Here is a 144,179-nt window from a genome sequence, read left to right as displayed (position 1 = left end):
TTTGGAAGAAGAGTTCAATGGTCTCAATGGTGGCTAAGAAGAGTGAATGATAAAAGACATGGCTCTTAGTGGGTCCAGCAATCTAAACTGAGCAGGAGAGATAGTGCTTATATAGTGGCTCTATGGTCGCGGACAAGCCCATGTGATTGTGCCTATTAGGCCATATATTTCTATAAGAGTTTTTATAGCAGCAACCTATTCATTCCCCAGCTATATGAGCTTTTATAGTAGCGATCCATTCCTCCCTCAGCCATAATGATGCGGGAATTTCTAATCTGTTGCGGCTTATACAAGTATGATACTATATATATGTTTTCGTTGTGGATTTTGTTGACCCATTTAAAACTATGTCACAATATCTCACTTTTCTTGTAGGTACATGTGTCCAACATTTCAAACGATGCCTTACCATGTGAATTTTCTTAGCAATAAATGAATATTTGTCCCTGCCTTGGAAGACTTTGACTCCTTACTAAGAAATGTGATGAAGGGAAGAAGTTATGAACTTTTCAATTATAGATTTCTCTGAAAAAGTGTGTTCTATATTTCAAGAAAACAATAAATAACTTTTTTGACCAAATAAGATATTATTTGATCTTGTTTGTGAAGGTGCCTTGGCAGCTTCTTCAAGTAGCCAAGAAAATTCAATCTTTAAGATTCTTAATTTGAACTATCATCTCAAGAAAAAGCCAAATATTATGTATCATGAATGTTAAACACATGCAAGTAATGAAATTATGTAAATTAATGCCATATTTAATGGATGGTATAAAGTAGAATAAAATATTAATGAAATATGATATAGTTTTTGTACAAAATTATGTGCAAAGGGTTACTTCTGCATAAGCAGATGAAAAAGAAGAAGAAAATTAACTAAGAATCATCATGATGTCACCCTCATAGTTGAAAAGAAGATGAATACAGGTGAATAGGAAATCACCTGTAAGCACCATCTGATCTATTGGAGCACTCGTAAAACATAATAAACTTATTAGCTTCTTGTATTCTTTTAATATGAATGGGGTACCTGCATCACTTCTCTTCATTGAAACTCTTCTACACAAACAAATTCATGGTGAGTGCCCATTTCTTATGTCTTACCATCGCTTTATTCCTCCTTGCTTTGAGCTTTCTGAGTAAAAGGAAACTAGGATTTACACCATATTATGTAGAGTAAAAAAAACGAAAAACAAAAAAACAAAAAACACACTAGACAAGACTCCTAGTACCCAAAAATGAAGGTACATTAAAGTAAAAGTAAAAAAAAAATTAATATCGTTTATTTGATTAAATGATCTAGAACTTGAAAATCAAAAAGGAACAAAGAAAAAAAGAAAGCAAAAAAAAGAATGATCAACCAAAAGAAAAAAGATGAATCCCAAATAGTTACTATGGATACATTGAAGCTTCTTCCACTAAATCAATTTGGTAAAATATGGCTTCGAGGGCCAAACATGATGCAGGGCAAAGTTTGATCAAAAGTTTGTGTTAGTTCCTCTTCGCAACGATTTCTAACAGCAAGTGACCTTATTTGAATCTCCCAATTAATTAAGTTCCATTCAAATTGAACCATCTTAATTCATTTAGAAAGGAAACATGGTGGTTAAGACATCAATTTTGGTTAAAATCAAATTATTACTGTTTTAATTTTGCCTTGTATTGACTTGTGAAGCCAAACATTGTATTCCTAATCAGACTGCTTAATCTCACAAATGGCTTACCTTGTGCTGTGGGACCTCCTAAGCTAACCCTCATCTTGCTAACATCTGATTTGCCAAATTAGGCAGATTAGACCTATTAGACATGTTATAACATATAACTTAACACCTAAGATCCAAAGTTTGATTCTTTCAATTGGTCTTTCAATTATACCTCTATGACATATGTGAAATATAAAACTGCTTCTGAATTTTATATCTCTTTGTACCATTGAGTTTCAAATATTCTACATTAATGAAAAGGGGTAATCAATGAAAGAGAATGAAAGAATGGTAAGATTTTCATTCTTAGATATTTATAAGCCAATCTTAGCTATTATATCTTGATCTGTAGCTAACTCTCTTGCCAATTTGGTTAGAGCTAACTCTCTCAGGATGTGAATTGCCTGAGATATGGTGGCCTCAAATGAAAACAGAAGGGAAAGGGAAAAATGAACCAGAAAGAAAAGGAATTTGATAATTAGTAAATTGGCAGGAAGAAAAAGCAAATGCCTTCAACCTAGTAGATAAAATTAGTAAAGTGTCTCTCCTATAAGCATCAGAATTTCCACTCAAAGAACAAATATCAAGCTTATGTCAATCAGCTGAATTTAAAATGTACAAATGAGCCTAAAAAGTCAATTCCTGATTTTTAAGAAGTTAGAAAATCACAAAATTGCATTTGTCCCATACATGAGATAACAAGATTTGTATAGAAGTAAAAGAATGGTTGGTGAAAAACAGATGTTGAAGTCCATTTAAGATTACCACTTGAATCCTAAGAAATGAAAATTGAGGGAGGTAAATTAGGAAGCCTTTTCCCTCCTTCAAAATTGCATAAACCCCAAAACCTATCAAATGTTTCTCTTGAGTAGCAATTATACATGAGATAAATATGGTTAAATGACATGACAAAATCTGAATTTTCAGATTTTTGACAAAATACTTCTAGTGTTTACATGCAGAAAAAGTAGTCTACGGGGGTTACTACTTTGATGGATTCAAAATAAAAAATAAATAAATGGATAAATAAAATGAAAAAAAATGGAAACAAGATTAAGATGAGTCAAAGTGTAGCATCCTAATTAGGGTGCAAAATGAAGAGCTTTGCTCCATCCAAAGCTTCCATAGCCTTTGATTTCATTAGGTGTAGACAAGGCACTATGATAATAGCAGACTGCATTGAATTTCATATCACTACAATTTTCAACTTCATCTTTTGCACGGAAGACAAAAAAACACAAAAGAGAAGGGACACGAGCAATCATTGCTTCCAAGCTAAGCTTCGATGCACATGAAAATGGAAAGAAGAATAAGAGTGCAGAGATGAGGTATGTGAAAGTATGGTGAGGGATTGATGCTCATAATAATTAGTAAATATATACCAGGGAATCCAAACACAAACCCTAACCCTAACCCTAACCCTAACCAGAAAAAGAGAGATGGGAGGAAATAGAAGTGATGAAAAGACACCCAATTTGAAATCAAAGAAAGAAAGAAAGGAATAACAGAGTGTGAAGCCGTGGAAGGAATCGAAAGAATACCTGGAAGATGTGGGCAATGAAGTGGCTAAAGAAATTGGTCGTTGAGCGAGTTGGTCATTGATCTAAGCCCGCTCAGTGATGAGGATGTCAGTGACGACAAGAATCTAATCGGAGAAATATACAGTGATGAGGATGGGTATTATGGCTTTGGGAGAAGAGTTCAATGGTCTCTAATGGTGGCTAAGAAGAGTGAACGATAAAAGACATGGCTCTCAGTGGGTTCAGCAGTCTAAATTGGGCCGAAGAGATAGTGCTTATATCGTGGCTCTATCGCGGACAAGCCCATGTGATTGTGCCTATTGGGCCATATATTGCTATAAGAGCTTTTATAGCAGCAACCCAGCCCATGTGGTTGTGCCTATTGGGCCATACATTGCTATAAGAGGTTTTATAGCAGCAACCCGTTCCTTCCCCAGCTATATGAGCTTTTGTAGTAGCGATCCAGTCCTCCCTCAGCCATAATGATGCGGGAATTTATAATTTTTTTTTTTTTTTTTTGCTCAATTTACCATTTGACAACATACATGAAACTTTTTCTGAGAAAATTCCATTCATATGCTCTACTACCCTATTTTTCTTTTTATAAAACAAGAAAATGAAAAACTTGTTTGAAAGCTATTTTTTGAAATTGACTATTTCTCCAATAACTTAATGTTGTAGCGTTAAGTTGTCTTTTTAATTATTTTTAAGTTTAAAATAAGAAATAAACATTCATAGCCATTGGTATTGTATTTTGTTCTTTTTTCTTGAGTTAATATAAATATCATTTGTAAATATAAAAACATTAATTATCAAAATTTATCTAAAATTAAACAAAATTACTAAAAATACTTTTTATTTTTGTACATAGATTTCAACAACCAATATTTATCTAATTTCAGATATTTTAATCCTTAATATATGAAACTACCTAGAGAAGAATGAACAAGTGGTCTACGTGATTATCCCCAACATTAAATTTCTATTTTATCTATAAATTCAATTAATATTCCAATATCAACAATGGTCAAGTCTTCATCAATCTCATGCACATGATTTCTAATTGCACAAATAAACATAGTAATAATAGCAATTCATATAAACAAAAAGCTCTAGCCCAAGTAGTTTGTGTTGACCATAAAGTTGCCTCCTCGGCCAAATTGGGCTCTGATGATGGTAGGCCTCAAACGTGTTAGGCTAGCCCAAACCCAAGCTAGCTAGCCCTACCCTGCCAGCTAGCCCATGGGTTTGCTGGGCCTTTAAGGACCAAATACTGCATATTAATTCTAGAGACCCTGTCTTTAAAAACTAAAAATCTGATCTGCAAACGGAGCCCTTTCAAGAAAGGCAGACCCTAAAAGTAAGAAAGTAGGAAGCAATTGGACAATGTTATTGTTTCTTTTTTTGTGGGGAGGATGGGATTGGGAATGCTTATGCTTCAGTTACAAGTCATAGTTTATTTTTTATGATGACCACTTAGTATATATGAGGAATTTTTAAGAAAAACATTATTTCATGTGCTCAATTTCTTTTGAGGTTTTTGGATAAAAAACTGAAGTTAGAAACTCCTAAAACTAAAGCTATATTTAGTTCTTAGAAAATTTGAGAGAATACGATGAAAATAAAATAGAGAAAAAAATTAAAAAATAAATTTAAAATTAATAAATTATATTTATATGTTATTTTAAACTCATTTTACACTTTTTTTTTCCTTTCCTACACGAAGATAAAGACATGATATTCGGGATTTAACCTTTGAATATAATTTTTGATAAATTTAGCTTAATTCCCTACTATCCTTTCCCTGCAAACTAGCGGCATTACATGCATCATCAAACGTAGTGCTTCATTTTTCAATTTGGTGGCCTTTATGGTCACTTAAGCAAGACAAAAGCAAAAAAAAAAAATTCCTTCTCCCTTTCTAGAAATACACTACCTACTTTTCCATAAAGATGAAGCTGAGTTGAGAAGGTCATGACCTCTTCCCTCATCTAGCCTATTCCACATTGCTCATTGTAAAAGAATTAAAGTCCTTCAAATGCAAAGAAAAACCTTCAAAAGAATTGACTCACTGGATATAGAGATAAAGAATTTTGCAGTAGGGTAAAGAATAAGAAGAAGAAGAAAGAATGATAATTTATAGTTTTCATTACTACCTTAATAATTTTCAACTAGAAATTTTTTAAAAGAACTAAGAAAATGTTCCAATGTTTTTTTCATTATTATATAAATAATTTTTCATATATTATTAAAGAATAAGGGATAAACCCTCATTTTACTTTAATAGCTTAAAAAGCTAAAATTTATCAAATATTTTTTTTTTAAAATCCTACAATTCTAAATTTGTTTTAATTTAGTCTTAATTCTTTAGAATTTATATTTTAATTTTGTGTCACTTTTTTCATTGAAGAAGTGTATGTTTTGTTTGGTATATCTCCAAGTAATTATTATTTTTGTTTAAATTATTGTTATATTTATGGAAAACATAAATAAGGACACGAAAGTTGTAAGAAGAAAATGGAATAAAAATAAATAAATAAACTTATAATAAAATAAGTTTAAGTAAAGATTTAATAGATGATAAAGAAGAATTAATTTATCAAATAAAATTAGAAATTCTGAAATAATGGAACAAAAAAATTTAATAACAAAAATAGTTACAATGATTGCTATGCTTATAATATAATTAATTACTACAAACAAAAAAAATTAGAAAAACACAAAACAAGGAAAATAATTATCTTATTGGGCTGCCATGATCAAATTAGGTCTGTATCAGGCCTAACCCAGCCTGACTAGCACATGATCCAAGCTCTGCCTATGGACCTACCATTGGGCTTGGCCTAGTGAAACAGAGTAGATTGTTCCATTGATTTGATGTTCTGGCCTAAATGCAGTTAATCTTAAACACATGGAGGAACCCTCAGACCTCTCGGCTAAGACAAGCTTATTTGCAAGCTCCTTAGCCACTGGGCTTTTTGTTGTTTAGGTTAAACAATATGTACCATATATTGAGAGAGTTTGAGTCTATTATTATTATTACATAATCTATTGAGTCCATGTTTTTTTCCTTTCTCAACGATTACTACATGGTCACATATCATATGGCTCATTTCTCCCACAATCTAATATTTTTCGTGGTCTAGTACATATGGTCCATTGGTAATTTGTATTGATAAATCCTCAAGATCAAGCATTCACCTGACTCTCTAGCTCCTTTATTGTTAGGATACCTGCCCTATCTTCACCATTGATATGGTGTCATAACCAAAGTGCTACTTAGCTAGCAGCAAATCCAGTGTTTCATGCAAGAAGTAAACACATCGAAATCGATCTCCATTTTATTCGATGCAAAGTTCTCCAACGAGCCTTCACCATTCAGTATAATTTAGTCATTACATAACTAATTAGGCTTACTTCTCAATCCAATAAAAAAGTGGTAAAGGTAAAAAAGAAAAAAAAAAAAAAACAAAAGAAACTCTATATGGGTGTAGTGGATGGGACTCTTATTTCCAAGTTTCCTAGATCTAATTCTATTACTATTTCGTGCAATACTTTCTATCTTGAATGTGATGAACATTAGTTACTCTTAGTTGATTGAAAGGTGATCTATAGAGTTGTGTGTAGCTGAACTATAAATTGGGTTGCGAGAATATTCTTGGACATATTCATTAAAATTTAATACACAAGAAATACATACATGGGAATAAGAACTTCTGGAATCTAACATCAATTGAGCCACTGGTATAATCATTTTATACAATCATATGTTCAATTAACAGAAATATAAATAAAGATGCTATGATGTTGAACAACTACAATATGAATTTTTATTAAACTATACATTCATAATAAGTTGAACATATAGACAATTATTTTTACTCTAGTTCTGAAATTATTGCCAACTCTTGTTGAAAAACTCTACCTGGCTTGCTCAAGTTTGTTGGAACTGTTGAAGCAAAAGGGTTAGGAGGCATGGTTAACTTGTCTCCTTCTCCTTCCAACATTTGAACCACAATTTTCATGGAAGGACGATCCACTGGACACCACTGAATACATGAAAGTCCCACAATTGCTAATTTCTTTGCAATCTCAACATCTCCTTCTTCTTCAATTCGAATATGCAATTCTTCCCCTATATCCAAATGATTATAAATCCATTCTGAGAAATATACTTGGCTAGTACTCTCTACACTAACATCAATGTTCTTCCTTCCTCCAACCATTTCAAGTAACAACATTCCAAAACTATAAACATCTGACTTATAAGACACATTCCCAAAATTCCTAGATAACACTTCTGGAGCGATATAGCCCATTGTTCCCCTTACAATTGTCATAGAGACTGCACTTTGTTCCTTGGAGCACAATTTGGCTAAACCAAAGTCAGAAATCTTTGGATTAAAGTTGTGGTCAAGTAAAATATTATGAGGTTTGATATCAAAATGAAGGATTCTTTGATCACAACCTTGATGAAGATACTCAATTCCTTTTGCTATACCTATAGCAATTTCTTGAAGTTTCTTCCAACTAAGTGAATAGTTCTTGACAACTTTTGAAAATATGAACTTCTCCAATGACTCATTTGGTAAGTACTCATAAATTAGAGCTCGTTTAAATCTATCAGCACAAAATCCAACTAAACGAACTATATTAACATGGTGGATTGTACCCATTGTTGCTACTTCATTAATGAACTCTTCCCCATTTCCTTGAGAATTGTTAAGGATTTTTACTGCAACAAAAACTTCATCTGAAAGCTTTCCTTTGTACACTGTTCCATATCCTCCTTCCCCTAATTTATCTTTGAATTGACTCGTAATCCTTTTAATATCAGCATAGGAGTATCTTGAGGGCTTGAGAGCTTCATAGTCTTCTAGAAACTTTTTAACCTTTACTCTATTATCTCTTTCTACTTTATTTGAGCTATAGACTCGATAAGCCACAACAATTACTAACATGGGAAGAAAGAAACCAAAGATTGCACCTGCATAAATAAAAAGAAGAAAACTTAAACTTTTTATTTAAATAAATAGGTAAAATAACCAAATTAAGAATCTTTATCTCTATAATAAAATATGTATAAATAGAATATTACCTGTCACAATTAATTTCTTCGATACACCTATAAAAAATTAAGAAAAAAAAAGTAATTAGCTTGTTATGCTCTTGGAATTAATAAAAACATGCTAAATTACATGTTCATGTAATATGATTTTAATCTAATTAATTTTATTCTAGGCTTCAACCTTATCTTTTTGGGTCCCTTTCTTGTATTCTATGGTTCATTTTTGAGGCAATACCAATTCTGCTACTTACTCTATCCTAACTTGTAGTGGAAATTAAAACATACCCTTCTAATCCCTATTATGTATCATAGTTTTATGTTTCATAATACCGTATTGTCTTCATGACTCCCTAAACACAAATTCATCCAATTTTATGACAAAAATAAAAATAAAAATAAAAATGAAACTCTATGTAAAAGGAATGTGAAGAAATCTCTATCCTTATTCTATACCATTATATACAGTGATCCAATTGGTAGGTACGATGACACTTGGCGATTCGATTGACCATTAACATCGAACTTCTCATGTTAGGTATAAGGGAAAAGTCATCTATGTGGATAACCATTAAAACTAGAAAATGAATATCAATTGTATTACTTTGTATTTTTAGGTTCACGTCCTTGGAAAAATAAGAAGAAAATAAAGAAAAATATTAATTGTAAGTAGGTAGGAAAGAATCCATTATAAAAGAACTTTTAACATTTTTCTTTTATTTCTTTAATTTTTCAAAAAACTAAATCCAAATAAACATTTAACTCTTTGTTCAATAATTTCCCTTAATTTTATTGAGCGCTAAAAATTCAAAGAAAGAAAAGAAAAGGCCTTAGTTTGGATCCATTAGTTTAGCTCGATGTTTTGAGGTGAAATGCAAGAAAAACAATATATTACTTTAACCAAAAATTCATCTAACAGGAGTTTTGAAATGTAAAAAATTATTTTCACTAATTATTTTAAATTATTTTTTCAGATTTAGAGATTATTTTATCCCTTGTAATCAAATTATTCTCCTTTCTTCTTCTTCTTTTTTTTTTTTTTTTTTTTTCAGATTTTCAAAATCCCAATAAAACGCAAATTCAATCAGCAGAATTTATCAGCTCATATCCTTTACAATGGTTTTTTTTTAATTCCAAAATGGAGCATTTGTATATTAAATCATAGTAGAGGATATGAGGTGAGCATGAAAGATGAAAAGAAGATGAATAGAAGATGAATGGGGAATTAAGATGCAGTCTCTTTACCTTTAATACATTCAGTTTCTGGTTCCCTGCTATTACTCTTCTTCAGTCTGCATATTTTTCCTCCTTCTGGGCAGCTTCCACATATTGATTTCGACCACTTCAAAGAAAATGCACTTCCATTGAACATATAATCCCCATAATCTCGATTACCTGGAGCTGAAGCGTTGTAAAGCCTGCGGCAAGAGGATAGATCCGTATATTGGACAAGTCCGTTGGAATAAACAGCATAAACTGGGTTACCAGGGATAGAAAGGCAAGGGATGGACTGAAAACGAGATGATTCTGTTTTGTCTGAGGAACAATTGAACAAGGTGAAGTCCCGTTCAAATTTGAAGAGGAAGGGGGAGGCAGCTAAATTGAGGTTTCGAAGCTGTCTCGCAAGGCAATTATCCGGGTCCTGGACAATGATTTCCCGGGATTTGTAAGCTATTTTCTTCACCAAGAGCTTTACCGAAACTGGCAGGTCTAGCATGGTCTTATTATTCTCAGAGCAAGATAACTCAAATCCCGGATATCCACAGTGGTGTGGCTGGTGTTTTAGACTGAAAGGGAACCGGATGAGTGGACCCTGGTCGCCACAACCATTCGATGTCATGCACTCATCTCGGCCCCCTCTCATCTCCACAAACAAGGTCAGAAACAAGAACAAAAACAAACAGAGATATCGATCCATTTTTATGGAAGGAATTTGTGATTTTTGCCAAGGACAGAAATCTCTGGGATAGGAAAGAAAGAGGAAAGGGAGATACAAATATCGCGAGGAGATTAGCCTGAAAATTTATAGAGAAGAATTGTAGGAAGGAGGATTACTGCGGTGGTACATTTTACTAATACATTTTCACTTTATAACAATGTCCTTTCACCCTGTATCACATGTATATGTTTATTTTGTCTCTTTCAAAATGTAAGTATTCCATTTAATTTATACATATGTAAGTCACATTACCTACTCTAAAATTTAATAATACTTCATTTATTATAATTTAAATCTAAATGGACCATCCTCCTTAATTTATTTTGTATGTTTTTTAAAAATCAAATTTTGAGTTAAAGTAGGCATTTGATTAGAAGAAATAAAACTTAATATACAAATAATAAAAAACTATATAAAACATATAGAAGTTTAAATTATTGGAAAAATGGTAACTTAGCATGATACCGTACATAATTCATTATTTGTACAAGGTTAATTTGGTATACATTATGGCCATGTCGAGGAAAGTTGCTAATTCAGTAGTAAGATCCTTTTTTATAAAAAAAAAAAATTAATTTCAAATATAGTGATTCTTGATTTTCATTTTCATTATGCTAATTCAGAAGCCTCTAATGATTGAACCTGATCATGAACAGAGGGTGGGTATGCGTTTCTTCAATGTGAAGTTATCCACACAGAGAAAAATCAAAGTAGTTGACTATAACAGTCAATAAGGCTCATTTCACACTCTTTCACCTTGCAGGAAAATTGGGACCGCAAGCCTGTTGGGGGATAATTTGATATCTCTCTCTTAAATTAAACATAAAACTGAAGAGTTCCAACTCCGTATCTCTCTCAAATGTTATGATGTTTAGAGAAGCAAAACTTGTGGCGTTAGCGCTCTTCCACACTTTCTTGCTTGCAATTTGTGCTGTTAATGGAAACCAGACTTGCAAACCCTCTTCTTGTGGAGAGATTCAAAACATCAGCAACCCTTTCCGATTGAAAGGTGATCCATCTGGGTGTGGTTATCCTGATTATGAATTGGTCTGCGAAAACAATCGTACTATGGTAAACCTGGACCATGGGAAATTCTATGTTGCTGATATCAACTACGATCACTATACCATTCGGGTAGTGGATCCTGGGGTCGAAAACGGCAACTGTCTCTCAACTCCTCTGTATTCCTTGTCATATTACAGCTTGGGTTCATATGATACAAATTGGGAGGAAGTGACCAATACAACGGTTTTGATGAACTGCGAGCAGCCAATAAGTGATGGCAACTATATTCCTATCACTCCTTGCAACAGAAGCAATGTGACTTCATCTTCCTCACAAGCATATGTTTATGCACTAGTCGGAGATTTATACATGGAGGTGGGAGAGATTAAGTATTCATGCACCATCCTCAGGACTATTGCTACTCGATTCTTGAAGCACGGCAATCTTTCAATGTCAGATTTGCAAGAAGTGCTGCTTCTGGGGCTTGATCTTTCATTTTTTGGCTTCCGCTGCAAAAGCGAATGCGAGGTGAAAGGGCTAAACTGCTTGCTGGATTATAGCAATTATACCGTACAGTGCACCAAACGTATGAGCAATGTTTATTTTTATCCATTCATGTATTTATTTTGCTTGCAAGCATAAGTCCCTTCAACATTTTATAACTAATAATATTTGCTTAATTGGTTTGATCTTGCAGGTCGGAACTTTCTGACATGGTTCTTTCTCTTTATCAGTGAGACTTTGGGAGTTTACTTTTATTATCTTTCATGTTCATTTTTACTTCTATTATCTTTCTCATGTTAAATTCAATTTATGTTGTTTTTCTGTTAACAGGAGCTATATTAGGTGTGGACCGTTTTATCGAATGTAAGGCTTATTAGTTCCATTTGTTGTAGAAGAAAGATAGAGATTTTTATTTATTTTTTATTTTTTTATTTTCATTCCATTAATTTCAAGATGGTACCTGTGGGCTGCTTAATATCATTGTCTAGTTGGCAGTCACATAGAGCAAAATGCAAAAGCTTCTTCTACTTTTACCATTGACCATATTTACTGAATTTCAACCTGCAGACTTCGGATATCTTTCGGATGGAGGCGTAACAACTTTACAAGGTAAGCTTTGACAAGTTCTTTATAATAATAAAAAAAAATTATTAATTTGATGATAAAATGAAATGATAATTTATTTTTGGAGTTCACGATAAATGAATAAAATAAAGAACTGATATTCTAAATTACACATTCAATCCCACAATAGTCAGTATGTGGTATGTGCTTAATTTTATTTTTAATTTAAATATATATAATAAATTTCTAAAAATTTTAAAAATATTATAAGACATTTGAGACTGAGGTCATAGCTGAATAAAGAAAATATATTTAAATTAATCAATAGTATAATAAATGATTGGATTTTTCGTCCACTTAACTAATAATAACTATGATGATGATTATTATTATTAATATTACCCTTTCTCTTCTATCCTATCCATCTCTTCCTAATTTTTAATCAAAACCAATAGCAGTAATAATATTTCTCTTGTATTTGTTTCTTGCTCATTTTAAATCTATCATATGTATGAATCTTTCTTTTCTTGAACTTAATAATTTTTGTTCCTCTCATATTTGCAGCTGGGGCAGTCTTGATATTTCAACTCATGGGTAAGGCTTCCAGATCTCAATAAGTATATAATTGCACACGTCTTATACCTCTTTTTGCCTGGCACTTTTGGAATCCTTTCATTCAAGATAAAAGCCGACAATCAAGTTTGGCAATGCATTTGGTTGTACAAGATGAATCATAAATTGAAATTCCAATTTGTGAAATTCAGAAATTTTCTTTCAAATAAAATTATTATTATTTTTAAAAAAATTTGTGATGTATTTGATTTCAAATTATTCCCAAATTTGTTAGAGTACAAGGAAATTGAAGAATATAGTTGGAATTTGGCATCTAATTTCATTCCTTAATTTTGTACAACAAAAAAAAATTTCTCAATTGATTATTCCATCCTTTATGTATATCATGCTGTCACCCAAAAGAAAAAGAGTCACATAACTATGTTTGAGTGGAAATCCAAAACCTAAGATATGGGTGAAATGACCATTTCAAAACTAATTCTATTTGCTGGATTTGATGATTGAATGTGGTTAGATGATTATAAATCTTCCTCTGACGTTTTTCATATCTATAACATGTGATTTATATGTAGCCATGATCATTATCGGACGAGCTGTGATTGGTATTTTGTGCCTCTTTGCCTATTTAATTTACAAGTTTCGACGGAGACACTTATCATTAGATGATGATATTGAAGAATTCCTACATAACTACCAAAATCTTCAACCAATCAAATACACATATTCGGACATAAAGAAGATGACTTATAATTTTAAGCATAAATTAGGTCAAGGAGGTTTTGGTTCTGTGTACAAAGGAAAACTCCGAAGTGGCCGCATTGTAGCTGTGAAAATGTTGGTTATGTCAAAGGCTAATGGGCAAGATTTTATCAATGAAGTTGCTACAATTGGAAGAATTCATCATGTTAATGTGGTGAGACTTGTTGGATTTTGCATACAGAGATCAAAATGGGCCCTTATATATGACTACATGCCCAATGGATCTCTTGATAAGTTTGTTTTTCTTGATCAAGGAAACAACATTCCTTTGAGTTGGGAAAGATTATACAAGATTGCACTTGGAGTAGGACGTGGGATCGAATACTTACATCAAGGGTGTGATATGCAAATTCTTCATTTTGATATCAAGCCACACAACATTCTTCTTGATGAAGACTTCACACCAAAAGTTTCAGATTTCGGTCTTGCAAAATTATACTCAACAGATGAAAGTATTGTATCAGTCACTGCTGCTAGAGGAACCTTGGGCTACATTGCTCCTGAATTGTTCTACAAAAACATTGGAGGTGTATCATTTAAGGCTGATGTTTATAGTTTTGGAATGTTGTTATTGGCAATGGTGGGAAAAAGGAAGAATGTGAATGCATTTGCAAGGCATTCAAGTCAAATATATTTCCCATCATGGATTTATGATAGATATGATCAAGGAGAGGACATGGAAATGGGAGATGCCACTGAGGATGAAAAAAAGTATGTAAGGAAAATGGTGATAGTTGCGCTATGGTGTGTACAAATGAAGCCTGTGAATCGTCCTTCAATGAGCAAAACATTGGAGATGCTTGAAGGAGCTATTGAACTATTGAAAATGCCTCCTAAGCCAACTCTATGGTCTATCGAGAATCATGAGCAATCCATGGTAGAGGTACCAATTTCATCATCCAATTCCATGGGTACAATCAGCTTAAATGGAAGGTAGTCCTACTCCATCTAGTTGCTTATTTTGTAATCCAATAATAATGTGTGATTGTGTCTTATGTGTAAGGTTTCTATGAGATCAGTGTATGTAATAAAATAAAGTTTCTACTTCAAACAATAGTTTGGTTCCTTGTAAGAAAGGTTATGTACAAGTAATAAAATATCATTTTAGATGTTTGAATAGTGTTCTTGCTTGCCCGTAAAATTATCAAAGAAAATCCTCCATTTCCTTTGAAGTTCTATTTTTTTTTTCAAGTATTCTACAAAAATAATTATTAGGGTTGTAGATGTTCAAGTAAGTTATTTTGTTATAACTTGTTGCTAGTAGTAATCTGGGCTTTCAAGGAACAATAGTGCCAATTACAACATTTCTTTTGTAAGTAATTCCATATAGTTTTTGTTAGAGAAGTGTCCTTGGGCCCTCTAAAGGTTACAATTACATTCTTGGACATATGATTGCACCATTCCATATATGGTTCTTCGAATTAGTGGACACTTTGATTTCTCCATTCATAGATTTCTACTCCTTGTTGAAATTTAATTAGGACTTTGATCTTACCCTTCACACTTTAAATCAGGCTCTCAAATCAAAAGTTGCATTTTAATAGAGAAAGAATTAACAAAGAAGGAACAATTTGAGAGCTCAAACCTTTCCTTGGTATATGTCTATTACTATAATTCATTATGAGCATAAAATTGTAGGAGTAATTAAATATTCAAAATTTTAAAATGGTCTCCTACAGCCATCACACTCCTTCAATAATTTTTGTGGACCATTGTACATGTGGTCAATTTTGATGCTTTATTTATTGAATATGACTTTTCAAATAAAACCATCGAGTCAATTTTCTTGACACTAAAAGTAAGTTGGTCCTTATATTTATAGGACTCTATCTCTTTTATCTTTAGAAATGTGAAATGTGGTAGATGTGATAGGACCATAATACTACATGAATTATGCCGATAATACCATACATTGTATTTCAGTACGTATCTATGAGCAATGTCTATTTTAATTTATTTATGAATATATTTTGCTTGCTAGATTTCCGAAGCTTCACTCCCATTAAATATAAAATATGGGGAATCTAGATTTTCCATGAATTGGTCAAAACCTGTGTGTGGAAATTGTGAAGCAAAAGGTGCGAAATGCAGGCTGAAGATGAGTAATGACATGTAATCTGAAATTGAGTGCGTAAAGAAGCCAGAAAAAGGTACGTGCTACACAATATTAGCCTATGCCATATTCCTTTGCACCCTGATATGGAACCTCTTCTCCAATAAATGGGAATCAATATTATTAATGTGCTGCATTTGAGATTGGGTACAAATAGAAGAGGATAAGAATATATACATAGATCGTTCTCTAGCATTCCAATATATCCAATATAATTCAGCCACAACATGTGCTATGAAACAATACTAAAAGTCTGTTTGGTAATAATTTTAGCAAGTGCTTTTAGCATGAAAAGTGTCTTTTAAAAAAAAAAAGGGTTTAACAAAATTTATGAAATGTTTTTAAAAATTTGAAAAATTCTTTGTAGTATTTATTTTTTAAAGAAATAAGATGAGTAATGACATGTAATCTGAAATTGAGTGCGTAAAGAAGCCAGAAAAAGGTACGTGCTACACAATATTAGCTTATGCCATATTCCTTTGCACCTTGATATGGAACCTCTTCTCCAATAAATGGGAATCAATATTATTAATGTGCTGCATTTGAGATTGGGTACAAATAGAAGAGGATAAGAATATATACATAGATCGTTCTATAGCATTCCAATATATCCAATATAATTCAGCCACAACATGTGCTATGAAACAATACTAAAAGTCTGTTTGGTAATAATTTTAGCAAGTGCTTTTAGCATGAAAAGTGTCTTTTTTTTAAAAAAAAGGGTTTAACAAAATTTATGAAATATTTTTAAAATTTTGAAAAATTCTTTGTAGTATTTATTTTTTAAAGAAATAGGATGAGTAATGACATGTAATCTGAAATTGAGTGCGTAAAGAAGCCAGAAAAAGGTACGTGCTACACAATATTAGCCTATGTCATATTCCTTTGCACCCTGATATGGAACCTCTTCTCCAATAAATGGGAATCAATATTATTAATGTGCTGCATTTGAGATTGGGTACAAATAAAAGAGGATAAGAATATATACATAGATCGTTCTATAGCATTCCAATATATCTAATATAATTCAGCCACAGCATGTGTTATGAAACAATACTAAAAGTCTGTTTGGTAATAATTTTAGCAAGTGCTTTTAACATGAAAAGTGTCTTTTAAAAAAAAAAAGGGGTTTAACAAAATTTATGAAATATTTTTAAAAATTTGAAAAACTCTTTGTAGTATTTATTTTTTAAAGAAATAGTTGATAAGTGATTCTCATAAAAGCACTTTTAGATGAGCTTAAGCACGCTTAAAAAGAGAGGACTTTGTGGAAATCTAAACTTTACAGATTATATTGATGAAGCTCCAGAATGATAAGCGAGAAAATGTGAAATTCAGATGAAAAAATCAAATGGGTGTGAAGGTGGTAAAGAGATTAGGGGCACAGAGATCTCTGCCATAGCTGCGAGTGATGGGGTCCGAGCTCAGAATTGAGTATTAATTGGCTAGGCTGAGGTGACCCCCTTTAAATAGACCAAACTTTTTGAGTTTTACAAGTCAACCCAATGAAATGTGGAAACGTGGCATGAGTGAGTTCAGGTTCGTTTCATCATCAAGTTTGTCGTTAGGCCGGATGGCCCACAAATGCTGACCGTTTTGTCTGCATGAGCTGGCTTTGTCGACCCCTCTGCCTTCTCAGGCTGGTGAGGTACAATTATGATCATTCACCCCCGGGATGGGAATAGTACACGCGTCCCAAGTACACTATATGTAATCATCTTCCTTGTGCAAATGACCTGGTGGACTTAAAACTTAAATAAAATCGAAATATTAATATATATATATATATATATATACACATACATAACTAAGGTCATATTTAATTGATGATCTAGATTAGGATAAAATATTAATGAAATATGTGTAATAGTTTAATTTATATGATGATATAAATATACTTTCTTTTTTCTTTTTGAAACCAAAATTTTATCTTTTTAAATGAAAATTTGTCATCTCCTTACAAATGTGTAATGAGCTTGATATGATATAGGAAATTTGTGAATTTCTCAACCATGGATTTTTGGGGTCAAGTTAATTTATTGTACCGCGTGCTCGATAGGCCATAAGGGATGCCAATGTTGAAAAGTGAAGTAAGGCAAAACGAAATTGACTTGCTTCTCACCGTCTTCCATCTAGCTCATCTACTTTCAAACAAAAAATCCACCATTAGGAAATTCTCACCTTCTTCCATCTATCACATCTGGCTCATCTACTTTTCCATGAAAAATCCACCATTAGGAAGTTCTCACCTTCCATCTATCACATCTAGTTCATCTACTTTTCTACAAAAAAAATCCACCATTAAGAAGTTTTCACCCTTTCCCATCTATCTCATTGCACATATCCAAAGGCAAAGGAATCAAATACTCCAAATGTAAGGACAAACCTCAATATAATGCCAAGATTGACTAGGGGGTCTTCTTTTCAAAAGTCATATATGTATAGATTCCATCACCATAAATTAATAGTGGCCCATATGTAAGAACATCGAACCACACAAAAATGTGAATTGTAGAGTTCACATGTATATGATTGACCATATGAAAACAAAAACAGTCATTGGAATTATCAAAGATGTATGATGCTAAAGGGGGTTTTCATTTAAAAAAACATATATGTATAGATTCCAGCACTATAAATTAATAGTCGCCCATATGTAAGAACATTGAGCCACACAAAAATGTGAATTGCAATGAGTTCACATGCATATGATTGACCATATGGAAACAAAAATAGTCATTGGAATTACCAAAGATGTATGATGCTACAAGAGGGTCTTCATTTCAAAAGACATGTATGTATAGATTCCATCACTATAAATTAATAGTGGGCCATATGTATGAACATTGAACCACACAAAAATGTGAAGAGCCAAGCATAGACGTCTGTAAGTGTAAAACCTAAAGTATAATTTATGTATTTTATTTTATATTTGTTGTGATCATTATCTATACACATGAAGAGGTTTCATAGATGAAAACCTAGTAAAAAAATGTTTTAAAGTTTTTCTAAGGAATAGAGAAACAATAAACAACACTATTTTACCGGGAATATGAAGAAATGTTGATGTTAACATTTTTGCTTTTGGAGAGCCTATGAAAAATTTCCCATTTTCTATGCAATTTTACTAGGGGAATTCTTTGTTTACAACTTCAAGATATTGAATATTTTGATTATGTGCTTTTGGAAATATTCATAATGTATCCATTCACTGTGATGGTGACTTTGACGATATTTTTTTTTATTAAAATGATTAAAAAATGGTAGGCTCTTCACTAAGATTGTATTGGCAATAGGTTGTACAAGCCTCAAGGATTTTAATCATTTATAGTATAGCATTTCCTTCAGACAATTTACATTTTTCTGTGTGGTTCATTTGATTTCAATCAATGTTGAAATAGGGTCCACGATGATCGATGCGATGATCAACCAGGCTATAGTGAGTGATAATTCCATACAGTGCTTTTATAGCCCACCATGCTATGTAGTCAGTCAAGTAAAAAGCATGATAATTAAGAAGCCATGGTCTTGTTGCTTCTTGATCAAGTAGACATGTTAACATGTTACATAGAGTATCACTATAGGTAGAAATTGGCCTGTGTCGTTGTGTATGGGCACCGTGAGGGAGGTGGTAAACTTACGGGCACCGTTCTTTTCACTCAATAATTCATTTCTGAACGAACCATCCATCAATCAAATCGATCACAGCTCTGATTTGTTTGCTCAAGTGACGGCCCAATCACGCTATTTTCTTTTTTTTTACCATGAAGTGGCATTGGCTTGTCAATTCAGAATCTGAGTCACCGGCGTGGCATGCTACCCCATACATGTACAACAGGTACTCCTATAGTCACAGAACCACTACCAACGGTGGGGACGTGGGCCTTTGTCACGGTCCAGATTTCAAACAATTTGCAAGCGGAGCATAACAACAGACCAGCACAAATAAATAAATAAAAATAAAACAAAACAAAAATGAAATTCCAGATGTGTACTTTACATGACTAGTAGTATTCACCTAATAATGATCACAATAACAAAAGGAATTTCAATTGGACCAAAATGCTCATGCTCGATGGCTGCGGATGGGGGTTTTTGTGAGACGTAGTTTGGTCATTTGGGTGGATTAGAGAATCTCAAAGGCCAACAACCGAATGGACAATCTACTAACTTTGTAACAACTATTGTTGATTGCATGTGAATCACGTGGAGGGCAAATGGCAAACATAACGTTAGGGTCCCATGTTACCTTGTCGCCCAGAAACCAAAATCCCAAGGCTAGGGACCTTGGGTCCACCAGTGGAGTAATGGCATTTTGGAATCGAATAAAATAGCCTAGTTGTGTATGGGCTGATCACTAGGCTTACCCCATGAGCCTATTATTGGACTTGCTCCTCTGGAAGGCATTTTGGAACTAAATGAAATAGCCAAGAGTTGATAAACTCGTTTACAAGCCTTTTATGTTAATGTTCTGGCTGAAATGGACTAATGTTTAAAACAACATCATATTATTAAATTTTCCATTTTCACAACTCAAATCATACAAATAATTAAATAAATTACTTTTATGAAGAGATGACCTACTCAACTGATTTTATTTGATTATTGTCTTTTTATCACCAACCCTTAGCAAATTGCATAGGCTAGCACCTAAACAAAAACATGCTGGTCTAGTGAATGTCTTTCAATTGATAGTTTAGAATTCAAGCCACCTTATAGTACATGTCTATCGTTATTATTCATTTTTAGTGTAAAATTGAAGGAGTGAATATAAATTCCATAAAAAATCTTAGTTGATCCCTTTCAAGCATCATAGTCCTTCAATAATTCCAATAAGACTATTGACGGTGACTATTATAGTGTCATCAATTGTATAGTCCATTATACATGTGCCAATTTCAAACAATAGCCTACCAATGAATTTTCTTACCAATAAATGGATATTTGTCCTCACCTTGGAATACTTTAACATCTTTGCAGGAAGACATGTGATTGCAGAATAATTTGCGACAAATAATCTAAATTGTATAGTCCATTATACATGTGCCAATTTCAAACAATAGCCTACCAATGAATTTTCTTACCAATAAATGGATATTTGTCCTCACCTTGGAATACTTTAACATCTTTGCAGGAAGACATGTGATTGCAAAATAATTTGCGACAAATAATCTTTTTTGTTTTGTCTTGCTTGACTAACCAAATAAAATATTGATTGATCTTTATTATGAAGGTGCCTTGATAGCTCCTTCAAGTAGCCAGGAAAGTTCTCTTTAAAATTGCTTAGTTTGTACTATCATTGCAAGAAAAAGGTAAATGTTATTTATCATCTTTTTATAAATATTAAGTAGATGCAAATTATGAAATTACATAAAATAATGTCATATTTAATTGATGGTCTAGACTAGGATAAAATATTAATGAAATCTATATGTGTGTGTGATATTTTAATTTATATTATCATATAAATATACTTTTTTTTCTTTTTGAAACCAAAATTTTATCTTTTTAAAATTAGATTTTTAAATTTTTTTTATTCAAAGTGATTAACATGAAATATTTCGAAAAGAAATATTTTAGTGATCCAACGAATATGAGAAATAAATTTACTATCCAAAATATAAGTATATATATTCCATTTTTCTTCATGAGATTGTTAAATTCAATATTGTCATAAATCATAGCCCTCCAATAAGACTTTGACTACTATATTGTCATAAATCATGTATCATATGGTCCATTATACATGTGCCAACTTCAAACAATGGCCTACCGAGTGAATCTCTCAACAATAAATGGATATTAGCCCTTGCCAGACTGTAAGACATGTGATAGAGGAAGAATCTTTGAAATTTTCAAATATGGATTCTTGTGGAAAAGTGGGTGATATATTTCAAAAAGCCGACATTTAATTTTTTGGGTTTTGTCTTGCTTGACTAACCAAATAATTTTTTGAGTTTTGTCTTGCTTGACTAACCAAATAAGATATTGATTGATCTTTACTATGAAGGTGTCTTGGCAACTTCCCCAAGTAGTAAGAAAAAGCCAAATATCATGTACCACTATCTTATGAATGTTAACCAAATACAAAGTGGTGAAATTATATAAATTAAGATTATATTCAATTGAGGGTTTAAACTAGGATAAAATATTAATTTGTATTTCATATATATATATATACATAATTTAAATTTGTATTATAATATAAAGATGCTTTTATTTTTCTTCTTTTTGTAATAAAAATTTTATTTTTCTTTATTTGAGATTTTTCTTCTTTTTATAAAAGACATCTATATTGCATGTTTTTTTGTGAGATTATTAAATATCATATAAAGGGATATGATAAATAAAATGAATAATCATTTTTCTTATCTATTTTTCAACCAAACATAAAATAAAGTTGATATGATCTTAAGAGCATAGCATCTATCTTAGATAAAGCAAACAAAAAAAATAGAAAATAAAAAGGTTATTATGATTTGCAAATAAAACTAAAATGTAAATCAATTATTTTGAAGAATATAAATGCCCATTACTACATCAACAACCCTTGTACATGGATCAAAATTCTTAGTTGGTCCCTTTCAAGCATCATATTCCTTCAATAATTCAAATAAGGCAGCTTTGTTGATCTTGGCCACCACATTGTCATAAATCATATAGTCCATTATGCATGTGTCAATTTCAAACAATGGCCTACCAATGAATTTTTTTAGCAATAAATGGATAGCAACATATTCCTTCAACTACTCCAACAAGACTGGTTTTGTTAACAATGACCACTATATTGTCATAAGTCATATGGTCCACTATACATGTCTCAATTTCAAAAAAAAAATGTCTACCAATGAATTTTCTTAGCAATAAATGGATCTATGAACCTTGACTTGGAAGACTTTGACTCCTTTGCCTTAAGAAATATGACCGAGGGAAGGATCTATGAACTTTTCAAATATGGATTTTAGTGGAAAAGTGGGTAGTATATTTCAAGAAGGTGATGAATAATTTTTTTGGTTTTGTCTTGCTTGACTGACCAAATAAGACATTAATTAATCTTGATTGCAAAGGTTCCTTGGCAGCTTCTTTAAGTAGCTAGGAAACTTCAATATTTAAATTTGCTTGGTTTGCACTATCATTGTCAAAAAACACAAAATGTTATCTATAATCTTCTTATGAATGTTAAACACATGTAAATGTAAATGATGAAATTATGTAAATTAAGGTCATATTTAATTTACGGTCTAGACTAGGACAAAATATTAATGAAATATGATAATTAATATATATATATGCTTTTATTTTTTATTTTTTATTTTGGTTATTCAAAGTGATTAACATGAATTTTTTTTGAAAGAAATATCTAAGAGATCTAATAAATACAAGAAGTAATTTTATTGTCCAAAATATATATAGATTCCATTTTTTTTCATGAGATTGTTAAATTCCGATATGATAAAGAGAATTAATAAAGCTAATATGACCTTAAGAGCATAGCATGCACCCTTAGATAAAGTAAACACGAAAATAAGAAGGCTATCATGATTTGCTTGTAAAACTAAAGTTTGAATCAATTATTTTGAAAAATATGGTGCCCATGAGTATTTCCAAAGCCTTATAAGTTGGATGAAAGGTTAACATACAAAAGCGTGGTCTTGGATTAGAAAATGCAAGATATAGAAAGAAAACACACAAAGTATAGGTCAAATTAAGTTTGCAAATAATTTTTTTTTTCTTAAAAATAATAAAGAACTATTATTATGACTATTCTCAAAATTCATTTTTGAAAAATGCTATTAAAAGTAGACATGCCACATTCATACTCGTTATTAAAATAAAAATAAAAAACAAACAAACAAACAAACAAACACAGAAAGAAGGAAAAATCTATTAAAAAAAAATTCTATAAAAGGGAAAATACATTAAACTAGTGTCAAGGTTCTATCAAAAGCCTTATTCTATGAAGTCATGAATAAGTTATGATTCAATTGAAACATGAAGTACACATTTCCACTTCTTGCCTAGAAACTTGTTATTCCATAAAAAGTATAGGTCATGGAAGTTGATTAAGGTGAGGATTGAAATTACTAAAAATATTTTTTGGTAAAATAATTTTTGTCATAATTTTATGGTTATCCTATATCCTACTTCAAATCAACCTAGATGAAATTATAGTATGTAATTAATGAGTGTATGGTCCTTCATTGAAACCTCTAACCAATTAAGACAATAGTTAAAGCAAAATTTAAACCCAAACCTCTTAATCCACTATTTTTCTATATCGATTTTCTCTCCAAAAAGTTTATCCTCCTTTCCTTTGTTATGTTTAGTCATGGTGTCACCCCCTTGTAAGCAAATAATTTCAATGAAATCTTAAAACTAATAACTTATGCACAATAATCATTAATGTTTCAACGGTCAAAAACAAGTTAGGCTAACATTCATCTATTTACAAGTTAATTTTACAATCATCTTATAATTAGAGTGAAAAAATAAAATTCTTTTTTATTATTATTTATGAATGTATGGTTAGCAAATGTTGTAATTAATGGTTCATGATCAATGAGATATTTTTACAATAGACTACTTTTAGGCTCAATTTTGAATTAAAGTCGTGTTAATTAGAGTCGTGTGTAGTTGAACTATAACTTGGGTTGTGAGAATATTCTTGGACATATTCATTAAAATATCATACATGAGAAATACATTACGTGGGAACAAGAACTTTTGGAATCTAACATCGGTTCTGGTATAATCATTTTGCACAATCATTTGTTCAATTAACACAAATATAAATAGAAATGCTATGATGATGAATTTTTATCAAATTATACATTCATAATAATTTGAACATGTAGACAATTATTTTTACTCTAATTCTGAAATTATTGCCATTTTGTCTAGTTGTCTAGTAGGGAACCCGATCTCCATTGTAATCCTGAGCAGTGAACATGGAGCTTTTTCTTGTCAAAATTCATGCTATCAATTTCCATACTTTGTATCAGAACTCTAATATAGACGGAAAAAGAATTAAGACGATTGTGATGGGCTATATAGGATGGGGGTGGTCCAAATGGCAGCCACTGGGCTTTATATTTTTTTATTAAAGGCCGGAGTTGTTTGGGCCGACCTTGGGCCTGAGTTTTGGGTTTATTAAATCTCATTACAAGGTCCACCCACAGTGAGACTTGGTAAGGAGAAAAATGACCCAAAGAAATAATGGAAGGCCATTGATGGAATGCGCAATTAATGTTCCAAACATTAAGGCCATGTTTGGTTCCATAAATTACTAAAAAAAGAAAAAAAAATGGTAAAGAAAATAATTTTCTTATATTTACTTTCATTATAAAAAATAAGAAAGAAAATTAAATATAATTAAAATTAATTAAAAAAATATATATTTTTTTAAGTTATTTAATCTTTATGTGATATGCAAATTCTCCATTTTGATATCAAGCCACACAACAATCTTCTTAATGAAGATTTTACAACAAAAGTTTCAGATTTTGGCCTTGCAAAATTACATTCAACAGATGAAAGTATTGTGTCTTTCACTACTGTTAGAGGAACATTGGGATATATAGCTCCAGAGTTGTTCCATAAAAATATTGGAATGCTATTGTTAGAAATTGTGGGGAGAAGGAAGAATGTGAATGCATTTGCAGAGCACTCAAGTCAAATATACTTTCCATCATGGATTTATGATCGATATGATCAAGGAGAGGACATGGAAATAGGATAGGCCACTAAGGATGAAAAAAAGTATGTGAGGAAAATGGTGATAGTTGCACTATGGTGTATATAGATGAAGCCTATCAATTGTCCTTCGATGAGCAAAGCATTGGAAATGTTGGAAAGGGATGTTGAACTCTTGAAAATGCCTCCTAAGCCTACTCTATACTCTATGGAAATGCCAGTTGAGGATCACTTGAGCGATCCATTTAGGTTTCCAATTTCCACGTGTCATTCCTTTGAATTGGGAAAGATTATACAAAATTGCACTTGGAGTGGCAAGTGGGATTGAATACTTACATCAAGGATGTGATATGCAAATTCTCCATTTTGATATCAAGCCACACAACATTCTTCTTAATGAAGATTTTACACCAAAAGTTTCAGATTTTGGCCTTGCAAAATTACATTCAACAGATGAAAGTATTGTGTCTTTCACTGCTGTTAGAGGAACATTGGGATATATAGCTCCAGAGTTGTTCTATAAAAAATATTGGAGGAGTTTCATATAAAGCTGATATTTATAGTTTTGGAATGCTATTGTTAGAAATTGTGGGGAGAAGGAAGAATGTGAATGCATTTGCAGAGCACTCAAGTCAAATATACTTTCCATCATGGATTTATGATCGATATGATCAAGGAGAGGACATGGAAATAGGATAGGCCATTAAGGATGAAAAAAAGTATGTGAGGAAAATGGTGATAGTTGCACTATGGTGTATACAAATGAAGCCTGTAGATCATCCTTCAATGAGCAAAGCATTGGAGATGCTTGAAGGAGAGGTTGAAATCTTGAAAATGCCTCCTAAGCCATTTCTATGGTCTATTGAGAATCACGAGCAATCCATGGTAGTGGTACCAATTTCATCATCCAATTCCATGGGTACAATCACCTTAAATGGAAGGTACTGCTACACCATCTAGTTGCATATTATGTAATCCAATAATAATGTGTGATAGTCTTAGGTATAAGGTTTTTATAAGATTGGTCTATGTAATAAGACAAAGTTTCATCCTTGAACCATAGCTTGGCTCCTTATGAGTGAGTATGTGTATAGGTAATAAAATATCATTTCGAATGTTTGAGTTGTCTTCTTTGAAGCTCTTAAAATTATCAAATAGATTTCCCTATTTTGTTATGCATTTGTTATCTACAATAATCTAGGCTTTCAAAGATCAATAATGTCAATTACAACATTTCTATTATAACTAATTCCAAATAGTTTCTATTAGAGAAGTATCTTTGGGCCTCTACAAAGGTTACAATAACATTCTTCGACATTGAATTGCGTCATTCCATGTACATTTATTTAGATTAATGGATGCTTTGGTTTCTCTATTCTTAGATTTCTACTCCTTGTCGAAGACTCTGATCTTATTCTTCTCACTTTAAATCATGCTTGCAAATTAAAAGTTGCATTTTGATAAAGAGAAAATTAACAAAGAACAATTTGAGAGTTCAAACCTTCCTTTGGCATATGTCTACTATCATAATTCATTATAAGTATAAAATTGTAGGAGCAGATGAATATTTAAAATTTTAAAATGGTCTCCAAGTATTGTACTCTTTCAATAATTTCTACGGTCCATTATACATATGGTCAATTGTGATACTTTATTGATTGAATATGACTTTTCAAATATGAACTGACCAAGTCAATTTTCTTGGCACAAAAGGAATTAGGTCCTTACATTTAGAGGACTATTTCTTTATCTTTAGAAATGTGCAATGAGCTAGATGTGATAGGGCCATAATACCAAATGAACTATGATGATAATACCATATATTATATTCCAAACATACAAATGATCAATGCCTATTTTAATTGATTTATAAATTTATTTTGCTTGCTAGCATAAGCTTTTTTAACATGTATAACTAATATTACTTGTTAATTCATTGGGTTTAATCATGCAACTTGAGGCTCTCAAAATAGGTATAAGATTAACCTATTTTTTTATATTTTAAAATATGTTTAAAAATAATTTTTATATTTAATGTATTGTTTTTTTATCATTCTCCATGTTTGTATAATTATTTTTTAAAATAGACCTTCAAAAAAATTGAAAACAATTAAAGGATGCTTTCAAACAATTAAAGAATATGTTTTGAAAACACCGTTTTTACAAATAGAAAACTATTTTTTATTTTTCAACTATCAAATGTATTCTACTATTTTCTTTCTTCTTTTTAAAAAAAAAATTGTTTTTAAAAACGGTTACCCAACGTGCTTAGACTTGCCATTTCCACCCCTATTTCCTATTAGCTTTCGCAAAATCACATGCTATATCAAGCAACAATATTTGTAGGTAGTTTACCCATGTTTAGGAACACAAGTAAAGTGAAAAGATAAAAAAGATGTCATGGCACGGTTATAGGGATGAGTAGGAGTTAGTACTAGTACTTGAGTAGAGCATGGAAAAAATATGGTCACTTGGCTCTCTTTTGTGCCAATTGCATCTCCATATTTGTTTTCACAACAAGCTAACCGTATACACCGTACCTTTCATAAAAGTTCAATATTCATTTTGCTAAAACAGTATCCAATTTTGTACAAGTTGCCCACCTCAGCCATTTAGATTTCAGCATTGTTGGGTGGGTGCTTTTATTTATGACTCTATTCAAACATTATTTATGACACTTCTCTTAAAGCTCGTCTATTAAATTTTATTTTTTTTTAAAAAAAGGGTAAAAGGTGTGAAACACGTTCTTAGTGATAAGGTTATGGAATCTATCATATAGAGTTAAATAACTCATTAATGGGAAAAAGTGTGAACCACATCCCTTTGATTCAAAGTAAGGGATCTATTTGATGGAATTTCAAACTAATGATAACTAAGGGTATTTAACCCAAACTTCTAAAAATGTGAGTGAAATTAAACCTTTATAGTTATGCCCAACATGTGCTTTTCATATTTGTGGTACAGCTAGATGTCAAAATCAACTATGCTTATGGAGGTAGGTTTGGCATATAGATATAATTTAAGATTTTAGTCCTATTTAATGGTGCTAAAGTTGGATATCATATCCCCTCCAAATTGATTTGGTTTTATCATTATTTGACATATTTCTTATGTTCAAATAATTGATTAAAAGATATGCCAAATGCAAAAGGCAACTTTGTTTTTTTTTTTTTTTCTTATTTCCTACCAAAAGAAACTTTTTTTTTTTTTTTTTTTTCGTGAAAGTCATTATCATTCTTTTCTTTGAATAATTGATGAAAAAAATGCACTAGTACCAAAACACAATTTATGATACCTTTTTGGGCTCATCTAAACCTTTTTTTTTTTTGAAAAAGAGGAAAGCGAGGCGGTAGAAATCTCATTAGTGCATATTATGACTAAGTCTATATGATTAGGATATAAAGAAGATGACTAACCATTTGAAGAACAAATTATAACTAGAAGGTTTTGGCATGACATACAAAGGAAATTTCGAGGTAGTAGCATTGTGAGCTATAAAAGTGTTGGTCACTTCTATAGTTAATGAGCTAGATTTCATCAATATGAAATCACTACTATTAGATGGTTTCATCTTATTGTGGTTCGCCTAATTGGATTTGCGTGAAGGGATCAAAATGCCCTCTCACATATGATTTGGTGCCTATTGGATCTCTTAATAAGTACATTTTTCTTGGAAGAGAAAATTCTATTTCTTTGGGCTTGCAAATGTTGTATAAGATTGCATTAGGAGTGGCCAGAGGAATCGAATATTTGCATCATGGTTATGACGAGCAAATTATATGGTTTAATATCAAGGCCTACAATATTCTTCCTCATGAAGACTTTACACCAAAAGTTTTAAACTTTTACCAAATGAAATTATGTTTGATAGATAAAATTATTGTGTCCCACTGTATCACAAGGAATACTGGTATATATCAATCCATTAGTATCTTACAAAAACATTGGCGGCATCTTTTATAAGTTTAATGTTTATAGTTTTTGGAATGTTGTTGATGGAATTATAAGAGAAAGAAGAATGTGATTGCATTTGTACCATCCTCAAGTCAAATATACTTTTCATTAATTGTGGATTTATTACAGATATGATAGAGGAGAAAACATGGACATGAGAGATGTTATGGAGGACAAATTAGGGAGGAAAAGAAAGTAGATTGGAGCTTTGAATATCAATTTCCCTTAATGAGGCCCCAAACTGTTCTCAACAAAACATAGCTAATACAACATTTAGCTTAACTGAGTTCGAACAATTCCCACTGTAACTTCATCGATAATTTCTGTATGAATCGGTCCGAACCTGGAAAAAATGATGTCTGAAGATCTGATGGTGGTTCCTAAGAACTTCTACCGACTAGGTAGGACATGCAGTAGAGTACTCAGGAATTAGTTAGCTTTATTATGGTACCATGCACGCCGAATCTCTCATGGTATAAAAAATAAAGACCCATTTAGGCTCTTCCGTTGGGTCCAAATAACTTGCTAGAATATAGCCATTTAATATTAGTTAATGGCTAGCCCATATAGTTATGTGTTGATCCCTAGAATTGCTTCCTTGGCCCAATTGGAAAATGGACTCCTTTCGAGAAAGGGGAACCTAAAAGTAAGAAAGCTAGAAGGAATGGAACAATTTTGTTGCTGTTTTGAGTAAGAGTTACTTATCGGTGTTAGATTATTTTGAGCTTGAATGAACTCCACATTGAATCCTGAACAAAGTCTTTGCTGCTGCAACAACAGCCACTGTCAAGGACAGTTATAGAAAAATCAGCAGGAGAACTTCAATTGCTCCATTTGTGGTACCATTTTGCTGAGTTTTACAGTTTTCCTTTTTATTTGTTAACCGACCAGATGATCTTGAAAGGCTTGTCTTTTACATTTTCCACCTTAAGTTGTTTCCTTTTGTTCATCACCACTTAATGAGGAAATTCAATGTCTTACCAAGGAAGAAGAGTCCGAATACCAGAATCTATGGCATAATTCCTCATGGTATCACAAGTAAAGACCCATTTGGGCTCTTCTATTAGGTCCAAATAACTTGATTTAATATTAATTGAGGGCAAGCCCAGATAGGTTTTTGTTGATGGCTAGGCTTCCTTGGCCCAATTGGAATAGGGCCTCAATAGAGTAGAGTTGGGCAAATGGACTCCTTTCAGGAAAGGGGAACCTTTTTTGATTTATTGTTGTTGTTGCTTTTTTCTGTTTTCTTATGTTTTTTATTTATTTATTTTTATTTTTTTGTTTTTGTGGCTGCTTGTTGAAAATGTCGCTTTTAGGAAAAATATAGTTTGCTCTTCACCGGGGGAAGAGCAATTGTTGGTTCCGATCATAGTGATTTGTTTACTAGCAAGAAAATAATTGTATAGGAAATTAGCCCATCTCAAAAAAATTGTACACATATTTTAGAAGATAAAATATTATGTTATCTAACCCTAGTTCCATTAATTAACAAACACCATGTTAACAAAACATATGGTTTAGGGTCCTTGAGTTAGAAAAAAATCACTTTCATGATAACAAATCATTTCCATGTGATATGTTAATTACTTTTAACTTTTTTGTTTTGTATAATGATAAAAATAAATTATTTCTTATTTCTTTTTCTTGACTAACATAGATGTAATTGCCTAGAAAAACTATGACACCATTCCAAAGGTAAATTATGAAAATCTGTTGCTTAATTTCTAGAAGAAAATAAACAAGTCTATATCACCTTAGATAGCTCTAGATTTTAAATTATTTAGTGGTCAAAAAATGATTGTTGATTACATGGTATTGAACATATTTCTTATATTCAATTATTAAGTCGATGTTTGGTATAAGGAAAGGAAATTAATTATAAAGTTGAAACATATTGCTTGTTTTTAGAAGATAAAATATTGTGTCCACTAACCTCACTATAGAAAAACCATGTCACCTAACCCCACTACCCATGAAAAACACCATCTAGTTCAAAGTTTTGACTTTGGAAAGAACAATTCCCCATGTTATATATATTTTTTAGATGATGAAAGTCGGAACAACTAAGTGATATTTCCGAGAAAAACTTAAATCCCAACTAACAAACCGTGTGGTTCAAGCCAACCTTAACTTAAGAAAAGAGCCCGTTCATTTTCTACTCAATAAAGATATATATTTTATAAGGAGTTGATGAGGCATCATACATCTTGCGAGGTGTTAGATAAATTCTTATTTAAAAAAATGAAGTAAATTCCAAAAGGAAAACAACATGAAAAGTAGTTTGTTTTCTAACAAGAAAGTAATTGCATTGGAAATCGGCCAACCCAAAAAAATAATTGTAATATTCATAGTTGACAAGATAAAATGATATTATATTGCGCAACCCCACTCCCAATCAATGAAATATAATGTTATTTACGTCCATATGAAATTAACAAATCATATAGTTTACCTTGACTTGGAAAAATAACACTTTCATGATGGGAAGAGATAACAAACTATTTCCTTTTTCTATATGATAAAAAAAAATGATAGCAACATGTGACATGTTTATTTATCTACTTATTTTTGTTGAATAACAAAAATAAATTATTTCTTATGTCATGTTTAATTTGACTAATATTGTTGATGCATTAGCCTAGAAGACAAATCATTTCCTATATATAAAACCATGTCACCTAACCCCACTACCAAAGAAAAAATCACTTGGTTCATATTGTTGACTTTAGAAAAGAATACTTCCACACATGTATATTTTTTTAGATGGAAGTTGGAATGAAGAAAAGTTCCAAGAAAATCATGAAAGCAGTTGCTTTGTAGAAAAGAAAACAATTGCAATGGAAAAAAGTTCATCCTCTAAAATTGTATTCACATTTAAGAAAATCATAAAAGTAATTTTCTTGAAAGTAGTTATTTTAAGATTCGTATTTGAACCTTTGAGCTAATTTATTATGTTTTATACTAGCTATAAGTTTATTATTTATGGTACAAAGCGTTCCAACAAAATATTATAAACACAATTTAAAATTAAATTAAAACATATTAAAGATTATTGTTTTTTTTTAAAATATGATTTATAATAAAGCTAAATACTAAAACCAAAAAACAAAAAAACAAAAAAGGAAAAAAAAAAAAAGCAAGTCAATGATAATAACATTAAAAAATAAAAAATAAAAGAAATGAAAGCTATCAAAGGGATTTAATGCTTTTTTTTGTTATTATTATTATTTACATTTTGGTATTTTTATGTTTCAATTAAAAATAAAAAGAAACCGAATGGAAAGTTAATAAAAAGAAAATAAATAATAAAAGAAGAAAAAAAGAAAATAAAAAAGTTTAAAAATAATAAATTAACAAAATTTTCTCATGCATATTCCCAAAGGTCTAAATTATACAACATAAAAATAAAACATGTTTACCCAGCAATTATTTATATATATTAATATTAAAATAATGAAACGGACGGCACAAGGGTATCATGCCAGACATTCATCTGATTCCAAGATTTATGTGGGATTACTCCATGTATGAAAATCACAAACACTAAGATAATATGCAGTGCATTGGAGCGTGACGTGTGAAAGATATAATATAAAAAATTTAAAATAATAAAATAAATTAGCGAGTGTGACGTGTCATTTATGAAGCATGCTACTTAATTAATATCTTAATAAAAAAAAACATATCACTAATACTAGTGTTTAATTTGACTAAAAAATAGACGATATATTTGATATTAATTTTTTTGTATGTATAAATTTTTTGATATTGTAGTATTTAAAAATATTTGTACATTTTTTTATTTTTTTATTTTTTTCTGAATAATTTTTTTCCTCGGACTTTCAATTGCTTTTATGTCTTTAATTCTTGTCTATATCTTGATTCACATGACTTTTGAAAAAGTAATCAACCAAGTTTCGTTGAAACAACCGCTTATTAACTTTATTTAAGTACATATTATACTCGTGAAGTTATGTTTAATTTATTGGATATAACATAAAATGAAGATAAGATGTGAGGTAATATATCTAATGGATGATAAATTATTTTTACGTTTTCATTGTTTTCAAGATTTTAATTTTTTTTTATAAGTTAGTCACTCTAGGAAACAAGAAAAAATTAATTAAAAAATAAAATTTTAATTTAGAAGAAGAATTAGAATATATTTATAAATATGATATAAATTAAAATAATTTAAATATGTAATATTATTAAATATAATATAATTTTAGCTTTGAGTATAATATCTAACACATCCATATGAATTGCTTTTATATATTTAGTTTATGTTATAACTTAATATGTATCATGAAATAAAACAATATAATTATATAAAAATTTAGTTGTTTTAATTATTGATAAAATATCAAATTTATACTTTAAAAATAAATTATGGGTGGGTCTCTAAATAATGTTAAATATAAGATAGATTTTATTTTTTTATACCAAATGTCAAGACATCCATTATTTTATTATTTAAAAATATATCACATCGGGATAAGACTTGTTTAATGCTAGTTAAGCATGACAAAAACAAAATAATAATAATAATAATAATGAATGACTTGTCTCGTCAAATACATTTAGTGCTAAAAAGTTGATGCCATTACTTGAAGAGTCATATTCAATGAGTAGAAATTAACAAAAGACCTTGTATAAATTAAAGACCACAAAAAAGTCACACAAACTCCTTGGAATTATCGAGTTATGATGCTTGTAGGGCGTTATCTAAAAAATTTCAATTTCTTTTCTTTTTTGTATGAATCAACATGATAAATGTACTATATGATCTATGACCATAGTAGCCGATTACAAAAACACAATCTAATTTGGAATTATTGAGGTGTGATTTTTGTTGGGGGACCATTAAAAAAAATTAAATTTTAAAAAAATAAGCAAGTAAACATGTGCATAAGAACACAAGATCTACACCATTTGACAGTGTAACTATATATTTCCACTAAATGTTTATGAGAAACAAGGTACCAAGGTACGTAAAAAAGTCTTTTTGTAGTTTTAACAAATCTTAACCTTCAAAGGATTAATCAAAGTGGTTTTAAGTGAGGAAAGAAATACTTTTAATCAAAATAGCAAGAGTTTGTTTGAAAATTATTTAAAAAAAATAGTTTTTTGTTCTTTAAAAGAAATAGTCTTTCAACTTAAAAAATTTGTCGAATTTTAAAATAAAAACACTCTAATACATGATGACTTTTTATAATTTTAATATATATATATATATATATATATATATATATATATATATATATATACACATTACATTATGCATAGTGAAGTGCCTTTATAAAGAATAATCAATAAAACTATCTTTCATAATTGTGTTTCTAGATATAGTTTTATTCTTTCAAACCACAATGCACTATTTTTCAAATTGTTTCCAAAAACTGATTTTTGAAAACTTGCTTTAAAAAAGTTGTCAAACAAACCCTAAAATTCTCATATCAATCCCTAACTCCATAGGTTTTGAGGCTAATACTCGTTTCTATCACAAGTTCTTCACAAGTAACAAAGCAGTAGTTCGGATGAGAGCAAGCCTCTGAAAACTTCTCCATGTTTTGCTTCCTTCCTCCTATGAGACAAAGCTCAAGATGGCAAGCCAAATAGATTTTCCTTTTGTTCTCAACTCTTTCTCCTTCAAAGCTTCATCCTTTGTCTTTGTCAGTATTAAAGCTTACTTTAGGAATGCAAAACACCTCACAATAGGTTATTTAATTAGTAGGTTGCCTTATAGTTGCTTATCGATTTAGAGTCTGCACTCTTCCATATTTTTTTTTTAACTCCTACTTATCAAATCTAGAGCTTATTCTCTTTAAAGAATGGAGTCTTCGAGATTCGTCTACAAACTGTTCTTTAGTTGAAGACTTACTTTGATGCAAGAAAAACAAAAATTGATGTGCCAACAACATTTCAAATTTAATAAAAATGAAGCCTCAAAAGTTTATATAGAGCTGAGGAGACTGTCATTATAGTGTTGACTATGCACTTTGACCCTTTTTGTAATGATGATTGTCCCCAAGGCAACTAGGCAATCATCTCAGTTAAGGGCAGTTGGCAGGTGCCATTTGTTGACATGCCAAGATCTCAAATTGTGCAACTGTTTGTCCATTTAGCCTGTCAACGTCTGGGATTATGTGCAACAATTAATTGACATGGACTTGTGGGCTAAATGAAGTCTCTTCGATCGCTCGGATGTCAAGCATGATAGATCACGCATGTCAAAGGTCTTAAAAACTCAATTGGACAATCTTTCCTGTTTAGGAGTCCAGGCTGCCGATTCTGTCAGGCCGTGTGGAAGAAGGGAACCCTCTCACTTCTAGTGCCAAATGACACTCATCTTAGCCTAGAAAGAATGATCCCAGATGGGTAACATAATTGCCCTAGACAGCCAAGGGGTCTTGAGCTTGAAAGGGACACATGGAGATGATCTCCCCACAATGCCCCCTTAACCCGTCTACCTATGTTCGAACGAGTAGCCGACGAGTAGAGGTAGAACGGGTTATCTGTCTCCTCAGGTTGCTTGGGTGCCTTGGAACACATGTCACTTGAAATGGCAATGATGGGTCGCATTCATCTAGGCCGATTGTCAGACGGCGGGCCTCTTTGGGATGCGTTTCCAGGTGGCTTGTCTTTTAGGTTTTGGGTCCCTCTAAATAGAGGGCCCCCACACCCCTTATGTTATTTTTTGGTTTTTCTTGCTTTAGAGCTTTCTCTTTCCCGCTCATGCAACTTCGTCGTCGTTGCGCTTGTGGTTGATCGTTCTCCGCCTTTCTCGCCGCCATTCTTAAGCCTATTTCAAGCGAATTTCCTCTTGCCAGAGAGCACTCACCTTTAGCTCCAATAAGCTTCCCGCCGTTCACCATTTTTTTCTATTTAATGTTCATTTTGGGACCACACCAACGGTTGTTGAGTTTAGACGGAAAATGGATGTCTTGGCATTTAGATTCTAGGGTTTTCTTGTGTTTTCACTTTGGAGAAGATGACTGTATCGATCGTCGGATCTAAGGTTTTTCAAATTTCCCTTTTTGTTTCCTCATTGTCAGTACCTTCAAGGGTCAATTCAGGGGTTTCGTCCTGCCACCGTTGTGTTAGCACGATGGAGGTGATTCTCTTTCGATTATCAGTCAAGAGGCTTGCTCTGCAAGTCTCATTAGATGGTCCTTTTAGACTCAGACTTTTAGTCCATCTAGATTTCTTGTTGTACAGTTGAGGCACCGCTGAACGGAGGATAGGCTGGGTGATTGATTCTAATAATTGCATTATCCCGCGCAGGTTTCCACACAGCCTAGAACTACTCAACATGTTAGCAAGAAGAGGTGTTGCTTCCACTAACAGAAGTAGTAGGCCTTAAAAAATGGTCAAAATGACACTAGAGTCATGCGCCTTAGATTGGAGCGTCCAATTGATCTTCTATCCGAACAGGAGTTCCAGGCACCCTTCCATATCCCAGACAAAATTTCTATCCATCTAGCAGATGGCGAGGCTCTATCATCTGAAAAACAACCCCACAACATAACGTACTTCAGCAAAGAACAATTTGCTACGAGGCTCTGTCTGCCCCTCCTTTCTCTCTTTAAGCAGTTCATTCACTTCACACAGATCCCTCCGGGCTTCTTCCATCCAAATTTTGTTCTAGTGTTGATGGGATGCAGCGTTCTGGACATGCTCTTCCAGCTGGATCTTTCTCTATTGTAAGTCTTGTTTGTCTACACAATAAAGATGAGTTAGAAGGAACGGTTTAGCTTAGCTGCCCATATTCTTTTTCTCCAGCTGGTGACCGGGCTTCTAGACTGGGGCAAAGGTAGAGCAAAGGGGCATGTCCTTGTCTTTGGTCCCTGGAGTGGTCCATTTGTGGGGCCAGACGGAGTCTTTACTCCACAACGCTTGTTGCAGATTTCGAGTATGATACGTGTTTGTAACTTTTGTTCGTACTTTGTAATTATTTTTTCATCGCTGTGAACTCACTGTTGATTCTTCTGTTTGTGGTGTAGGCAAGGACAGGCGGGGTTATCCTATAGAATGGGTGGAAAAAGCTTTTTTCGCCCTGCTTAACAAGCTATTTGAGATAGAAGTGTCTGAACGGAACCATAAGGTTTTTCTGTTAGACAAGAATCTATTGGCATTGATCAATGAGCCTAAGTTGTTTATTATGCTCGTCTTCCCTTGCGTGGCTCCCTCGTTTCTAGTGCCCGGTAAGCATTTCGTGTTGAAGAACTTGTCTTTTTACGCAATCGCCCGCTTGGCAGACTCAGAGGCACGCCAGGCCCACCTAGAGAAGCGGGAGAAGAATCATTAGGAAGGGATGCTAAGGCAAACTCCGACTACAAGTCATCCGGCCTTTAGCCCCACCGTTTGGCCTCCAACTAAAAAAAGGAAAGGACCTGCTATTCAGTCCATCCTGAGGGCAAGGACTCTGCCATATGCACCTCTGCCTTCTCCATCAGTTTCATCATTATCTCCGTCTTCATCTTTTTCAACTGCTAGTAATGAGCCAGAGACAAGGGTTGACTGGGGGGTGCCCCCCATTGTTTGTGAAGAGAAAGAAGACAGAGACATGACTACAAACTTGAGGGCTGGATTTTGGGAGAGCTAGCACAAGTGCCTGTCCGAATCCATCGTGGTTAACCCTACTTTCTCAAAGAGAGCTTGTCCGAAGCCTGCCTGCTCGAAACCTGTTTTGATTCCTAAACCAGTGCCAGCGCATTCAGCTACTGTTGCAGAGATCATTCTTGAACCGAACGAGAAGTTTCCTTCCACTGAATACATTGCTCATCATGAGCCAAAAAGGCCTTCCATTGATGTGAACCATTTCAGCGATGAGTCGTTTGATTGCATAGCTTCATGTCCAAAGCCATCTTACGTCTCCAATTGGGAGGAGGTAGCTAAGCTGTTGAGGCAGATTCCATCATTCACTAAGAGAGAGACTCTAGTACAAAACATAGGAGTGTTCTTTTCGGCCACTCAGTGGAGCTCGGTTAAAATAGAGAATAATCTCGATCGATCCTTCACGACACGACTCTCGTATGGCATTCTGGACACTGTCATATCTCGCATCATGTCTATGCAGAACTACATGACTTTCGAGACGATGAAAGTGGTAAGTTGTTTCTCCTTTCTGTTTATTTGGCCTTAGTATTTGGTTTCTTAACAACTTCTCTACTGTCCCCTCAGGTGATAGCCAGTATCCGAAACCTTATACAACAGTGTGCTTAGCTCTTCTACCGGCTGGAGGCGGGCAAAACCATGATGGCATACATTGCCCATAACATGGACGACAGTGAGGACTTCCGCACTAGGTTGGAGACTATAAAGAGTGATGTTGTTGCTGCTCGAAAGCTTGTCGAGGAAGGGGTCGGTTTGCTGAGGATGACGGAGAAGGAGAAGGAAGCGGCTCAAGCTGAGGCTCGCTGGCTGGCTGAGGAGAAGGAGGCGATAATGGCTGGTAATAATAAAACCGATGAGGAGGCTAGAAGGTTGAGGCAGGAGCTTCGAGCGGGGTTTGCCATTCAGAAGGAAGAGCTGGAGACTGAGTACCAGAAACAAGTGGACAACATGTTCTTCTATAGCTACCGATGTTGTATGAAGAAACATGACATATCTTAAGACACTCCTAGCTTTTCGTCGAACAAAGATGAGGAAGCTGTAGGCGGCCTTACCCGAGGTGAATGAGATGCTTTTGAGTCGGTCCCTTTAGCGGGTGTGTTTGATATTGTATTTACCTATTTTGGCCAGATGTGGCCTAGATGAAAAAATTTGTATATTTTATATATTTGAACATGTTTATTTTATCCGTTTGTTTCTCACATATTATTTCTACAAACACACTTTATTGATAATACTGCTTTAGATTGGATACATTCCAATGGCGGAGCAAGGATACGTCGTCCAGTGTTTGAAAATGGTATGCCCTTGAGTTTCCAACCTTAGTCACAACATATGACCCTTTCCAATTAGCTTGAAGCTTTCCAGCTCCTAATTCAGTTGTGTTTTCAAAGACTCTTCAAGGATTAGGGTTCCTATCTAGAAAAATCATGGTTACGCATTTTTGTTGTGATAAGAGATTGCTTTATAATGGTAGGAAGCCATCCGGATAGTCGTGTTTCCTCGTATTTCATCTACCCAATCCAAATGTCTTACAAGTTCCTCATTGTTGTCTCTTTGACCTTGTACGATCGTTTTGATGGTAGGCATGCCTATTTCGATTGGGATAACGACCTTCATTCCATAAGTAAGGGCGAAAGGAGAAGCTCTTATTGGCCGTCTAGATATTGTTCGGTAAGCCCATAAGACTTCGGACAGTTCGTCTACCCATTTCCTTTTGGTTCATTCCAACATTTTCTTTAGTGTAATCAATAGGGTTTTGTTTGTTACCTCTACTTACTCGTTGCTTTGAGGATAGCGAGGCATTGAATATAGGTTCTTAATGTTTAACTCTGAGCAGAATGTTCGGAAGATGATACTATCAAATTGTGGCTCATTGTCTACCACAATCGCTCGTGGGACTCCAAACCGACACACGATGTTTTTCTAGACAAACTTGGAGATGTCCTATGTCTTTGATGTTGGCGTAGGCTTCTACTTTCACCCATTTGCTGAAATAATTGGTTGCTACAAGCATAAATTTATTTTGCACTGCTGCAATGGGTAAGGGGCCAACTATGTCCATCCCCCACTGTGCAAACAGCCAAGGACTTGTGACCGGGTTGAGAGTTTCAGAAGGTACACAGGGACTGGGAACATATCTTTGACACCGGTCACATATCTTAACATAGTTTTTCAACATCTTGTTTCATGGTGGGCCAATAGTGTCCTTGTATGTGAGCGCGATGCACTAGGGTTCACCTGCCTAGATGATTGCCACACACACTTTCATGGAATTCGGCCAAGACATACTTGGCTTCTAGATCGCTAAAGCATCTTAGGTACGAACCTCCAAATGACCGTCTATAAAGGTGGTCGTTGATCAAAGTGAAGCATGTTGCCTATACGCGGAGTCTATGCGCATGCTTTTCATTTTCTGGTAATTCTCCCGTCTTGAGTTATTCACGATGTTGTGTATCCAGTCGGGGTCCACCTCATTGGCACTACATACTGGCTCTGGTGTGATTGAGGGTGTGGCTTGGAGATAAATGGGCGGCATTATTGCCTTTCTTACAAGGAGAGTGCCAACTATTCTAGCCAGTGTGTCCGCCTCAAGTTCTTCTTCCTGGGTATCTGTCTAATAACCCGCTCGCCTAGCTTTTTCAAGTGATCTTTCACCATGGTGAGGTAGCGAGCCATGCGTTCATCCTTTGCTTCATACTCTTTCTGAATTTGCCTAACAATTAGCTAAGAGTCGCTCTTGATTTCTAGTTTTGTTGCAGACAATGTTATGGCAAGGTTTAGCCTAGCTAGGATGACTTCATATTTTGCTTCATTATTGGAGATACAAAAGTTGAGACAGATGGCTTTCTCTAACAGTTCTTCGGTTGGTGATTGTAGGATCAAACCTACTCCGAATCCAGACACTCTAGATGTTCTGTCTACATAAAGTGTCCACCATTGTTCTCCAAGGAACTCAACTGAATGTGCTGGTTTTTTAGGGAGTTTAGCTATAAAATCAACCACAACTTGTCCCTTTAGTGCTAACCTTGGGTGGTATTTGATTTCATATTCACTCAACTTGATGAACTGTTTCAACATTCGTCTAGACAGATCTGGTTTGTGCAAGGTACTATAGAGTGGCTGATTTGTGAGCATGGTCACTTGGTGAGCTTGAAAAATGAAGGTACAGTAAAGTAAAAGTAAAAAAAAAAAAAAAAAAATTAGTTATCATTTCTTTGATTAAATGATTTGTAACTTGAAAACCAAAAAGGAACAAAGAAAAAAAGAAAGCAAAAAAGAGAATGATCAACCAAAAGAAAAAAAGATGAACCCTAAATAGTTAGTGTAGATACATTGAAGCCTCTTCCACCAAATCAATTGGGTGAAATATGGGTTTGAGGGCCAAACATGATGCAGGGCAAAGTTTGATCAAAAGTTTGTATTAGTTCCTCTTCGCAACAATTTCTAACAGCAAGTGACCTTATTTAAATCTCCCAATTAATTAGGTTTCATTCAAATTGAACCATCTCAATTCATTTAGAAAGGAAACATGGTGGTTAAGACATCAATTTTGGTTAAAATCAAATTATTAATGTTTTAATTTTGCCTTGTATTGACTTGTGAAGCCAAACAATGTATTCCTAATCAGACTGCTTAATCTCACAAGTAGCTTGCCTTGGCTGTGGGACCTCCTAAGCTAACCCTCATCTTGCTAACATCTGATTTGCCAAATTAGGCAGATTAGACCTGTCGTGTTATAACATATAACTGAACACCTAAGATTCAAAGTTTGATTCTTTCAATTGGTCTTTCAATTACACCTCTATGACATATGTGAAATATAAAACTGCTTCTGAATTTTGTATCTCTTTGTACCATTGAGTTTCAAATATTTTACATTAAAGAAAAGGGGTGCTCAATAAAAGATAATGAAAGAATGGTAAGATTTTCATTCTCAGATATTTATAAGCCAATCTTGGCTATTATACCTTGATCTGCAGCTAACTCTCTGGCCAATTTGGTTGGAGCTAACTCTCTCAGGATGTGAATTGCCTGAGATATGGTGGCCTCAAATGAAAACAGAAGGGAAAGGGAAAAACCAACCAGAAAAAAAAAAAAAGGAATTTGATAATTAGTAAATTGGCAGGAAGAAAAAGCAAATGCTCAACCTAGTAGATAAAATTAGTAAAGTGTCTCTCCTGTAAGCATCAGAATTTCCACTCAAAGAACAAATATCAAGCTTATGTAAATCAGCTGAATTAAAAATGTAAAAATGAGCGTAAAAAATCAATTCCTGATTTTTAAGAAGTTAGAAAATCAGAAGTGTAGCATCCTAATTAGGGTGCAAAATGAAGAGCTTCCATAGCCTTTGATTTCATTAGGTGCAGACAAGGCACTATAATAATAGCAGACTGCATTGAATTTCTTCATATCACTAAAATTTTCAACTTCATCTTATGCACGAAAGACAAAAAAAAACACAAAAGAGAAGGGACATGAGCAATCATTGCTTCCAAGCTAAGCTTCGATGCACATGAAAATGGAAAGAAGAATAAGAGTGCAGATATGAGGTATGTGAAAGTATGGTGAGGGATTGATGCTCATAATAATTAGTAAATATATACCAGGGAATCCAAACACAAACCCAAACCCTAACCTTAACCCTAACCAGAAAAAGAGAGATGGGAGGAAATAGAAGTGATGAAAAGAAACCTAATTTGAAATCAAAGAAAGAAATAAAGGAATAACAGAGTGTGAAGCCGTAGAAGGAATCAAAAGAATACCTGAAAGATGTGGGCGATGAAGTGGCTAAAGAAATTGGTCGTTGAGCGAGTTGGTCATTGATCTAAGCCCCCTCAGTGATGAGGATGTCAGTGACGACAACAATCTAGTCGGAGAAATATACAGTGATGAGGATGGGTATTATGGCTTTGGGAGAAGAGTTCAATGGTCTTCAATGGTGGCTAAGAAGAGTTAATGATAAAAGACATGGCTCTCAGTGGGTCCAGCAGTCTAAACCGAGCAGGAGAGATAGTGCTTATATAGTGGCTCTATGGTCGCGGACAAGCCCATGTGATTCTGCCTATTGGGCCATATATTGCTATTAAAGCTTTTATAGCAGCAACCCAGCCCATGTGGTTGTGCCTATTGGGCCATATATTCCTATAAGAGCTTTTATAGCAGCAACCCATTCCTTCCCCAGCTATATGAGCTTTTATAGTAGCGATCCATTCCTCCCTCAGCCATAATGATGCTGGAATTTATAATGTTTTTGTTTTTTTTTTTTTTTTGCTCAATTTACCATTTGAAAACATACATGGAACTTTTTCTGAGAAAGTTCCATTCATATGCTCTACTACCCTATTTTTCTTTTTATAAAACAAGAAAATGAAAAACTTGTTTGAAAGCTATTTTTTGAAATTGATTATTTCTCCAATAACTTAATGTTGTAGAGTTAAGTTGTCTTTTTAATTATTTTTAAGTTTAAAATAAGAAATTAACATTCATAGCCATCGGTATTGTATTTTGTCCTTTTTTCTTGAGTTAATATAAATATCATTTGTAAATATAAAAACATTAATTATCAAAATTTATCTAAAATTAAACAAAATTACTAAAAATACTTTTTATTTTTGTGCATAGATTTCAACAACCAATATTTATCTAATTTCAGATATTTTAATTCTTACTCAATAGATGGAACTACCTAGAGAAGAATGAAGAGGTGCTCTAAGTGATTATCCCCAACATTAAATTTCTTTTTTATCTATAAATTCAATTTATATTCCAATATCAACAATGATCAAGTCTTCATCAATCTCACACACAAGATTTCTAATTGCACAAAGAGACATAGTAATAATAGCAATTCATATAAACAAAAAGCTCTAGCCCAAATTTAACTTTTTTAACATGTAAATAAATCAAATTTTTTAAGAATTTTTAAGAAAAACATTATTTCATGTGCTCAATTTCTTTTGAGGTTTTTGGATAAAAACTGAAGTTAGAAACTCCTAAAACTAAAGCAATATTTAGTTCTTAGAAATTTTGAGAGAACAAGATGAAAAGAAAATCGAGAAATTTTTTTTTAAAAAAAAATTAAAATTAATAAATTGTATTTATATGTTATTTTAAATTCATTTTACATATTTTTCCTTTCCTCCACAAAGGTAAAGACATGATATTCAGGATTTAACCTTCGAATATAATTTTTGATAAATTTAGCTTAATTCCCCGCTATCCTTTTCCTGCAAATTAGTGGCATTACATGCATCCTCAAATGTAGTGCTTCATTTTTCATTTTGGTGGCCTTTATGGTCAGTTAAGCAAGACAAAACCAAAAAAATTTCCTTCTCCGAAATACACTACCTACTTTTCCATAAAGATGAAGCTTAGTTGAGAAGGTCATGATCTCTTCCCTCATCTAGCCTATTCCACATTAATTGCTCATTGTAAAAGAATTAAAGTCCTTCAAATGCAAAGAAAAACCTTCAAAAGAATTGGCTTAGTGGATGTGGAGATAGAGAATTTACAGCAAGGTAAAGAAGAAGAAAAAATGATAATTTATAGTTTTCAATATTACCTTAATAATTTTCAATCAGAATTTTTTTAAAAGAATAAAGAAAATATCCCAAAGTTTTTTTCATTATTATATAAATAATTTTTCATATATTATTAAAGAATAAGGGACAAACCCTCATTTTATTTTAATAGCTTAAAAAGCTAAAATTTATCAATTAATTTTTTATTTTTTAAAAAAAATCCTACTATTCTAAATTTATTTTAATTTAGTCTTAATTCTTTAGAATTTATGTTTTAATTTCGAGTCACTTTTTTCATTGAAGAAGTGTATGTTTCATTTGGTATATCTCCAAGTAATTATTATTATTATTTGTTTAAATTACTGTTATATTTATGGAAAACATAAATAAGGACACGAAAGTTTTAATAAAAAAATGGAAGAAAAATAGATAAATTAACTTATAATAAAATAAGTTTAAGTAAAGATTTGATAGATGATAAAGAAAATTTAATTTATCAAATAAAATTAGAAATTCCGAAATAATGGAACAAAAAAATTTATAACAAAAATAGTTATTATGATTGCTATGATTATAATATAATTAATTACTACAAATAAAAAAATTTAGAAAAACGCAAAACAAGGAAAATAATTATATTATTGGGCTGCCATGATCAAATTAGGTCCGTATCAGGCCTAACCCAGCCTGACTAGCACATGATCCAAGCTCTGCCTATGGACCTACCATTGGGCTTGGCCCAGTGAAACAGAGTAGATTGTTTCATTGATTTGATGTTCTGGCCTAAATGCAGTTGATCTTAAACACATGGAGGAACCCTCAGACCTCGCGGCTAAGACAAGCTTGTTTGCATCAAGGTCCTCAGCCACTATGCTTTTTGTTGTCTAGGTTAAACAATATATACCATATATTGAGAGAGTTTTGAGTCTATTATTATTATTATTATTATTATTATTATTACATAATCTATTGAGTCCATGTTTTTTTCCTTTCTCAATGATTAGTACATGGTCACATATCATATGGTTCATTTCTCCCACAATCTAATATTTTTTGTGGTCTCCATTGGTAATTTGTATTGATAAAGTTCAAGATCAAGCATTCACTTGACTCTCTAACTCCTTTATTGTTAGGATACCTGCCCTATCTTCACCATTGATATGGTGTCATAACCAAAGTGCTACTTAGCTAGCAGCAAATCCAGTGTTTCATGCAAGGAGTAAACACATCGAAATCGATCTCCATTTTATTCGATGCAAAGTTCTCCAACGAGCCATCACCATTCAGTATAATTTAGTCATTACATAACTAATTAGGCTTACTTTCTCAGTCCAATAAAAAAGTAGTAAAGGCAAAAAAAAAAATAAATAAATAAAAGAAAAAAGAAACAAAATGGGTGTAGTGGATGGGACTCTTATTTTCAAGTTTCCTAAGTCTAATTCTATTACTATTTCGTGCAATACTTTCTATCTTGAATGTGATGGAAATTAGTTACTCTTACTTGATTGAAAGGTGATCTATAGAGTTGTGTGTAGCTGAACTATAAATTGGGTTGCGAGAATATTCTTGGACATATTCATTAAAATTTAATACACAATAAATACATTACATGGGAATAAGAACTTCTGGAATCTAACATCAATTGAGCCACTGGTATAATCATTTTATACAATCATTGTTCAATTAACAGAAATATAAATAAAGATGCTATGATGATGAACAACTACAATATGAATTTTTATTAAACTATACATTCATAATAAGTTGAACATACAGACAATTATTTTTACTCTAGTTCTGAAATTATTGCCAACTCTTGTTGAAAAACTCTTCCTGGCTTGCTCAAGTTTGTTGGAATTGTTGAAGCAAAAGGGTTAGGAGGCATGGTTAACTTGTCTCCTTCTCCTTCCAACATTTGAACTACAATTTTCATGGAAGGACGATCCACTGGACACCACTGAATACATGAAAGTCCCACAATTGCTAATTTCTTTGCAATCTCAACATCTCCTTCTTCTTCAATTCGAATATGCAATTCTTCCCCTATATCCAAATGATTATAAATCCATTCTGGGAAGTATACTTGGCTAGTACTCTCCACACTAACATCAATGTTCTTCCTTCCTCCAACCATTTCAAGTAATAACATTCCAAAACTATAAACATCTGACTTATAAGATACATTCCCAAAATTCCTAGATAACACTTCTGGAGCGATATAACCCATTGTTCCCCTTACAATTGTCATAGAGACTGCACTTTGTTCCTTGGAGCACAATTTGGCTAAACCAAAGTCAGAAATCTTTGGATTAAAGTTGTGGTCAAGTAAAATATTATGAGGTTTGATATCAAAATGAAGGATTCTTTTATCACAACCTTGATGAAGATACTCAATTCCTTTTGCTATACCTATAGCAATTTCTTGAAGTTTCTTCCAACTAAGTGTATAGTTCTTGACAACTCTTGAAAATATGAACTTCTCCAATGACTCATTTGGTAAGTACTCATAAATTAGAGCTCGTTTAAATCTATCAGCACAAAATCCAACTAAACGAACTATATTAACATGGTGGATTGTACCCATTGTTGCCACTTCATTAATGAACTCTTCCCCATTTCCTTGAGAATTGTTAAGGATTTTTACTGCAACAAAAACTTCATCTGAAAGCTTTCCTTTGTACACAGTTCCATATCCTCCTTGGCCTAATTTATCTTTGAATTGACTTGTGATCCTTTTAACATCAACATAGGAGTATCTTGAGGGCTTGAGAGCTTCATAGTCTTCTAGAAACTTTTTAACCTTTACTCTATTCTCTCTTTCTACTTTATCTGAGCTATAGACACGATAAAGCATAACAATCACTAACACGAGAAGAAAAAAACCAAAGATTGCACCTGCATACATAAAAAGAAGAAAACTTGAACTTTTTTATATAAATAAATAGATAAAATAACCAAATTAAGAATCTTTATCTCTATAATAAAATATGTATGAATAGAATATTACCTGTCACAATTATTTTCTTCGATACACCTATAAAAAATTAAGAAAAAAAAAGTAATTAGCTTGTTATGCTCTTGGAATTAAAAAAAAAAAGCTAAATTACATGTTCATGTGATATGATTTTAATCTAATTAATTTTAGGCTAGGCCTCAACCTTATCTTTTGGTTTCTTTTTTGTATTCTATGCTTTTACTTTTAAGGTAGTACCAATTCTACTGCTAACTCTATCCTAACTTGTAGTGGAAATTCAAACATACCCTTCTAATCCCTATTATGTATCATAGTTAGACTATGTTTCATAATAACTTACTGTCTCCATGACTCCCTCATACACAAATTCATCCTATTTTATGACAAAAACTAAAATAAAAAATGAAACTCTATGTAAAAAGAATGTGGAGAAATCTCTAGCCTTATTCTATACCATTATATATAGTGATCCAATTGGTAGGTACGATAACACTTGTCGATTTGATTGACCATTAACATCTAACTTCTCATCTTAGATATAAGGGAAAAGTCATCTATGTGGATAACTATTAAAACTAGAAAAATGATGTTTATGGAGTTTTTTTTACACAATTGTAATTATTGAGAGTTGAAATAAAGATGAATTACTTGGAAAGTTTAGGGTTGGTATGGTCCACTTGGATATGAAAAAATAAATTAAGAAAATAATCTATATTCAATAATCTTAGTAATTTTCTTTTATTAAATATTTCCATATCCAAAAGGAATGCTTGAATATCAATTGTATTACTTTGTATTTTTAGGTTCACATCCTTGGAAAAATATGAAGAAAATAAAGAAAAATATTGATTGTAAGTAGCTAGGAAAGAATCCATTATAAAAGAACTTTTAACATTTTTCTTTTATTTCTTTAATTTTTCAAAAAATTAAATCCAAAAAAAACATCTAACTCTTTGTTCAATTATTTCCCTTAATTTTATTGAGCTCTAAAAATTTGAAGAAAGAAAAGAAAATGTGTTAGTTTAGCTCAATGTTTTGAGGTGAAATGCAAGAAAAACAATATATTACTTTAGCCAAAAATTCATCTAACAAGAGTTTTAAAATGTAAATTCCATCCAAGATTTTAGTTCCACATTCATAACCTATAAATTCAATAATCAGAATTTATCAGCTCATATCCTTTGCAATGGTTTTTTTATTCCAAAATGGAGAATTTGTATATTAAATCATAGTAGAGGATATGAGGTGGGCATGAAAGATGAAAAGAAGATGAATAGGGAATTAAGATACATAAGAGTACCTTTAACTTTAATACATTCAGTTTCTGGTTCCGTGCTATTACTCTTCTTCAGTCTGCATATTTTTCCTCCTCCTGGGCAGCTTCCACATATTGATTTCGACCACTTCAAAGAAAATGCACTTTCAATGAACATAAAATCCTCAGGAGCTGAAGCGTTGTAAAGCCTGCGGCAAGAGGATAGATCCGTATATTGGACAGATAGGTAGGAATAAACAGCATAAACTGGGTTACCAGGGATAGAAAGGCAAGGGATGGACTGAAAACGAGATGATTCTGTTTTGTCTGAGGAACAATTGAACAAGATGAAGTCCCGTTCAAATTTGAAGTGGAAGGGGGAGGCAGCTAAATTGAGGTTTCGAAGCTGTCTCGCAAGGCAATTATCCGGGTCCTGGACAATGATTTCCCGGGATTTGTAAACTATTTTCTTCACCAAGAGCTTTACCGAAACTGGCAGGTCTAGCATGGTCTGATTATTCTCAGTGCAAGATAACTCAAATCCCGGATATCCACAGTGGTGTGGCTGGTGTTTTAGACGGAAAGGGAACCGGATGAGTGGACCCTGGTCGCCACAACCATTCGATGTCATGCACTCATCTCGGCCCCCTCTCATCTCCACAAACAAGGTCAGGAACAAGAACAAAAACAAACAGAGATATCGATCCATTTTTATGGAAGGAATTTGTGATTTTTGCCAAGGACAGAAATCTCTGGGATAGGAAAGAAAGTGGAAAGGGAGATACAAATATCGCGAGGAGATTAGCCTGAAAATTTATAGAGAAGAATTGTAGGAAGGAGGATTACTGCGGTGGTACATTTTACTAATAGATTTTCACTTTATAACAATGTCCTTTCACCCTGTATCACCTGTATATGTTTATTTTGTCTCTTTCAAAATGTAAGTATTCCATTTAATTTGTACATATAAACATTTTTATGTAAGTCACATTACCTACTCTAAAATTTAATAATACTTCATTTATTATAATTTAAATCTAAATGGACCGTCCTCCTTAATTTATTTTGTATGTTTTTAAAAAATCAAATTTTGATTTAAAGTAGGCATTTGATTAGAAGAAATAAAACTTAAAATACAAATAATAAAAAACTATATAAAACATATAGAAGTTTAAATTATTGGAAAAATGGTAACTTAGCATGATACCGTACATAATTCATTATTTGTACAAGGTTAATTTGGTATACATTATGGCCATGTCAAGGAAAGTTGCTAATTCAGTAGTAAAATCCTTTTTTAAAAAAAAAGAATTAATTAATTTCAAACATAGTGATTCTTGATTTTCATTTTCATTATGCTAATTCAGAAGCCTCTAATGATTGAACCTGATCATGAACAGAGGGTGGGTATGCGTTTCTTCAATGTGAAGTCATCCACACATAGAAAAATCAAAGTAGTTGACTATAACAGTCAATAAGGCTCATTTCACACTCTTTCACCTTGCAGGAAAATTGGGACCGCAAGCCTGTTGGGGGATAATTTGATATCTCTCTCTTAAATTAAACATAAAACTGAAGAATTCCAACTCCGTATCTCTCTCAAATGTTATGATGTTTAGAGAAGCAAAACTTGTGGCGTTAGCGCTCTTCCACACTTTCTTGCTTGCAATTTGTGCTGCTAATGGAAACCAGATTTGCAGACCCTCTTCTTGTGGAGAGATTCAAAACATCAGCAACCCTTTCCGATTGAAAGGTGATCCATCGGGGTGTGGTGATCCTGACTATGAATTGGTCTGCGAAAACAATCGTGCTATGGTAAGCGGCCGGGAGGGTGAGAAATACTATGTTGCTGACATCAACTACGATCACTATACCATTCGGGTAGTGGATCCTGGGGTCGAAAAGGGCAACTGTCTCTCAACTCCTCTCTATTTCTTGACAAGAGAAATCTCTGATTATTACGGTATATATTATTTGGAGCGGACGGGAATGACAAGTACAGCAGTTTTAATGAATTGCGACCAGCCAATAAGTGACGGCAGCTGCATTCCTATCACTCCTTGCAATGCGACTTCATCTTCCTCACAAGCATATGTTTATGCACTAGTCGGAGGCGAGTCCATGGAAGTAGGAGATATTAAGTATTCATGCACCATCAGCAAGACTATTATTACTCAATTCTTGAAGCCCGGCAATCTTTCAATGTCAGATTTGCAAGAAATGCTGCTTCTGGGGCTTGAACTTTCATTCTTGAGCTTCCGCTGCAAAAGCGAATGCAGGGTGAAAGGGCTAGAATGCGACGTGAATTATGGCAGTCATACCGTACAGTGCTACAAGCGTATGAGCAATGTTTATTTTTATCCATTCATGTATTTATTTGCTTGCAAGCATAAGTCCCTTCAACATGTTATAACTTATAACTAATAATATTTGCTTAATTGGTTTGATCTTGCAGATGGGTTCTTTTCCTATCTGACATGGTTCTTTCTCTATATCAGTGAGACTTTGGGAGTTTACTTTTATTATCTTTCATGTTCATTTTTACTTCTATTATCTTTCTCATGTTAAATTCAATTTATGTTGTTTTTCTGTTAACAGGATATATATTAGGTGTGGACCTTTTTATCGAATGTAAGGCTTATTAGTTCCATTTGTTGTAGAAGAAAGAAAGAGATTTTTTATTTTTTTTTATTTTTTTATTTTCATTCCATTAATTTCAAGATGGTACCTGTGGGCTGCTTAATATCATTGTCTAGTTGGCAGTCACATAGAGCAAAATGCAAAAGCTTCTTCTACTTTTACCATTGACCATATTTACTGAATTTCAACCTGCAGACTTCGGATATCTTTCGGATGGAGGCGTAACAACTTTACAAGGTAAGCTTTGAGAAGTTCTTTATAATAATAATAAAAAATTATTAATTTGATGATAAAATGAAATGATAATTTATTTTTGGAGTTCACGATAAATGAATAAAATAAAGAACTGATATTCTAAATTACACATTCAATCCCACAATAGTCAGTATGTGGTATGTGCTTAATTTTATTTTTAATTTAAATATATATAATAAATTTCTAAAAATTTTAAAAATATTATAAGACATTTGAGACTGAGGTCATAGCTGAATAAAGAAAATATATTTAAATTAATCAATAGTATAATAAATGATTGGATTTTTCGTCCACTTAACTAATAATAACTATGAGGATGATTATTATTATTAATATTACCCTTTCTCTTCTATCCTATCCATCTCTTCCTAATTTTTAATCAAAACCAATAGCAGTAATAATATTTCTCTTGTATTTGTTTCTTGCTCATTTTAAATCTATCATATGTATGAATCTTTCTTTTCTTGAACTTAATAATTTTTGTTCCTCTCATATTTGCAGCTGGGGCAGTCTTGATATTTCAACTCATGGGTAAGGCTTCCAGATCTCAATAAGTATATAATTGCACACGTCTTATACCTCTTTTTGCCTGGCACTTTTGGAATCCTTTCATTCAAGATAACAGCCGACAATCAAGTTTGGCAATGCATTTGGTTGTACAAAATGAATCATAAATTGAAATTCCAATTTGTGAAATTCAAAAATTTTCTTTCAAATAAAATTATTATTATTTTTAAAAAAATTTGTGATATATTTGATTTCAAATTATTCCCAGATTTTGTTAGAGTACAAGGAAATTGAAGAATAGAGTTGGAATTTGGCATCTAATTTCATTCCTTAATTTTGTACAACAAAACAAATTTTCTCAATTGATTATTCCATCCTTTATGTATATCATGTTGTCACCCAAAAGAAAAAGAGTCACATAACTATGTTTGAGTGGAAATCCAAAACCTAAGATATGGGTGAAATGACCATTTCAAAACTAATTCTATTTGCTGGATTTGATGATTGAATGTGGTTAGATGATTATAAATCTTCCTCTGACGTTTTTCATATCTTTAACATGTGATTTATATGTAGCCATGATCATTATCGGACGAGCTGTGATTGGTATTTTGTGCCTCTTTGCCTATTTAATTTACAAGTTTCGACGGAGACACTTATCATTAGATGATGATATTGAAGAATTCCTACATAACTACCAAAATCTTCGACCAATCAAATACACATATTCAGACATAAAGAAGATGACTTATAATTTTAAGCATAAATTAGGTCAAGGAGGTTTTGGTTTTGTGTACAAAGGAAAACTCCGAAGTGGCCGCATTGTAGCTGTGAAAATGTTGGTTATGTCAAAGGCTAATGGGCAAGATTTTATGAATGAAGTTGCTACAATTGGAAGAATTCATCATGTTAATGTGGTGAGACTTGTTGGATTTTGCATACAGAGATCAAAATGGGCCCTTATATATGACTACATGCCCAATGGATCTCTTGATAAGTTTGTTTTTCTTGATCAAGGCAACAACATTCCTTTGAGTTGGGAAAGATTATACAAGATTGCACTTGGAGTAGGATGTGGGATCGAATACTTACATCAAGGGTGTGATATGCAAATTCTTCATTTTGATATCAAGCCACACAACATTCTTCTCGATGAAGACTTCACACCAAAAGTTTCAGATTTCGGTCTTGCAAAATTATACTCAACAGATGAAAGTATTGTATCACTTACTGCTGCTAGAGGAACCTTGGGCTACATTGCTCCTGAATTGTTCTACAAAAACATTGGAGGTGTATCATTTAAGGCTGATGTTTATAGTTTTGGAATGTTGTTATTGGAAATGGTGGGAAAAAGGAAGAATGTGAATGCATTTGCAAGGCATTCAAGTCAAATATATTTCCCATCATGGATTTATGATAGATATGATCAAGGAGAGGACATGGAAATGGGAGATGCCACTGAGGATGAAAAAAAGTATGTAAGGAAAATGGTGATAGTTGCGCTATGGTGTGTACAAATGAAGCCTATGGATCGTCCTTCAATGAGCAAAACATTGGAGATGCTTGAAGGAGAGATTGAACTATTGAAAATGCCTCCTAAGCCAACTCTATGGTCTATCGAGAATCATGAGCAATCCATGGTAGAGGTACCAATTTCATCATCCAATTCCATGGGTACAATCAGCTTAAATGGAAGGTAGTCCTACTCCATCTAGTTGCTTATTTTGTAATCCAATAATAATGTGTGATTGTGTCTTATGTGTAAGGTTTCTATGAGATCAGTGTATGTAATAAAATAAAGTTTCTACTTCAAACAATAGTTTGGTTTCTTGTAAGAAAGGTTATGTACAAGTAATAAAATATCATTTTAGATGTTTGAATAGTGTTCTTGCTTGCCCGTAAAATTATCAAAGAAAATCCTCCATTTCCTTTGAAGTTCTATTTTTTTTTCAAGTATTCTACAAAAATAATTATTAGGGTTGTAGATGTTCAAGTAAGTTATTTTGTTATAACTTGTTGCTAGTAGTAATCTGGGCTTTCAAGGAACAATAGTGCCAATTACAACATTTCTTTTGTAAGTAATTCCATATAGTTTTTGTTAGAGAAGTGTCCTTGGGCCCTCTAAAGGTTACAATTACATTCTTGGACATTGGATTGCACCATTCCATATATGGTTCTTCGAATTAGTGGACACTTTGATCTCTCCATTCATAGATTTCTACTCCTTGTTGAAATTTAATTAGGACTTTGATCTTACCCTTCACACTTTAAATTAGGCTCTCAAATCAAAAGTTGCATTTTAATAGAGAAATAATTAACAAAGAAGGAACAATTTGAGAGCTCAAACCTTTCCTTGGTATATGTCTATTACTATAATTCATTATGAGCATAAAATTGTAGGAGTAAATAAATATTCAAAATTTTAAAATGGTCTCCTACAGCCATCACACTCCTTCAATAATTTTTGTGGACCATTGTACATGTGGTCAATTTTGATGCTTTATTTATTGAATATGACTTTTCAAATAAAACCATCGAGTCAATTTTCTTGACACTAAAAGTAAGTTGGTCCTTATATTTATAGGACTCTATTTCTTTTATCTTTAGAAATGTGAAATGTGCTAGATGTGATAGGACCATAATACTACATGAATTATGTCGATAATACCATACATTGTATTTCAATACGTATCTATGAGCAATGTCTATTTTAATTTATTTATGAATATATTTTGTTTGCTAGATTTCCGAAGCTTCACTCCCATTAAATATAGAATATGGGGAATCTAGATTTTCCATGAATTGGTCAAAACCTGTGTGTGGAAATTGTGAAGCAAAAGGTGCGAAATGCAGGCTGAAGATGAGTAATGACATGTAATCTGAAATTGAGTGCATAAAGAAGCCAGAAAAAGGTACGTGCTACACAATATTAGCCCATGCCATATTCCTTTGCACCCTGATATGGAACCTCTTCTCCAATAAATGGGAATCAATATTATTAATGTGCTGCATTTGAGATTGGGTACAAATAGAAGAGGATAAGAATATATACATAGATCGTTCTATAGCATTCCAATATATCCAATATAATTCAGCCATAGCATGTGCTATGAAACAATACTAAAAGTCTGTTTGGTAATAATTTTAGCAAATGCTTTTAGCATGAAAAGTGACTTTTTTTTTTTTTTTAAAAAAAAAGGGTTTAACAAAATTTATGAAATATTTTTAAAAATTTGAAAAATTCATTGTAGTATTTATTTTTTAAAGAAATAATTGATAAGTGATTCTCATAAAAGCACTTTTAGATGAGCTTAAGCACGCTTAAAAAGAGAGGACTTTGTGGAAATCTAAACTTTACAGATTATATTGATGAATCTCCAGAATGATAAGCGAGAAAATGTGAAATTCAGATGAAAAAATCAAATGGGTGTGAAGGTGGTAAAGAGATTAGGGGCACAGAGATCTCTGCCATAGCTGCGAGTGATGGGGTCCGAGCTCAGAATTGAGTATTAATTGGCTAGGCTGACCAAACTTTTTGAGTTTTACAAGTCAACCCAATGAAATGTGGAAACGTGGCATGAGTGAGTTCAAGTTCGTTTCATCATCAAGTTTGTCGTTAGGCCGGATGGCCCACAATTGCTGACCGTTTTGTCTGCATGAGCTGGCTTTGTCGACCCCTCTGCCTTCTCAGGCTGGTGAGGTACAATTATGATCATTCACCCCCGGGATGGGAATAGTACACGCGTCCCAAGTACACTATATGTAATCATCTTCCTTGTGCAAATGACCTGGTAGACTTAAAACTTAAATAAAATCGAAATATTAATATATATATATATATACACATACATAACTAAGGTCATATTTAATTGATGGTCTGGATTAGGATAAAATATTAATGAAATCTATATGTGTATGTGTAATAGTTTAATTTATATAATGATATAAATATACTTTCTTTTTTCTTTTTGAAACCAAAATTTTATCTTTTTAAATGAAAATTTGTCATCTCTTTACAAATGTGTAATGAGCTTGATGTGATATAGGAAATGTGTGAATTTCTCAACCATGGATTTTTGGAGTCAAGTTAATTTATTGTACCGCGTGCTCGATAGGCCATAAGGGATGCCAATGTTGAAAAGTGAATTAAGACAAAACGAAACTGACTTGCTTCTCACCATCTTCCATCTAGCTCATCTACTTTCAAACAAAAAATCCACCATTAGGAAATTCTCACATTCTTCCATCTATCACATCTGGCTCATCTACTTTTCCATGAAAAATCCACCATTAGGAAGATCTCACCTTCCATCTATCACATCTAGTTCATCTACTTTTCTACAAAAAAAAATCCACCATTAAGAAGTTTTCACCCTTTCCCATCTATCTCATTGCACATATCCAAAGGCAAAGGAATCAAATACTCCAAATGTAAGGACAAACCTCAATAGAATGCCAAGATTGACCAGGGGGTCTTCTTTTCAAAAGTCATATATGTATAGATTCCATCACCATAAATTAATAGTGGCCCATATGTAAGAACATCGAACCACACAAAAAATATGAATTGTAGAGTTCACATGTATATGATTGACCATATGGAAGCAAAAACCGTCATTGGAATTACCAAAGATGTATGATGCTACAAGGGGGTTTTCATTTAAAAAAACATATATGTATAGATTCCATTACTATAAATTAATAGTCTCCCATGTGTAAGAACATTGAGCCACACAAAAATGTGAATTGCAATGAGTTCACATGTATATGATTGACCATATGAAAACAAAAATAGTCATTGGAATTACCAAAGATGTATGATGCTACAAGAGGGTCTTCATTTCAAAAGACATATGTATAGATTCCATCACTATAAATTAATAGTGGGCCATGTGTATGAACATTGAACCACACAAAAATGTGAATTGAAATGAGTTCACATGTGTATGATTGACCATGTGGAAACAAAATCAGTCATTGGAATTACAAAAAATGTATGATGTTAACATTTTTTCTTTTGGAGAGTCTATGAAAAATTTCCCATTTTCTATGCAATTTTACTAGGGGAATTCTTTGTTTACAACTTCAAGATATTGAATATTTTGATTATGTGCTTTTGGAAATATTCATAATGTATCCATTCACTGTGATGGTGACTTTGACGAAATTTTTTTTTTATTAAAATGATTAAAAAATGGTAGGCTCTTCACTAAGATTGTATTGGCAATAGGTTGTACAAGCCTCAAGGATTTTAATCATTTATAGTATAGCATTTCCTTCAGACAATTTACATTTTTCAGTGTGGTTCATTTGATTTCAATCAATGTTGAAATAGGGTCCACGATGATCGATGGGATGATCAACCAGGCTATAGTGAGTGATAATTCCATACAGTGCTTTTATAGCCCACCATGCTATGTAGTCAGTCAAGTAAAAAGCATGATAATTAAGAAGCCATGGTCTTGTTGCTTCTTGATCAAGTAGAAATGTTAACATGTTACATAGAGTATCACTATAGGTAGAAATTGGCCTGTGTCGTTGTGTATGGGCACCGTGAGGGAGGTGGTAAACTTACTGAACGAACCATCCATCAATCAAATCAATCACAGCTCTGATTTGTTTGCTCAAGTGACGGCCCAATCACGCTATTTTCTTTTTTTTTTACCATGAAGTGGCATTGGCTTGTCAATTCAGAATCTGAGTCACCGGCGTGGCATGCTACCCCATACATGTACAACAGGTACTCCTATAGTCACAGAACCACTACCAACGGTGGGGAAGTGGGCCTTTGTCACGGTCCAGATTTCAAACAATTTGCAAGCGAAGCATAACAACAGACCAGCACAAATAAATAAATAAAAATAAAACAAAACAAAAATGAAATTCCAGATGTGTACTTTGCATGACTAGTAGTATTCACCTAATAATGATCACAATAACAAAAGGAATTTCAATTGGACCAAAATGCTCATGCTCGATGGCTGCGGATGGGGGTTTTTGTGAGACGTAGTTTGGTCATTTGGGTGGATTAGAGAATCTCAAAGGCCAACAACCGAATGGACAATCTACTAACTTTGTAACAACTATTGTTGATTGCATGTGAATCACGTGCAGGGCAAATGGCAAACATAAGGTTAGGGTCCCATGTTACCTTGTCGCCCAAAACCCAGAAACCAAAATCCCAAGGCTAGGGACCTTGGGTCCACCAGTGGAGTAATGGCATTTTGGAATCGAATAAAATAGCCTAGTTGTGTATGGGCTGATCACTAGGCTTACCCCATCAGCCTATTATTGGGCTTGCTCCTCTGGAAGGCATTTTGGAACTAAATGAACTCGTTTACAAGCCTTTTATGTTAATGTTTTGGCTGAAATGGACTAATGTTTAAAACAACATCATATTATTAAATTTTCCATTTTCACAACTCAAATCATACAAATAATTAAATAAATTACTTTTATGAAGAGATGACCAACTCAACTGATTTTATTTGATTATTGTCTTTTTATCACCAACCCTTAGCAGATTGCATAGGCTAGCACCTAAACAAAAACATGCTGGTCTAGTGAATGTCTTTCAATTGATAGTTTAAGAATTCAAGCCACCTTATAGTATATGTCTATCATTATTATTCATTTTTAGTGTAAAATTGAAGGAGTGAATATAAATTCCATAAAAAATCTTAGTTGATCCCTTTCAAGCATCATAGTCCTTCAATAATTCCAATAAGACTATTGACGGTGACTATTATAGTGTCATCAATTGTATAGTCCATTATACATGTGCCAATTTCAAACAATAGCCTACCAATGAATTTTCTTACCAATAAATGGATATCTGTCCTCACCTTGGAAGACTTTAACATCTTTGCAGGAAGACATGTGATTGCAGAATAATTTGCGACAAATAATCTTTTTTGTTTTGTCTTGCTTGACTAACCAAATAAAATATTGATTGATCTTTATTATGAAGGTGCCTTGATAGCTCCTTCAAGTAGCCAGGAAAGTTCGGTCTTTAAAATTGCTTAGTTTGTACTATCATTGCAAGAAAAAGGTAAATGTCATTTATCATCTTCTTATAAATATTAAGTAGATGCAAATTATGAAATTACATAAAATAATGTCATATTTAATTGATGGTCTAGACTAGGATAAAATATTAATGAAATCTATATGTGTGTGTGATATTTTAATTTATATTATCATATAAATATACATTTTTTTTCTTTTTGAAACCAAAATTTTATCTTTTTAAAATTAGATTTTTAATTTTTTTTTTATTCAAAGTGATTAACATGAAATATTTCGAAAAGAAATATTTTAGAGATCCAATGAATATGAGAAATAAATTTACTATCCAAAATATAAGTATATTCCATTTTTCTTCATGAGATTGTTAAATTCAATATTGTCATAAATCATAGCCCTCCAATAAGACTTTGACTACTATATTGTCATAAATCATATATCATATGGTCCATTATACATGTGCCAACTTCAAACAATGGCCTACCGAGTGAATTTCTCAATAATAAATGGATATTAGCCCTTGCCTTGGAAGACTTTGACGGTAAGACATGTGATAGAGGAAGAATCTTTGAAATTTTCAAATATGGATTCTTGTGGAAAAGTGGGTGATATATTTCAAAAAGCCGACAATTAATTTTTTGGGTTTTGTCTTGCTTGACTAACCAAATAATTTTTTGAGTTTTGTCTTGCTTGACTAACCAAATAAGATATTGATTGATCTTTACTATGAAGGTGTCTTGGCAACTTCCTCATGTAGTAAGAAAAAGCCAAATATCATGTACCACTATCTTATGAATGTTAACCAAATACAAAGTGGTGAAACTATATAAATTAAGATCATATTTAATTGAGGGTTTAAACTAGGATAAAATATTAATTTGTATTTCATATATATATATATATATATATAATTTAAATTTGTATTATAATATAAATATGCTTTTATTTTTCTTCTTTTTGTAATAAAAATTTTATTTTTCTTTATTTGAGATTTTTCTTCTTTTTATAAAAGACATCTATATTGCATGTTTTTTGTGAGATTATTAAATCTCATATAAATGGATATAATAAATAAAATGAATAATCATTTTTCTTATCTATTTTTCAACCAAACATAAAATAAAGTTGATATGATCTTAAGAACATAACATGTATCTTAGATAAAGTAAACAAAAAAAATAAAAAATAAAAAGGTTGTTATGATTTGCAAATAAAACTAAAATGCAAATCAATTATTTTGGAGAATATAAATGCCCATTACTACATCAACAACCCTTGTACATGGATCAAAATTCTTAGCTAGTCGCTTTCAAGCATCATATTCCTTCAATAATTCTAATAAGGTCGCCTTTGTTGATATTCAATAATTCCAATAAGGTCGGCTTTGTTGATATTCAATAATTCTAATAAGGCCGGCTTTGTTGATATTGACCACCACAGTCATAAATCATATAGTCCAATATGCACATGTCAATTTCAAACAATGGCCTACCAATAAATTTTCTTAGCAATAAATGGATAGCATCATATTCCTTCAACAACTCCAACAAGACTGGTTTTGTTAATATTGACCACTATATTGTCATAAGTCATATGGTCCATTATACATGTCTCAATTTCCAAAAAAAAAAAAGATGTCTACCAATGAACTTGACTTGGAAGACTTTGACTCCTTTGTATTAAGAGATATGACAGAGGGAAGGATCTATGAACTTTTCAAATATGGATTTTAGTGGAAAAGTGGGTAGAATATTTCAATAACGTGATAAATATATATATATATTGGTTTTGTCTTGCTTGACTGACCAAATAAGATATTAGTTAATCTTATTGCAAAGGTTCCTTGGCAACTTCTTTAAGTAACTAGGAAAATTCAATATTTAAATTTGCTTGGTTTGCACTATCATTGTCAAAAAAACACAAAATGTTATTTATAATCTTCTTATGAATGTTAAACACATGTAAATGTAGATGATGAAATTATGTAAATTAAGAACATTTTTAATTTACGGTCTAGACTAGGACGAAATATTAATGAAATTGGACAATATATATATATATATATATATATATATATATATATATATATATATATGCATTTTTTTTTTCTTTTTTGGAACCAAAATTTTATCATTTTAAAATTAGATTTTTATTTTATTTTTTATTTTGGTTATTCAAAGTGATTAACATGAAATTTTTTTGAAGAAATATCTAATAAATATAAGAAATAAATATATTATCCAAAATATATGTAGATTCCATTTTTTTCATGAGATTGTTAAATTCTGATATGATAAAAAGAATTAATAAAGTTAATATGACCTTAAAAGCATAGCATGCACCCTTAGATAAAGTAAACAAAAAATAAGAAGATTGTCATGATTTGCTTGTAAAACTAAAATATGAATCAATTATTTTGAAAAATATGGCGCCCATGAGTATTTCCAAAGCCTTGTAAGTTGGATAAAGGTTAAAATACAAAAGTGTGGTCTTGGATTAGAAAATGTAAGACATAGAAAGAAAACACACAAAGAAGGGAGAGAAATCATTATAGTTACTCTGAGATGGGAAATATATCATAAAGATGTATAATTACTAAAAATAAAATAAAAGATAGTTTGTCTGATGCTTCTACCAATTATTACTCAAAAGATCATTATGCTAAACTCAAAACCACTTTGAGAGACATATATATATATATATATCAAGAATGAACTCAAAATATTGCAATGTACTTTGAGGAAACATAGAATAAGAAAATTGTTTTTAAATTAAGTTTACAAATACTTTTTTCTAGAAAATAATAAAGAAATATGTTAATACTGTTCTCGTAATTTTTTTTTTTTAAATGATACTAAAAGTAGAGAAGCCACATTCATACATGTTATTCTATGAATATATATATAAAAGGAAAAGTCTAGTAAAAAAAAAAGTCTATACATAGGACAAAATGCATTAAACTAGTGTCAAGGTTCCAACAAATGTCTTATTCTATGAAGTCATGAACAAGTTATGATTCAATTAAAACATGAAGTATTTGCTTAGAAACCTGTTATTCCATAAAAAGTATAACTCATGCAAGTTGATTAAGGTGAGGATTGAAATTACTAAAAATATTTTTTGGTAAAATAAATTTTGTTAAGATTTTATGGTTATCCTATATCCTACTTCAAATCAATCTAGATGAAATTATATTACATGATGAGTGTATGATCCTTCATTGAAACTCTCTAACAGGTTAAGACAATTGTTAAAGCAAAATCTAAACCCAAACCTCTTGATCCGCTGGTTTTCTATATTGATTTTCTCTCCATAAAATTTTCCCTCCTTCCCTTTGTTTTGTTTAGTCATGGTGTTCCCCCTTTGTAAGCAACTAGTTTCAATGAAATCTTAAAACTAATAACCCATGTACAAGAATCATTAATGTTTCACTTGCCAAGAACAAGTTAAACTAAGATTCACTTGTTTACAAGTCAATTTCATAATCATTTCATAATTAGAGTGAAAAAAATATTTTTCTTTTCTATTATTATTTATGAATGTGTAGTTAGCAAATGTTGTAATCAATGGTTCATGATGAATGGGATTTTTGTACAATAGAATATTTGTTAGGCTCACTTTTGAATTAAGGTCATGCTTATCTTTTAACAGAAGTTTTAAAACATAATAAAATATTTAATAAAATTAAGTTCTATTTAGACTTAAGTCAAATTACAATTTATTTAGTTTTAAGATAAATTAAACAAATATCATTGGAAAAGTTCAGGCTTACAATATCAATTTTCCTTTTTTTGCCACTAATTTTCCTATTCAGTAATGAGATCCTCTAAAGAGCTTATTGTTTCCTTATTATTAAGAGAAAAATCATTAAAAATAATAATAATCATACAATTTACGAGGAAATTAATAAAAACTAAAATTAGAATTTGGACAGCCTTACATTGATTAACTAAAGGCATCTTTTTCCAAATTGGAAAATACAAGGGCCATCAAGATAGGTTTCACTATTAAAAGCAAATTCCATGAAGGTAACTAGAATGCTAATTGAAACTCACAAAAATAGAATAATTTAAAGTCACTTGATCTAAATTACTCTAAAGGTAGGCATGTAGAGAAAGATATACAATTACAGACAAAAAATGATCTCTCATGAGTCCAAGTTGCAATCCCTTGCCTAAAAAATGATACATGCATTAGTTTCTTTCCTCATTATGCCCTTAGGGACATAGGAGACTAAACTAGTCAAGTTTGAGAGGTTGAACGCCAATTGACATTCATTGTCATAATCAGTATCCAAAAAATATGATAAGATTCATAACACAATGACTGAGATATTCCATGGAGATGACAACATATTGCTAAAAGAATTGATTGGTACCTAATATTCCATGGAAAAAGTTGTATAGATAAGATAGATCGAACTTGTTAAACTAGCTTGGCGGTTTAGAAATTCATAAAAAAGTAGTTATATTATGAACTAGCTTGGTGGCTTTAATGTCAATCAAGCAGGACAAAACCAAAAAATCAATTAATTTATCATCTTCCTAAAATCCATTTCCTTTGTTTTCATACAAATTCATAATTGAGAGGTTCATGGGTTCTTCATTTTATCTCATCCAGCTTATTGGATATTTCAGAAGGCAAAGAAATCAAGTCCCTCCAAGTGCAAGGACAAATCTCCATTTAGTACCAAGAAAATGAACTCGACGAGTACCCCTATATACAATGAGCCACACAAATTGAAAATAGACCCCATATACAATAGACCACACAAAGAATAAATCATAGTGGTACAATGGTCACATGTATATAAAGGACTATATAGTTGTATGAACCACACAAATTGAAAATAGACCCTATATATAGTGGACTACACAAAGAATGAAACATAGTGAGAAATTGGTCACATACATACAATGGACTATATGGTCCACGACTGTTAGTGGGAAATAGTCGATTATAAAAAATTCATAAGACTTCTTGAAATGATGATGCTTATGGGGATGACTTAAAAATTTTAAAGTTTATTTTATTTTTTATTTTTATTTTTAAAAAAAAGTAGACACATAGCAATAGGGTTCACATGATTCAACAATGTAGTTATATCCATTGTTGAGTTAGGAAACTTTTTAATAACAAGCCTTGACCCCCAAAGAACTAATCTAAGTGGTTTCTGATCAGGAAAGACATACTTTCAACTAACACACTGAAGGTTTGTTTGCAAATATTTTAAAAATTAGTTTTTCTTTTTTAAAACAAAAATAATTTTCCAACCTCAAAAATACATCTAGCAGATTTTAGAATAAAAATGTCATGAAAACAAAGTGATTGGTGTTTTTTTTATTGCATTTTGCATGGTAAATTACTTTCACCAAGAACTAATAAAGAAAACCATTTTTTAGAATTTCAAATAGAATTTTATTCCTAAAAAAGATATAAAATTGTTTTTATGAATTGTTCTCAAAAACTTATTTTTTAAAATTATTTTTGAAAATATTATCCACCATGCCTCAAATTTTCTTGTGAGAACCTAACCTTGCAATTTCTCATATCTAATTTGCAAGATGCAAAATAATGTTGCGAGATCTTCGCAAGTAACAAGGCAACAAATCACATGAGAATAAGTCTATGAAAACTTCTCAATATTTCATTTTATTCTTTCTATGATGCAAAGCACAAGTTTCCAAGATGAAAACTTGTCCACATAAAATTTTCCCTTTTTTTCTCAACTCCTCCTAGCTACCTTAATGGTACTGAAGCTTCTCCCAAGAAAGCAAGACATAATGACTGAGGTTATTTGTTTCAGGCTAGTTTTTTAATAAGCTCCCTTATAATTGCTTACCTAACCTCAAAGCCTACTCTCTTTGGAGAACAAGAGTCTTCCACATTTTTTATTTTTTGAAATCCATCTACGAACTTTACTAGAAGATCTCAATTAGTGCAAGGAAAGAAACAATTAATAAAGGTGGAGCCTCAAAAGCAGCTTATTTTATTAAACTATAGCAATAAATAACGAGATTACATTATCACCATTTATTATAACATGATTATTTCCCAAATTAAACACTCACAATAGACAACTTTTTATTCTATTTCTGTTATGACTGTCAACTCTGGTTGGATAGATGTTATGCGTCTTCTAACACTTGTCCTTGTTTGTCCCATGGAGGTAAAAGGATTAGGAGGCATAACTAAATTGCCTCCTTCTCTTTCCAACATTCCAATCACAATTTTCATGGAAGGACGATCTATTGGATACCATTGGATACACCAAAGCCCTATGATGCTTAGTTTCTTTGCTATTTTAATATCACTTTCATCCTCAATTCGGATGTGTACCTCTTGCTCTTGATCCAAATGATTGTAGAGCCATTCTGGGAAGTATGCTTGACTAGTATTTTCTACTGTAGCATCAATATTCTTCCTTCCCCCTACCATTTCGATCAACAACATACCAAAACTATAAACATCTGACTTATAAGATACATTCCCAAAATTTCTTGATAACATTTCTGGTGCAATATAACCCATGGTTCCCCTTGCTGCTGTCATAGATACTGCACTTTGCTCCTTAGAGCATAATTTGGCTAAACCAAAATCAGAAATCTTCGGATTAGAGTTATGATCAAGCAAAATATTATGAGGTTTGATATCCAAATGAAGGATTCTTTGATCACAACCTTGGTGAAGATACTCAATACCTTTAGCTATGCCAATAGCAATTTCTTGAAGCTTATGCCAACCCAGAGAATAATTATTACCAAATGCTGAAAATATAAACTTGTCTAGTGACTCATTTGGTAAAAATTCATAAATCAAAGCTCGCTTATATCCATCTGCACAAAACCCGAGCAACCGAACCACGTTAACATGATGTATGGTACTCATTGTTCCTACTTCATTAATGAACTCTTCTCCATTTCCTTTGAAACCATCAAGGATCTTTACAGCAACAAAAACTTCATTTGAGAGCTTTCCTTTATAAACGGTCCCATAGCCTCCTTGACCTAGTTTGTCCTTGAAATTATTTGTGATCTTTTTAATATCAGCATAGGAGTACCTTGAGGGCTTCAGAGCTCTATAATCTTCCAAAAACTTTTGAATATTTATTCTATGCTCTCTTTTCAACTTATTAGAGCGATAGACAATAAATATTATAAAGATTCCAAAAGTGAAATGAAGGAAACCAAGGATTGCTTCTGCACATAGGGGAAAAAAAGTTTCTATAAGTAAATGAAACAAGAAAAAAAAAAAAAAAAGACAAACTAAGAATCATCATCATGATGTCACCCTCATTATTGAAAAGAATATGAATAGGAAATCACCTGTAAGCACCATTTTATCCATTGGAGCACCTGTAAAAGATAGTAAACTTATTAGCTTTTTGTATTCTTTTAATTAGTAAAATCATAATAGATTACATGACGTTGTAACATGAGTATAGTTATTTTTGGTGTATTTGGATTTCAACCTTGGCCTTTGCAGTCCTTTCTACAGGTTCGATTGTTTTAGCTAAGCCTAATTGTTGTAGCTAGCTTGTAATGAATAAATAATATTGCATGTTCAGATCCATTACTATAGTAGTTAATTTGGTTCACATCCATAAGGGTTCAATCCAATTTTATGGTACAAACAGAGAATACTATAGAAAATTTCATGTGCATATTAACATCATAGTAGGAGATAAGAAAGGGCTTGCAAGGTGAAAATGATGAAGAAGCGGGATTTAGTACCTTTTGCTGGTTTATCAATGCATTCGATTTCAGGTTCCCTGCTATTATTCTTCTTCCGTTGGCACTTGTTTCCTTTTGCTTCACAGTTTCCGCACATAGGTTTTGACCAATTCATATAAAATTCCCTTTCATGATAAACCATATAATTATATGTATAATATTCTGGGAGTGTAGCATTGAAAATCTTCCGGCAAGAGGATAAGTTCACTTCAGCGAGAGAGTAAGAGGAAGGAGCGACATAAACTGGGTTACTTGAGAGAATACTGCAAGGGATGGACCAAAGTTGATTATCAGCATATGATAGCTGATTTGTTATATCTTCAGAACAATTGAAGAAGGAGAAGTTGCTGTATGTGTACTCATCTTTGAACTGGAAGGGAAAGGCAGATAAATTAAAGTTTAGAATCTGCCATTGAAGGTAATCACGCGGGTACCAGAGAACAATCTCCTGAGAAGTGTAATTTATTTCCTTCACCCAGAGCTTTCCTGAAGAGGGCAGCTCTAGTATGGTCCGCTTCTCTTCTGAGCATGATAGCTCAAACTCCGGATATCCACAGTGTTCTGGCTGGTGTTTTAGCCGGAACGGAAACCGGATGACTGGACCATGGTGACTGCACCTTGACGCCTTGCACTCATCATCTCGGCTTCCTCCATTAATCTCTGCAAACAATCTCATAAACAAGAAGAAGAAGAATAAAGAGATGCCCATTTTTAAGCAACTGCTTATCTCTATAGTTTTAATTTGCACTGCTTCTCCCCTACTTTATATATATAATTAGATTTGAAAATTTTGTACAAAGGGAGAAGAACTTTGTTTGTTTAGGAAGCAGGTGCTTTTAGGGAATACAAAAAAGATGGAGGACTGCTACAATAAAAATTTAGTTTTATCTCAGAATATAAAATTTACTTGAAAAAATTGTAGAAAATTGGTCTATCAGTATTTACTAACATGCCGTATGAGTAAAGAAAGATGATAAAGATGATCCTTCTTTATCCTTTTCCCATTGTTGAGACCTAAAAATTAGGTAATATTTAAAACATAAACAATTCCAATATAAACCATAATAACTTCAAGCATCATTTTTAACATAGTGATTCTAAATAATGGGAAGCTCACAGTTGGCTGGATGTGATGGGATGAAAGTGTGGTCCCAGTTGAAAAATCAAACAGTTTGGGGAAGAATAACATGTTGAAGAAAGCTGCAATTAAAACAGAGTATCTCTCTCTCTGTGGAACTCACAACCCAAAAACAGAGCATCTCTCTCTCTCTCTCTCTCTCTCTAAAATTTGATAATGTTAAGGGAGGCACAACTCGTGGGAGTAGGCCTCATGACAGTAGTCATCCATGCCTGCTTCCTTTCAGTTTGTGTTGCTAAGCATCACAAGTACCAGATATGCAGCCCCTCTTCCTGCGGAGATATGAGGAACATTTCCTACCCTTTTCGATTACAAGACGATCCCCGCAGCTGCGGTTACCCTGAGTATGAATTGATTTGTGAAAACAATCGTACTATGATAAACCTTCATGGTGGGACATACTTAGTTACCCAGATCAACTACCAGAATTATACAATTCGGGTAGTGGATCCTCGGCGAAAGAAGGACAACTGTTGGATCTCCAGTCCTCTTAATTCCATTGGTGCATATTACAAAGAAAATCCATATGATTCGTCTTCTGCATGGAGTGCTGGTTATACTCTGCCTTATAAATGGAATCCTGCTTCTCCTTATCCTTCTGAACCAATATTCTATACAATAGTTTTGATGAACTGTGAGCAGTCAATCAGGGACGACAACTACCTTCATATAATTCCATGCAACACTAGAGGCTCTTCCTCTTCCTCACCAACATACGCTTATGCAGTTGTCGGAGACTATGTGTCGGTGGGAGATATTCCGTATTCATGCACCATCGGCACATCTATTATTATTCAACCGTTGAAGTCACTTCCAGAGCCCAGCAATCTTTCGATGTCAGATTTGCAAAATTATATGCTTCTGGGGCTTCAGCTTTCATTTTTGCCTCTCTTCTGCCACCGCCAATGCGAAATGATAGGGCAAGATTGCTACGATATAAATTTCACTGGGAACGTCGGCTTTGAATGCAAGTCATGGGCCGACCTTACTGGCAACACTCCAGAGAAAAATGGTGAGTATAAGATGCCCTCATACTTGATCTTTGGAGTTGGGGTTACAGTGCCTGCAATCAAGGAAACGCGATTTTATAGGAAATTAATTCCCTGAAAATCTGATTATGCCTAACCATCTTATCTTCCTTGCATTAGTCTTCAATATTTCCATCCCTAATTTCACTTGTTTGGTTTAATCTTGCAGGGCTTTGGACAGGGCTTTGGAAGTTTATAAGAATTTATTTATTGCTACCCTTCTTTAGTAAGGCTTCAACTAAAATTTTCTTTGAAATCAAATCTTTATTTTATTCATTTTTCCTATTTTTTTTACAAAATTTCCTAATTCATTGTTAACAGGGGGGTTACTTTCTCCCTACACCTTAAAATTTGGAGGTAAGGATGCTTCTTGCAATTATTATTTTCTCATGAGAATAAGACAAAAGATTTATTTAGAGTTCTTTCATCTTAATTAATCTCTCCATTTCTTGCTTCTCAATAAATTTAAAATTTAGGCAATCAAGGGCATTCTTCCTTGTGACTAACATGGCACGAATGGTTTAATATAGGACTTCAAGAAGAACTTAGTAAATGCGAATTTTACTATCCCTGCAACACCTCGATGATTGGTAAGACTTTCTTCACTTACATGTCTCCTCTTCTAATGTTATTTATGTCTCTCACTTATATTGGTCCATATTTTTAATTTGTTACATCTCTTCCTTACTAGGCGGCTGGATACTGCGTATTATTGGTAAGCCTCCTAAATTCCAACTACTAAGTTTTTGTAAAAACAATATTGTAAAGAGTTGATATGAAAATTCTTGGAATTCTTGCATTTTGAAGGTTGTGCAGTGAACTTCAAATTGATTTTGCTTTGTTTGACTGTACAAAGCAAAATCAATTTAGATGTAATTCAAAATTTTCTCCCAAATTTAAATGTAATTCAACTCCACTAACATATAAAGAAGTCAAAACAATGAAATTGAAATTGGGGTCTTCTTATCCAAGGCCCCAGTACTTCCATCAAATTGCTCCCCAAGCAACAGTACTCTGTAAAGTGATTGTTAAAGTAGCTATTTTATATGGCTCTCTAACAACACAACAACTTAGTGTTTTACTTTATATGAAGGTAGAATAGTTTTTTCTACCATATGTATTTGTTGGATTTAACTTTGTTTTTGATATCTTGTTCCTTTTTCTTAAAATAATCATTTTTTTTTACATTTGATTTGTGTTTAGTCATAGGAAGGACTATGCTCGGGATGTTGTGTCTATTCGCCTATTTGATTTACAAGTTCCACCGGAGACATCTATCATTAGATGATAGCATTGAAGAATTCTTACGGAGTCAAAAAAATCTCCAACCCATCAAGTACTCGTATTCAGACATAAAGAAGATGACTCATAACTTTGCGAATAAATTAGGTCAAGGAGGTTTTGGCTCTGTATATAAAGGAAAACTTCGAAGTGGTCGCATTGTAGCTGTGAAAGTGCTGGTCATGTCAAAAGCTAATGGACAAGATTTCATCAATGAGGTTGCAACAATAGGAAGAATTCACCATGTTAATGTGGTGAGACTTGTAGGATTTTGTGTACAAGGATCAAAATGGGCACTTATATATGACTTCATGCCTAATGGTTCTCTTGATAAGTTTATTTTTCTTAAAGAAGAAAATAACACTTTTTTAAGCTGGGAAAGGTTGTATAAGGTTGCACTTGGAGTGGGGCGTGGGATTGAATACTTACATCAAGGCTGTGACATGCAAATTCTACATTTTGATATCAAGCCACACAATATTCTTCTTGATGAAGACTTTACACCAAAAGTTTCAGATTTTGGCCTTGCAAAATTGTATTCAACAGATGAAAGTATGGTGTCTCTCACTGCTGCACGAGGAACATTGGGATATATTGCTCCAGAATTGTTCTATAAAAATATTGGAGGTGTCTCATACAAAGCTGATGTTTATAGTTTTGGAATGTTGTTAATGGAGATGGTGGGGAGAAGAAAGAATGTGAATGCAAATGCAGCGCACTCGAGTCAAATATATTTTCCATCATGGATTTATGATAGATATGATCAAGGAGATAACATAGACTTGGGAGATGCCACTGAAGATGAAAAGAAGCTTGTTAGGAAAATGGTGATAGTTGCACTATGGTGTATACAGATGAAGCCCATAGATCGTCCTTCAATGAGCAAAGCTTTAGAGATGTTGGAAGGAGAGGTTGAGCTATTAGAAATGCCTCCGAAGCCTACTCTATACTCTGAGGAAATGTTAGTTGAGGATCATATGAGCAATCCAATAGAAGCACCAATTTCCTTGTGCAATTCCATGGGTACAATTACATTAGATGGAAGGTAGCATAGCATTTTTCCACTTGCATGCTATCTCCTATGATATCATATGTTTGTAATTTGGATTAAATGTATGGGTTATAACTCCTCTTGCAAGGTCCATATAATGTAATATTGTCTTGAGGCATTGGCATGGTACCCTAGCAAGGTACCCTAGCAACAAGCATATAAACATGTAATAATTATTACCTATGTTCTAAATGATTCAAATAGCACCAAACGGGAATATCAATTAATGTTTTAAGGCCTAGTTCCATAGTACTCAAATGATTATTGTTGTATTGCATAGCCTCACATGACTTAAATAACACCAAATATATATAATAGAAAACAAAGTAAACTAACTCTAAATAGAAAGAAAAGCAATAAGATTAATAAAGATAAAAGAAAGGACATAATATTTATGATGTACCATAAGAGTGTCTTATCTATGTCCTTGGGAAATAGCAATCAATTCATTAACTTTTAAATTAGAAAATTACAAAATTGGAAGAATATCGAACTAGGAGGCTCTTACTTGGCAAAGAGCTTTCTTTATACTAATATTGGCTAAAGCCACTAAGATAGCTAAAAGGACATGGGCTTATATATAAGCCTCCAAGCATTGACCAAACCAATTCATAATCCATGTGGGACAAGGAATCCCTAAACTAACGAATACTAATTACACCAAAAACCAACAAATCTCAACCTTGGAAAATTAATACTCCACTACCAACTCCCAAAATTCAAATATTCTCTAACAAATGAACTTCAAATGCATCTCTAGAAACCATATACCCAAAATTTTCAAACTAGTATGATATTAACCAAGCCCAAATAGTAAGAGGGAGCACTACAGGAATAATGCCTTATAGCAGCGGCTAGTGACCCTCACTAGAGGTCAGAAATAATGTGCCTGCAAATTATGGTTGCACACCAAGTTGACCGCTACATGGTGTAGCCATAGGTGGTGCAACAATTTCTTATAGCTGCAGTTGTGAAAGTGACCATAAACACAAGTTAAAGTAATAGTAGCAACCATAGTAAAGTGCAGCAAATGGTTCTTACAACTGCATCTTGTTTTTGGCCCCCGCTAAATGGCATATAGTTGCATTTTGGAGTTGGCCACAGCTATAAGTTATCATTATTCATTTTTTGTGACGCTCGTTTGTGAGGCTCCCCATTAAATCCTTCAAAACACTATAAAAATGGTGTGGATCAGAAACATTTTTCTTCTAAGAATTTGAGTAAGCATAATCTTTCTTTTGATATTACATGCAATTTCATGTTGCAATAGTAGCTTGACCTTATCCCAACCACCTCATAACTGAATGACAATTTTTTCTGGATCTCTTTCAACACCAATAGCAAGTTTAGATTGGGTAAACAGAAAAAAAAAGGGCTAACCCCTTCAAGATTGACACAAAAGCTTCGCGGTAATATTCCAAAATTTGGAGAAATACAAAACTCATAGGTCAACAAAAATCCTTCTCCTAAACATGATATCTATTATAAACCTTTTTTCCAGTAAAAAAATAATAGAATCATATAATGGATATATACAGATGGTGAATCCCAATTAGCATCTACAAAACAAACTTGTAGGAACACAACAGAGATTTTTTAGATCAATATATTGAGAAAATGACTTGACACTAAAAAAAAAAGGCTAAGAAGCTCTGAGATTTGATGTTTTGTTAACAGAGATCCATGAGGACATAGAACAACATATTTAAATAGTTATTTTTTCTATGAATAAGAAAAAAAATTACATGAGTAACACCACACCAATGCTTATTTGAATAAAGTGTCATTCATGGACAAAAACTAAAGAAACCAATTGGGACTAGGGGGCAAGGCCATGATATTATCAATTACGTTACACTAGGCAGGTTATAATTACCATTGAGTGTAGAATGATATATTCACTTCTCAGCAACTCCAATATCTGATAGTATCATATTACCCTACAGGCAGAATACAAACAACGAATGAAATGTGAGTTGCAACAATCAGGCAATCAAAATCACATTTTGAACAATATAGGAACCCAACATCCAAACAAAATAGTATCAACAAGAAACTGCTATTTCTTTCATGATACAAGGAATTTTTGCCTCCATAAATTAATTACTTCATACGGAGTAAAATTTAAGGGTACAACAGACACCACCGCCTCATAATTCAAGAACCAAACCATCAAGAAGGCTATGTTGAAATCTAATCACCACATCCAAATAGGTATTTCTCTGGTCTCAACAAGTGACACAAGGAAATTTTTGTATCTAGTGAATACCTTTGCCTACATCTAGTACAAGGTTATGTTTTTATCTTGTAAACATATATATACATCCAAACATGTATACACACACACGTGTATGCACTCTGAAGTTCCCTAGAAATTATAAGTAGGTTTTGTAGGTACATGGCTATGACCAATTCTTGTCCTAGCTTGTAGATCTAGGTTAGCCCAAGGGTGTACCTTTTCCAAATTTTCTCTTTATGATGTTGCTTTATCCCTCTAGGTATATATTGTTAATGGCCACAACCTCAGCAATCTTTTTCATGTTTCCATGCATGGATCAGTTTAAAAAGGAAAAACACATGATTTCCAGAGTTTGAACTTCCATTATTTTACTATAGGTACAAGGTTAACATTTTTTGTATTCATGCCCCAGTTTAGTCATTTTCATATTGACATGTGTTAATGGTGTTTTCTTACATTCTTATTGATGAAATCCTCCCTTTCCAAGACCACAATTCATTCTAAGTTTATCAAAAGACATCAAGGCATCATAGAAAATCAACAATTCTAATATTGTAACATCTCCAACATTTGTAGAAAACACAAGATTCCATATTTAATCTCTAGATTGTAAATTAAGGTTCAAAACTCAAAAGCACATTCATATATACACAAACCTCACTAGCCATAAGCTTTCGAACATTATTAGCATATAATTTTCCCATACATTACAAATGAGCTTAATTTGAGAGTTATACCTTGGCAATGAGAGAACCTGCTTTGGGCAACAATTCAAATCATGACAGAATTTTTTGGTCTCCATCTCATCCTTGTAGCAACATGTACCTTACTCATGTCATTCCTCTTGTGTGGAGCTACCATTATCTTACCAATAACATGCAAAGTAGACAACAAGACTGAACAAGAAATTAAAATTCCTGAAGTTTAGAATCCTATACTGTAAGGAGAATGGAACTATGAGTGTCCAAGTGTGGTTGCTTGTCAAGAGTTGAAAATTTGGATGATTATTTGGAGGTTCTATTCAAATTGTTGGGCAGAATGATTAGAGAATGAAAAATGATTAAGAAATTTGGACAACAATAGAGCAAGTAAGAAAAATTCAGATCTGAAATGAAGCATGAAATAGACTAAGAATGATAATTAGTTCATTTGTAGCCCTTGTAAGAAGATAACTAAGTCTCCAAGTGTATTATTACTTTCCTTGTTCAAAATGGTACACGAGAACTTGTTTCCCCAAATCCAAAGCACAATCTTCTTAGGTGTAAGTGGATTTTTCACATTAAGCATTTACCTGATGGTTCTGTTGACAAGTACAAAGCTCATCTTGTCACTAAAAGATTTCAGCAATGACCGGGCATTGATTGTCATGATGTTTTCAGTCCTGTTGTCAAACCCACCATTATACATCTTGTTCTTAGTATTACAATCAGCCATGCTTGGTTTCTATACTAACTTGATGTTAATAATGCTTTTCTTCAAGGCCACTTGTTTGAAGATGTTTTCATGGCTTAACCATTGGGATTCATTGATTGTGATCATCCTAATTATGTGTGCAAACTTTAAAAAGCTATCTATGGTCTCAAGCAAGCACTACATGCTTAGTATCATGAGCTCCACTAGTTTCTTCTCACCTCTAGCTTCACTAACTCTCATACTTACACTTGACTATTTGTCCTCAACACTAGTGGTGTCATGGTTTATCTCCTTGTTTATGTTGATAATGTTATCATAACAAGTGACAGTGATGGTGTTGTGTAAAAGTTCATCCTAATCTTGCCCAACAATTCTCCCTTAAGGATCTCGAGTCTCTTTCTTATTTTCTTAGCATTAAAGTCACACACCATCGTCATGGATTATTTCTTTCTCAACATCAATATATTGGCGATCTCTTAGCTCACACTCACATGTCAAATGCTAAACCAAGCGCCACACCACTTACTACATCTCCAACTCTTGAACTCTATACCGGTACCGCCCTCTCTAATCCAACAGAGTATCATACTATTATTGGCAATATTCAGTATATTTCTCACTCGACCTTAAATCGCTTTTACAATGAGTAAACCCTCACAATTTATGCATCACCCTACTAGTGCTTATTAAACTATTGTCAGACACCTTTTTTGGTACCTTTGTGGCACATATGATCATGGTTTGGTTCTTTATCGCAACTCTCCTTTTCTTTTCATGCTAAAGATAATTTTACTTCTATAAGTGCTTACATCGTTTACATTGGTCATAATCCTATCTCATGGAGTTCTAAGAAGTAAAGAATTGTTGCACACTCTTCTATTAAAGTGGAATATCGTTTTGTTGCATATACATCTACAGAATTACATTGGGTATGTTCACTTCTTATTGAACTTAGTGCTTATGTTCTACAAGTGTCTATGATCTATTGCAATAATGTTGATACTATTCATCTCAACTCCAATATGATCTTTCATTCCTGCATGAAACATATTGAATTGGATTATCACTTTATTCATGAACAAGTTCAAAGTGATGCTCTCTGTGTGGCTCATGTTTACTCCAAAGATCAATTAGTTGATGCGCTCACCAAGCCTCTTCCACATGCATGATTTCTCACTCTTCAAGCCAAGATTCAACGCTCCTCCTAGAGCCCCATCTTGTGGAGGCATAATAGAGAAACTAAATAATTTAAATATTAGTTTATCCTTAATTTAACTATTAATATTTATCTATTAATTATTAGTTTGAATTAGAGTAAAATATAAAGTTTGAATTAGAGTAGAAGTGTACTATTAGTTTGAATTAGAGTAGAAGATAGAATTTGAATTATAGTAAAATTGAAATGTATTTATATATAAATATTCCACATTATCAATGAGAATGTAAGTGTGGATCCCGCATTTCGACTCATGTGTTTCCCACTCGATGGCAAACTCGATTTATTATTTGAAAAATGATTTTTATTGTTTTAGAAAAATGACTTGGAGTCACCACTTATTTTTGTTTTATTTTAAAGGGTAAACAAAATAAGAAAGAAAAACTCTAAGTCCGACTCCTTATTTTGGAAAAGATGGTCTGTGAAAAACCGGATTGGGTTTGGGGGTCAAGTTATTATTCGGAAAGGTACGGTAAAGACCGTAGCACCCCTCTAAGCCCCTAAAGTCGGGTCTCTACTAATGAGATGAAACAATAATGATAATGGATGAGTAAATCAACGAATACCCGGAATAAATCATGCACACGTGGGTATCAGAACATGCATAGACACTGATCAAAGTGAAAGTGGGTACATACTTGGGTAACGAGCCACCATGCGCTATCAAGAGAGAGAGTTAGTGCACAATTAAGGAATGATAGCATGCATGTCAGGGAGCAGGATAAATCAATCATGTATGATAATCAAATCAATCAATCAGTCAATCAATTATAAAATTATTTATGTGGGCCCCCACCAATGCTCGATTTATTTTAGCATGAATTAATTTCATAAATTCCATTAATTGGAATTACAAAATTAAAATCTTGCTTATTTTAAAACAAGGGGGATGTAGAAATTGTTTGCCAGAAGGAAAGATGACAACAAAGTTTTACTAAAAATGGGACTCTTGGGTGATCCTAAAAATTCTAAGGATGAAATATGGAGAAATTGGAATTATTTGAAAACCTGAAATCGAGAAAGTATTTACCAAAACGAGGTATAGGGAAACTGCTTTCAAAATCAAGGGATGATGAACTAGGTTGATAGCTCATGGCATAAGAAAAGGAAAAAAATTGCATGCCAAAGGTGGCCATGCAACTGGAAGCATGCAGTGGTGAGCTTAGGGAGGAATGATGCTGGCAGAGATGTGGGCTCCATCTCTTGAATCTGATCTATCATCTTCTCTCCTTTGTCCATGTCACTACCACTGTCACCAAACCATAGGCCTTCTAATCACGTGATGACTCCACTGTAGACTGTTTGATGCATTCTTATATAAACTCTTAAAACACCTTTTGAGCTACAATCAATGGAGCCTCGTCTCGGCACATACATTTGAGTATTATTTCGGGAATCTGAGTGATAAACCCCTAAATTTCAGCATCCCCTGAGTCCTTGGTTAGCAAAGCTTCCAACTCCTGTGCAGCAATTTGGTACTTATCCAATGCATCTCCAATATTCAACAAGGGTTTAGAGATGCACTCCACGGATGTTCTGTGGTAAAAGCAGCAGGCAATGATAGTGCAGCAACTCCCAATCCTTTTCCAACATTAGAGGCCTCCATTGGATGAACTTCAAGGGTAGGAGCCATTGACGAAAATGAAACAGAGTTAAGTTTAGAGCCATGAGGAGAAACACCATCCATCACTCCAATGCGTGCAGAAGGGCCACTAAGGAATTGGGCAGAACTGGGATCCATATCCTCAAGAATTAGATCCAAGAGCTGAGTAGCACTCGATCCAGTGGCCCCAGTCCCAGTAGAGTAGAAGCCTAGGCTAAGCTGTCTTGATGATGAAGCATAAGCACGAGACAAACCAGAACTGCCAGGAGCCACCAGATGCAGCATGTGATCCAGCAGGAACTGCATTTGAGCTCTGTCCAGATTGATTTTGCCAGAGAAACCAAACGAAATCCTCATAAACCCGCTGTTGGGAATGGGACAAATGACCAGGTCTGGGGTGGAGGGCGTGGGTATGAAGGTTAGTTGGGTTACCTGTGGTGGATACATGTGGAAATGAGCAAGGGATGATGGTATAACTATGGGCTCGATGAGTATATGGAATAAGAAATGGGTATGGTTACTTAATTGGGTGGGTATGAGAGATATAGATGGATGAAGGTGATGAGCATGACGGCGGGATAGGATGAAGAAGAGTGTGAGAGGAGCGACAGATGACCATGCACGGGAGGATTGACGTTAAATAGAGAACGAGTGGCGAGAGAGAGAGAGAGACACGGGTTAGTGCTCTTACTCAAGGGTGGCATGGGTGATGGGAGCAGGGTGTTTGGGATGGGTAAGGTAAGTTGTAGATGAGCCCAAGACTGAGGGAAGTGGGTCGCTGCAGCATTTGGAGATGGTAGTAGCCATCCCGTGCATGAGTTTCTAGACTCGGATAGGTAGTGCTCATTGCTTACATCCTCTTTGGGAGATGATAGCGATTTCAGGGTTGACGGGATATCATTGGAAGCATCAAGAGTCTCTTTCCATGCTCCCAACATCTGATTCATTGTATCTTTGCATTATGATTTCCACAGAAACCCTAACATGTAACAGAGACAAGACGCAGAGGTAGAAATCCTCATAAATGTATGAGTCAAACATAACAGGCGTTCCAGCAGCTTTCTTGTCCTGTGGGCCATGGCATGGCAACCTCTTCCTCATCCACATGCTTATCTTGATTATTTATTATAAGTGCCATTGATGGCTCAGCAGATAAGTGCAAGGTGTACCATCTCTTGGCCAAAGGAACGCCAATACAGAATATGACTACGCTCGTCCAGAAGCCGGCGTGACTTTGGGTCATATGGGATTTCCTTGTTGGTCTTGGATCGGTTTCATTGGAGGGTGCAACCAAGGGAATCTGACCGGCGACTTTGACGGCCTGGTTAGATTAGGACCACTGGATATGAAAGTTGAGAGATGCGTAGAGACGGACGGCGAAGGGAGGATGACAGGGTTTAGAAAGAATGAGAAGGGCAAATGTGGTGGTGAAGCAAGTTACGGGCAGTGGGTATGGAGGATGGGAAGGTGATAGTGAGAGAAAAGGCATGTGGGGGGTATGATCAATGGGTTTAGAAAATGGTTGTGAAGAAATGATGCAGTGGATATGACGAAGAAATGAAAGTGTTAGATTCGGCATTTCAGGTGGGCATCTGGATATGGAAATGGGGTACTGGCTCACGATGCTAGAGGTTGGTTGTATACCAGAGCAAGGATTCCAAATTGCCTCAATGCTGCCACTGTGCACGAAACCTAGCCGGATAGCAAACACTGTATACGTATATTTTCAATGATGGCTCACTGCAGCAATAATATCCCAATGCCAATTAACTCTCATACAACGATTTTGGCATATATTAAACAGATCCTAACGCCCGTTCTACAATCCTTGGAACGACGTGTTACAGCATGCAAGAGAAATGGGAGATCCTGGGGGAATAAACTGGCTAGCGAAGTCCATGGGTCATATTGGACTTGCACTCAATGTGATTCATTAACGGGGACTGTAAGACCATGAATCTTATACACCCAATACTTATGGTATCAAGTCGAGCCTGTCATCCATGGCGTTTCGACCCTGGCAGCTTATTCATAAAGTTCCACACTATCTCAAACTTCCAGCGTTGCGTCCTTGTCATTATGCTTCCAAAAAACGGGATAAAGTGCACGACTGCGCTAGATCTCATATACGGAATCGTCCTCAAGCATGACCCATCATCGAAACGCCTTTCAATTATCTGAGAAAACTTGATTAATATATTCTGCGTTACCTTCAGCAACATTAGCAATCACATTCATTGTCTAGGAGGATAACTAGTTGCTCTTCGTGGTGAGTTCGGTGTCGTTTGAGCTTCTCCATCACATCAAAGGATAGCTAGCCAAAAGGGAAATGATACCATAGATGATGAAGGAGTGGCACAGACAGATGAAGCAGTCAAGAGGTATCCTTAGAAGCCCTCTGCGGATGACATTTTAAGGGCTTTGTGATACTCTGAAGCATAGATACTCAGTTATGACCTCCAATCCTGATATAGAACACTCAAAACAGGCTCAATCTACTCAACATGCTCTTCGGGCACTCCATAGAAACTAAGCACCTGTAATCGCAGCTCCCACTCCTTGGATTTGCGTTCTCAGATTGGAGATGCACCAGTCAAAACACGTCGCGAACAGACACCAAAACAGAGAAAAAATAGAGAGGAAAATTGATAGAACCAAACAAAGATGGGTGAGATGGGAGTTGGTTAAGCAAGACCTGGTCTCATAATTCATCCACAGGCTTACCAACTAGTGGGGGAAGAAATGGATTTAAAGAGAAATGATAAGAAGAAGACCTTGAGATACCACGCGGATAAAACTGGTCCAGATTCACATCATTTCTCTCAAAATGAACCCAGAAAAAAATATATGAACATGTAGTCATAGCGAATCCAATGAAAACATAAAAATCAACAAGAGCAACCACATGATATCCACATGCAAATTGCTAAATAACACCCAGCTAGGAATAAAGGAGAGCAAATAACAAAAGAATAATGGAGATAAATGAGTAGCATACCTGGAAAATGCTCTTTCGAGGTTCTATCCTCTAAACTATCAGAAGAAAACCTTATCTACTCCTCCGTAGGTATAGTATCCGCTTCCCCCTCAACGAAACTTGCTCCTCAAGCTCTCTCCCTCTCTCTCTCAAGTCGCTCTCTGTTTTTTTCCTCACTCCCTGAAAAGATACAATGCTTCAGAAAACTCTCTCAAAAGCTCTTGGAGTCCTCCCCTTCTCATTGTTCTTCCAAAAACCAACCAAAAGCCCTCTTGAAAAGATCTTACTCTCCTCTCAATAACTCTCAAGAATGGCTGCCCAAAAGCACCTCCTCTAGCTCCCTCTCCTAGCTCCCGAAAACTCCCCCCTCCTAATCACAGCCCAGCCTCCTCAAAAAGCCATCTGCTCTCTGCCAACCTCGTCTTTTCTTTCTCTACCAGATTTGCCCCTCTAACAATATCTCCAGAAACAACTACCTCCAAGCACCACTACTCTCCAGCCTCCCATTTCTCTCTCATACGCGTCTCATAACGGCTGCAGAATCCCCTTCCAGCATAACGGCTTGTCGCTTCCTTTTCAGAATCTTCTTTATAGATGTCGTATCCTCATTGGTCCTCCAAGCTACTAGCCTGGTTCCCTAGCAGCCATCCACGAGTGGACAAGCGGTTCATTGAGGGGCCTCCATTTGGTAAGAAAGTGACCTACAGAAACGCTAAAAAGTGAGGCCCCAAAATGGGGGTCTACAGTAAGGCAATAATTTCCAAAATTCTCTTTAATTAATTAAAAAAAAAATCATTAGAATTGATGATTTTTTATCTTGACTTTACTATACGACAAGAGTTTAAACATTTCTAATTCAAATTTGATGATTTAAACATTGTTATTTCCATTTTCAATGAAGGATTGAATTAATATAATTTATGGAATTTTAGTTTGTTAAGAATCGGATAGATCATGAGGGAAAAATAATGAGGTATTGTAGACCCCCCTTTAGAGTGATTTTATTTTATGATTTTTCTTCTTCTGACCACCTGGGGATTGAGGCTGATGGGGGCGGTGAGATTAGACGGAATGCAGCGGATAGCAGTGGAGCCGAGGATGGCTTGCTGAGGAAGACACAAACAGAGGAAAAGAAAAAGAGATATCTGGGGGCTTTTCGGGAGATGGTAAAGGGAGACATACCGAGGAAACGAGCAGGAAAGTGGAATAACTCAGGTATGGATTCTGAAAACCGGATTCATTAATTAATTAATTTATTTGTTTGTTTTTGATGCCATGTTATGATAGTTTCTATGCATGAGGATTTTCATTTTTGATGTCTGAACATGCATATTGTGGATCCTTGTAATTTATTTATTTTTTCTGGAATCTGAGCTTACTTTCACCCACTCTGTGCTTGATTCTTAATTTCTCTTCTGAGCTCATTGATTGATATATGGAGCGAGGCTGGTACGGGTCCATTTTTCTCCTATTATTTGTGCTCTGTTTCGCTGTTTTCCCCTGTTCTTGAAATGGGTATTGGGGCCTGGAAACGCGGAAATCTTAGATATTGTTCATGTCAGCAAAGAGGGTGCATTTCCCATGCTCTCGACTTATCAGAGAAGGAGTTTGTCCGAAGCATTATATTGCCATGGCGAGGGTGTTTACGCTGTTTCTCTTGGCTCTTCTTGCCATTTCCATGCTTCACACCATTGTATTAGCTTCGCATGGCCATGGCAGTCACCACTACGACCAAAAGAACTATGGTCCGGGGAGTCTGAAGAGCTTCCAATGCCCGTCACAGTGCTCGAAGAGGTGCAGCAAGACACAGCACTACAAACCTTGCACGTTCTTCTGTTAGAAGTGCTACCAAAAAAAGTGCCTGTGCATTCCCCAGGGTATTATAGTAATAAAGTCGTTTTCCCAGGCTACAACAATTGAAGGCCAAGGAAGGAGGACCAAAATGCCCCTGGTTGTTACCTTATTTACCCTTCTCACCCATTTTAAGTTGGCCCATTTGCTTGCTTTAATTTTTAAGTAATTTTCATGTTTCCAGCTTAAGTAATTTAATTTTTAAAGCCCTAATTTCTTGGTAAATCTTCTAAATCCCAATTTCTAAATCCTATTTTCAAAACTTACATCTTCAAGCAATCCTTCAAAAATCCCATGTCTTAATTTAATTTTTCAATCCTAAAAACTATAGAATTCGTTTAAATCTTATTTTCATCAATTAGAATTATAATCCCGTATCTATTTAGTTATTTAAAGTTTAATCCTTCAAAAATTCCATGTTTTAATTTAATCTTTTAAATCCTAAAAACTCTACAATTCAACTAAATCTTATTTTCATTAATTGGAATTATATAATTATTTAAAGTCTAATATTTCAAAAATTCCATGTTTTAATTTAAATTTTCAATCCTAGAAATTCTACAATTCGTTTAAATTTCATTTTCATCAATTAGAATCATCATCCCATATTTATTTAAAGTCCAATCTTTCAAAAATCTCAATTTAACTTTCAACCTTAGAAATTCTATCATTCGCCTAAATGTTATTTTCGTTAACTAGTATTCTTATCTCCTATCTTTTTATTCATTTAAGGTCCAACTCTTCAAAAATTCAACGTCCTAATTTAATTTTCAATCTTAAAATTCCACTACTCCTTTTCTATTCGTTTAAAATATTGTTTCCGTTAAGTAGCATTATTATTCCATATTATCTATTTATTCTAATCGTTAAAATTTAATTCATCAGAATCCGACTTCCAAATCTAATTCTCAATCTCAAAAACTCCACCGTCCATATATCACTGTTTAATGATTATTTTCGTTATTATTATTATCCTATTCATTTATTTATTTACTTATTCATATATTTAAAATCTCATCTCCAAATAATTTCTCAAAATTTCAATCTCTAAATTCAAATCTCCAATCTCTAAAATTCTATTTTTCGCAATTATTTACCTAATCTTTATAATTTCACCATTATTATTATTCCATTCATTTATTTATTCACTCATTCATTTATTAAAATTTTGTCTTTAAATAATTCTTCAAAATCCCGATTCCCAAATTTAGTTCTCCGAAATTCCAATTCCTTTCAAATTTAATTTCTAAAATTCTCATTCTTGTATTTAATTTCAAAATTCCAATTTTCAAATAAACTTTAAAACTCCAATTTTCTAGTGATCTTCGAGATTCTAATTTTTCAATTAAATTTCAAAAATCTAATTTTCTCTCAAATAGCTTTAATTCCGCTCTGGTTTTCAAATGATCTTCTGCTCCTCTTGGTTTTACATAAGCAAGAATAATGAATTTTCATAATTCCAAAATAATGGAATTTGTGAGATCAATTCATGCAAGATCAATCGGGCTTTGGTGGGGGCCCAACATACGTGATTTCCTTATGATTGATTGATTGTTTGTTTGATTTAATTGCCATACATGATCGATTTTATTCTGCTCTATGACATGCTCGAAATTATTCCTTAATTGTGCGCTAACCTCACTTCTTGATAGCGCTTTATGGATCACTGCCCAAGTATGCATCCACACTCGCTCGGGTCATTTTCTGTATGCATGTTTAGATTCTCACATGTGCATGATCACTTTGAGTATTCATTGATTCCCTCATCAATTGTCATGATTGCTTCATTTTATTAGTAGAGACCCGACTTTAGAGACTTAAAGGGGTGCTACGGTCTTTACCGTACCTTCCCGATAAGTAACCTGACCCCCGAACCCGATCCGGTTTTTCACAGACCGCCTTTTCCAAAATAAGGAGTCACACTTAGGGTTTTTCTTTCTTATTTTGTTTACCCTTTCAAAAATAAAACAAAAATAAGTGGCGACTCCAAGTCAGTTTTTTTTTAATCAAATAAAAAAATCAATTTTTCAAATAAAAATCGAGCTCGCCATCGAGTGGGAAACGCATGAGCTCGAAATGCGGGGTCCACAGGTATGCAATAGAAGAATTATGGTTTCAATTTTGAAATTTTTTGGATTGATTTTAGATTAATTTCTTATTCAAATTAAATTATTTGTATATTGTCTTGTTTTATTTTTAAGTAATAATCCATCAAAAATAAATAAATATCTAAATTTTCTTAAGAAATTGAAAAAAAAAATGAAAAGAGAACCTATTTGAATCATATGATTCATATTATTTTTTCTTAATAACATATTTACTAATTTACATAAAGTTGTCCATAATTTTCAAAAATAGATTTAATCTTGTTATAAGTAATCAACAACTATCTTTTTGTCAAAAACAATTACCAAATATGGTTCTAAGTTTGAAAATTTGTTTTCAAAAACAATCCTCAAGCAAATTCTTAGGTCCATTTGGCTATGTTTTTTAAAACTTGTTTTTAAAATAGCAAACAAAAACAGTTTTTTTTTTTTAATTTTTAAAAAGCAAGAGCATTTGGCAAATGCATTTCATAAAAAACTTGTTTGAATGAAAGAATTTGTATTGTTTTTAAAGACAATGTCTTACTTTTATTGTATAAGAATTTTATAAATTTAGTTTATATTAATGTAAAATCAAATTCAAGTTACGTTTCATTTAAAAAAAATAAAAAATAAATTTACAACTATATATAAGTTAAAGATAAATAATTTTTTTTAATTATGAAATAATTTTTTTATTCTAGTGAAACAAAAATTACTATTTTAGTATTTATTTTTAATACAAATCAAATATGTCCTTTAATTTTATTTTTTTTCCATTTGGCCATGATTTTTTAAAAATTGTTTTTTAAGTTAAAGAACATAAAACAATTTTTTAATGTTTTATAAAATAAGGTATTTGTCAAGTTGTTTATAAAAAAAATGCTTTAAAAATAAAAATAAAACCAATTTGTTTGGATAAGTTGTTTTTAAAAATAAATTTTCTATTTTGATTTTATAAAAATATTATAAATTCAATTTATATAACATTAATTAAATTTAATTGAAGTCTTATTGAAAATAAAAATAATTTTGTATTACAAAGAAATTCAAAAGAAATATTTTTTAGTAAAACATGAATAGTATATATTATAATAAAATCATCAATTATATTTTTAATAAAAAATATACTATTTTATTATATGTTAGAAACATAAGAATATTAACATATTTTTGTAAAAAAAAATGTGCCGTAAAAATAAATAATAATAATTTAAAAATAATAATTGTCAATAGTATTTTATTTAAAATGAATAATGAATAAAGTTTAACTTTTTAACATGTGAGTCAAGTTTTATTACATGCATACATTTAGTACTCAATTTCTACAATTAATTGGATCAATTTTTTTATTGCAAATTATTCTTAAAAGTTAAAGGATTTGTTAAAAAAATTAAATTATTAATTATGTTTTACTTAATTTATAATTTATTTACCTAGGAAAAAAAAATTTTAAATAGTTGTATGTATAGAAGAAATATTAAAGTCATGACTCATTATACATCAATTTTATTCTTCCTTTTTTTTTTTTTTTGCTTTGATGACTAAATGATCTATTTTTGAGTTCCAAACTAAGCACCTGTAATCGCAGCTCCCGCTCCTTGGATTTGCGTTCTCAGATTGGAGATGCACCAGTCAAAACACACCGCGAACAGACACCAAAACAGAGAAAAAATAGAGAGGAAAATTGATAGAACCAAACAAAGATGGGTGAGATGGGAGTTGGTTAAGCAAGACCTGGTCTCATAATTCATCCACAGGCTTACCAACTAGTGGGGGAAGAAATGGATTTAAAGAGAAATGATAAGAAGAAGACCTTGAGATACCACGCGGACAAAACTGGTCCAGATTCACATCATTTCTCTCAAAATGAACCCAGAAAAAAATATATGAACATGTAGTCATAGCGAATCCAATGAAAACATAGAAATCAACAAGAGCAACCACATGATATCCACACGCAAACTGCTAAATAACACCCAGCTAGGAACAGAGGGGAGCGAATAACAGAAGAATAATGGAGATAAATGAGTAGCATACCTGGAAAATGCTCTTTCGAGGTTCTATCCTCTAAACTAGCAGAAGAAAACCTTATCTACTCCTCCGTAGGTACAGCACCCCCTCAACGAAACTTGCCTCTCAAGCTCTCTCCCTCTCTCTCTCAAGTCGCTCTCTGTTGTTTTCCTCACTCCCTGAAAAGATACAATGCTTCAGAAAACTCTCTCAAAAGCTCTTGGAGTCCTCCCCCCCCCTCCCCCTTCTCACTGTTCTTCCAAAAACCAACCAAAAGCCCTCTTGAAAAGATCTTACTCTCCTCTCAATAACTCTCCAGAATGGCCGCCCAAAAGCACCTCCTCTAGCTCCCTCTCCTAGCTCCCGAAAACTCCCCCCTCCTAATCACAGCCCAGCCTCCCCAAAAAGCCATCTGCTCTCTGCCAACCTCGTCTTTTCTTTCTCTACCAGATTTGCCCCTCTAACAATATCTCCAGAAACAGCTACCTCCAAGCACCACTACTCTGCAGCCTCCCCTTTCTCTCTCATACGCGTCTCATAACGGCCTGCAGAATCCCCTTCCAGCATAACGGCTTGTAGCTTCCTTTTCAGAATCTTCTTTACAGATGTCGTATCCTCATTGGTCCTCCAAGCTACTAGCCTGATTCCCTAGCAGCCATCCACGAGTCGACAAGTGGCTCATTAAGGGGCCTCCATCTGGTAAGAAAGTGACCTACAGAAACGCTAAAAAGTGAGGGCCCAAAATGGGGGTCCACAGTAAGGCAATAATTTCCAAAATTCTCTTTAATTAATTAAAAAAAAAATCATTAGAATTGATGATTTTTTATCTTCACTTTACTATACGACAAGAGTTTAAACATTTCTAATTCAAATTTGATGATTTAAACATTGTTATTTCCATTTTCAATGAAGGATTGAATTAATATAATTTATGGAATTTTAGTTTGTTAAGAACCGGATAGATTATGAGGGAAAAATAATGAGGTATGCAATAGAAGAATTATGGTTTCATTTTTGAAATTTTTTGGATTGATTTTAGATTAATTTCTTATTCAAATTAAATTATTTGTATATTGTCTTGTTTTATTCTTAAGTAATAATCCATCAAAAATAAATAAATATCTAAATTTTCTTAAGAAATTGAAAAAAAAAAAAAACATGAAAAGAGAACCTATTTGAATCATATGATTCATATTATTTTTTCTTAATAACATATTTACTAATTTACATAAAGTTGTCCATAATTTTCAAAAATAGATTTAATTTTGTTATAAGTTATCAACAACTATCTTTTTGTCAAAAACAATTACCAAATATGGTTCTAAGTTTGAAAATTTGTTTTCAAAAACAACCCTCAAGCAAATTCTTAGGTCCATTTGGCTATGTTTTTTAAAACTTGTTTGAATGAAAGAATTTGTATTATTTTTAAAGACAATGTCTTACTTTTATTGTATAAGAATTTTATAAATTTAGTTTATATTAATGTAAAATCAAATTCAAGTTAAGTTTCATTTAAAAAAAATAAAAATTAAATTTACAACTATATATAAGTTAAAGATAAATAATTTTTTTTAATTATGAAATAATTTTTTTATTCTAGTGAAACAAAAATTACTATTTTAGTATTTATTTTTAATACAAATCAAATATGTCCTTTAATTTTATTTTTTTTCCATTTGGCCATGATTTTTTAAAAATTGTTTTTTAAGTTAAAGAACATAAAACAATTTTTTAATGTTTTATAAAATAAGGTATTTGTCAAGTTGTTTATAAAAAAAATACTTTAAAAATAAAAATAAAACCAATTTGTTTGGATAAGTTGTTTTTAAAAATAAATTTTCTATTTTGATTTTATAAAAATATTATAAATTCAATTTATATAACATTAATTAAATTTAATTGAAGTCTTATCGAAAATAAAATTAATTTTGTATTACAAAGAAATTCAAAAGAAATATTTTTTAGTAAAACATGAATAGCATATATTATAATAAAATCATCAATTATATTTTTAATAAAAAATATACTATTTTATTATATGTTAGAAACATAAGAATATTAACATATTTTTGTAAAAAAAAAAAAATTTTTGCTGTAAAAATAAATAATAATAATTTAAAAATAATAATTGTCAATAGTATTTTATTTAAAATGAATAATGAATAAAGTTTAACTTTTTAACATGTAAATGAGTCAAGTTTTATTACATGCATACATTTAGTACTCAATTTCTACAATTAATTGGATCAAATTTTTTTATTGCAAATTATTCTTAAAAGTTAAAGGATTTGTTAAAAAAATTAAATTATTAATTATGTTTTACTTAATTTATAATTTATTTACCTAGTAAAAATTTTTTTTAAATAGTTGTACGTATAGAAGAAATATTAAAGTCATGACTCATTATACATCAATTTTATTCTTTTTTTTTTTTTTTGCTTTGATGACTAAATGATCTATTTTTGAGTTCCAAATTATTTTTAAAAAAAATTAAATTCAATAAAAACTATCACTTGATTTGAAGTTTATTTTTCTAGTGGAAAAATTTATAAAAATATAGTTATGTGTAGAAAAGAAATAATAGAGTCATTATAAACTAATTTTTATCCATGAAATTATGGTATTAATAAAGTATTGTTAATAAATCCAACCTATTAAATTTTATTTAATTTTAAGTTCATTTACTTAGTGAAAAAAAAAAAATCATAACATAATGATTCTATATAGAAGAGAAATATTAAAGTTGTCTTAAATTAATTTTTATTCATAATAGAAGAGAAATATTAGAGTTCTTATAAATTAATTTTTATTCATAACATTCTAATATTAATTGGGTCACTATTTAAGTTTTAAATTATTTTTAAAATTTTCTAAATTCATTAATGAATTTAACACATTAAGTGTTGTTTAATTTGGAATTCATTTATCTAATGAAAAAAATCAAAAATAATAATTCTATATAAAAGAAAAATAATAGTTATTTTAAACTCATTTTATTGGTAAATTTTTTATATTAATTGAATCAGTATTTAAGTTTTAAGTTGTTATATATAGTTACTATCTATTTCACTTTATTTTTAAAAAATTAAAAATAGAAAAACAATATCAATGTTATGAATTTTTAAAAATTATTTTCTATTTTTAAATCACTCGTCAGATGGGCTCTTATTTTCTTATAAATTACCATATTGAATTTTTGGGGCTTGACATGGTAACTAGAAGAAGCCAACCAAAATTAAATTTGCAACCCCTCCTAAAATATTAATCCAACAATACTCAAAAATCATTTTTGGTCAGCTCTCCCTCTTTTATGAGCTTGAAGCCTTCCACAACATCATTTCTCTCAAACTAGCCATTGGGGAAGACCGTGATAACTCTCTCTCTTCCCTCTCCCGCCCAACCCCTCCCCTCCTTCCACCTTCTTTCAAAACCCTAAGCCCTCCCCGCCAAAACATTATCCCCAACCCGCATTCTCACAAAAACCCCAACTTCGAGCCCCTCAAGAACCGTCAGATCCGCCAACTCGACGTGGGCCACCTCAACCATGCACTCTCCTCCCTTGATCTCATGACCCTGCAAAACGCCCCACCAGACCTCACCACCTACTCCATCCTCCTCAAGTCCTGCATCCGATTCCGCAACTTCCAACTCCGGAAACTCGTCCACCGGAAGCTAATTCAGTCTGGACTTGAGCTCGACTCGGTTGTGTTGAACACTCTGATCAGCTTGTACTCCAAATGTGGCGACACCGCAACCGCTAGGTTGATTTTTGAGGGAATGGAAAATAAGAGACTTGGTTTCATGGAGTGCGATGGTCTCATGTTTTGCGATTAACAGCATGGAGTTGCAAGCAATTTGGACATTTTTTTTATTTTCTCGAATTGGGTTTTTACCCAAATGAGTATTGCTTTGTGGTCATGATTCGGGCTTGTTCAATGAGTTGGGGAGATAATTTATGGGTTTGTGGTGAAAACCGGGTATTTTGAGGCTGATGTGTGTGTTGGGTGTGAATTGATTGATGTGTTCGTGAAGGGTAGTGGTGACTTGGGCTCAGGTTATAAGGTGTTCGAGAAAATGCCAGAGAGAAATTTGGGTACTTGGACTTTGATGATAACTAGATTTGCGCAATTTGGTTGTGCCAGAGATGCGATTGAATTGTTTTTGGATATGGAATTGAGTGGTCATGCACTGGATCGGTTTACATATGGTAGTGTCCTTTCTGCTAGTACAGTGTCAGGATTGTTAGCACTAGGGAAGCAATTGCATTCCCAAGTTATACGTTTGGGATTGGCTTCAGATGTTTGTGTTGGTTGTAGCTTGGTGGACATGTATGCAAAGTGTACAGCAGATGGGTCCGTGGATGATTTGAGGAAGGTATTTGATCGGATGCCTGAGCATAATGTTATGTCTTGGACCGCAATTATCACAGCATATGTGCAAATTGGAGAGTGTGATAAGGAAGCTATTGAACTTTTCTGCAAGATGATATCTGGCCGTGTACAGCCTAATCATTTCTCATTTTCAAGTGTTCTCAAGGCATGTGGAAACCTTTCTGATCCTTATAAACATGCTTTAAGGGAAATGGAGAAATTTATTAGATAATTCAAGGTGAATACAGAAGACTACCCTCGGTCCAAGGGTGCCAAGGAACTGCCTCTGGCTAAAACATTACCTTGGTACATATATGGATCTTACAGAAGCACTAACCCTTGCATCTAAACCAATCAACCACAAAGTATTACAGGACAGAGAATGAGAGTAGCTATTGCGAGGCACTACCTTCCCTCCAAGCTGATCATCATTGTCGCATTTCGTGAAGAAATTGGTACCCCAACTGGATTGTTCATATGATCCTCAACTGACATCTCCCTGGAGTATAGAGTAGGCCTGGGGGGCATTTGCAGGAGTTCAACTTCACCTTCTAGCATCTCCAATGCCTTGCTCATTGAAGGACGATCCGTGGGATTCATCTGTACACACCATAATGCAACTATGACTATCTTTCTTATATACTTGTGTTCGTCCTCAGTGGCATCTCCAATTTCCATGTCTTCTCCTTGATCTATTCGATCATAAATCCATGACGGGAAGTATGTTTGGCTTTGCTCTAGACATGTATTTGCATGCTTCCTTTTTCCCACCATTTCCATTAATAACATTCCAAAACTATACACATCAGCTTTATATGAAACACCTCCAATGTTCTTGTAGAATAACTCTGGAGCAATATATCCTAATGTTCCTCAAGCAGCAGTTAGAGACACAATGCTTTCTTCTATTGAATGTAATTTTGCAAGGCCAAAATCAGAAACTTTTGGGAGAAAGTTTGCATCAAGAAGAATGTTGTGTGGCTTGATATCAAAATGCAGAATTTGCATGTCACAACCTTGATGTAAGCAATGATGAAAATATCGGTAATCACGGATATATCGGTAACTTGATTTTACGGATATATCGGAGAAATATCGACGGATATTTTGGAAAAAAAATTTTGATAGGTAAAAAATTGATTAAAATTCATAAAAATGTAAAAAAAACCTCATAACAATATAATTAGAAGTATAATAGATAATTTAAATTTATTTTGTTGAATAATTTGATATATATATTATATGATTTGCGATATTATATGTAATTATATTATGTGGGTTAATAAAAAATATGAATTTTGTAATTACGCATTCATTATCAAGTTTCATACAAAATTTGATTTTATTAAATATAAATAATTTATATATATTAACTTGATTTCATTAAATACCAATAATTTGTATATATTATCACATAGATGTTGGGGCTCACTTTGGATCGTTCGATCACATTTTGGACCATCACCATCGAGTCATGATTTGTTTCCATTTTTTTTTTTTTATCTCTACTAAATTTTTAAAAAATCAAAAGGCCACCCATCCGAAAAGCCTTTTGCTGAAGACCCGCTTCTCTCACTCAGGCATCAAAAAGCCCTTGACTGAAGCTGCCCTCCGGACGAGAGAATCGGCCCCAATTTGCTCTTTCACTCTCAATCCTCGCAGGTTCTAATTGAATCATTTATTACCTTTTTTTTTTTGCAACCCCTGTTTGATTCCCAAGAAAATCCATCCCCCATTCAATTTCCGGGAAAATCCATCCCCCATTCGATTTCCGGGAAAATTCATCCTCGTTTGATTTCCGAGAAAATTCATCCTCGTTTGATTTCCGAGAAAATCCGTGCAAAACCCTCAAGGAAAACCAAAAAAATTGCTTTTTTTTTTTTCTCCCTGTGTTTTCTGATCTGTTCTAGGGTCGCTTTGCTTTTGTGCCATTGGATTTAAATTTCACGAACCCTAAATCCGTGATTTTTGAGCCAGGCTGAAAAACAACCTTTGCCTGCAAGTCATGATCAAATTACTAGTCAATTTCATAATCATTTCATAATTAGAGTGAAAAAATATTTTTCTTTTCTATTATTATTTATGAATGTGTAGTTAGCAAATGTTGTAATGAATGGTTCATGATGAATGGGATTTTTGTACAATAAACTATTTTTTAGGCTCACTTTTGAATTAAGGCCATACTTATCTTTTAACATAAGTCTTAAAATGTAATAAAATATTTAATAAAATTACGTTCTATTTAGGCTTAAGTCAAATTATAATTTATTTAGTTTTAAGATAAATTAAACAAATCTCATTCAAAAATTTAAGGCTTACAACATCAATTTTCCTTTTTTTTCCACTAATTTTCCTATTCAGTAATGAGATGCTCTAAAGAGCTTATTGTTTTCTTATTATTAAGAGAAAAATCATTAAAAAAAGAAAACTAATCATACAATTTACGAGGAAATTAATAAAAATTAAAATTAGAATTTGGACAACCTTACATTAATTAACTAAAGGCATCCTTTTCCAAATTGGGAAATGCAAGGAATACCAAGATTGGTTCACTATTAAAAGCAAATTCCATGAAGGTAACTAGAATGCTAATTGAAACTCACAAAAATAGAATAATTTAAAGTCACTTTATCTAAATTACTCTAAAGGTAGGCATGAAGAGAAAGATATACAATTACAAACAAAAAAGTGATCTCTCATGAGTCCAAGTTACAATCCCTTGCCTAAAAAATGATACATGCATCAATTTCTTTCCTCATGGGGCCTTAGGGACATAGGAGACTGAACTAGTCAAGTTTGAGAGGCTAAATGCCAACTGACAGTCATTGTCATAATTAGTATCCAAAAAATATGATAAGATTCATAACACAATGACTGAGATATTCCATGGAGATGACAACATGTTGCTAAAAGAATTGATTGGTACCTAATATTCCATGGAAAAAGTTGTATAAATAAGATAGAACCCGTTAAACTAGCTTGGAGGTTTAGAAATTCATAAAAATTAGTTATATTATGAACTAGCTTGGTGGCTTTAATGTCAATCAAGCAAGACAAATCCAAAAATTCAATTAATTTATCCTCTTCCTAAAATTCATAATTGAGAGGTTCATGGGTTCTTCCTTTTATCTCATCCAGCTCATTGGATATTTCAGGAAGGCAAAGGAATCAAGTCCCTCCAAGTGCAAGGACAAATCTCCATTTAGTACCAAGAAAATGAACTCAATGAGTACCCCTATATACAATGGGCCACACAAATTGAAAATAGACCCCATATACAATAGACCACATAAAGAATAAATCATAGTGATACAATGGTCACACATATATAATGGACTATATAGTTGTATGAACCACACAAATTGAAAATAGACCCTATATATGATGGACCACATAAAGAAAGAAACATAGTGAGAAATTGGTCGCATACATACAATGGACTATATGGTCCACGACCATTAGTGAGAAATAGTCGATTATAAAAATTCATAGACTTCTTGAAATGATGATGCTTATGGGGATGATTTAAAAATTTTAAAGTCTTTTTTTTTAAAAAAAAAAAAATAGACACATAGCAATAGGTTTCACATGATTCAACAATGTAGTTATATCCATCGTTGAGTTAGGAAACTTTTTAATAACAAATCCCAACTCCCAAAGAACTAATGTAAGTGGTTTTCGATAAGGAAATATGTACTTTCAACTAACACACTGAAGGTTTATTTGCAAATATTTTTAAAATTAGTTTTTATTTTTTAAAACAAAAATAATTTTCCAACCTCAAAAATACATCTAACAGATTTTAGAATAAAAATATCATGAAAACAGAGTGATTGGAGGTTTTTTTTTTTTTTTTTTTTCATTTTGCATGGTAAATTACATTCACCTATAACTAATAAAGAAAACCATATTTTAGAATTTCAAATAGAATTTTATTCCTAAAAATGATATAAAATTGTTTTTACAAATTGTTCTCAAAAAATTATTTTTCAAATTTTTTTTTGAAAATATTATCCACCATGCCTCAAATTTTCTTACGAGAACCTAATCTTGCAATTTCTTAGATCTAATTTGCAAGATGCAAAAGAATGCTGCGAGATCTTCGCAAGTAACAAGGCAACAAATGACATGAGAACAAGTCCTCCTAGCTACCTTAATAGTACTAAGCTTTTCCCAAGAAAGCAAGACATAATGACTAACGTTATTTGCTTGAGGCTAGTTTTTTAATAAGCTCCCTTATAGTTGCTTACCTAACCTCAAAGCCTACTCTCTTTGGAGAACAAGAGTCTTCCACATTTTTTATTTTTTGAGATCCATCTGCAAACTTTAATGGAAGATCTCAATTAGTGCAAGGAAAGAAACAATTAATAAAGGTGGAGCCTCAAAAGCAACCTATTTTATTAAACTATAGCATAAATAACGAGATTACATTATCACCATTTATTACAACATGATTATTACCCAAATTAAACACTCATAATAGACAACTTCTTATTCTATTTCTGATATGATTGTCAACTCTGGTTGGATAGATGTTTTACGTCTTCTAACACTTGTCCTTGTTTGTCCCATAGAGGTAAAAGGATTAGGAGGCATAACTAAATTGCCTTCTTCTCCTTCCAACATTCCAACCACAATTTTCATGGAAGGACGATCTATTGGATACCATTGGATACACCAAAGCCCTATGATGCTTAGTTTCTTTGCTATTTTAATATCACTTTCGTCCTCAATTCGGATGTGTACCTCTTGCTCTTGATCCAAATGATTATAGAGCCATTCTGGGAAGTATGCTTGACTAGTATTTTCTACTGTAGCATCAATATTCTTCCTTCCCCCTACCATTTCAATCAACAACATACCAAAACTATAAACATCTGACTTAGAAGACACATTCCCAAAATTTCTTGATAACATTTCTGGTGCAATATAACCCATGGTCCCTCTTGCTGCTGTCATAGATACTGCACTTTGCTCCTTAGAGCATAATTTGGCTAAACCAAAATCAGAAATCTTCGGATTAAAGTTATGATCAAGCAAAATATTATGAGGTTTGATATCCAAATGAAGGATTCTTTGATCACAACCTTGGTGAAGATACTCAATACCTTTAGCTATGCCAACAACAATATCTTGAAGTTTATGCCAACCTAGAGAATAATTATTGCCAAATGCTGAAAATATGAACTTGTCTAGTGACTCATTTGGTAAAAATTCATAAATCAAAGCTCGCTTATATCCATCTGCACAAAACCCGAGCAACCGAACCACGTTAACATGATGTATGGTACTCATTGTTCCTACTTCATTAATGAAATCTTCCCCGTTTCCTTTGAAATCATCAAGGATCTTTACTGCAACAAAAACTTCATTTGAGAGCTTTCCTTTATAAACAGTCCCATAACCTCCTTGACCTAGTTTGTCCTTGAAATTATTTGTGATCTTTTTAATATCAGCATAGGAGTACCTTGAGGGCTTGAGAGCTCTATAATCTTCCAAAAACTTTTGAATATTTACTCTATGCTCTCTTTTCAACTTATTAGAGCGATAGACAATAAATATTATAAAGATTCCAAAAGTGAAATGAAGGAAACCAAGGATTGCTTCTGCACATAGGGGAAAAAAAGTTTCTATAAGTAATTGAAACAAGAAAAAAAAAAAAAAAAAAAGACAAACTAAGAATCATCATCATGATGTCACCCTCATTATTGAAAAGAATATGAATAGGAAATCACCTGTAAGCACCATTTTATCCATTGGAGCACCTGTAAAAGATAGTAAACTTATTAGCTTTTTGTATTCTTTTAATTAGTAAAATCATAATAGATTGCATGACGTTGTAACATGAGTATAGTTATTTTTGGTGTATTTGGATTTCAACCTTGGCCTTTGCAGTCCTTTCTACAGGTTCGATTGTTTTAGCTAAGCCTAATTGTTGTAGCTAGCTTGTAATGAATAAATAATATTGCATGTTCAGATCCATTACTATAGTAGTTAATTTGGTTCACATCCATAAGGGTTCAATCCAATTTTATGGTACAAACAGAGAATACTATAGAAAATTTCATGTGCATATTAACATCATAGTAGGAGATAAGAAAGGGCTTGCAAGGTGAAAATGATGAAGAAGCGGGATTTAGTACCTTTTGCTGGTTTATCAATGCATTCGATTTCAGGTTCCGTGCTATTATTCTTCTTCCGTTGGCACTTGTTTCCTTTTGCTTCACAGTTTCCGCACATAGGTTTTGACCAATTCATATAAAATTCCCTTTCATGATCAAACATATAATTATCTGGGAGTGTAGCATTGAAAATCTTCTGGCAAGAGGATAAGTTCACTTCAGCGAGAGAGTAAGAGGAAGGAGCGACATAAACTGGGTTACTTGAGAGAATACTGTAAGGGATGGACCAAAGTTGATTATCAGCATATGATAGCTGATTTGTTATATCTTCAGAACAATTGATTTCAGGTTCCCTGCTATTATTCTTCTTCCGTTGGCACTTGTTTCCTTTTGCTTCACAGTTTCCGCACATAGGTTTTAACCACTTCATCCAAAATTCCCCTTCATTTATATAAAAAAATGGGAGTGTAGCATTGAAAATCTTCCGGCAAGATGATAAGTTCACTCCAGCAAGAGTGTAATAGGAAGGAGCGACATAAACTGGGTTACTCGAGAGAAAACTGCAAGGGATGGACCTAAGCTCATATATCTCTGCTTTACTTTCAGAACAATTGAAGAAGGAGAAGTCGTTTGTGTAGTATGTGAAGAAAGAGGCAGGTAAATTAAGGTTTAGAATCTGCCTTGGAAGGCAATCATCCGGGTATTGGACAAAAATCTCCTGAGAAGTGTAATTTATTTCCTTCACCCAGAGTATTACTGAAGAGGGCAGCTCTAGTATGGTCCGCTTCTCTTCTGAGCATGATAACTCAAACTCCGGATATCCACAGTGTTCTGGCTGGTGTTTTAGCCTGAACGGAAACCGGATGACTGGACCATGGTGACTGCACCTTGACGCCTTGCACTCATCATCTTGGCTCCCTCCATTAATCTCTGCAAACAATCTCATAAACAAGAAGAAGAAGAATAAAGAGATGCCCATTTTTAAGCAACTGCTTATCTCTATAGTTTTAATTTGCACTGCTTCTCCCCTACTTTATATATATGTAATTAGATTTGAAAATTTTGTACAAAGGGAAGCAGGAGCTTTTAGGGAATACAAAAAAGATGGAGGACTGCTACAATAAAAATTTAGTTTTATCTCAGAATATAAAATTTACTTGAAAAAATTGGTCTATCAGTATTTACTAACATGCCGTATGAGTAAAGAAAGATGATAAAGATGATCCTTCTTTATCCTTTTTCCCATTGTTGAGACCTAAAAATTAGGTAATATTTAAAACATAAACAATTCCAATATAAACCATAATACTTCAAGCATCATTTTTAACATAGTGATTCTAAATAATGGGAAGCTCACAGTTGGCTGGATGTGATAGGATGAAAGTGTGGTCCCTGTTGAAAAATCAAACAGTTTGGGGAAGAATAACATGTTGAAGAAAGCTGATTAAAACAGAGTATCTCTCTCTCTGTGGAACTCACAACCCAAAAACAGAGCATCTCTCTCTCTCTCTCTCTCTCTCTCTCTCTCTCTAAAAGTTGATAATGTTAAGGGAGGCACAACTCGTGGGAGTAGGCCTCATGACAGTAGTCATCCATGCCTGCTTCCTTTCAGTTTGTGTTGCTAAGCATCACAAGTACCAGATATGCAGCCCCTCTTCCTGCGGAGATATGAGGAACATTTCCTACCCTTTTCGATTACAAGACGATCCCCCCAGCTGCGGTTACCCTGAGTACCAATTGATTTGTGAAAACAATCGTACTATGATAAACCTGCACGGTGGGAAATACTTGGTTACCCAGATCAACTACCATAATTATACAATTCGGGTAGTGGATCCTGGGAGAAAGAAGGACAACTGTTTGATCTCCAGTCCTCTTCATTCCATTGGTGCATATTACACTGATTATGAATCTCCATATTATTTGCCTTATGAATGGAAAGCTGGTGTTTATTCTCCTTCGGTTTCTGCACCAACATTCTATACAATAGTTTTGATGAACTGTGAGCAGTCAATCAGGGACGACAACTATATTCATATAATTCCATGCAACACTAGAGGCTCTTCATCTTCCTCACCAACATACACTTATGCAGTTGTCGGAGACTATGTGTCGGTGGGAGATATTCCGTATTCATGTACCATCGGCACATCTATTATTATTCAACCGTTGAAGTCACTTCGAGAGCCCAGCAATCTTTCGATGTCAGATTTGCAAAATTATATGCTTCTGGGGCTTCAGCTTTCATTTTTGCCTCACTTCTGTGTCCGCCAATGCGAAATGAAAGGGCAAGTTTGCTCCTCAGAAGATTCCACTGCAGCTGCCTTTCAATGCGAGAACCAGAACGAACATATTCCCAACACTTCAGAGAAAAATTGTGAGTATAAGATGCCCTCATACTTGATCTTTGGAGTTGGGGTTACAGTGCCTGCAATCAAGGAAACGCGATTTTATAGGAAATTAATTCCCTGAAAATCTGATTATGCTAACCATCTTATCTTCCTTGCGTGAGTCTTCAATATTTCTATCCCTAATTTCACTTGTTTGGTTTAATCTTGCAGGGCTTTGGAAGTTTATAACAAATAATTTATTGCTACCCTTCTTTAGTAAGGCTTCAACTAAAATTTTCTTTGAAATCAAATCTTTATTTTATTCATTTTTCCTATTTTTTTTACAAAATTTCCTAATTCATTGTTAACAGGGGGGTTACTTTCTCCCTACACCTTAAAATTTCGAGGTAAGGATGCTTCTTGCAATTATTATTTTCTTATGAGAATAAGATAAAAGATTTATTTAGAGTTCTTTCATCTTAATTAATCTCTTCTTTTCTTGCTTCTCAAAAATTTAAAATTTAGGTGATCAAGGGCATTCTTCCTTGTGACTAACATGGCACGGATGGTTTGATGTAGGACTTCAAAAAGAACTTGGTAATTGCGGACTTTACTATCCCTGCAACACCTCGATGATTGGTAAGGCTTTCTTCACTTACATGTCTCCTCTTCTAATGTTATTTATGTCTCTCACTTATATTGGTCCATATTTTTAATTTGTTACATCTCTTCCTTACTAGGCGGCTGGATACTGCGTATTATTGGTAAGCCTCCTAAATTCCAACTACTAATTTTTTGTAAAAACAATATTGTAAAGAGTTGATATGAAAATTCTTGGAATTCTTGCATTTTGAAGGTTGTGCAGTGAACTTCAAATTGATTTTGCTTTGTTTGACTGTACAAAGCAAAATCAATTTAGATGTAATTCAAAATTTTCTCCCAAATTTAAATGTAATTCAACTCCACTAACATGTAAAGAAGTCAAAACAATGGAATTGAAACTAGGGTCTTCTTATCCAAGGCCCCAACACTTTTGTCAAATTGCTCCCCAAGCAACAGTACACTATAAAGTGATTGTTAAAGTAGTTATTTCATATGGCTCTCTAAAAACACAACAACTTAGTGTTTTACTTTATATGAAGGTAGAATATTTTTTTCTACCATCTATATTTGTTGGATTTAATTTTGTTTTTGATATCTTGTTCCTTTTTCTTAAAATATTCATTTTTTTTACATTTGATTTGTGTTTAGTCATAGGAAGGACTATGCTCGGGATGTTGTGCCTATTCGCCTATTTGATTTACAAGTTCCACCGGAGACATCCATCATTAGATGATAGTATTGAAGAATTCTTACGGAGTCAAAAAAATCTCCAACCCATCAAGTACTTGTATTCAGACATAAAGAAGATGACTCATAACTTTGCGAATAAATTAGGTCAAGGAGGTTTTGGCTCTGTATATAAAGGAAAACTTCAAAGTGGTCGCATTGTAGCTGTGAAAGTGCTAGTCATGTCAAAAGCTAATGGACAAGATTTCATCAATGAGGTTGCAACAATAGGAAGAATTCACCATGTTAATGTGGTGAGACTTGTAGGCTTTTGTGTACAGGGATCAAAATGGGCACTTATATATGACTTCATGCCCAATGGTTCTCTTGATAAGTTTATTTTTCTTAAAGAAGAAAATAACACTTTTTTGAGCTGGGAAAGGTTGTATAAGGTTGCACTTGGAGTGGGGCGTGGGATTGAATACTTACATCAAGGTTGTGACATGCAAATTCTACATTTTGATATCAAGCCACACAATATTCTTCTTGATGAAGACTTTACACCAAAAGTTTCAGATTTTGGCCTTGCAAAATTGTATTCAACGGATGAAAGTATGGTGTCTCTCACTGCTGCACGAGGAACATTGGGATATATTGCTCCAGAATTGTTCTATAAAAATATTGGAGGTGTCTCATACAAAGCTGATGTTTATAGTTTTGGAATGTTGTTAATGGAGATGGTGGGGAGAAGAAAGAATGTGAATGCAAATGCAGCGCACTCGAGTCAAATATATTTTCCATCATGGATTTATGACAGATATGATCAAGGGGATAACATAGACTTGGGAGATGCCACTGAAGATGAAAAGAAGCTTGTTAGGAAAATGGTGATAGTTGCACTATGGTGTATACAGATGAAGCCCATAGACCGTCCTTCAATGAGCAAAGCTTTAGAGATGTTGGAAGGAGAGGTTGAGCTATTAGAAATGCCTTCGAAGCCTACTCTATACTCTGAGGAAATGTTAGTTGAGGATCATATGAGCAATCCAATAGAAGCACCAATTTCCTTGTGCAATTCCATGGGTACAATTACATTAGATGGAAGGTAGCATAACATTTTTCCACTTGCATGCTATCTCCTATGATATCATATGTTTGTAATTTGGATTAGATGTATGGGTTATAACTCCTCTTGCAAGGTCCATATAATGTAATATTATCTTGAGGCATTGGCATGGTACCCTAGCAAGGTACCCTAGCAACAAGCATATAAACATGTAATAATTATTACCTATGTTCTAAATGATTCAAATAGCACCAAATAGGAATATCAATTAATGTTTTAAGGCCTAGTTCCATAGTACTCAAATGATTATTGTTGTATTGCATAGCCTCACATGACTTAAATAACACCAAATATATATAATAGAAAACAAAGTAAACTAACTCTAAATAGAAAGAAAAGCAATAAGATTAATAAAGATAAAAGAAAGGACATAATATTTATGATGTACCATAAGAGTGTCTTACCTATGTCCTTGGGAAATAGCAATCAATTCATTAACTTTTAAATTAGAAAATTACAAAATTGGAAGAATATCGGACTAGGAGGCTCTTACTTGGCAAAGAGCTTTCTTTATACTAATATTGGCTAAAGCCACTAAGATAGCTAAAAGGACATGGGCTTATATATAAGCCTCCAAGCATTGACCATACCAATTCATAATCCATGTGGGACAAGGAATCCCTAAACTAACGAATACTAATTACACCAAAAACCAACAAATCTCAACCTTGGAAAATTAATACTCCACTACCAACTCCCAAAATTCAAATATTCTCTAACAAATGAACTTTAAATGCATCTCTAGAAACCATATACCCAGAATTTTCAAACTAGTATGATATTAACCAAGCCCAAATAGTAAGAGGGAGCACTACAGGAATAATGCCTTATAGCAGCAGCTAGTGACCCTCACTAGAGGTCAGAAATGGTGTGCCTACAAATTATGGTTGCACACCAAGCTGACCGCTACATGGTGTAGCCATAGGTGGTGCAACAATTTCTTATAGTTGCAGTTGTGAAAGTGACCGTAAACACAAGTCAAAGTAATAGTAGCAACCACAGTAAAGTGTAGCAAATGGTTCTTACAACTGCATCTTGTTTTTGGCCCCCGCAAAATGGCATATAGTTGCATTTTGGAGTTGGCCACAGCTATAAGTTATCATTATTAATTTTTTGTGACGCTCATTTGTGAGGCTCCCCATTAAATCCTTCAAAACACTATAAAAATGGTGTGGATCAGAAACATTTTTCTTCTGAGAATTTGAGTAAGCATAATCTTTCTTTTGATATTACATGCAATTTCATGCTGCAATAGCAGCTTGACCTTATCCCAACCACCTCATAACTGAATGGCAATTTTTTCTGGATCTCTTTCAACACCAATAGCAAGTGTAGATTGGGTAAACAGAAAAAGAAAAAGGCTAACCCCTTCAAGATTGACACAAAAGCTTCACGGTAATATTCCAAAATTTGGAGAAATACAAAACTCATAGGTCAACAAAAATCCTTCTCCTGAACATGATATCTATTATAAACCTTTTTTCCGGCAAAAAAAATAATAGAATCATACAATGGATATATACAAATGGTGAATCCCAATTAGCATCTACGAAACAAACCTATAGGAACACAACAGAGATTTTTTAGATCAACATATTGAGAAAATGACTTGACACTCAAAAAGAAAGGCTAAGAAGCTCTGAGATTTGATGTTTTGTTAATAGAGATCCATGAGGACATAGAACAACATATTTAAATAGTTATTTTTTCTATGAATAAGAAAAAAGATTACATGAGTAACAGCACACCAATGCTTATTTGAATAAAGTGTCATTCATGGACAATAACTAAAGAAACCAACTGGGACTAGGGGGCGAGGCCATGATATTATCAATTACGTTACACTAGGTAGGCTATAATTACCATTGAGAGTAGAATGATATATTCACTTCTCAGCAACTCCAATATCTGATAGTATCATATTACCCTACAGGCAGAATACAAACAACGGATGAAATGTGAGTTGCAACAATCAGGCAATCAAAATCACATTTTGAACAATATAGGAACCCAACATCCAAACAAAATAGTATCAACAAGAAACTGCTATTCCTTTCATGATACAAGGTATTTTTGCCTCCATAAATTAGTAATTACTTCATACGGAGTAAATTTAAGGGTACAACAGACACCACCGCCTCATAATTTAAGAACCAAACCATCAAGAAGGCTATGTTGAAATCTAATCACCACATCCAAATAGGTATTTCTCTGGTCTCAACAAGTGACACAAGGAAATTTTTGTATCTAGTGAATACCTTGGACTACATCTAGTACAAGGTTCTGTTTTTATCTTGTAAACATATATATACATCCAAACATGTATACACACACACGTGTATGCACTCTGAAGTTCCCTAGAAATTATAAGTAGATTTTGTAGGTACATGGCTGTGACCAATTCTTGTCCTAGCTTGTAGTTCTAGGTTAGCCCAAGGTGTACCTTTTCCAAATTTTCTCTTTATGATGTTGCTTTATCCCTCTAGGGATATATTGTTAATGGCCACAACCTCAGCAATCTTTTTCATGTTTCCATGCATGGATCAGTTTAAAAAGGAAAAACACATGATTTCCAGAGTTTGAACTTCCATTATTTTACTATAGGTACAAGGTTAACATTTTTTGGTATTCATGCCCCAGTTTAGTCATTTCCATACTGACATGTGTTAATGGTGTTTTCTTACATGCTTATTGATGAAATCCTCCCTTCCCAAGTCCACAATTCATTCTAAGTTTATCAAAAGACATCAAGGCATCATAGAAAATCAACAATTCTAATATTGTAACATCTCTAACATTTGTAGAAAACATAAGATTCCATATTTAATCTCTAGATTGTAAATTAAGGTTCAAAACTCAAAAGCACATTCATATAGACACAAACCTCACTAGCCATTAGCTTTCGGACATTATTAGCATATAATTTTCCCATATATTACAAATGAGCTTAATTTGAGAGTTATACCCTGGCAATGAGAGAACCTGCTTTGGGCAACAATTCAAATCATGACAGAATTTTTTAGTCTCCATCTCATCCTTGTAGCAACATGTACCTCACTCATGTCATTCCTTTTGTGTGGAGCTACGATTATCTTACCAATAACATGCAAAGTAGACAATAAGACTGAACAAGAAATCAAAATTCCTTAAGTTTAGAATCTTATACTGTAAGGAGAGTGGAACTATGAGTGTCCAAGTGTGGTTGCTTGTCAAGAGTTGAAAATTTGGATGATTATTTGGAGGTTCTATTCAAATTCTTGGGCAGAATGATTAGAGAATGAAAAATGATTAAGAAATTTGGACAACAATAGAGCAAGTAAGAAAAATTCAGATCTGAAATGAAGCATGAAATAGACTAAGAATGATAATTAGTTCATTTGTAGCCCTTGTAAGAAGATAACTAAGTCTCCAAGTGTATTATTACTTTCCCAAAGATTTTGGCCAACCTTTAAATTTGTAAATTAAGTTTGAAGTTTTTATTGATCAACAAAAACTGATTGTCTTAATATCAGAAACAAAAGAAGGTTGAGGCTACAACTATTATTACTAGCAAATAATTATCATTTTGCAAGTCTTCTAATTTATTTTAAATGCTTCAAACTTCACCTACTTAGACCTATCCAACAACTTCTTCAGCAGTCAAGCCAAGAACTTAGCCTTTAAGATCAATAAAAATAAACATTCCACAAAAGAACATAGTTTTTTTCATTTCTTTTGACAAATGTAAAATTTTCGTAATTTGAAAATTTTCACCTTAAGCTTAATTTGCTGATTATTTGACTTGGATAGCTACTTATAAGTACAAACCATCTTTAAAGGATAAATTACTGAACTGCTTAGGCCTGAAACATGTAATAAACACCTAATTTAAAAAACCAAAATATAAAGATTGTTTTTAGTATAATAAAATATCTGGTTGCTTTATAATAAAAATATAAAGCAATGTCTACTGGTATTTTTCAATTTGTCAAAATAGGGAATGCAGACATAATAATAATAGAATTTAAGAGATAACAAACTAGTGATGCAACATAATGAACCTATTAACTTGTATTTTAAAAGAGAACCTTAGAAAGGCCATACTTAGGACTCTAAAATTTTCATTCTACTTATGATCTAACCAAGGAGGATTTTGGAAAGATCATAACCTCAGAGAAAGGCATCAGACTACTACCTGCATGGAAATTTGAACAGGATTTCAGATTCAAATCATTGAGTTTAGGGCAGTCTAAATACAAAGCTAGCAAGTAAATTCACAAGTTCAACATTTGAATACCAAAATTGACTCAAGAAGATGCTCCTTATACTTAATTATCATTTTAGGATACTTCAATTATGTGTATACAAGAAAAAAAAGTATTTTCTGTTTCACTCATTTTTTCATTTGTTTCTTAGAAAAAACTTAATTTCTTAAGCATTTCTTTTCACATAAAACTTTATATTATAAAAACTATTACTTGTTATTTATTACCATTATTATTGTAATAATTCATACAATGATCAAAAGAAAGAAAGAAAGAAAGAAAGAAACGAAAAATCATTGCATGATAAAATTGCTCTATAGAACAGATTAAGTTAATAAACAAATTCATTTTTTAAATTTTCTTATGCTAATTGTAAGTAATACACTTTCATAGCAATCACGTTTAGCTTTAGCATATTCAATATCAAAAATGAAAAAAAAGGAACAAAAAGGAAAAAAAAATTAAGTTTCTTCCAGAACAGTAAACTGATATCAAATTGTCCACCTTTGTATGATGAGGTTGGAGAGATGGCAACCTCAATTGCTAAACAATTGGCAATTGGCTGATGTTAGCAAATAGCTAAACAAGAAGCTTAATAATAAACCCCTTTTAGATATATGGCTAGAGGGACTAGTAAGATGAAATCATTAAATGAATCTTTGTTTCTTTGATGGGGATTGCATTTTTTTTTCTTTTTCTCTGATGGAACTTTGAAGTTACATTATATTTTAAGAAAACCCAAAAACATGAAAAACTGGAAAAAAAAAAAAAAAAAAACACTAGACAAGACTCCTAGCACCCAAAAATGAAGGTACATTAAAGTAAAAGTAAAAAAAAAAAATTTAGTTATCATTTCTTTGATTAAATGATTTGTAACTTGAAAAACCAAAAAGGAACAAAGAAAAAAAGAAAGCAAAAAAGAGAATGATAAACCAAAAGAAAAAAAGATGAACCCTAAATAGTTAGTGTAGATACATTGAAGCCTCTTCCACCAAATCAATTAGGTGAAATATGGGTTCGAGGGCCAAACATGATGCAGGGCAAAGTTTGATCAAAAGTTTGTGTTAGTTCCTCTTCGCAACAATTTCTAACAGCAAGTGACCTTATTTGAATCTCCCAATTAATTAGGTTCCATTCAAATTGAACCATCTCAATTCATTTAGAAAGGAAACATGTTGGTTAAGACATCAATTTTGGTTAAAATCAAATTATTAATGTTTTAATTTTGCCTTGTATTGACTTGTGAAGCCAAACAATGTATTCCTAATCAAACTGCTTAATCTCACAAGTGGTTTGCCTTGGCTGTGGGACCTCCTAAGCTAACCCTCATCTTGCTAACATCTGATTTGCCAAATTAGGCGGATTAGACCTGTCATGTTATAACATATAACTGAACACCTAAGATTCAAAGTTTGATTCTTTCAATTGGTCTTTCAATTAGACCTCTATGACATATGTGAAATATAAATCTGCTTTTGGATTTTGTATCTCTTTGTACCATTGAGTTTCAAATATTCTACATTAAGGAAAAGGGGTGCTCAATAAAAGAGAATGAAAGAATGGTAAGATTTTCATTCTCAGATATTTATAAGCCAATCTTGGCTATTATACCTTGATCTGCAGCTAACTCTGTGGCCAATTTGGTTGGAGCTAACTCTCTCAGGATGTGAATTGCCTGAGATATGGTGGCCTCAAATGAAAACAGAAGGGAAAGGGAAAAACCAACCAGAAAAAAAAAAGGAATTTGATAATTAGTAAATTGGCAGGAAGAAAAAGCAAATGCTCAACCTAGTAGATAAAATTAGTAAAGTGTCTCTCCTGTAAGAATCAGAATTTCCACTCAAAGAACAAATATCAAGCTTATGTCAATCAGCTGAATTAAAAATGTACAAATGAGCCTAAAAAATCAATTCCTGATTTTTAAGAAGTTAGAAAATCACAAAATTGCATTTGCCCCATACATGAGATAACAGGATTTGTATAGAAGTAAAATAATGGCTGGTGAAAAACAAATGTTGAAGTCCATTTAAGATTACCACTTTAATCCTAAGAAATGAAAATTGAGGGAGGTAAATTAGGAAGCCGTTTCCCTCCTACAAAATTGCATAAACCCCAAAACCTATCAAATGTTTCTCCTGAATAGCAATTATACATGAGATAAATATAGTTAAATGACATGATTTTCAACATCTGAATTTTCAGATTTTTGACAAAATGCTTCTAGTCCATACCCATTAATTTCAATAAACTTAATATTCATTTGTCCCCTTCTTCTTAGTGTTTACATGAAGAACAAAATTAGTCCAAGGGGGTTACTACTTTGATGGATTCAAAATAAAATAAAAAAAAAATAGATAAAAAAAAAAAAAAAAAAAAGAAACAAGATTAAGATGAGTCAAAAGTGTAGCATCCTAACTAGGGTGCAAAATGAAGAGCTTTGCTCTATCCGAAGCTTCCATAGCCTTTGATTTCATTAGGTGCAGACAAGGCACTATAATAATAGCAGACTGCATTGAATTTCATATCACTAAAATTTTCAACTTCATCTTATGCACGGAAGACAAAAAAACACAAAAGAGAAGGGACACGAGCAATCATTGCTTCCAAGCTGAGCTTCGATGCACATGAAAATGGAAAGAAGAAGAAGAGTGCAAAGATGATGTATGTGAAAGTATGGTGAGGGATTGATGCTCATAATAATTAGTAAATATATACCAGGGAATCCAAACACAAACCCTAACCCTAACCCTAACCAGAAAAAGAGAGATGGGAGGAACTAGAAGTGATGAAAAGAAACCTAATTTGAAATCAAAGAAAGAAAGAAAGGAATAATAGTGTGAAGCCGTGGAAGGAATCGAAAGAATACCTGGAAGATGTGGGCGATGAAGTGGCTAAAGAAATTGGTCGTTGAGCGAGTTGGTCATTGATCTAAGCCCCCTCAGTGATGAGGATGTCAATGACAACAACAATCTAGTCAGAGAAATATACAGTGATGAGGATGGGAATTATGGCTTTGGGAGAAGAGTTCAATGGTCTCTAATGGTGGCTAAGAAGAGTGAACGATAAAAGACATGGCTCTCAGTGGGTTCAGCAGTCTAAATTGGGCAGGAGAGATAGTGGTTATATTGTGGCTCTATGGTCGTGGACAAGCCATGTGATTGTGCCTATTGGGCCATATATTGCTATAAGAGCTTTTATAGCAGCAACCCAACCCATGTGGTTGTGCCTATTGGGCCATACATTGCTATAAGAGGTTTTATAGCAGCAACCCATTCCTTCCCTAGCTATATGAGCTTTTATAGTAGCGATCCATTCCTCCCTCAGCCATAATGATGCGGGAATTTATAATGTTTTTTTTTTTTTGCTCAATTTACCATTTGACAACATACATGGAACTTTTTCTGAGAAAATTCCATTCATATGCTCTACTACCCTATTTTTCTTTTTATAAAACAAGAAAATGAAAGACTTGTTTGAAAGCTATTTTTTTAAATTGAGTATTTCTCTAATAACTTAATGTTGTAGAGTTAAGTTGTCTTTTTAATTATTTTTAAGTTTAAAATAAGAAATTAACATTCATAGCCATTGGTATTGTATTTTGTTCTTTTTTCTTGAGTTAATATAAATATCATTTGTAAATATAAAAAAATTAATTATCAAAATTTATCTAAATTTAAACAAAATTACTACAAATACTTTTTATTTTTGTACATAGATTTCAACAACCAATATTTATCTAATTTCAGATATTTTAATCCTTAATATATGAAACTACCTAGAGAAGAATGAACAAGTGGTCTACTTGATTATCCCCAACATTAAATTTCTATTTTATCTATAAATTCAATTAATATTCCAATATCAACAATGGTCAAGTCTTCATCAATCTCATGCACAAGATTTCTAATTGCACAAATAGACATAGTAATAATAGCGATTCATATAAACAAAAAGCTTTAGCCCAAATAGTTTGTGTTGACCATAAAGTTGCCTCCTCGACCAAATTGGGCTCTGATGATGCCAGGCCTCAAACGTGTTGGGCTAGCCCAAATCCAAGCTAGCTAGCCCTGCCCTGCCAGCTAGCCCATGGGTCTACTGGGCCTTTAAGGATCAAATACTGCATATTAATTCTAGAGACCCTGTCTTTAAAAACTAAAAATCTGGTCTGCAAACGGAGCCCTTTCAGGAAAGGCAGACCCTAAAAGTAAGAAAACAGGAAGCAACTGGACAATTGTTATTGTTTCTTTTTTTGTGGGAAGGATGGGGTTGGGAATTTCCGTCCCCCTCTTTTGCTCATTTCTACTGTTGGAATGCTTATGCTTCAGTTACAAGTCATAGTTTATTTTCTATGATGACCAATTAGTATATATGAGGAATTTTTAAGAAAAACATTATTTCATGTGCTCAATTTCTTCTGAGGTTTTTGGATAAAAACTGAAGTTAGAAACTCCTAAAACTAAAGCAATATTTAGTTCTTAGAAAATTTGAGAGAACACAATGAAAAGAAAATAGAGAAAAAAATTAAAAAATAAATTTAAAATTAATAAATTATATTTATATGTTATTTTAAACTCATTTTACACATTTTTCCTTTCCTACATGAAGATGAAGACATGATATTCGGGATTTAACCTTTGAATATAATTTTTGATAAATTTAGCTTAATTCCCTGCTATTCTTTTCCTACAAACTAGCGGCATTACATGCATCATCAAACGTAGTGCTTCATTTTTCAATTTGGTGGCCTTTATGGTCAGTTAAGCAAGACAAAAGCAAAAAAAAAATTCCTTCTCCCTTTCTAGAAATACACTACCTACTTTTCCATAAAGATGAAGCTGAGTTGAGAAGGTCATGACCTCTTCCCTCATCCAGCCTATTCCACCTTGCTCATTGTAAAAGAATTAAAGTCCTTCAAATGCAAAAAAAAACCTTCAAAAGAATTGACTTACTGGATATGGAGATAAAGAATTTGCAGTAGGGTAAAGAAGAAGAAGAAGAAGAAGAAGAAGAAAGAATGATAATTTATAGTTTTCATTACTACCTTAATAATTTTCAACTAGAAATTTTTTAAAAGAACTAAGAAAACGTTCCAAAGTTTTTTTCATTATTATATAAATAATTTTTCATATATTATTAAAGAATAAGGGATAAACCCTCATTTTACATTAATAGCTTAAAAAGCTAAAATTTATCAAATAATTTTTTTTTAAAATCCTACAATTCTAAATTTGTTTTAATTTAGTCTTAATTCTTTAGAATTTATATTTTAATTTTGTGTCACTTTTTTCATTGAAGAAGTGTATGTTTTGTTTGGTATATCTCAAAGTAATTATTATTTTTGTTTAAATTATTGTTATATTTATGGAAAACATAAATAAGGACATGAAAGTTGTAAGAAGAAAATGGAAGAAAAATAAACAAATAAACTTACAATAAAATAAATTTAAGTAAAGATTTAATAGATGATAAAGAAGAATTAATTTATCAAATAAAATTAGAAATTCTGAAATAATGGAACAAAAAAATTTAATAACAAAAATAGTTATAATGATTGCTATGATTATAATATAATTAATTACTACAGACAAAAAAAATTAGAAAAACACAAAACAAGGAAAATAATTATCTTATTGGGCTGCCATGATCAAATTAGGTCTGTATCAGGCCTAACCCAGCCTGACTAGCATATGATCCAAGCTCTGCCTATGGACCTACCATTGGGCTTGGCCCAGTAAAACAAAGTAGATTGTTCCATTAATTTGATGTTCAGGCCTGAATGCAGTTAATCTTAAACACATGGAGGAACCCTCAGACCTCTCGGATAAGACAAGCTTGTTTGCATCAAGGTTCTCAGCCACTGGGCTTTTTGTTGTTTAGGTTAAACAATATATACCATATATTGAGAGAGTTTGAGTCTATTATTATTATTATTATTATTATTATTACATAATCTATTGAGTCCATATTTTTTTCCTTTCTCAATGATTACTACATGGTCACATATCATATGGTTCATTTCTCCCACAATCTAATATTTTTCGTGGTCTAGTACATATGGTCCATTGGTAATTTGTATTGATAAAGTTCAAGATCAAGCATTCACCTGACTCTCTAACTCCTTTATTGTTAGGATACCTGCCCTATCTTCACCATTGATATGGTGTCATAACCAAAGTGGTACTTAGCTAGCAGCAAATCCAGTGTTTCATGCAAGGAGTAAACACATTGAAATCGATCTCCATTTTATTCGATGCAAAGTTCTCCAACAAGCCATCACCATTCAGTATAATTTAGTCATTACATAACTAATTAGGCTTACTTCTCAGTCCAATAAAAAAGTGGTAAATGCAAAAAAAGAAAAAAAAAAAAAGAAGAAGAAAAAAGAAACAAAAGAAACTCTATATGGGTGTAGTGGATGGGACTCTTATTTTCAAGTTTCCTAGATCTAATTCTATTACTATTTCGTGCAATACTTTCTATCTTGAATGTGATGGACATTAGTTGCTCTTACTTGATTGAAAGGTGATCTATAGAGTTGTGTGTAGCTGAACTATAAATTGGGTTGCAAGAATATTCTTGGACATATTCATTAAAATTTAATACACAAGAAATACATTACATGGGAATAAGAACTTCTGGAATCTAACATCAATTGAGCCACTGGTATAATCATTTTATACAATCATATGTTCAATTAACAGAAATATAAAGAAAGATGCTATGATGATGAACAACTACAATATGAATTTTTATTAAACTATACATTCATAATAAGTTGAACATATAGACAATTATTTTTACTCTAGTTCTGAAATTATTGACAACTCTTGTTGAAAAACTCTACCTGGCTTGCTCAAGTTTGTTGGAACTGTTGAAGCAAAAGGGTTAGGAGGCATGGTTAACTTGTCTCCTTCTCCTTCCAACATTTGAACCACAATTTTCATGGAAGGACGATCCACTGGACACCACTGAATACATGAAAGTCCCACAATTGCTAATTTCTTTGCAATCTCAACATCTCCTTCTTCTTCAATTCGAATATGCAATTCTTCCCCTATATCCAAATGATTATAAATCCATTCTGGGAAATATAATTGGGTAGTACTCTCCACACTAACATCAATGTTCTTTCTTCCTCCAACCATTTCAAGTAACAACATTCCAAAACTATAAACATCTGACTTATAAGACACATTCCCAAAATTCCTAGATAACACTTCTGGAGCGATATAGCCCATTGTTCCCCTTACAATTGTCATAGAGACTGCACTTTGTTCCTTGGAGCACAATTTGGCTAAACCAAAGTCAGAAATCTTTGGATTAAAGTTGTGGTCAAGTAAAATATTATGAGGTTTGATATCAAAATGAAGGATTCTTTGATCACAACCTTGATGAAGATACTCAATTCCTTTTGCTATACCTATAGCAATTTCTTGAAGTTTCTTCCAACTAAGTGAATAGTTCTTGACAACTTTTGAAAATATGAACTTCTCCAATGACTCATTTGGTAAGTACTCATAAATTAGAGCTCGTTTAAATCTATCAGCACAAAATCCAACTAAACGAACTATATTAACATGGTGGATTGTACCCATTGTTGCTACTTCATTAATGAACTCTTCCCCATTTCCTTGAGAATTGTTAAGGATTTTTACTGCAACAAAAACTTCATCTGAAAGCTTTCCTTTATACACGGTTCCATATCCTTCTTCCCCTAATTTATCTTTGAATTGACTTGCAATCCTTTTAATATCAGCATAGGAGTATCTTGAGGGCTTGAGAGCTTCATAGTCTTCTAGAAACTTTTTAACCTTTACTCTATTATCTCTTTCTACTTTATTTGAGCTATAGGCACGATAAGGCACAACAATTACTAACATGAGAAGAAAGAAACCAAAGATTGCACTTGCATAAATAAAAAGAAGAAAACTTAAACTTTTTATTTAAATAAATAGGTAAAATAACCAAATTAAGAATCTTTATCTCTATAATAAAATATGTATAAATAGAATATTACCTGTCACAATTATTTTCTTCGATACACCTATAAAAAATTAAGAAAAAAAATGTAATTAGCTTGTTATGCTCTTGGAATTAATAAAAACATGCTAAATTACATGTTCATGTGATATGATTCTAATCTAATTAATTTTATTCTAGGCTTCAACCTTATCTTTTTGGGTCCCTTTCTTGTATTCTATGGTTCATTTTTGAGGCAGTACCAATTCTGCTACTAACTCTATCCTAACTTGTAGAGGAAATTAAAACATACCCTTCTAATCCCTATTATGTATCATAGTTTTATGTTTCATAATACCGTATTGTCTTCATGACTCCCTAAACACAAATTCATCCAATTTTATGACAAAAATAAAAATAAAAATAAAAATGAAACTCTATGTAAAAGGAATGTGAAGAAATCTCTATCCTTATTCTATACCATTATATACAGTGATCCAATTGGTAGGTACGATGACACTTGGCGATTCGATTGACCATTAACATCGAACTTCTCATGTCAGGTATAAGGGAAAAGTCATCTATGTGAATAACCATTAAAACAAGAAAAATGATGTTTATGGAGTTTTTTACACAATTGTAATTATTGAGAGTTGAAATAAAGATGAATTACTTGGAAAATTAAGGGTTAGGATGGTCCACTTGGATATGAAAAAAAAATTAAGAAAATCAACAATATTCAACAATCTTAGTAATTTTTTGTTATTAAATATTTCGTGATCCAAAAGGAATACTTGAATATCAATTGTATTACTTTGTATTTTTAGGTTCACGTCCTTGGAAAAATAAGAAGAAAATAAAGAAAAATATTAATTGTAAGTAGGTAGGAAAGAATCCATTATAAAAGAACTTTTAACATTTTTCTTTTATTTCTTTAATTTTCAAAAAACTAAATCCAAATAAACATTTAACTCTTTGTTCAATAATTTCCCTTAATTTTATTGAGCGCTAAAAATTCGAAGAAAGAAAAGAAAAGGCCTTAGTTTGGATCCATTAGTTTAGCTCGATGTTTTGAGGTGAAATGTAAGAAAAACAATATATTACTTTACCCAAAAATTCATCTAACAGGAGTTTTAAAATGTAAAAAATTATTTTCACTAATTATTTCAAATTATTTTTTCAGATTTAGAGATTATTTTATCCCTTGTAATTGAATTATTCTCCTATTTTTTATTTTTCAGATTTTCAAAATCCCAATAAAACGCAAATTCAATCAGCAGAATTTATCAGCTCATAAAAAATGGAGCATTTGTATATTAAATCATAGTAGAGGATATGAGGTGAGCATGAAAGATGAAAAGAAGATGAATAGAAGATGAATGGGGAATTAAGATGCATAGAGTCCCTTTACCTTTAATACATTCAGTTTCTCTGCTATTACACTTCTTCAATCTGCATATTTTTGACTTTGACCACTTTAAAGAAAACGCACTTCCATTGAATATATAATCCCCATAATGTTGTTTACCTGGAGCTGAAGCGCTGTAAAGCCTGCGGCAAGAGGATAGGTTCAAATATTGGACAAGTTCGGAGGACTCAACAGCATAAACTAGGTTACCAGGGATAGAAAGGCAAGGGATGGACTGAAACAAATTATATGGATCTGTTTTATCTGAGGAACAATTGAAGAAGGTGACGAAGCCCTTCTCAAATTTGAACGGGAAGGGGAAGGCAGCTAAATTGAGATTTCCAAGCTGTCTCGCAAGGCAATTATACGGGTCCTGGACAAAGATTTCCCGGGATTTGTAAGTTATATTCTTCACCAAGAGCTTTACCGAAACTGGCAGCTCTAGCATGGTCTGATTATTCTCAGTGCAAGATAACTCAAATCCCGGGTATCCACAGTGGCATGGCTGGTCTTTTAGACGGAAAGGGAACTGGATGAGTGGACCCTGGTCGCCACAACGATGTGATGCCATGCACTCATCTCGGCCCCCTCTCATCTCCACAAACAAGGTCAGGAACAAGAACAAAAACAAACAGAGATATCGATCCATTTTTATGGAAGGAATTTGTGATTTTTGCCAAGGACAGAAGTCTCTGGGATAGGAAAGAAAGTGGAAAGGGAGATACAAATATCGAGAGGAGATTAGCCTGAAAATTTATAGAGAAGAATTGTAGGAAGGAGGATTACTGCGGTTGTACATTTTATTCAGTCACTTTTACTAATAGATTTTCACTCTGTATCACATGTATATGCTTTTACCAGGATGTGAAGTTATCCGTGTGCATAAAATCAAAGTCGTCAAATGTTAGAGAAATTCAAATTAAAAACGAAAGAATTCCAGCTTATGTCATGATGTTCAACACGAACATAAAAACTTATTTATTTTTTTGTATGTTTTTCAAAAAATCAATTCCTTGTCATATTACAGCTTTGATTCATATGATATACTGGGAGTGAGCAATACAACGGTTTTGATGAACTGCGAGCAGCCAATAAGAGATAGCAACTATATTCCTATCACTCCTTGCGACAGAAGCAATGTGACTTCATCTTCCTCACAAGCACATGTTTATGCACTAGTCGGAGGAAAATACATGGAAGCGGGAGATATTAAGTATTCATGCGCCATCCTCAGGACTATAACCACCCAATTCTTGAAGCCTGGCAATCTTTCAATGTCAGATTTGCAAAAAGTGCTGCTTCTGGGGCTTGACCTTTCATTCTTGCGCTTGCGTTGCGAATGCTTTGCGGAAGAATACTGCGATCCAGATATCACCAAGAATACTGTAAAATGTATAAGTATGAAAAATGTTTAATTTTATTTATTTATTTAATTATTTTGCTTGGTAACTAATATTACTTGCTTAATTGGCTTAATGTTGCAGGCTACTCCAGGAATTGGTTCTCTGATTATTTGGAATCTTTAAGGGGTGAGACTTTGGGAGTCAAGTTTTTATCTTTCATTTTTTATTACCTGATAAATTTCATCTTTCATTGTCCTGTATCCTTTTCATGTTAAATTTAATTTGTATTTTTATTTATTTATTAATTAACAGATTGGAGCACCTTGTCAATCAAAGGTGAGGCCTACTTAACTCTTGTTTGAATGAAGCATTGCTTTGGTAGTATAAAATTGAATTTGAATCAAGCATGCCATTAAACTGCATTTTCCAATTTGGGAAACAATTAGGGAGTGAAATTACTAAAAAGGAGCACTGCTGTCATGGCAATTTTTTTTTTTTTCCAAAAACAGAGGATTAATCACTTTTTAGTTAAATAAAAAAAATGAGGAGAGCCATGTGAGTGCAATTCTGCGGTAGTTGGTGATTCTCTATTTTGTTTTGTTCCTTTTTTGAGATAAAATATCATTATCTAGTTGGTCAACATGCGGGATTTGAAGACAAAATGCATAGGATTCTTCAACTTTTACCACTAACATAATTTAATTACTTGATTTCATCATGCAGGCTTGAGAAAATCAATATATTATGTTTACTACGATTATCGATCTGCATTTTACGTTGGTAAGGCTTCCAGAATTTCTATTATTATCTAATTTTCATAAATTGGGTAATAATAATAAAAATATAAAAGACCTGTTATATTTAATTACATATTTAATCCCATGCATATATATATATAAAATTGAGATTGTCATTTATGTAATGATTGATAATTTATTTTATTTATTTATGATAATTCAATTAAGCAAACTACTACTTTATTTTTATTATTAACCGTTAGTATAATAAATGTTTAGATGAAGGACATAATCTCCTTGTCAACTTGATAATTAATAATACACATAATTTATATGCGCACTTAATAATAGTATAGATGATTTTTAAATAGCTATAATAATAGTAATAATTTTTCTTGTATATCTGTATCTCTTGATTTTCAATCAATAAATAATAATAAAAATAACCCTCTTATACTAGTCTATTGCTCATCTTTAATATGTAATGCATGTGAATTTTCTTTTTTAATTTAATCATTTTTTAATCTTATTTTTGCAGGTTGGTTAATGAGATACATTGGTAAGTCTTTCAAATCTCAATAAATTGCAAAGGATACTATGCCTTTTTTAGAGCTCATTTTGCCTTAATCTATTAAAAGTTTTTTCAAAGAAGATTGCATAGAGGTGCCTAGTTTTATTGTTCTACATTTGGTTGTACAAATATAAATTGGAATTCCATTTCTATGAACTTCAAAATTTTAATTTCAAATGATATTATATATTTTTGCAAATTTCTTATGTATTAAATTTTAAATTTCTTTAGAGTACAACCAAATTGAAAATTGGGCATCCAATTCCATTTCCCGATTTTAAGCAACTAAACAAATGTTCTCTCTCATTCTGGCCTTTATCATTTTGACCTCAAAAGTAGAAGAGGAACATGACTACATTGATTGGAAACCTAAAAACATCTTTCTATTAAGTCAACCAACAAGCAATTATATAGGTGAAATGACTTTTTAAACTATCTTATTTGGATTCGATAATTGAATGTGGATGATGATACACCTTCCTTTATTTTTTTTTAATATTTTTAACATGTGATTTATATGTAGCCATCATCATCATCGGGAGGGCCGTACCTGGTATATTGTGTCTACTTGTCTATTTAATCTACAAGTTTCGACGAAGACACTTATCATTGGATGATGGTATTGAAGAATTTTTACATAGCCATAAAAATCTTCAGCCAATCAAATACTCATATTCAGAGCTAAAAAAGATGACTCATAATTTTAAGAATAAATTAGGTCAAGGAGGTTTTGGCTCTGTGTACAAAGGAAAACTCCGAAGTGGACGCATTGTGGCTGTAAAAATGTTAGTTATGTCAAAAGCTAATGGGCAAGATTTCATCAATGAAGTTGCTACAATCGGAAGGATTCATCATGTTAATGTGGTGAGACTTGTTGGATTTTATATACAGGGATCAAAATGGGCTCTTGTATATGACTTCATGCCCAATGGATCTCTTGATAAGTTTGTTTTTCTTGACCAAGGAAACAACATTCCTTTGAGTTGGGAAAGATTATACAAGATTGCACTTGGAGTGGCACGTGGGATTGAATACTTACATCAAGGATGTGACATGCAAATTCTCCATTTTGATATCAAGCCACACAACATTCTTCTTGATGAAGACTTCACACCAAAAGTTTCAGATTTTGGTCTTGCAAAATTATATTCAATAGATGACAATATCGTATCCATCACTGCTGCTAGAGGAACCTTGGGCTACATTGCTCCCGAATTATTCTACAAAAACCTTGGAGGTGTATCATTTAAGGCTGATGTTTATAGTTTTGGAATGTTGTTATTGGAAATGGTGGGGAAAAGGAAGAATGTGAATGCATTTGCAGAACATTCTAGTCAAATATATTTCCCATCATGGATTTATAATAGATATGATCAAGGAGAGGACATGGAAATGGGAGATGCCACTGAGGATGAAAAAAAGTATGTAAGGAAAATGGTGATAGTTGCACTATGGTGTATACAAATGAAGCCTATGGATCGTCCTTCAATGAGCAAAACATTGGAGATGCTTGAAGGAGCGGTTGAACTCTTGAAAATGCCTCCTAAGCCAACTCTATGGTCTATTGAGAATCATGAGCAATCCATGGTAGAGTTACCAATTTCATCATCCAATTCCATGGGTACAATCAGCTTATATGGAAGGTAGTCCCACTCCATCTAGTTGCTTATTTTGTAATCCAATAATAATGTGTGATTGTGTTTTATGTGTAAGGTTTCTATGAGATCAGTGTATGTAATAAAATAAAGTTTCTTCTTCAAATAGTAGTTTGGTTCCTTGTAAGTAAGGTTATGTACAAGTAATAAAATATCATTTTAGATGTTTGAATAGTGTTCTTGCTTGCCCTTAAAATTATCAAAGAAAATCCTCCATTTCCTTTGAAGTTCTTTTTTTTTTTTTTTCAACTATTCTACAAAAATAATTATTGGGGTTGTAGATGTTCAGGTAAGTTATTTTGTTTTAACTTGTTGCTAGTAGTAATCTAGGCTTTCAAGGATCAATACTGCCAATTACAACATTTCTTTTGTAAGTAATTCCATATAGTTTTTGTTAGAGAAGTGTCCTTGGGCCCTCCAAAGGTTACAATTACATTCTTGGACATTGGATCGCACCATTCCATATATGGTTCTTCAAATTAATGGACACTTTGATTTCTCCATTAATAGATTTCTACTCCTTATTGAAATTTAATTAGGACTTTGATCTTACCCTTCGCACTTTTAATCAGGCTCTCAAATCAAAAGTTGCATTTTAATAGAGAGAGAATTAACAAAGAAGCAACAATTTAAGAGCTCAAACCTTTCCTTGGTATATGTCTATTACTATAATTCATTATGAGCATAAAATTGTAGGAGTAAATAAATATTCAAAATTTTAAAATGGTCTCCTACAACTCACACTCCTTCAATAATTTCTGTGGACCATTGTACATGTGGTCAATTTTGATGCTCTATTTATTGAATATGACTTTTCAAATAAAACCATCGAGTCAATTTTCTTGACACTAAAAGTAAGTTGGTCCTTATATTTATAGGACTCTATTTCTTTTATCTTTAGAAATGTGAAATGTGCTAGATGTGATAGGACCATAATACTACATGAATTATGCCGATAATACCATACATTGTATTTTAGTACATATCTATGAGCAATGTCTATTTTAATTTATTTATGAATATATTTTGCTTGCTAGATTTCCAAAGCTTCACTCCCATTAAATATAGAATATGGGGAATCTAGATTTTCCATGAATTGGTCAAAACCTGTGTGTGGAAATTGTGAAGCAAAAGGTGCGAAATGCGGGCTGAAGATGAGTAATGACATGTAATCTGAAATTGAGTGCATAAAGAAGCCAGAAAAAGGTACGTGCTACACAATATTAGCCCATGCCATATTCCTTTGCACCCTGATATGGAACCTCTTCTCCAATAAATGGGAATCAATATTATTAATGTGCTGCATTTGAGATTGGGTACAAATAGAAGAGGATAAGAATATATACATAGATCGTTCTATAGCATTCCAATATATCCAATATAATTCAGCCACAACATGTGTTATGAAACAACACTAAAAGTCTGTTTGGTAATCAATTTAGCAAGTGCTTTTAGCATGAAAAGTGTCTTTAAAAAAAAAAATAAGGGTTTAACAAAATTTATGAAATACTTTAAAAAATTTTTAAAAATTTTTGTAGTATTTTTTTAAAAAATAATTGATAAGTGATTCTCATAAAAGCACTTCTAGATGGGCTTAAGCATGCTTAAAAAGAGAGGACTTTGTGGAAATCCAAACTTTACAGATTATATTGATGAAGCTCCAGAATGATAAGCGAGAAAATGTGAAATTCAGATGAAAAAATCAAATGGGTGTGAAGGGAGTAAAGAGATTAGGGGCATAGAGACCTCTGCCATAGCTGCGAGTGATGGGGTCCGAGCTCAGAATTGAGTATTAATTGGCTAGGCTGAGGTGACCCCCTTTAAATAGACCAAACTTTTTGAGTTTTACAAGTCAACCCAATGAAATGTGGAAACGTGGCATGAGTGAGTTCAGGTTCGTTTCATCAAGTTTGACGTTAGGTCAAATGGCCCACAATTGCTGACCGTTTTGTCTGCATGAGCTGGCTTTGTCGACCCCTCTGCCTTCTTAGGCTGATGAGGTACAATTATGATCATTCACCCCAGGATGGGAATAGTACACGCGTCTTAAGTACACTATATGTAATCATCTTTCTTGTGCAAATGACCTGGTGGACTTCAAACTTAAATAAAATCGATATATATATATATACACACACGCGTAATTATCGATATTTTTATTCTTAATTTCAATAAATTATTAAAATATTGTGATCGCAGGTACCACTAAATCAAGTTTACTCTTTGTTAAATAACATGTATCAACCACACACACACACACACACACACACATATATATATATATATATATATATATATATATATATATATATTAGGATATAAATAAAATATTAAAAAAATAATTTTAAAAATAAATTAATTATAATTATTTTATAATTAAATAAAAAAAGTTATTTAATTAATTAGCAAAAATATAAAAATGATCATGATAATATTCTTTATTATGTTTTTAATATATTAATTATAATTTATCATAATTTATTTTCTATTATATCATAATTTTAATATTGTTGGCATTGTTTTTATCAACCTTCTAGTTAGGTGTCTCTCATCATAAGAGTAGTTTTGAATTTTCTAGTAAAAGGCCTTTATGCTTGCTTCATTCCTTTAATGATTTAAATGAACAAAAAATAGAAAGAGAAGATTGTCTTGTGTTAGCGAAAGCTTTAATTGATCAGGTGAACTTTAGAGGTTGTTTTCAAACTAGTTGTTGTGGAGACACCAAAAAACTTGTTTCAAATAAGTTGTTTTAAAAATAATTTTTTTGTTTTAATTTTATAAAAAAAAAACATTATAAATTCAATTTATATAATAATAATAAATTAAAAATGAAAATAGTTTTATAATTAAAAATAAATAAATAAATGAATAGTTTTTTTCTAGAACATAAATAGTAATATTATAATAAAATCATAGGTTATATATTTTTATGAAAAAATACATTATTTCAATATATCTTAGAAGCATAACCAAATTAATATGTTCATAAATTTTAAAAAACAAAATACTTGTTTGGATAAGTTGTTTTTCAAAATAATTTTTTTGTTTTGATTTTATAAAAACATTGTAAATTTAATTTATATAATGTTAATTAAATTTAATTCAAATATTATTAAAAATGAAAATAGTTTTGTAATTACAAATAAATTAAAAATGAATAGCTTTTAGTATAACATAAATAGTAAAATTATCATAAAATCATAAGTTATATTTTTTTTATTAAGAAATACACTATTTTTATTTATGTTAGAAACATAAGGATATTAACATCTTTGTAAAATTTTTTATTATTAAAAAAAATAAACGTAATTTAAAAATAATTATTACTAATAATATTTCATTTAAAATGAATAAAAAATAAAGTTTAACTTTTTTTAAACATGTAAATAAACCAAGTTTTTTTTATTATATTTACACATTTAATACTCAATTATGAATATAATATTCTATAAGGTTTTGATTGATTTTGCAATTAATTGGTTTGGCTTTTAAATTTCAAGTTATTCTTAAAAATCAAAAGATTCATTAAAATATTTAAATTATTAATTATATCTTACTTAATTTATAATCTATTTACTTAGTGAGAAAAATAAAATAAAAATATAGTAGTTTGTATAGGAGAAATAATAAAATCATAACTCATAATATATCACTTCTAAAGTTCATTTTTCTAATAGAAAATTGGAAAAAATTATAAAAATATAATTATATGCAGAAAATAATCAATAAAGTAATTATGAAACAATTTTAATCCATAAATTTTTAGTATTAATGAATTTATTATTTGAGTTTTAAATTATTTTTAAAAAATATTAGATTTATCCATGATTCCAACACATTAAATTTTATTTAATTTAAAGTTTATCATCAAAGTTCAACGTATCCTAAGATTAACTAAAGCAACAACCCCACTTCACCACTTTACCACATGAGCTAAGATGAAAAAGCATGTTTCAAACATTTCACGTTAGGGAGACGTGAGAACAAAGAAAAAAGGAAAGGAGATAAAAAGACTTGGAGATAATCTTTAAAATATAGCATTCCTCATGTTATGGCAAATAGGTTTGTGTTGACCCTAAAGCTGCCTCCTCGGCCAAATTGGCTCTGATGATGCTAGGCCTCAAGTGTGCTTAGCTAGCCCAAATCCAAGCTAGCTAGCCCTGCCTTGCCAGTTAGCCCATAGGTCTGTTGGGCCTTTAAGGACCAAATATTGCATATTAATTGTAGAGACCCTGTCTTTAAAAACTGAAAATTTGGTCTGCAAATGGAGTTGAACAATTGTTATGGGCTGATCACTAGGACTACCCCAAGAGCCTATTGTTGGGCTTGCTCCTCTGGAAGGCATTTTGGAACTAAATGAAATTAGCCAAAAGTTGATAAACTCGTTTATAAGCCTTTTATATTAATGTTCTGGCTTAAATGGAGTAATGTTTAAAACAACATCACATTATTAAATTTTCCATCTTCACAACTCAAATCATACAAATAATTAAATAAATTACTTTTATGAAGAGATGACCTACTCTACTGATTTTACTTGATTATTGTCTTTTTATCTCTGACACTCGGCAGATTGCATAGGCTAACACCTAAACGAAAACATGCTTTTCTAGTGAATGCCTTTCAAGTGATAGTCTAAGAGTTCAAGCCACCTTATAGTATATGTCTATCATTATTATTCATTTTTAGTGTAAAATTGAAGGAGTAAATAGAAATTCCATCAAAATTCTTAGTTGATCCCTTTCAAGCATCATAGTCCTTCAATAATTCCAATAAGACTAGTGTCAGCCCCTTAGCCACTTGATTCAGATCCGGAGAAATAGGCCTCATGGGTAGGCCTTGCACCCATGAGAGCCTAGGCGGAAAACAAGGAAAGCCTGGAGGTTTGGCGGTTCAAGCCCCAGGAGCTAAGTGTGGGGATCGCGGACAAGTCAAGCGCGCACTCCGGATAAGCGTTACCGAAGGATCCGAACATGTCTACCCGGGGAAGTTGAATCGTCCTCCTCTCCCATCCGGCGACAGGCACCGGATGTGATATATCCGGGTGGATGGAATGTCGACGGATAGGATTCCGGATGTGAGGTATCCGGGTGGATGGAATGTCAGCGGACAGGATTCCGGATGTGAGGTATCCGGGTGGATGGAATGTTGGCGGACAGGATTCCGGATGGGAGGTATCCGGGTGGATGGAATATCAGCGGACAGGATTCCGGATGTGAGATATCCGGGTGGAATGAGTGAGGATTTCCGTCCGGGTGTAATGGTGCAATGCCATAGCTCGTTGAAGCTGAACCTGACGAGTGGGAACAGTAGGCCCAGGCCATGGGCACCTTGACATGGCTTGGGCTCACGCATCAGTGTGGGGGAGGCACACTAATGCAATCTGGTCAACTAGTGATCAGGTCAGTCAGCTGCATGGACTGGCAGTGGGCTGAGTCACTACTGATGCTGATGCAAGTGGGTGGTTTCTCAGCAGACCACCATCTGGGTAGTAGGTGGTTGTGCAAGCGGTTCAGAGCGGTTCTAGGCGGTTGCATAACCACCAGGGAAAAAAACTACAGGGTGAGTCTTTTAAAAGGGCTCCTGCAGCCTTGAGATGAGGGAGGAAGAGAGAAGAGGGAAAGTAGTCTCTGAATGCTTGGGATGTAAGCATTGCTCTCTGACTTCAGGAAACAATTTTGTATCTTGTAGATTGAGATTAATACAAGTTGGGAAGGATTTCCTATAACCTCGTTGTGTCCCTATTTCCTTTGGTTTGCTATTGTTTGTGTGTGTTTTGAGAAGGCTGGGAAGAAAGGTTGGCTAAGGAAGGGTCCTTAGCACCGCGCACCAGGTGAAAAATCTAAGGTGATTTTCGAGGGTGTGACAGTTGGTATCAGAGCAAGCACCAGAGATGGCTGGTGGTAGTGCAATGGAGGCCTTACGGGAGAGGATGACTCAAATAGAAGAGGCGCTAGGAGAATGGCCACGTGAGGATGGCACAGTGGCTTCATGGGCAGAGCACACCATGGGAGAAGTCCAAATGCAGAGGAGTAGGTTGGAGTCCTATGACAATTTCTTTGAGGAGAAATTGGCTGAGTTCAAAATCGAGATGTAGTCCCGGATTGATGACTTCAAGGAGACCCTGCAGTCCTATGGAGAAGACATCGCCATCTTTAAGAAGGCGGTGTTGCAGGGATCTACCTTAGGCCCAGAAGCCCCTTCCAAAGTTCGAGTCCCAGAGCCTAAAGGCTTCAATGGCAACAGAAACGCGAAGGAACTGGAGAACTTCTTGTGGGACATCGAGCAGTTCTTTAAGGCTGCTCATGTTCCTGATGGCGAGAAGGTTTCCATCACCAGTATGTATCTAACTGGTGATGCCAAACTATGGTGGCGAACTAGGGTGGAGGACGATGTAGAGTCTGGAAGGCCCCAAATCACCACTTGGGAGACTCTGAAGAAGGAATTGAAGGATCAATTCCTTCCCACCAACACGACTTGGGTGGCCAAGGAGGCACTAAAAAGGCTCAGACACACTGGGTCTGTGAGGGAATATGTCAAGGAGTTCAGTTCTTTGATGCTGGACATTAAGAACATGTCCGAAGAGGACAAGTTGTTCAACTTCATGTCTGGGTTGCAAGAATGGGCTCAGACGGAACTCAGGAGGCAAGGGGTTCGGGATCTCCCTGCTGCCATGGCTACAACAGACTGCTTGGTGGACTACAAGATGGGTGGAGCCATCTCCACCACGCAGAGACCCAGGTCAGAAGGAGACAAGAAGGCTAAGAATGAGGGCAAGACTAAGAAGTCTGATTGGAAGAAACATAACAAAAAACCTGCTGAATGGGGAAAACCAGTGGAGAAAACCACAAAGGTTGTGCAGCAGACCACTCGGATGATAGGATGCTTCATCTGCAATGGCCCACATCGAGCCAAAGACTGCCCCAAAAGAGAGAAGCTCTCAGCCCTGGTGACTGTAGATGACAAGGGAGACTCTGACCCAGACACTTCTCCTAGAGTCAATCCCTTGCAACTTCTGAATGTGATTCATGGTGAGACCCCAGTACAGAAGTCTCTGCTGCACATCCATGTTGTAGTGAATGGTGTGCAAGTGAAGGCCTTGTTGGACAGTGGTGCTACTCACAATTTCGTGGCCACTAGAGAAGCAACCAGGTTGGGACTTAAATTAGAGGAGGACACCAGTCGAATCAAGGCAGTCAATAGCAAAGCCCAGAAGATTCAAGGGGTAGCCAAGAATGTCCCTATGCAAATCGGTGACTGGAAGGGTACGTGTAGTTTACTTTGTGTACCTTTGGATGATTTTGACTTGATCCTTGGTGTAGACTTTCTCTTAAGGGCCAAGGTGGCCTTGATTCCACATCTTGGTGGACTGGTGGTGCTAGAAGAGAAGCAACCTTGTTTCGTGAAGGCCTTAAGGACGAAAGATGGTGGTAAGGGACAACCTGAGATGCTGTATGCTATTCAATTGAAGAAAGGATTGAAGAAGGGTCAGGAGACCTATGTTGCAGCCTTGATCGAGATCAAAGAGGAACAGTTTGTGGAAGTCCCTGACTTAGTGGTCAAGATCCTTAAAGAGTTCAAAGATGTGATGCCTGCAGAACTCCCCAAGGAGTTGCCACCCCGGCGACCCATTGACCACAAAATCGAGCTGCTACCTGGAACAAAGGCCCCGGCTCAAGCCTCTTATTGGATGCCTCCTGTAGAGTTGCTAGAGTTACGTAAGCAACTGAAGGAGTTCCTGGATGCAGGTCTGATCCAGCCCTTCAGGGCCCCATATGGTGCACCAGTGCTGTTTCAAAAGAAGCAGGATGACTCACTCCTCATGTGTGTGGACTACAGAACCCTCAATAAGGTGACCATAAAAAACAAGTACCCAATCCCCTTGGCTGCTGAGCTATTTGACAGATTGTCAAAAGCTTCTTACTTCACCAAGTTGGACTTGAGAGCAGGTTATTGGCAAGTGCGGATTGCAGTAGGAGATGAGGGGAAAACGACTTGTGTAACTCGGTATGGCTCATACAAGTTTCAGAGATTGAGAGAGAATAGGTTTTATGTGAAGCCAGAGAAATGTGAGTTTGCTCAGGAGGAGATCACATTTCTAGGACATAAGATCAGTGCAGGACTGATCAGGATGGACAAGGGTAAGGTGCAGGCTATTATGGAGTGGACAGTTGCTACCAAAGTGACGGAGTTGCGATCCTTCCTTGGCTTGGCCAACTACTATAGAAGATTCATTAAGGGGTATTCCAAGAGAGTGTCTCCCCTTACTGACCTGTTAAAGAAGGACAACTCCTGGGATTGGAACATGCAGTGTCAGATGGCCTTCGAAGGCTTGAAGGAAGCCATTTCCACTGAGCCTGTGCTGCGGTTGCCAGACCTGGACTTACCCTTTGAAGTCCAAACAGATGTCTCTGATAGAGCCTTGGGTGGAGTCTTGGTGCAAGAAGGGCACCTTGTGGCATTTGAAAGTAGGAAGTTGAATAATGCAGAACAGAGGTACTCCATTCACGAGAAGGAGATGACGACTGTGGTGCATTGCCTGCAGCAGTGGAGACATTACTTGCTGGGAAGTATCTTCACAGTGGTCACGGATAATGTGGCCAACACCTTCTTCAAGACCCAGAAGAAGCTAAGTCCCAGACAAGCGCGATGGCAGGAGTTCCTGGCCGACTTCAAATTCGAGTGGTTGCATCGACCAAGGAGACATAACACTGTGGTTGATGCCTTGAATAGGAAAGAGGTAATTGCCTACATCACTGCCCTCTCTAAATTCATATCTGACTTCAATGAGAAGATCAAGCTAGCTGCGGAGCAGGATGCTGCCTATGGCAAGCTGAAGTAGCAAGCAAAGAAGGGAGTGATCAGGAGGTATTGGTTAGAGGGTGACCTCCTTGTGGCAAAAGGGGGAAGATGGTATGTTCCTACAGGCGGCCTGAGAAAGGATTTGTTATGGGAAACTCATGATTCGAAGTGGGCAGGCCATCCCGGAGAAGAGAGGACCCTGACGCTGCTAGCCAGATCCTACTTTTGGCCTAAGATGGGTGAGGATGTCCAGACATATGTCAAGTCTTGCCTGGTTTGTCAGATGGACAAGACTGAAAGGAAGAAGGCTGCAGGGCTGCTGCGCCCCTCCCCATTCCAGAAAGACCTTGGGAGAACATCTCCATGGATTTTATCACTGGGTTCCCAAAGGTTCGTGATTTCAAATCTGTCTTTGTTGTGGTAGATAGATTTTCTAAGTATGTTGTGTTTATACCTGCCCCTGATGCTTGCCCTGCGGAGGAAGCTGCTAAGTTGTTTTTCAATAATGTGGTGAAACATTTTGGGTTACCCAAGGACATAGTCAGTGATTGAGACGCACGATTCACAGGCCAGTTTTGGGTTGAGCTGTTCAAACTCTTGGGTTTAGAGTTGAAATTTTCCACAGCCAACCATCCTCAAACTGATGGGCAGACGGAGAGGATCAATGCATTACTGGAGGAATACCTCAGGCACTATGTCACAGCAACACAAAAAAACTAGGTGGACTTAATGGACACTGCACAGTTGTGCTACAACTTGCAGAGAAACTCAGCGACATGGATGAGTCCCTTTGAGCTAGCTATTGGGGTGCAGCCACGGATGCCTTTGGAGGTGGCTAAGCAGAAAATAGGAGGAAATTGTCCTGCAGCATACAAGTTGGCTCAGTCCCGGCAGGAGATGTTCGATGAAGCCTGGGACAGTCTAGAAAAGGCAGCTAGACGTATGAAGAAGTATGTAGATCGTGACCGCAGACCCTTAGAATTTCAGGTTGGGGACAGGGTTCTCTTGAAATTGACTCCTCGGATCTGGAAAAAGATCAGCAGCAAGACAAGGCAGAGAGGTCTAATTCCAAAGTATGATGGACCATTCGAGGTGATCAAACGAGTTGGACAGGTGGCCTACATGTTGAAGCTGCCTGATAGGCTTAAGCTTCACCCAACTTTCCATGTAAGCTTTCTGAAGCCTTACCATGAGGATCTGGATGCAGAGAGGGTGCAAACAAAGCGAGCCCCTCCCTTGGTCATGAAACAATTTGATCGGGAGATAGAGAAGATCTTGGATCACAGGACCATGGGACACAGCAGAAAGAACCGGCGAACTGATTTCTTGGTTCAGTGGAAAAGGATTTCAGAAACTGAAGCTTCATGGGAAAGAGACGTTACTTTATGGCAATTTGAGAAGGAGGTCTTGGCATACTGGCAGTTTAAGTCGACGAGGGCGTCGACTTCAGCAGACGGGGGTGGATTGTCAACCCCTTAGCCACTTGATTCAGACCCGGAGAAATAGGCCTCATGGGTAGGCCTTGCACCCATGAGAGCCTAAGCGGAAAGCAAGGAAAGCCTGGAGGTTTGGCGGTTCAAACCCCAGGAGCTAAGTGTGGGGATCGCAGAAAAGTCAAGCGCGCACTCCGGATAAGCGTTACCGAAGGATCCGGACATGTCTGCCCGGGGAAGTTGAATCGTCTTCCTCTCCCATCCGGCGACAGGCGCCGGATGTGATATATCAGGGTGGATGGAATGTCGGCGGACAGGATTCTGGATGTGAGGTATCCGGGTGGATGGAATGTCGGCGGACAGGATTTCGGATGTGAGATATCTGGGTGGAATGAGTGAGGATTTCCATTCGGGTGTAATGGCGCAATGCCATAGCTCGTTGAAGCTGAACCTGACGAGTAGAAATAGCAGGCCTAGGCCATGGGCACCTTGACATGGCTTGGGCTCACGCATCAGTGTGGGGGAGGCACACTGATGCAGTCTGGTCAACTAGTGATCAAGTCAGTCAGTTGCATGGACTGGCAGTGGGCTGAGTCACTGCTGATGCTGATGCAAGTGGGTGGTTTCTCAGCAGACCACCATCTGTGTAGTAGGTGGTTGTGCAAGCGATTCAGAGCGGTTTTGGGCGGTTGCATAACCACCAGGGGAAAAAACTACAGGGTGAGTCTTTTAAAAGGGCTCCTGCAGCCTTGAGATGAGGGAGGAAGAGAGAAGAGGGAAAGTAGTCTCTGAATGATTGAGATGTAAGCATTGCTCTCTGACTTCGGGAAACAATTTTGTATCTTGTAGATTGAGATTAATACAAGTTGGAAAGGATTTCCTGTAACCTCGTTGTGTCCCTGTTTCCTTTGGTTTGCTATTGTTTGTGTGCGTTTTGAGAAGACTGGGAAGAAAGGTTGGCTAAGGAAGGGTCCTTAGCACCGCGCACCAGGTGAAAAACTAAGGTGATTTTTGAGGGTGTGACAACTAGCTATATTGACATTGCCTATTATATTTTCATCAATCATATAGTCCATTATGCATGTGTCAATTTCAAACAATAGCCTACCAATGAATTTTCTTAGTAATAAATGGACATTTTTCCTCACCTTGGAAGACTTTAACACCTTTGCAGTAAGACATGTGATAGAAGAAGAATCTATGAACTTTTCAACTATAGGTTTTTATGGAAAAATGGGTAATATACTTCAAGAATGCAACAAATAATCTTTTTTCTTTTGTCTTGCTTGACAAACCAAATAAAATATTGATTGATTTTTATTGCGAAGGTGCCTTGGCAGCTCCTTCAAGTTGCCAGGAAAGTTCGATCTTTAAAATTGCTTAGTTTGTACTATCATTGCAAGAAAAAGGCAAATGCCATTTATCATCTTCTTGCAAATGTTAAACAAATGCAAATTATGAAATTACGTTAACTAAGGTCATATTTAATTGATGGTCTAGACTAGGATAAAATATTAATGAAATCTATGTGTATGTGTAATAGTTTAATTTATATAATGATATAATTATACTTTCTTTTTTCTTTTTGAAACCAAAATTTTATCTTTTTAAATGAAAATTTGTCCTCTCCTTACAAATGTGTAATGAGCTTGATGTGATACAGGAAAGGTGTGAATTGCTCAACCATGGATTTTTGGGGTTAAGTTAATTTATTGTACCGCATGCTCAATAGGCCATAAGGGATGCCAATGTTGAAAAGTGAAGTAAGACAAAACGAAACTGACTTGCTTCTCACCGTCTTCCATCTAGCTCATCTACTTTCAAACAAAAAATCCATCATTGGGAAATTCTCACCTTCTTCCATCTATCATATCTGGCCCATCTACTTTTCCATGAAAAATCCACCATTATGATCTTGTTTTTTGTTTATTTTTTTATATGTAGAGATAAAAAGGGTCCAATTTAGATTGGAGCTATATTAATCTTTCTTTGAGATGAAACTCAACCAAGGAACAAGTTGAACAAATCATAACATGAAGAAGAGCCAAGCATATACGTCCGTAAGTGTAAAAACTTAAGGTGACATGGAGTCACTTATCCCTAGTCTCATATGGTCACCTAAAGTACAATTTATGTATTTTATTTTATATTTGTTGTGATCATTATCTATACACATGAAGAGGTTTCATAGATGAAAACCTAGTAAAAAAATGTTTTAATGTTTTTCTAAGGAATAGAGAAACAATAAACAACACTATTTTACCGGGAATATGAAGAAATGTTGATGTTAACATTTTTGCTTTTGGAGAGCCTATGAAAAATTTCCCATTTTCTATGCAATTTTACTAGGGGAATTCTTTGTTTACAGCTTCAAGATATTGAATATTTTGATTATGTGCTTTTGGAAATATTCATAATGTATCCATTCACTGTGATGGTGACTTTGAAGAATTTTTTTATTAAAATGATTAAAAAATGGAAGGCTCTTCACTAAGATTGTATTGGCAATAGGTTGTACAAGCCTCAAGGATTTTAATCATTTATAGTATAGCATTTCCTTCAGACAATTTACATTTTTCTATGTGGTTCATTTGATTTCAATCAATGTTGAAATATGCTATAGTGAGTGATAATTCCATACAGTGCTTTTATAGCCCACCATGCTATGTAGTCAGTCAAGTAAAAAGCATGATAATTAAGAAGCCATGGTCTTGTTGCTTCTTGATCAAGTAGACATGTTAACATGTTACATAGAGTATCACTATAGGTAGAAATTGGCCTGTGTCATTCTATGGAAAAAATTAAAAAAATTAAAATAATTACTACACACAAAGCTTTGATCAATTATATGGCCATTGAAGAGTAGGCTTTTGCAAGTTTCTAGGCCATGGAATTACTAAACCATTCATGTTCCGGTAAAATATTAAGTAGGTAATTGTTAGATGCTAAATAGCCTGTAGAATATTCCAAGGATTAGAAATAGTTAGAAAACAATCATCAAATAAAGTGAGTTTCAATAATAATTTGTTACCATTAGATGCTAAAGTAGTCTATCTTTGGATAAAAATAATATGGTACTATTATTTCCAGAAATTTAAACATTATCTCCATTTAAAGTTAGTACATTAACTTTTTCATGGCTTATAAATGAGTTCATAAACAATATTCCAGGCTATTTCATTGGGTTCCAAAATGCCTTCTAGGGAGACAAGCCCAAAAACTGGTCCATGATCCTAACTCGGCCTAAGTCGTGTATGGATATGGACTGGGCGAAGTTGTGGCTTACCACTAGGCTTGACCCATGAGCCTATTGTTAGGGTTGATGCTCTGAAAGGCATTTTGGAATCGAATAAAATAGCCTAGTTGTGTATGGGCTGATCACTAGGCTTACCCCATGAGCCTATTGTTGGGCTTGCTCCTTTGGAAGGTATTTTGGAACTAAATAAAATAGCCAAGAGTTGATAAACTCATGTACAAGCCTTTTATGTTAATGTTCTAGCTAAAATGGACTAATGTTTAAAACAACATTATATTATTAAATTTTGCATTTTCACAACTCAAATCATACAAATAATTAAATAAATTACTTTTATGAAGAGATGACCTACTCAGCTGATTTTATTTGATTGTTGTCTTTTTATCACCAACCCTCAGCAGATTGCATAGGCTAGCACCTAAACAAAAACATGCTAGTCTAGTGAATGTCTTTCAATTGATAGTTTAAGAGTTCAAGCCACCTTATAGTATATGTCTATCATTATTATTCATTTTTAGTGTAAAATTGAAGGAGTAAATATAAATTCCATAAAAAATCTTAGCTAATCCCTTTCAAGCATCATAGTCCTTTAATAATTCCAATGAGACTATTGACATTGACTATTGTAGTGCCATCAATTGTATAGTCCATTATACATGTGCCAATTTCAAACAATAGCCTACCAATGAATTTTCTTACTAATAAATGGATATTTGTCCTCACCTTGGAAGACTTTAACATCTTTGCAGGAAGACATGTGATTGCAGAATAATTTGTGACAAATAATCTTTTTTGTTTTGTCTTGCTTGACTAACAAAATAAAATATTAATTGATCTTTATTATGAAGGTGCCTTGATAGCTCCTTCAAGTAGCCAGGAAAGTTCGGTCTTTAAAATTGCTTAGTTTGTACTATCATTGCAAGAAAAAGGTAAATGTTATTTATCATCTTCTTATAAATATTAAATAGATGCAAATTATGAAATTACATAAAATAATGTCATATTTAATTGATGGTCTAGACTAGGATAAAATATTAATGAAATCTATATGTGTGTGTGATATTTTAATTTATATTATCATATAAATATACTCTTTTTTTTCTTTTTGAAACCAAAATTTTATCTTTCTAAAATTAGATTTTTTTTATTCAAAGTGATTAACATGAAATATTTTATTGTCGTAAATCATATATCATATGGTCCATTATACATGTGCCAACTTCAAACAATGGCCTACCGAGTGAATTTCTCAACAATAAATGGATATTAGCCCTTGCCTTGGAAGACTTTGACTGTAAGACATGTGAGAGGAAGAATCTTTGAAATTTTCAAATATGGATTCTTGTGGAAAGTGGGTGATATATTTCAAAAAGTCGACAATTAATTTTTTGGGTTTTGTCTTGCTTAACTAACCAAATAATTTTTTGAGTTTTGTCTTGCTTGACTAACCAAACAAGATATTGATTGATCTTTATTATGAGGCATCTTGGCAACTTCCTCATGTAGTTAGAAAAAGCCAAATATCATGTATCACTATTGTAATACCCAAGTATTTTTTTAAGGGTAATTTAGGAAATTACTAATAATAATTCAATTAGTTAATTAATTAATTTAATAAAGTGGAAAAGGGGTAAAAGTGTAATTTTACTAATAAATACCTTAGGTATAAATTAGAAATTCTATTTCTTCCTGTTCTTTTCTGAATAGAGTTCCTATTCGCAGAATTTCAGAGAACGTAGGTTGGAGTCAGATTTCAGGGTTGAAGAACAGATCTCTATAGGTAAGATTCTAACCCCTAGTTTAATATTTTAGATTTATTGATTAATTTCAAACACATTAGATATCTTTTGGAAAACCCAAATCTAGATTAGGGTTAGTTTATTTTATTTTTAATTCGTTTTAATATCAAAATAATAAAAAATTTTAAGATTTTGATTTTATTATTGGAATTTGGGAGATCTTAAGTTTTATTAGATGAAAAAAAAATTTCCTTGGAAAGTTTCGATTTTAGGTTAGGGTTAATTTTATTAAAAAAAAAGAAAAGAAAAAAGAGAAAAAAAAAAGAGTAAATAAATATATTATTATTTGTGGTTGAAGGGATTAGAAAATGTACAAAAAAAAAAAAAAAGAACGCGTGTGCACAGCACATGAAGGAAGGAAGGAAGGAAGGAAGGGAAAAAAAAAAAAAAAAAAGGGGGCGTACGCGTGTACTATGCTACTGGAAGCAAAAAAAAAAAAAAGCGTGTGCCAAATGGAAGGAAGCCTTTTATATATATATATATATATAATGAATCATGATGATGGCAAAAAAAAAAAAGAAAAAAACTTGCTTTTTGGTTTGGTGTACCCGAGACAACTAGGTAATGGTTGAGTGACTTTTGAATTGGTTAATTAAAATAATAATATTTAGTTTTAGATTAATGATTAAGATAATAGTAATAATAGTCTCTTTTTTTTGTAATAAATAGAATGAGAGATTTAGCAAAATAGATATATATTTATATAGAATTTTATAATGAAATAAAATTGTAATTTAATTAAATTAGTAATGTGTTATTAGAAACAAATTGGGAATTTATTAGTTTTATTTAAATAAGGAATAGATTAATTAAATTATAAATAAATAGTAATAATTGTTTCTCTTATGTTATATTAGGTGAAGAGTAGATTTTTTTTTTCAGAATTATTCTTCTCCCAAGCTTTCAAGGACTTCTTTTGAGGCAAGGGAAGTTAATGCAATATTTATAAAATTTAAATTATTTTATATGTTATTTTGAATTGTGGAAAAGAAAATGATATTTTATTACCATGCATGGATCAAACTGTTTTGCACTAAATATTATATTGGAATATTTTGTTTTATTTATGACACAAAATATGGAGATATTATGTTGTGTAAATTTGAATACTTGAACAAAAACATCACACTGGTTTATTTGGCCCTTGTCAACGGGATATAATAGTTGACTATTCGGCCCTGTCAACGAGATATAATAGTTGACCTTTACATTTCATGGTGGGAATGTAATTGATTTGGACCCCAGCCTCTAGGGGTTTGGTTAGAGGTTACTAGTACTAGTAGTGTTTGGTTCCGTCCACCAGGAACAATTTGAGGCTAGCCACCCATTTGAAAAGTCCCACCTAACTGGGCATTTGATATTTGATAACCAGAGTAATGAAAATTGAATGGATTTGATTGAATCTTATATGAAAGTGTTTGAATTTGATATGAAAATGGTTGGTTAAATTTTGAATATATTGGTATTTTTGAAACTCTGATATTTGATAAGAAAAAAAAATGATATCTCCTATTTGAAATGAAAATATTTGATCCATGAACTGCATTAATATTCCTTATTGGGCTGTGAGCTCATTCCCAATTGTTGTAAATTTTTCAAGTATCCTTAGTTTGGGTGAGGAGTGATGGCTAGGCTGAGGAATGGTCATCATTAGGATTTGACTTAGGATTTTATGTTGGATTTTGTTTAACTGTTAGTTATGTTCATTTGGATCCTTTGGTATTTGGAAGTTATTTGGATATTGATTCTTCAAATTTTATGTTAGATCAAAGTTGAGTGTTGGAGATTTTGAAATTTGTTCTAGTACTTGAATTGTTTAAGTTTGCAAATATTTGGACAATGGATTTTGGATAGTGAATGTTTTAGTTTTGAAATTGAATTTTGAGGATTTTAGATTTTGTTCCGCTACTCTGAACAGATATTTGGTAATTGGTAACTTTCAATTACAAGATAATTGTTTGGGTCAGGTTACACGGTAAGCCTTCGGGTTTGAGGTGTAAAATGACCGTCACGCCCTTGGAGTGGGTCTTGGGGCGTGACAACTATCTTATGAATGTTAACCAAATACAAGGTGGTGAAATTATATAAATTAAGATCATATTTAATTGAGGGTTTAAACTAGGATAAAATATTAATATGTATTTCATATATATATATATAATTTAAATTTGTATTATAATATAAAGATGCTTTATTTTTCTTCTTTTTGTAATAAAAATTTCTTCTTTTTATTTGAGATTTTTCTTATTTTTATAAAAGACATCTATATTGCATGTTTTTTGTGAGATTATTAAATCTCATATAAAGGGATATGATAAATAAAATGAATAATCATTTTTCTTATCTATTTTTCAACCAAACATAAAATATAGTTGATATGATCTTAAGAACATAACATGTATCTTAGATAAAGTAAACAAAAAAATAAAAAATAAAAAGGTTATTATATATGATTTGCAAATAAAACTAAAATGTAAATCAATTATTTTGAAGAATATAAATGCCCATTACTATGTCAACAACCCTTGTACATGGATCAAAATTCTTAGCTAGTCCCTTTCAAGCATCATATTCCTTCAATAATTCTAATAAGGTCGGCCTTGTTGATATTCAATAATTCTAATAAGGCCGGCTTTGTTGATATTCAATAATTCTAATAAGGTCGGTTTTGTTGATATTCAATAATTCTAATAAGGCCGGCTTTGTTGATATTGACCACCACAGTCATAAATCATACAGTCTAATATGCACATGTCAATTTCAAACAATGGCCTACCAATGAATTTTCTTAGCAATAAATGGATAGCAACATATTCCTTCAACTACTCCAACAAGACTGGTTTTGTTAACAATGACCACTATATTGTCATAAGTCATATGGTCCATTATACATGTCTCAATTTAAAAAAAAAATGTCTACCAATGAATTTTCTTAGCAATAAATGGATCTATGAACCTTGACTGGAAGACTTTGACTCCTTTGCATTAAGAAATATGACCGAGGGAAGGATTTATGAACTTTTCAAATATGGATTTGAGTGGAAAAATGGGTAGTATATTTCAAGAAGGTGATGAATAATTTTTTTGGTTTTGTCTTGCTTGACTGACCAAATAAGACATTAATTAATCTTGATTGCAAAGGTTCCTTGGCAGCTTCTTTAAGTAGCTAGGAAAATTCAATATTTAAATTTGCTTGGTTTGCACTATCATTGTCAAAAAACACAAAATGTTATCTATAATCTTCTTATGAATGTTAAACACATGTAAATGTAAATGATGAAATTATGTAAATTAAGGCCATATTTAATTTACGATCTAGACTAGGACAAAATATTAATGAAATATGATAATTAATATATATATATATATATATATATATATATATATATATATGCTTTTATTTTTTATTTTGGTTATTCAAAGTGATTAACATGAATTTTTTTTTGAAAGAAATATCTAAGAGATCTAATAAATACAAGAAATAATTTTATTGTCCAAAATATATGTAGATTCCATTTTTTTCATGAGATTATTAAATTCCGATATGATAAAGAGAATTAATAAAGCTAATATGACCTTAAGAGCATAGCATGCACCCTTAGATAAAGTAAACATGAAAATAAGAAGGCTATCATGATTTGCTTGTAAAACTAAAGTTTGAATAAATTATTTTGAAAAATATGGTGCCCATGAGTATATCCAAAGCCTTGTAAGTTGGATGAAAGGTTAACATACAAAAGTGTGGTCTTGGATTAGAAAATGCAAGATATAGAAAGAAAATACACAAAGTATAGGTCAAATTAAGTTTGCAAATAATTTTTTTTTTCTTAAAAATAATAAAGAACTATTATTATGACTATTCTCAAAATTCATTTTTGAAAAATGTTATTAAAAGTAGACATGCCACATTCATACTCGTTATTCAAAAAAAAAAAAAAAACCAAACAAACAAACACAGAAAGAAGGAAAAATCTATTAAAAAAAAGTCTATAAAAGGGAAAATACATTAAACTAGTGTCAAGGTTCTATCAAAAGCCTTATTCTATGAAGTCATGAATAAGTTATGATTCAATTGAAACATGAAGTACACATTTCCACATCTTGCCTAGAAACTTGTTATTCCATAAAAAGTATAGGTCATGGAAGTTGATTAAGGTGAGGATTGAAATTACTAAAAATATTTTTTGGTAAAATAATTTTTGTCATAATTTTATGGTTATCCTATATCCTACTTCAAATCAACCTACATGAAATTATAGTATGTAATTAATGAGTGTATGGTCCTTCATTGAAACCTCTAACCAATTAAGACAATATTTAAAGCAAAATTTAAACCCAAACCTCTTAATCCACTATTTTTCTATATCGATTTTCTCTCCAAAAAGTTTACCCTCCTTTCCTTTGTTCTATTTAGTCATGGTGTCACCCCCTTGTAAGCAAATAATTTCAATGAAATCTTAAAACTAATAACTTCTGCACAATAATAATTAATGTTTCAACTGTCAAAAACAAGTTAGGCTAACATTACCTATTTACAAGTTAATTTTACAATCATCTTATAATTACAGTGAAAAAATAAAATTCTTTTTTATTATTATTTATGAATGTATGGTTAGCAAATGTTGTAATTAATGGTTCATGATCAATGAGATATTTTTACAATAGACTACTTTTAAGCTCAATTTTGAATTAAAGTCGTGTTAATTATCTTTTGACTTAAGTCTTATAAAATATTTAATAAAATTAAGTTCTATTTAAACTTCAGTCAAACTACAGTTCATTTAGTTTTAAGATAAATTAAACAAATCTCATTTGAGAAATTGAGGCTTACAACAGTTTTCCTTTTTTACCATTAATTTTCCTATTAAGTAATGAAATGCTCTAGAGAGCTCATTGTTTCCTTATTATTAAGAGTAAATTCATAAGAAAAACTTATCATATGATTCATGAAAAAATTAATAAAAATCAAAATAAGATTTTAGACAACTTTACATTAGTTAATTAAAGACATTTTTTTTTCTAAATTGGAAATTGCAAGAGATACCATTTTAGGTTTCACCATAAATGTAAAAGCAAATTCCACAAGGATAGAATCCCAATTGAAACTCTTAGAAAAAGAAACTTGTTTAAAAGTCACTTGATATGAATTATTTTAGTTACTCCAAAGGTGGGTATATAGAGAAAGATATACAATTACAAACAAAAAATGATCTCTCATAAGTCCAAGTTGCAATCCCTCACCACTATGGTCTAACTCAAGGATCAACTTAATTTAGTTATTACATAACTAATTAATCTTACTTCTCATTCCAATAAAAAGTGGTAAAGAAAAAAGAAAAGAAAAGAAACAAAAGAAACAAAAGAAACTCTATATGTTTATAATGGATGAGACTCTTATTTTCAAGCTTCATGGATTTGATTCTATTACTATTTCATGCAATTCCCTCTATCATAAATGTGATGGACATTAGTTACTCTTACTTGACTGAAAGGTGGATCTATAGAGTCGTGTGTAGTTGAACTATAACTTGGGTTGTGAGAATATTCTTGGACATATTAAAATATCATACATGAGAACAAGAACTTTTGGAATCTAACATCGATTCTGGTATAATCATTTTGCACAATCATTTGTTCAATTAACATAAATATAAATAGAAATGCTATGATGATGAATTTTTATCAAATTATACATTCATAATAATTTGAACATGTAGACAATTATTTTTACTCTAATTCTGAAATTCTTGTCATTTTGTCTAGTTGTCTAGTAGGGAACCCGATCGCCATTGTAATCCTGAGCAGTGAACATGGAGCTTTTTCTTGTCAAAATTCATGCTATCAATTTCCATAATTTGTATCAGAACTCTAATATAGACGGAAAAAGAATGAAGACGATTGTTTGGGCCGACCTTAGGCTTGGGTTTTGGGTTTATTAAATCTCATTACAAGGTCCACCCACAGTGAGACTTGGTAAGGAGAAAAATGACCCAAAGAAATAATGGAAGGCCATTGATGGAATGCGCAATTAATGTTCCAAACATTAAGGCCATGTTTGGTTCAGAAATTACTAAAAAAAGAAAAAAAATGGTAAAGAAAATAATTTTCTTATATTTACTTTCATTATAAAAAATAAGAAAGAAAATTAAATATAATAGAAATTAATTATATATATATATATATATATATATATATATATATATATATATATATATATATATATATATATATATATATATATATCTTCTTTGTTTTGAATCATGACATAATTCCTGTTTTCATTGCATATGACCTTGTCCTGGGTGTCTATGTATATATATATATATATATATATATATATTTTAAGTTATTTAATCTTTATATAGAAAAAGAAAAATAGGTGAAATAAATTTAAAATAGTATATAAAAATAATTTATTATTTTTATATTTTTATTTTTATTTTCCTTTACTTATTTTTTTTCTACTTTTTCTCTTTTTTTTTTTTTTTTTCATTCTTTTGTATTTTCTTTCAAACTATTCGGAATCAAACATAACTTAAGGGTATATTTGGTTGCGGGAAAATGAAAGGGAAAGAAAATATAAAAGAAAATAATTGTTTAGTTGGCAGTCACATAGAGCAAAATGTCACAATCATTTATTTTTTATTTTCATTCCATTAATTTCAAGATGGTACGTGTGGGTTGCTTAATATCATTGTCTAGTTGGCAGTCACATAGAGCAAAATGAAAAAGAGTCTTCTACTTTGACCATTGACCATTGACCATTGACCATTGACCATATTTACTGAATTTAAACATGTAGACTTCGGATTTCTTCTATGGAGGCAAAACAACTTTCTTTACTCGGTAAGGCTTTGAGAAGTTCTTTATAATAATAATAATAATAATAATAATAATAATAATAATAATACATGGAGACTCCATGTCCCTTAAAATTATTAATTTGATGATAAAATGAAATGATAATTTATTTTTGAAGTTCACTATAAATAAATAAAATAAAGAACTGATATTTTAAATTACACATTCAATCCCATAATAGTCAAAATATGTTATATTTGCTTAATTTTATTTTTAATTTAAATTTATATAATAAATATCTAAAACTTTTAAAAGTATTATAAGGCATTTGAGATTGAGGTCATAATTAAATAAAGAAATTATATTTAAATTAATCAATAGTATAATAAATGATTGGATTTTTCATCCACTTAATTAATAATAATTATAATGATGATGATAACAATAATGATGATGATGATTATTATTATTATTACCTTTTCGCTTCTATCCATTTTTTTCCTAATTTTTAATCAAAAGAATAGTAGTAATAATAACTCTTATATTTGTTTTTTGCTCATTTTAAATCTATCATATGTGTGAATCTTTCTTTTCTTTAACTTAATAATTTTTGTTCCTCTCATATTTGCAGTTGGGTCAATGTTGATATTACAACTCATGGGTAAGGCTTCCAAATCTCAATAAGTAGATCATATAGCTCTTTTCGCCTTGCACTTTTGGAATCCTTTTATTCAAGATTAGACACTACAATCAAGTTTTGTAAAGCATTTGGTTGTACAAAATGAATAATAAATTGAAATTCCAAATTTGTGAAATTCAAAATTTTCTTTCAAGTAAAATTGGTTTTTTTTTTTTTTTTTTAATTTGTGATGCATTTAATTTTAAATTATTCCCAAATTTGTTACAAGGAAATTGAAAAATAGAGCTGGAATGAGGCATCTCATTCCATTCCTTAATTTTGTGCAACCAAACAAATTTTCTCCATTGATCATTCCATCCTTTATATATACCATGCTGTCACCCAAAAGAAAAAGAGTCACATGACCATGTTTGAGTGGAAATCCAAAACACAAGTGATTATATAAGTGAAATGGCCTTTTTAAAACTAATTCTATTTGTTGGATTTGATGATTGAATGTAGATAGATGATTATAAATCTTCCTATGATGTTTTTCATATTTTTAACATGATTTATAGGCATGATCATCATTGCGAGGGTCGTACCTGGTATGTTGTGTCTGCTTGTCTATTTAATCTACAAGTTTCGATGAAGACACTTATCATTGGATGATGGTATTGAAGAATTCTTACATAGCCATAAAAATCTTCAACCAATCAAATACTCGTATTCAGAGATAAAAAAGATGACTCATAATTTTAAGAATAAATTAGGTGAAGGAGGTTTTGGCTCTGTGTACAAAGGAAAACTCCGAAGTGGTCACATTGTAGCTGTAAAAATGTTAGTTATGTCAAAAGCTAATGGGCAAGATTTCATCAATGAAGTTGCTACAATTGGAAGAATCCATCATGTTAATGTGGTGGGACTTGTTGGATTTTGTATACAAGGATCAAAATGGGCTCTCGTATATGACTTCATGCCGAATGAGTCTCTTGATAAGTTTGTTTTTCTTGACCAAGGAAATAACATTCCTTTGAATTGGGAAAGATTATACAAAATTGCACTTGGAGTGGCGAGTGGGATTGAACACTTACATCAAGGATGTGATATGCAAATTCTCCATTTTGATATCAAGCCACACGACATTCTTCTTAATGAAGATTTTACACCAAAAGTTTCAGATTTTGGCCTTGCAAAATTACATTCAACAGATGAAAGTATTGTGTCTCTCACTGCTTCTAGAGGAACATTGGGATATATAGCTCCAGAGTTGTTCTATAAAAATATTGGAGGAGTTTCATATAAAGCTAATATTTATAGTTTTGGAATGCTATTGTTAGAAATTGTGGGGAGAAGGAAGAATGTGAATGCGTTTGCAGAGCAGTCAAGTCAAATATACTTTCCATCATGGATTTATGATCGATATGATCAAGGAGAGGACATAGAAATAGGACAGGCCACTAAGGATGAAAAAAAGTATGTGAGGAAAATGGTGATAGTTGCACTATGGTGTATACAAATG

The 144,179-nt window shown here is 33.0% G+C and overlaps 13 protein-coding genes, 1 long non-coding RNA gene and 1 pseudogene across 14 annotated transcripts; 7 read left to right on the top strand and 8 right to left on the bottom strand.

The window, feature by feature from the left end:
• Positions 1 to 7,027: 7,027 nt before the first annotated feature.
• Positions 7,028 to 10,294, bottom strand: LOC132252667 (rust resistance kinase Lr10-like). The gene is made up of 3 exons (XM_059743344.1): positions 9,531 to 10,294; positions 8,319 to 8,345; positions 7,028 to 8,207 (listed from the first exon to the last, which is right to left on the bottom strand). Exons 1-3 carry the CDS (start codon positions 10,201 to 10,203, stop codon positions 7,099 to 7,101), a joined length of 1,809 nt encoding a protein of 602 aa, XP_059599327.1. The 5' UTR covers positions 10,204 to 10,294; the 3' UTR covers positions 7,028 to 7,098.
• A 696-nt stretch (positions 10,295 to 10,990) lies between these two features.
• On the top strand, positions 10,991 to 14,746 carry LOC132255275 (rust resistance kinase Lr10-like). Its single transcript, XM_059743343.1, has 6 exons — positions 10,991 to 11,815; positions 11,927 to 11,962; positions 12,064 to 12,096; positions 12,301 to 12,342; positions 12,862 to 12,891; positions 13,443 to 14,746. The coding sequence occupies exons 1-6, from the start codon at positions 11,089 to 11,091 to the stop codon at positions 14,564 to 14,566; spliced, it is 1,992 nt and encodes a 663-aa protein (XP_059599326.1). The 5' UTR covers positions 10,991 to 11,088; the 3' UTR covers positions 14,567 to 14,746.
• A 31,406-nt stretch (positions 14,747 to 46,152) lies between these two features.
• On the bottom strand, positions 46,153 to 49,592 carry LOC100251011 (rust resistance kinase Lr10-like). Its single transcript, XM_010664507.3, has 3 exons — positions 48,804 to 49,592; positions 47,537 to 47,563; positions 46,153 to 47,424 (listed from the first exon to the last, which is right to left on the bottom strand). The coding sequence occupies exons 1-3, from the start codon at positions 49,465 to 49,467 to the stop codon at positions 46,316 to 46,318; spliced, it is 1,800 nt and encodes a 599-aa protein (XP_010662809.1). The 5' UTR covers positions 49,468 to 49,592; the 3' UTR covers positions 46,153 to 46,315.
• A 652-nt stretch (positions 49,593 to 50,244) lies between these two features.
• On the top strand, positions 50,245 to 51,182 carry LOC132255330 (uncharacterized). The gene has a single exon (XM_059743428.1). The coding sequence runs from the start codon at positions 50,367 to 50,369 to the stop codon at positions 51,180 to 51,182; it is 816 nt and encodes a 271-aa protein (XP_059599411.1). The 5' UTR covers positions 50,245 to 50,366.
• Positions 51,183 to 51,222: 40 nt separating this feature from the next.
• On the top strand, positions 51,223 to 54,040 carry LOC100853733 (rust resistance kinase Lr10-like). Its single transcript, XM_019226187.2, has 5 exons — positions 51,223 to 51,255; positions 51,357 to 51,389; positions 51,594 to 51,635; positions 52,155 to 52,184; positions 52,737 to 54,040. Exons 4-5 carry the CDS (start codon positions 52,181 to 52,183, stop codon positions 53,858 to 53,860), a joined length of 1,128 nt encoding a protein of 375 aa, XP_019081732.2. The 5' UTR covers positions 51,223 to 51,255; positions 51,357 to 51,389; positions 51,594 to 51,635; positions 52,155 to 52,180; the 3' UTR covers positions 53,861 to 54,040.
• Positions 54,041 to 65,154: 11,114 nt separating this feature from the next.
• LOC100853763 (rust resistance kinase Lr10) lies at positions 65,155 to 67,728 on the bottom strand. Its single transcript, XM_010664515.3, has 3 exons — positions 66,920 to 67,728; positions 66,512 to 66,541; positions 65,155 to 66,385 (listed from the first exon to the last, which is right to left on the bottom strand). The coding sequence occupies exons 1-3, from the start codon at positions 67,626 to 67,628 to the stop codon at positions 65,271 to 65,273; spliced, it is 1,854 nt and encodes a 617-aa protein (XP_010662817.1). The 5' UTR covers positions 67,629 to 67,728; the 3' UTR covers positions 65,155 to 65,270.
• A 431-nt stretch (positions 67,729 to 68,159) lies between these two features.
• On the top strand, positions 68,160 to 71,600 carry LOC100853806 (LEAF RUST 10 DISEASE-RESISTANCE LOCUS RECEPTOR-LIKE PROTEIN KINASE-like 2.3). Its single transcript, XM_010664514.3, has 6 exons — positions 68,160 to 69,069; positions 69,255 to 69,311; positions 69,407 to 69,442; positions 69,616 to 69,675; positions 69,777 to 69,800; positions 70,289 to 71,600. Exons 1-6 carry the CDS (start codon positions 68,214 to 68,216, stop codon positions 71,413 to 71,415), a joined length of 2,160 nt encoding a protein of 719 aa, XP_010662816.1. The 5' UTR covers positions 68,160 to 68,213; the 3' UTR covers positions 71,416 to 71,600.
• A 7,531-nt stretch (positions 71,601 to 79,131) lies between these two features.
• Positions 79,132 to 92,063, top strand: LOC132255329 (uncharacterized; annotated as a pseudogene).
• Positions 92,064 to 95,602: 3,539 nt separating this feature from the next.
• LOC132252728 (rust resistance kinase Lr10-like) lies at positions 95,603 to 97,641 on the bottom strand. Its single transcript, XM_059733828.1, has 3 exons — positions 97,327 to 97,641; positions 96,919 to 96,948; positions 95,603 to 96,789 (listed from the first exon to the last, which is right to left on the bottom strand). Exons 1-3 carry the CDS (start codon positions 97,466 to 97,468, stop codon positions 95,675 to 95,677), a joined length of 1,287 nt encoding a protein of 428 aa, XP_059589811.1. The 5' UTR covers positions 97,469 to 97,641; the 3' UTR covers positions 95,603 to 95,674.
• LOC132255328 (putative RING-H2 finger protein ATL21A) lies at positions 97,519 to 98,284 on the bottom strand. The gene is made up of 2 exons (XM_059743427.1): positions 97,642 to 98,284; positions 97,519 to 97,577 (listed from the first exon to the last, which is right to left on the bottom strand). Exons 1-2 carry the CDS (start codon positions 98,282 to 98,284, stop codon positions 97,519 to 97,521), a joined length of 702 nt encoding a protein of 233 aa, XP_059599410.1.
• Positions 98,285 to 98,753: 469 nt separating this feature from the next.
• On the top strand, positions 98,754 to 102,198 carry LOC109124229 (LEAF RUST 10 DISEASE-RESISTANCE LOCUS RECEPTOR-LIKE PROTEIN KINASE-like 2.3). Its single transcript, XM_059733827.1, has 6 exons — positions 98,754 to 99,682; positions 99,867 to 99,911; positions 100,007 to 100,042; positions 100,215 to 100,274; positions 100,376 to 100,399; positions 100,887 to 102,198. The coding sequence occupies exons 1-6, from the start codon at positions 98,848 to 98,850 to the stop codon at positions 102,011 to 102,013; spliced, it is 2,127 nt and encodes a 708-aa protein (XP_059589810.1). The 5' UTR covers positions 98,754 to 98,847; the 3' UTR covers positions 102,014 to 102,198.
• Positions 102,199 to 103,649: 1,451 nt separating this feature from the next.
• On the bottom strand, positions 103,650 to 109,263 carry LOC132252729 (uncharacterized). Its single transcript, XR_009464505.1, has 2 exons — positions 109,141 to 109,263; positions 103,650 to 103,957 (listed from the first exon to the last, which is right to left on the bottom strand). It is a non-coding gene; the product is annotated as an uncharacterized LOC132252729 (long non-coding RNA).
• Positions 109,264 to 112,907: 3,644 nt separating this feature from the next.
• Positions 112,908 to 114,255, bottom strand: LOC132255327 (rust resistance kinase Lr10-like; the record flags this gene model as incomplete). The annotated part of the gene is made up of 2 exons (XM_059743426.1): positions 112,908 to 114,210; positions 114,249 to 114,255. Coding segments are annotated over 2 exons (1,146 nt in total), but the record flags the coding sequence as incomplete, so codon positions are not given.
• LOC100262818 (putative RING-H2 finger protein ATL21C) lies at positions 114,190 to 116,439 on the bottom strand. Its single transcript, XM_010664533.3, has 2 exons — positions 115,645 to 116,439; positions 114,190 to 114,318 (listed from the first exon to the last, which is right to left on the bottom strand). The coding sequence occupies exons 1-2, from the start codon at positions 116,288 to 116,290 to the stop codon at positions 114,260 to 114,262; spliced, it is 705 nt and encodes a 234-aa protein (XP_010662835.2). The 5' UTR covers positions 116,291 to 116,439; the 3' UTR covers positions 114,190 to 114,259.
• A 1,707-nt stretch (positions 116,440 to 118,146) lies between these two features.
• LOC100252559 (rust resistance kinase Lr10) lies at positions 118,147 to 120,121 on the top strand. The gene has a single exon (XM_010664517.3). It carries the CDS (start codon positions 118,983 to 118,985, stop codon positions 119,937 to 119,939), a length of 957 nt encoding a protein of 318 aa, XP_010662819.2. The 5' UTR covers positions 118,147 to 118,982; the 3' UTR covers positions 119,940 to 120,121.
• The last annotated feature ends 24,058 nt before the right edge of the window (positions 120,122 to 144,179 follow it).

Source organism: Vitis vinifera, chromosome 16, assembly GCF_030704535.1.
Source record: "Vitis vinifera cultivar Pinot Noir 40024 chromosome 16, ASM3070453v1".
Taxonomy (NCBI): domain Eukaryota; kingdom Viridiplantae; phylum Streptophyta; class Magnoliopsida; order Vitales; family Vitaceae; genus Vitis; species Vitis vinifera.
This window is presented reverse-complemented; position numbering and strand designations above follow the sequence as displayed.

What these genes read in the sequence shown, in the direction of transcription:
- LOC132252667 (XM_059743344.1), bottom strand. Translation starts at nt 10,203, where the DNA reads ATGGATCGATATCTCTGTTTGTTTTTGTTCTTGTTTCTGACCTTGTTT. An exon ending in AGAAACTGAATGTATTAAAG is followed by an intron (nt 8,346 to 9,530) that starts GTAAAGAGACTG and finishes AATTTTTTATAG; the next exon opens with GTGTATCGAAGAAATTAATT. An exon ending in GAAGAAATTAATTGTGACAG is followed by an intron (nt 8,208 to 8,318) that starts GTAATATTCTAT and finishes TTATTTATGCAG; the next exon opens with GTGCAATCTTTGGTTTCTTT.
- LOC132255275 (XM_059743343.1), top strand. Translation starts at nt 11,089, where the DNA reads ATGATGTTTAGAGAAGCAAAACTTGTGGCGTTAGCGCTCTTCCACACT. An exon ending in TGTGGACCGTTTTATCGAAT is followed by an intron (nt 12,097 to 12,300) that starts GTAAGGCTTATT and finishes TTCAACCTGCAG; the next exon opens with ACTTCGGATATCTTTCGGAT. An exon ending in CTTGATATTTCAACTCATGG is followed by an intron (nt 12,892 to 13,442) that starts GTAAGGCTTCCA and finishes ATTTATATGTAG; the next exon opens with CCATGATCATTATCGGACGA.
- LOC100251011 (XM_010664507.3), bottom strand. Translation starts at nt 49,467, where the DNA reads ATGGATCGATATCTCTGTTTGTTTTTGTTCTTGTTCCTGACCTTGTTT. An exon ending in TGAATGTATTAAAGTTAAAG is followed by an intron (nt 47,564 to 48,803) that starts GTACTCTTATGT and finishes AATTTTTTATAG; the next exon opens with GTGTATCGAAGAAAATAATT. An exon ending in GAAGAAAATAATTGTGACAG is followed by an intron (nt 47,425 to 47,536) that starts GTAATATTCTAT and finishes TTATGTATGCAG; the next exon opens with GTGCAATCTTTGGTTTTTTT.
- LOC132255330 (XM_059743428.1), top strand. Translation starts at nt 50,367, where the DNA reads ATGATGTTTAGAGAAGCAAAACTTGTGGCGTTAGCGCTCTTCCACACT.
- LOC100853763 (XM_010664515.3), bottom strand. Translation starts at nt 67,628, where the DNA reads ATGGGCATCTCTTTATTCTTCTTCTTCTTGTTTATGAGATTGTTTGCA. An exon ending in CATTGATAAACCAGCAAAAG is followed by an intron (nt 66,542 to 66,919) that starts GTACTAAATCCC and finishes TATCTTTTACAG; the next exon opens with GTGCTCCAATGGATAAAATG. An exon ending in GGATAAAATGGTGCTTACAG is followed by an intron (nt 66,386 to 66,511) that starts GTGATTTCCTAT and finishes CCCTATGTGCAG; the next exon opens with AAGCAATCCTTGGTTTCCTT.
- LOC100853806 (XM_010664514.3), top strand. Translation starts at nt 68,214, where the DNA reads ATGTTAAGGGAGGCACAACTCGTGGGAGTAGGCCTCATGACAGTAGTC. An exon ending in TTTATTGCTACCCTTCTTTA is followed by an intron (nt 69,312 to 69,406) that starts GTAAGGCTTCAA and finishes CATTGTTAACAG; the next exon opens with GGGGGTTACTTTCTCCCTAC. An exon ending in CTACACCTTAAAATTTGGAG is followed by an intron (nt 69,443 to 69,615) that starts GTAAGGATGCTT and finishes GGTTTAATATAG; the next exon opens with GACTTCAAGAAGAACTTAGT.
- LOC132252728 (XM_059733828.1), bottom strand. Translation starts at nt 97,468, where the DNA reads ATGTTTGATCATGAAAGGGAATTTTATATGAATTGGTCAAAACCTATG. An exon ending in CATTGATAAACCAGCAAAAG is followed by an intron (nt 96,949 to 97,326) that starts GTACTAAATCCC and finishes TATCTTTTACAG; the next exon opens with GTGCTCCAATGGATAAAATG. An exon ending in GGATAAAATGGTGCTTACAG is followed by an intron (nt 96,790 to 96,918) that starts GTGATTTCCTAT and finishes CCCTATGTGCAG; the next exon opens with AAGCAATCCTTGGTTTCCTT.
- LOC132255328 (XM_059743427.1), bottom strand. Translation starts at nt 98,284, where the DNA reads ATGGGCATCTCTTTATTCTTCTTCTTCTTGTTTATGAGATTGTTTGCA. An exon ending in CAGGGAACCTGAAATCAATT is followed by an intron (nt 97,578 to 97,641) that starts GTTCTGAAGATA and finishes CATCCCTTACAG; the next exon opens with TATTCTCTCAAGTAACCCAG.
- LOC109124229 (XM_059733827.1), top strand. Translation starts at nt 98,848, where the DNA reads ATGTTAAGGGAGGCACAACTCGTGGGAGTAGGCCTCATGACAGTAGTC. An exon ending in CAACACTTCAGAGAAAAATT is followed by an intron (nt 99,683 to 99,866) that starts GTGAGTATAAGA and finishes TTAATCTTGCAG; the next exon opens with GGCTTTGGAAGTTTATAACA. An exon ending in CTACACCTTAAAATTTCGAG is followed by an intron (nt 100,043 to 100,214) that starts GTAAGGATGCTT and finishes GGTTTGATGTAG; the next exon opens with GACTTCAAAAAGAACTTGGT.
- LOC100262818 (XM_010664533.3), bottom strand. Translation starts at nt 116,290, where the DNA reads ATGGATCGATATCTCTGTTTGTTTTTGTTCTTGTTCCTGACCTTGTTT. An exon ending in AGAAACTGAATGTATTAAAG is followed by an intron (nt 114,319 to 115,644) that starts GTAAAGGGACTC and finishes AATTTTTTATAG; the next exon opens with GTGTATCGAAGAAAATAATT.
- LOC100252559 (XM_010664517.3), top strand. Translation starts at nt 118,983, where the DNA reads ATGACTCATAATTTTAAGAATAAATTAGGTCAAGGAGGTTTTGGCTCT.